This window comes from Phyllobates terribilis, unplaced genomic scaffold (genome assembly GCF_046119375.1).
Source record: "Phyllobates terribilis strain yellow unplaced genomic scaffold, ASM4611937v1 Scaffold_5__5_contigs__length_657084704, whole genome shotgun sequence".
Taxonomy (NCBI): domain Eukaryota; kingdom Metazoa; phylum Chordata; class Amphibia; order Anura; family Dendrobatidae; genus Phyllobates; species Phyllobates terribilis.
This window is the reverse complement of record NW_027362765.1, coordinates 379,544,300-379,688,152: the sequence shown is the minus strand read 5'-3', so window position 1 is coordinate 379,688,152 and position 143,853 is coordinate 379,544,300. Positions and strand designations below refer to the sequence as shown.

General features: G+C 47.2%; 3 protein-coding genes and 4 non-coding genes across 13 annotated transcripts; all 7 read right to left on the bottom strand.

The window, feature by feature from the left end:
* Nucleotides 1-59,570: 59,570 nt before the first annotated feature.
* Nucleotides 59,571-84,692, bottom strand: NCAPD2 (non-SMC condensin I complex subunit D2). Its single transcript, XM_073684886.1, has 32 exons — nt 84,560-84,692; nt 81,429-81,555; nt 80,622-80,697; nt 80,114-80,172; nt 79,720-79,901; nt 79,498-79,637; nt 78,973-79,100; nt 77,834-77,957; nt 76,840-76,987; nt 76,532-76,729; nt 76,014-76,148; nt 75,130-75,217; nt 74,865-75,033; nt 74,672-74,787; nt 73,258-73,458; nt 72,997-73,171; nt 72,700-72,784; nt 64,667-64,800; nt 64,447-64,579; nt 64,265-64,349; nt 63,988-64,140; nt 63,690-63,865; nt 63,493-63,598; nt 63,299-63,422; nt 63,057-63,212; nt 62,463-62,640; nt 62,292-62,386; nt 61,506-61,586; nt 61,092-61,275; nt 60,128-60,257; nt 59,848-59,991; nt 59,571-59,753 (listed from the first exon to the last, which is right to left on the bottom strand). The coding sequence occupies exons 2-32, from the start codon at nt 81,544-81,546 to the stop codon at nt 59,668-59,670; spliced, it is 4,107 nt and encodes a 1,368-aa protein (XP_073540987.1). The 5' UTR covers nt 81,547-81,555; nt 84,560-84,692; the 3' UTR covers nt 59,571-59,667.
* On the bottom strand, nt 77,312-77,597 carry LOC141151343 (small nucleolar RNA U85). The gene has a single exon (XR_012247030.1). It is a non-coding gene; the product is annotated as a small nucleolar RNA U85 (small nucleolar RNA).
* LOC141151345 (small nucleolar RNA U85) lies at nt 78,378-78,688 on the bottom strand. The gene has a single exon (XR_012247032.1). It is a non-coding gene; the product is annotated as a small nucleolar RNA U85 (small nucleolar RNA).
* On the bottom strand, nt 79,157-79,454 carry LOC141151346 (small nucleolar RNA U85). Its single transcript, XR_012247033.1, has one exon. It is a non-coding gene; the product is annotated as a small nucleolar RNA U85 (small nucleolar RNA).
* LOC141151344 (small nucleolar RNA U85) lies at nt 80,271-80,560 on the bottom strand. Its single transcript, XR_012247031.1, has one exon. It is a non-coding gene; the product is annotated as a small nucleolar RNA U85 (small nucleolar RNA).
* Nucleotides 84,693-88,672: 3,980 nt separating the features above from the next.
* ING4 (inhibitor of growth family member 4) lies at nt 88,673-100,459 on the bottom strand. The gene is made up of 8 exons (XM_073684885.1): nt 100,272-100,459; nt 95,394-95,465; nt 94,834-95,000; nt 94,595-94,709; nt 93,232-93,340; nt 92,726-92,870; nt 92,305-92,366; nt 88,673-90,871 (listed from the first exon to the last, which is right to left on the bottom strand). The coding sequence occupies exons 1-8, from the start codon at nt 100,396-100,398 to the stop codon at nt 90,832-90,834; spliced, it is 837 nt and encodes a 278-aa protein (XP_073540986.1). The 5' UTR covers nt 100,399-100,459; the 3' UTR covers nt 88,673-90,831.
* A 12,603-nt stretch (nt 100,460-113,062) lies between these two features.
* Nucleotides 113,063-143,344, bottom strand: ZNF384 (zinc finger protein 384). Of its 7 annotated transcripts, none has more exons than XM_073684878.1 (11): nt 143,097-143,344; nt 133,003-133,084; nt 132,521-132,585; nt 131,728-131,965; nt 130,214-130,520; nt 128,612-128,836; nt 125,197-125,379; nt 124,070-124,252; nt 123,734-123,812; nt 122,068-122,226; nt 113,063-115,351 (listed from the first exon to the last, which is right to left on the bottom strand). In XM_073684878.1, the coding sequence occupies exons 3-11, from the start codon at nt 132,578-132,580 to the stop codon at nt 115,118-115,120; spliced, it is 1,668 nt and encodes a 555-aa protein (XP_073540979.1). In that variant the 5' UTR covers nt 132,581-132,585; nt 133,003-133,084; nt 143,097-143,344; the 3' UTR covers nt 113,063-115,117. The 7 variants fall into 7 exon arrangements, with proteins under 7 accessions (XP_073540979.1, XP_073540978.1, XP_073540983.1 ...); XM_073684877.1 differs by having other exon boundaries at nt 131,728-131,968; nt 143,097-143,340; XM_073684882.1 differs by lacking the exon at nt 125,197-125,379 and having other exon boundaries at nt 143,097-143,336.
* Nucleotides 143,345-143,853: the final 509 nt, after the last annotated feature.

Sequence of the window (143,853 nt, the reverse complement as noted above, 5' to 3'; positions counted from 1 at the left end):
ACCTCCCTACAACGCCTGGGCATGCTCCTGATGAGGCTGAGTATTGTGTGTGGCCTCCACGTGCCTGTATGACCTCCCTACAACGCCTGGGCATGCTCCTGATGAGGCTGAGTATTGTGTGTGGCCTCCACGTGCCTGTATGACTTCCCTGCACGGTGATGAGCTGTGAGCACAACCTCCATCTGTGGACGTCGGGCCCTCATACCACCCTCATGGAGTCGGTTTCTAACCGTTTGTGCAGACACATGGACATTTGTGGCCTGCTGGAGGTCATTTTGCAGGGCTCTGGCAGTGCTCCTCCTGTTCCTCCTTGCACAAAGGCGGAGGTAGCGGTCCTGCTGCTGGGTTGTTGCCCTCCTATGGCCCCCTCCATGTCTCCTGGTAGCGCCTCCAGCCTCTGGACACTAAGCTGACAGACACAGCAAACCTTCTTACCACAGCTCGCATTGATGTGCCATCCTGGATGAGCTGTACTACCTGAGCAACTTCTGTGGATTGTAGAGTCCGTCTCATGCTACCACGAGTGTGAAAGCACTACCAACATTCAAAAGTGACCAAAACATCAGCCAGAAAGCATTGGTACTGAGATGTGGTCTATGGTCCCCACCTGCAGAACCACTCCTTTATTGAGGGTGTCTTGATAATTGCCAATAATTTCCATCTATTGTCTATTCCATTTGCACAACAGCATGTGAAATTGATTGTCAATCACTGTTGCTTCCTAAGTGGACAGTTTGATTTCACAGAAGTTTGATGTACTTGGAGTTATATTCTGTTGTTTAAGGCTGTGTGCCCACGATAAGTTTTTCAAGCGTTTACGCTGCGGAATCGTAAACGCTTGGGAAACGCTTGGTAAATCTTCCCCCATGGTCTCCAATGCAATTCCGCACTTTTAATGCCCATGCTGCAGATTTTTCTACAGCGTTTATGCTGCGCTCAAAAATCCGCAGCATGTCCATTAATTTTGCGGAGCGCTGCGTTTTCACCGCCATTGACTTGCATTAGAACGCGCCAATTCCGCAAGACTACATCTGTAGTTGCTTAATTGGCGCGTTCTAATGTGTGGATGGTACCCGGGTGTGGAGGACAGGAGACTCTCCTCCACACCCAGGTACCATAAAAAAAGAATAAAATAAAAAATAAAGATTATATTCATCTTCCGACGGCCCCCGGACTCCTTCTCTTCGCTTGCCGACAGATCGCACAGGACTGAAGGACCTGCGCTGACGTCACAGTCATGTGACGGCAGGTCTTTTCAGTACAGCGTAGCGCGATCTGCCGGCAGCCAGCACAGGAGCGCAGCAAGTCTCGGGGGCCATCGGAAGGTAAGTATAGGTTTATTTTTTTATTTTTAACCACTCTCTCGGGTCACACTATATGAATCCATGCCGTTTGCATGGATTTATATAGTGTGACCTAATTGTCACAAGCACTTTCCAAGTGATGCTAATCGCTTGGAAAGCGCTTGTCAACCCGCATGCGGAAATGCCAGTGAATAACGCTTCATTTCCGCATGTCCCTGGCAGGAAAACGCATGTACAATCCGCATGCGTTTTTTTCTGCCAGGGAGATGCAGAAACGCTCAGGAAAAAATCCTGAGCATTTCTGCATCGTGGGCACATAGCCTAAGTGTTCCCTTTATTTTTTTGAGCAGTGTATAAAAGGCATAAGGCGGAAGTCAGTTGGCGCCATCATGCGAGACAGAGAGGATGTGTGAGCAGAGTAACGCAGAAGCCGAGCGACCAAAGAGTGGCTTGAGACTGGGACAGGTGAGACGTCGCAGGTCAAGCACCGAAGCCTAGACTTTACCGGTGAAGATCCGAGGCCTCGACTCCTCCGGTCAAGATCCGAAGCCTAGACTCCTCCGATGAAGATCCGAGGCCTAGACTCCTCCGATCAAGATCCGAGGCCTAGACTCCGCCAGTCAAGACCCGATGCCTAGACTCCTCCGGTCAAGATCTGAGGCCTAGTCTCCGCCTGTCAAGATCCGAGGCCTAAACTCCTCCGGTCCAGATCCGAGGCCCAGTCTCTGCCTGTCAAGATCCGAGGCCTAGTCTCCGCCTGTCAAGATCCGAGGCCTAGTCTCTACCTGTCAAGATCCGAGGCCTAGACTCCTCCGGTCAAGACCCAAGGCCAGACTCCTCCAGTCAAGATCAGAGGCCTAGACTCCACCGGTCAAAATCCGAGGCCTAGACTCCTGTGGTCAGGATTCGAGGCCTAGTCTCCACCTGTAAGACCCGAAGCCCAGACCTGACACTCAGACGCCACAGGTCAAGCACCGATGGTCGCACGCTGGTCATTGTACAGGACAGGACGTCTGCCGTGCTGCCAAGGAGACCAAAGTGAACCAAGCTGTTACTTCCAGTAGGGATTTACGGCCTAGCAGGAAGTACCAGTGAACCCCGTTAGTGCCAGCATAGCCATTAAAGGAGCTTGAGGAGTACGTTACAATAGTAGGCCCAGCATTGGGAGTGACGCCATCAAGTTAAGATAGAAAGACATCCTAGTCGCCAAGCTATGAAATAAAGGAATAGTGTATGAAAATAGAATGCAGAATAAGAGATTGCATTTATTTCACAGCTTTAATTGTTATCATTGCTAAGATTGTATTACTTGTTTTCATATACTTGAATAATCATCTGTTCCTATAGATAGGCTCTCTTTCTGCAGTAAGGAAATAAATAGCTTTGTTGACTATTCTTGCATTCTTACCATGTGCGTGTTGCATCCTAGTAACCTGTTTATATACCCACTTGTATACATATGGATTTTTTCTTGTAGATTTCACTCGGTGCATTGGAAAGGGTGATATCCACTGTGAAAATTCACAGCAAGAACTGACATGCAGCTTAATCAAAAATCCACAGCGCAGAAATTATCTGCTATGCGTGGATTTATTTTTAATTTTTTTTGCATAAGTGGAAAAAAAAATAAAGCGTTTTTCATGTTTGCTGGATCTGATTTTCATGTATTTTTGGTCCGGAACATCCATTTTTATCATCAGTGATTCATCTATTTTCTGGTATGCAAAAAAAAAATAATAATAATTTTCAAAGCATATCCTACCCATTAATCAGTGACAAACAGACAGCAATTAAAAGACAGATTGATGGCCTCCATTCAGAGGAGTAGGTGCAGGGATTAAAGTCGCACCCGGCCCATAGACCTCTGGTGGCCCAAAAGGTCTCTTTGGCCCATATGAGAAGTCCATTATTATTAAGGGTGTGTAATAGTTGGAAATATTGCACTGGGGCCCACGCGTTTCAAGTTACGCTACTGCCCTTTTCAGTGGGCACAGGAAGGAATGACGTATTTGGGTATCACCTTAACCCTTTCAGAACAATTAGTGGAAGTAAATTTTACTAGACTGATAAATACGGTGCGGGAGGAGCTGGCGGTATTACAAAACGTTGTTGCATCATGGATAGCCAGGATAAATATTTTTAAAATGAAGTTCCTTCCAAAAATGTTATACTATTTTAGGTGTATCCCAATTAAAATCCCTTCTAAAATCATAAATACCCTTCAAAGACTGGCTAATAATTACGTTTGGGACAATAGGAGACCGAGGGTGTCTAGTAGACTTCTGTGTTATCCATATGACATAGGAGGGATGGGCATACCCAATCTCATAGCCTACTATAGAGCGGCGGTCTTGACGGGAATCAGGGACTGGTGGAACATGGACAGCGGCCACAAATGGTTGCAAATAGAGTCCTTACTTGCCCGAAACCATTCTACCAGATTGATATTGGAGACAGAAGTAGTTAAGTGAAGCACTATGGTCGCCGAGTTACCAACATCGGAGGCTACAATGCATTGTTGGAGGAATTTGGCATCCAAGCTGCTGTTACTCCCCAGGACTGAGATCTCTTTACGAGCTCTAGAATATCATATTCCATATATTAACCTTCAACGTTGGGTGACAGCTGGAGTTCAATCGCTAGCAGACCTGTTGGAGGACAATGTAATAATTCCTTTTGATAAACTAGTTATGAGATTCCCGGACCTACGGCCCTTGTTTTACCAGTATTTGCAAATAAGGCATTTACTCCACTCTACACAGACATCCCCCTTTTTTATTCTACCTAAGGATAAAAGAGCTATGGGTTACTTTCTCCACTCTAACACCGGTTCTAAGGGGGTTTCTATACTTTATAGGGCTCTAAACGACCCAGATCTGGACGATAAATTGATGTACATGACTCGTTGGAAACGGGATCTAAGAATTTCGACAGACCCTCAGGACTGGCGGGATGGTTTGGATGAGGTCCAGCGAGTTTTGTCGTGTTTAAACCACCTAGAGCAGCTTAAAAAGACGCACGTGAGATGGTACTACTACCCGGCACAGATGGTACACTTCGGGTCTGAATCATCATCTTTATGTTGGAGAGGATACAATGGGGAAGGCTCGTTGGGCCACATGTGGTGGTTTTGTCCAAAACTTCAATCACTATGGGGGGCATTGGATAGTTTGATATGAGATGTACTGGGGACTCACCTAGAGATAGCACCTAGTATGGGAATACTTCGTATAGGATTAATGGATGTCCCCTGGGAAATTAGAGGAATTTTGTCACATATTCTGATCGCAGTTGGATCAGCTATCGCGGCTAAATGGAAAGGAGTGGGCATCCCTACGGTGGGGGAGATAGTGACCAGACTGAACACGAACTGTCAATATGAAAGGGCTCTGGCACACACACTCAAGGCAAAGAAGAAAACTGATAAAATATGGGAACCTTGGTTAAACAGCCCATTGTCTATACATGGGGAACGTGGAGGAAGCGGGATATTTTGTGTGCCGTTCTGAGTTTGGGTGAAGCGCGGGACGATACTGGGCCCCTCTCCCTACCTTGCACCTCCGATCTTGCAATAGTGTAAATATGAGCCATGCGACATTCACAGCACTTACGGATATAAATTATTTCTCACAACCATCTAATATATGGGGAAATTAATTTTTTCTTTTGTTTTCTTTTATGTATATGTATTTTCCTTTTATTTTATTTTTATACTGTTCATTTTGTACATTTTGTAAGCCCAGAGGCTGGGGCACAGTTTTGGGCATCTGTTGGCCCTATAGATTGTATATTCTGATTTTTGTGCAAAATTCAATAAACACATTGTTTAAAAAAAAAAAAAAGTTACGCTACTGCATTTAAGTGTTTGTTTTACACTCTCATCCATTGATGTGAACGGGTGCATTAGGAATCAAAAATAAATGTCTCCATTATTTTTTTTTTACACTGTTTTAGCCAAAAAAAAGCACATGCTGACAACCCCAATGGGTACATACATGTTCTATCTGCAAAAAAAATATTTATAAAGCGTCTGTCTAAACGAGGCCTTATTTTGCTGCTAATATATTCTGCAGCAGATTTTCTATTCGCAAATTCGGACTGAAAAATCAGAGCAAATCCACAACAAGCCGTGATGGGATTTTCTCAATAAGATAATGTCTGTCCATATGTCTTTTCAAAAGTGAAACCCCCGTCTAGGCTTATTATGACCAGTTCCTCATCCTGTTACCCATCTGTACAAGGACAGTCATTTACTGTGCAGCGTCTGATGGTGACTCAGCATCTTGGAAATTTCTCACTCAATCTTGTAAAAGTGTTCCCACGATACCCAAAGGAAGATGTGATTTGTAGCCAGTCACATTCAACAAAGGGAGAAGGCGGAAATTACAACCAGATCCCAAGTCTAGTCGTAGGGATTTATAAACTGATTAAACATCTGAGCTCAAATTACGACACGTCCATCATATTCTGGACTTTGTGTATCAGTACTGTCCCAGAGAAGAAGCAGCCATGTTTCTCATAGCAACCAATCAGAACACACATTACATATTTCCAGAGCAGTTTTGAAAATGAAAGCTGAATGCTGATTGGTTGCTAAGGGCAACGAGGCCTACATATCCCCTGATGCAGTTTTAGTACCATAGTCCTTGACAAGATGGTGGTGTTATGTTTATTTTATTTATTTTTTACAAAGATTAGGCTATTCATTTAGTTTTATCAATGTACACACGTGATGTAATACAAAATAATGTAAATATATAAGAACACGTACCATGATCACATGCATGTATTCACCATAATACCCCGGCCTTAACATGCGGCTTTTGTTCTAACTCGCCATAATTTGTGGCTTCATTTTAAGGCCGGAGCTCCATGCTGACATTGTAAAATGGATTTTTTTTTTCCAATCACAAAAATTGCAGATACACAACATCACATGGACGGACACAATGACACGCGCTGTCAAGGGTTATTGGCAAGTGAAATCTCAATGCAATATAGCGCAAGCCATTCGTTAGGTGTAAGATGCCTCAAAGGACAAGGCCAGGAAGGAGTTAATTCTAAGTCCACTACAAAAGCCGCTTTGGTCAGAAATTAAATAATTGAAATATCCATCACCCTTCAGCTGCGGCCAATGTCACCCTCCGCCCATCCTCCACCGCCACCCCCCATTGGGACGTCAGCACACGTGTGGTGCTGAGAATTAACCCTTTTTTTAACGCCAAGATGATTAATTAACCCTCTGTGTGCAGATCAGTTCATCAGGAGCATATTGATCGCATGACATTTTTGGCCCTTCCTTTATCCATTTTCTCTTTTCATCCATTATTGATGCAAATGACAACACAGCTGCTGTCTGTTAGCCCTGCCTGGCTGTACGCATTACAAGTCAAGGACTAATATACCTCGTGTCTTGTCCTTGGATTTATCCTTGATGTGCAGCAGCATCAGTAGAATCAGTGTATAGAAGTCAGGTCTCCATTATTGCACCAGATTGCAGTGAGATATCGCATTTAATGGATTCCTATTATTTTATGTACGCCATGAAGAGGCCATCATGAGGGAATATCCCACTGGTCCTATTTGTTTGCAGTGTTTCTGTATGGAGCATTATATGGGGTCCATACTGTATGGAGCAATATATGGGACCCATACTGTATGGAGCAATATATGGGACCCATACTGTATGGAGAAATATATGGAGCCCATACTGTATGAAGCAATATATGGGGCCCATTCTGTATGGAGCATTATATGGGGCTCATTTTGTATGGAGCTATATATGGGGCCCATACTGTATGGTGCAATATATGGGGCCCATACTGAATGGAGAAATATATGGGGCCCATTCTGTATGGGGCATTATATGGGGCCCATTCTGTATGGAGCAATATATGGGACCCACACTGTATGGAGCATTATATAGAACCAATTATATAATCAAAGATCCCACCAGATGTTCTATTTTCTCCTGGTGGTAATTAGAAGTGACACAGATTAGTTTAAAAATAGTTTTTTTATTTAAAAATATTGAAAAAAAAATTATTAAAAAAAGGTAGAGGAACTATTATTCACAGAAAGTAAAAGCGATAATTTGTAAATACAACCTCAATTATAGTTCTAAATCATATTCCAAAAATGTATATTTACCTAAATTTTCATTTGCACATTGCCCCTTAGCTTAAACTACCAATGCACAGTACCATAAACATTGTTGAGATGCTCTTTTATTGCTAACCCTCCAAATACAAAAAGGTGCAATTTTAAGCTCTAAGGCCATTAATTAAATCTAGGAGGTTAGATTTCATGCAGAAAAAGGTGCTAGTGCAATTGCAAATATAATTTTATCCCATACATTTTATTGCATACTGCCCTTTGGCCTCAAAAATTAGTATACATGGTAACATAGAACAGATTTTGTGTAAAATAACCTGAAATAGGGGTAACTAAATAAACTAAATAAATTGAATAATTTATTAACCAATAAAACTCAATAAAATTACCAACACATTAATCCAATCCACCCAGTAACTGGGCAATTTTCCCACAAATAAGCAGCACGACATAAATAATTTTTATTGATACCAAGGGAGGGAGGGTGGGGTCTTCGTTCTTTTGACAGGATAATGAGGGGACCCCAAACAAGCTGTTCTATTTATACATTTGAAATTCCCGCACTTTCTTAAAACAACCAATCAGGAGGTCACAAAAGAGCGCCAAGAATAACTGGCTCAAACTGGTTAGAACCTGCTCGTGGACACCAGAGACCACAGCATAACCTTTGACCCCAAAACGCCATACACAGGCGATTATTAAACTGTATTGAGAAACATAGACTGATAAATTTAATTCAATCCAGTGTCCATGTTCCCATGAGACCCCCCTTTTATTGGGGTATAGGGGGGGGCTACCATTCCCCAAACTGTCCGTCCTTTATAACCACAGAACCTTAATGGGGAGTCACATCATTTGGGCTCACAGGTGCATAAAACAATATATATATAAAGGTCAAGCTACATATCAGGACCTAAAGGCTATACCATGAATATTTATCAAGACCTATCAGCACTAACATCTCAGGGATGGGAGACTTGCATAAATATACAAAACATCAATAGAACCTAAGTTGTGTAACATTCCTGGCGGCGTGCTTGCATAGTGCACCACCTCCCACTATGCAAGATCGCAATTTTACCCTTCAGTCCAGTCTGCAAACCTCGCTCCTGTTCATGCTGTGTGCATGGCTCTGGTCTGATTGCTTAGGCCGGCGGCCCGGTTACTTCCTGATTCTTATAGCTGCTGTGGGCACACTCCTAATGCGTCCCCAGCCTATTGCTGTGAGTCACTGGATATTTAAACCCACTCCACCCTGAAGGAGGTGCCTGAGCAACACTAACATTCAGTGTGCTCCTTGACTCTGAAGTTGCCAGGTCCAGTTCTGCTTCTTGTCTGTTTCCGCCATCCTGGGGGCAGTATGCCCAGGCCCGTTATCTGTATCTGTGACTCCTAGTCTGTTTCCGCCACCCTGGGGGCTGAGTTCCCAGGCTCGTTCCTTTACCTTGTTCCTGGTTCAGTCTCTGTCTGAACAGTGTTCTAGCTCATTACCTGTTTGTTTCTATGTCTGTACCTTCCCTTTTCCTGCAGTGTCTGAACCTGCACCTAACTCCAACTCGTTGTCTCTGTACTTCTGTTTGTGAGTTTGGAGCCCACTCGCTACTTCATTGGAAGTACCTTGTGTTCTGCTTGTCCCTTTTTCCTTTCTTCGTATCTACCTCCTGTGTTCTAACCATCTTCCTGTATTTTCCAGTCTTTTCCATGTGAACAGAGCCCTGTCCTCTCTGTTTGCTTTTTTTGCCCTGTTCTGCTCTGTTTGCTCACCGCACCAGCGGTTGGCCTGCGGGCTCACCGCACTAGCGATTCCGCTCTGCTCCGCCTTGTCCACTGCTCCAGCGGTTTTTGCTCTGCTTTGCTTGTTCACCGCGTCTGCAGTTTTGCTCTACTTTGCTTGTTCACCACGTCTGCGGTTTTGCTCTGCTTTGCTTGTTCACCGCGTCTGCGGTTTTGCTCTGCTTTGCTTGTTCACCGCGTCTGCGGTTTTGCTCTGCTTTGCTTGTTCACCGCGTCTGCGGTTTTGCTCTGCTTTGCTTGTTCTCCCCGTCTGCGGGTTTAGCTGGTTCACTGCATCCGTGGGTTTTGCTCTGCTCTGCTCATTTACCGCACCTGCGGGTTTTGCTCTGCTCTGTTCATTTACCGCACCTGCGGGTTTTGCTCTGCTCTGCCCTTTTACCGCACCTGCGGGTTTTGCTCTGCTCTGCCCATTTACCGCACCTGCGGGTTTTGCTCTGTGTACAGTCATGGCCAAAAGTATTGAGAATGAGACAAATAGTAATTTTTCCAAAGTTTACTGCTTCATTTTTTGTAATGGCAATTTGCATATACTCCTGAATGTCAAAGAGTGATCAGCTTAACAGCAATTACTGTACTTGCAAAGTCAATATTTGCCCAGAAAATGAACTTTAACCCCCAAAACACATTTCAACATCATTGCAGTCCTGCCTTAAAAGGAGCAGCTAACATCGTTTTAGTGATTGATTCATTAACACAGGTGTGGGTGTTGATGAGGACAGGGCTGGCGATCAATCAGTCATGATTAAGTAAGAATTACATCACTGGACACTTTAAAAGGAGGCTGGTTCTTGGTATCATTGTTTCTCTTCAGTTAACCATGGTTATCTCTAAAGAAACACGTGCAGCCATCATTGCACTGCACAAAAATGGCCTAACAGGGAAGAGTATCGCAGCTACAAAGATTGCACCTTAATCAACAATCTATCGCATCATCAAGTTCTTCAAGGAGAGAGCTTCCATTGTTGTCAAAAAGGCTCCAGGGCGCCCAAGAAAGACCAGCAAGTGCCAGGACCGTATCTTAAAACTGTTTCAGCTGCGGAATTGGACTACCAGCAGTGCCGAGCTTGCTCAGGAATGGCAGCAGGCTGGTGTGAGTGCTTCTGCACGCACTGTGAGGCGGAGACTCTTTGAGCAAGGGCTGGTTTCAAGGAGGGCAGCAAAGAAGCCACTTCTCTCCAGAAAAAACATCAGGGACCGACTGATATTCTGCAAAAGGTACAGGGAGTGGACTGCTGAGGACTGGGGCAAAGTCATTTTCTCTGATGAATCCCCTTTTCAATTGTTTGGGACATCTGGAAAACAGCTTATTCGGAGAAGAAGAGGTGAGCACTACCACCAGTCTTGTCTCATGCCAACTGTAAAGCATCCTGAAACCATTCATGTGTGGGGTTGCTTCTCAGCCAAGGGAATCGGCTCACTCACAGTCTTGCCTAAAAACACAGCCATGAATAAAGAATGGTACCAGAATGTCCTCCAAGAGCAACTTCTCCCAACCGTCCAAGAGCAGTTTGGCGCCGAACAATGCCTTTTCCAGCATGATGGAGCACCTTGCCATAAAGCAAAGGTGATAACTAAATGGCTCATGGAACAAAACATAGAGATTTTGGGTCCATGGCCTGGAAACTCCCCAGATCTTAATCACTTTGCGAACTTGTGGTCAATCATCAAGAGACGGGTGGACAAACAAAAACCAACAAATTCTGGCAAAATGCAAGCATTGATTATGCAAGAATGGACTGCTATCAGTCAGGATTTGGTCCAAAAGTTGATTGAGAGCATGCCAGGGAGAATTACAGAGGTCTTGAAGGAGAAGGGGCAATACTGCAAATATTGACTTGCTGCATTAACTCATTCTAACTGTCAATATAACCTATTGTTACTCATAATATGATTACAATTATATTTCTGTATGTGATATAAACATCAGACAATCACTAATAAAAACCAGAGGCCAGCAGATCATGTGAAAATATAATTTTGGTGTCATTCTCAAAACTTTTGGCCATGACTGTAGCATCGGCGTCTCTGCCCCCTGCCAGGCAGAGACGCCGTCCCACTCACCTCCTCGGTCACCGCGCTCCCCGCTCTGCGTTCTCCAGCGCTCCTCTTCCGGCTGCCGGCACGCACAACTCCCCGGGCACTGTGCTTAGGGCGCGCTCTCCCTCCCTCTTAAAGGGGCCGCGCGCGCCGTCCTAAGGAGTCCCCGGCCAATAGCCGAGGGTCCTCCCATATATAAGGCACCTCCTCCAAAATGGAGATGCCCGAGCAAAAGTTGTTGCACAGTGTTTCTTACCTCTGCTTCAGCCGTCAGGTCCCGCTGCTAGCCTGACTACCAGTCCTGCCCGCCAGCCTGTTACCTTCCGTGCCTGCCAGCTCGCTCACCTGGGAGCACTTGCCTGTTGCCTGCCTGTTACCTGCCGTGCCTGCCAGCCCTCTCACCTGGGAGCACTTGCCTGTTGCCTGCCTGTTACCTGCCGTGCCTGCCAGCCCGCTCACCTGGGAGCACTTGCCTATGACCTGCCTGTTACCTGCTTGTTACCTGCCGTCACTTGCCGTGACCACCTGCCAGCCCACCTAGAGACTCCCGCCGTCACTTGCCGTGACCACCTGCCTGCCCACCTAGAGACTCCTGCCGTCACTTGCCGTGTCTACCTGACAGCCTACCTGGAGGCTTCTGCTCGCCAGCCTGCCTGCTGTGCCTACCTGCTATTCCGGTCAGTCCCTGCCATCTGTACCGTGGGAGTCACCTGTTCCCTTACAAGGTCGTCCCCAGAGTAGCACCTGGTCCCTCTGCTCGGTCCCTCCCTGGTCACGGAGTCGTTAGCCGCCATACGACCAGGGTCAGTCCGAGTTGATACTTAGTTACGCCCCTCTGGGTCCCTCCTTGCACCGTAGCACAGAGGTTCCACCTCCCGAACCCGTAACAGTTTGCTCGGGCCATGGAACCCGGTGGCCCCCAAGCCCCCTCGCTTACGGACCAGTATCAGGAGGTTTCTCGTCAGAGATCCCAACAGGAAACCATTCTGAACTACCTGCGGAATGTCAACTCCCATCTGGACACGCTGTCTGTCCCACCTGTATCCACCTCGAGTTGTATGACTTCCACTCCGGCAGCACCGCTGCCCACCAATACCACGGCATCTAGCCCAGGTCCCCGGCTTTCTGCGCCTCCTCGTTTTGGAGGTGACCCCGTCTCATGTCGGGGCTTTCTGAACCAGTGCACACTGCACTTTGAACTTTTGGCACATCAGTTTCCCTCCGACCGGGCCAAGGTGGCATTCATCATGTCTCACCTCACCGGGGAAGCACTGGCATGGCTCAACCCCCTATGGGAGAGAGGGGATTCCCTGGTGTCTGATCTTCCGGCTTTCCTCTCTGCCTTCCGGAAGGTCTTCGACGAGCCCGGACGAAGAATTTCTACTGCCTCCTCATTGCTTCTTCTCCGCCAAGGGAGTCTCACCGTGGCCCAGTATGCCATACTCTTCCGTACCCTTGCTTCTGAGCTGACCTGGGGCAACGAGGCCCTGGTGTCCACCTTCTGGGATGGCCTTTCCAGTCAGATTAAGGACGAGTTAGCAGACCCGGACATTCCCTCCACCTTGGATGATCTGGTGTGACTCGCTACCCGGATCGACATCCGTTTCCTGGAACGTGCTAAAGAGACTACCCGGGAGAGAAAGTTTCCTCGCCTTGCTCCTACTTTCCAGAGACCTCCCTCTCAACCAGCTACTCCTCGGGCACACTCGCCCGAACCTATGCAGATCGACAAGACCAAGATGGTCAAATCTTGGCAAGAATCACGCCGAGCCGAGGGAAGCTGTTTCTATTGTGGCAGTAAGGAGCACTTCATCCGTTCCTGCCCGGAGAAGCCGGGAAACTCCAGTGTCTAGGACCGCTCGGAGAGGTCGTCCTGGGCAAAAGTAAACCCTCTCCATCCCTGATCTTGTCTGTCTTTATCTCCTGGGGAGAGAACCGTTACTTTGAAATGGCTCACCTGGATTCTGGAGCTGCTGGAAACCTCATTTCCCAGTCCCTGGTAGAGAGATACCGGATTCCCACCAAACCTCTGGCTGAACCATTGTCAGTCGCCTCCGTGGATGGAAGACTCTTTCCGGTGACCATTCTGCTCGCCACTGAACCCATAACCCTGCAGGTGGGAATGCTGCACTCTGAGAAGATCTCCTTCCATGTGCTGTCCGGACTCTCTCACTCCCTATTCCTAGGTCTACCCTGGCTCCAGACACATGAACCCGTGCTGAACTGGCAATCCGGTGAAGTACTCCGGTGGGGGCAGGATTGCCATAGGACCTGCCTGGTTCCGGTTCGCCCGGCTCGTCTTCCACCTACCCCGGCTAATTTACCCGGTCTACTGGCACCTTACTGGTCCTATGCAGATGTCTTCAGTAAAAAGGAAGCACAGACACTGCCACCTCATAGGCCATATGATTGCCCGATCGACCTGGTACCCGGCGCCACTCCACCCCGTGGGCGTATTTACCCGTTGTCGTCGGCCGAAACCCAGGCCATGTCGGAGTACATCGAGGAGAATCTGGCCAGGGGATTCATCTGGAGATCTACCTCGCTGGAGCCGGATTCTTCTTCGTCAAGAAGAAAGATTACGCCCCTGTATTGACTATAGAGGACTCAACCAAATCACGGTAAAAAACAAATACCCCCTGCCGCTCATCTCCGAGTTGTTTGACCGTCTTAAGGGAGCTAGGATCTTTACCAAGCTAGATCTACGTGGGGCATATAACCTGGTCCGAATCCGTCAAGGAGACAAGTGGAAGACGGCATTCAATACCCGGGACGGTCACTATGAATACCGTTTGATGCCCTTCGGTCTCTGCAATGCTCCCGCCATCTTCCAAGAATTGGTCAACGACATCTTCCATGATCTTCTTTACTCTTGCGTGGTGGTGTACCTGGACCATATCTTGGTCTTCTCTCCGGATCTTCCCACACACCGGAGGGATGTTCGTCAGGTCCTGCTTAGGCTCAGGCAGAATCACCTCTATGCAAAATTCGAGAAGTGCCTCTTCGAGCAGACCTCTCTTCCATTCCTGGGCTATGTTATCTCCCAGACAGGCCTACAAATGGATCCCGAGAAGCTCTCTGCTGTCCTAAAGTGGCCCAGTCCGGAGGGGTTGAAGGCGATTCAGTGATTCCTGGGCTTCGCCAACTTCTATTGTGGCGCCCCTGAGGGTTCGACCGCCACAGGGATGCTGCACCTCTTCAATGGGGTGTGGTGTTCCTCCTTCGAGGTAAAAATGGTGCAATGGTCAGGACCCCACCTCCACATCCAACACCACACTTCTCCCACCAGAGGGGGTTAGTAAGCACTAGATGCTGTCCCTACTGGAAATTGGGAGACTGGGGAACCAATAGATAGGGGGAACCATGTAGTGGGTGAGGGTGGAGGACGTACATCTAGTTTACACTTAATATTTCATATTTAATAAACAGCCATCTTGGGCTCATGGTTCTTTGATTGTGATCTCCATCCCTGAACGTGGCTTCTGGGTGAACCTGCAGCGGATGGAGACACAGCCCTCGTACCCTGGCCTTGGTTGGAGTTAACGTATGTCTCAACCCGGTCAAGGACCATACCCAAGAAGGCCTGGAGCTTAGGAGTGTAGCTCCACCGCAAAAGGATCCCAGGGGGGTGCAGACGGAGCGGTATACGCCACCTGTCCTTGCTATTCTGGCCTAGTCAGAGGGATTCTGGCTGCAAGAGGGGCACCAGCCCCTGACACCTGACTTTGCTACTCTACGTCCTAGTCAGGGAAGCCCGGCAGGCCCTGAGGATCCCACCGGGTAACGGACGGAGCGGAGCTGCCACCCGTACCCTTTTTCTGAACGTAGTCCAGAGGGAGACCCGGCCTATCTACACACACGCAGACAGGAAAGGACTCGGCCTGAAGTCTAGGAACACTCTGGTGCGGGGTCCTGATTAAGCACTTGAATTACTCGGAGGTTGTCGGACCCCCATCCCTGGTGATCGCAGAACTCCGTGAGGAGCAGGGAGAAGCCTTGCAGCTGTGCTCTCCAACGTGAGTAAAAACCCTGGAAGTCTACCCCTATGGCCTCCGGACTCTTTATTTCTGCACTGCACCGCACCACGTAGCACCAGACCTCCTACACTACAACTCCCTCCATCCTTGTCTCTGCCCTGAGGCCCTGCTCCGCCTGTGGGGAGTAGTATCAACGACGGCTGCCACAACATCCCGCCTCAGAGGACTGCAGCAGCGCTGGTGGCCTTCACCAGGTACAACAGGTGGCATAGTCGATAGCAACCACTCAACCCTGATAGCCCGTACCACCCTTTTTAATGTGACGGCCCTGGGCACGGAGCGGGTCCAGGCCACGGCTACTACCCCCACCAAAACATCTGGCCCGGCTCCGAGTAATCCCCTCATCTTTCCAGGGTAGGGCTGCGAGCGTCACACTATCGTCTCTTCACCCCGCACTTCTCTTCCCGGACTGCTCCCATATCTGCGCTCACCCGTAAGGGAGCAAATCCCAAGGAATGGTCGCCCGAAGCAGAGGAGGCCTTCCTTTCCTTAAAGCAAGCCTTCTCCTCTGCACCAGTGCTGCACCGTCCGGACTGCAACAAACAGTTCTACCTGGAGGTTGATGCTTCCTCCTCCGGAGCCGGAGCGGTGCTCACCCAAAAGTCTTCATCCGGGAGAATGGTAACCTGTGGCTTCTTCTCCAAACTCTTCTCCTCGTCTGAGCGCAACTACTCCATAGGAGACCGAGAACTGTTAGCCGTTAAATTGGCGCTGGAGGAGTGGCGTTACCTTCTTGAAGGGGCTCTATACCTGGTGATCATCTATACGGATCACAAAAACCTGGCATATCTCCAGAATGCCCAAAGACTCAATACGCGTCAGGCCCGGTGGTCTTTGTTCTTCGCCTGCTTCGACTTCGTCCTACATTTCCACCCGGCGGACAAGAATGTCAAAGCCGACGCCTTGTCCCGATCCTTCCTGTCCTCTGATCAAGAGGAGGAGCCTATGCACATCATCGACCCCTCCAAAGTGATGAATGTGGCCCCCTTGGATCTGTCTCGTCTTCCACCCGGTAAGACGTTTGTAGCGGTACCAGATCGTGAGAAGGTTCTTCACTGGGGTCATTCATCTAAACTAGCCGGCCATGCTGGCCAAAAGAAGACTTTCCTACTCATTACCCGGCATTACTGGTGGCCTACCCTGCGCAAGGATGTGGTAGACTTCATCTCGGCCTGTTCGTCCTGTGCCCGCAACAAAGTTCCCAGACATCTTCCAGCCGGTCGCCTCCTGCCTCTTCCCGTACCTGCTGCCCTGTGGCAGCACATTGCCATGGACTTTATTACTGATCTCCCTGTTTCTGCCGGTTGTACAGTCATTTGGGTGGTCGCCGACCGCTTCTCTAAGATGGCCCACTTCATCCCTCTGCCTGGTCTCCCGTCTGCATCGGAGCTGGCCAAGGATTTCTTCCGTCATATCTTCTGCCTCCATGGCCTACCCCTCCACATTGTGTCGGATCGAGGGGTTCAGTTCACCTCACGTTTCTGGAGAGCTACCTGTAAGCTACTGGATGTCACCCTGGATTTCTCCTCCGCCTACCATCCAGAGTCCAATGGCCAAGTGGAGCCTATCAACCAACTCCTTACCAGCTACCTCCGGCACTTTGATAACGCTCACCATACCGATTGGGTGGAGCTCCTACCATGGGCCGAATTCTCCTACAACAACCATGAGAGCGAATCTACTTCTAAATCCCCGTTCTTCGTGGTCTACGGTCAACTTCCTCAGATTCCGTTTCCCATCTCCGCCTCGGTGGACAACTCTGCCGCGGAGGCTCTTGTCAGCGAATTTTCCACCATTTGGGAAAATACTAGGTTCGCACTTCTTCAGTCCTCCGAGCGGATGAAGAAACATGTTGACAAGAGACGTCTGGATCCGCCTCAATTCCGCCCGGGAGATAAAGTCTTGCTCTCTTCCAAACATGTCCGACTCAAAATACCCTCCTATAAGTTGGGTCCTCGGTTCATCGGTCCATTTGAAGCTCTCAAACAAATCAACCCAGTGGCCTACAAGTTAAAACTCCCGGCCACCTTACGGATTCCCAACTCCTTCCATGTATCTCTCCTCAAACCAGTTGTGTTTAATTCTTTTTCCGACAATCCAGGTACTCCCCCTGCTCCGGTTTCCGCTGAGGACGTTTTTGAGGTAGAGAACATTCTGGCCACTAAGAGGGTAAGAGGAAAGACACTTTTTCTAGTAGATTGGAAGGGGTTTGGCCCAGAGGAGAGAACTTGGGAACCCAGGAAGAACATTCATGCCCCGCTTCTCCTTGAAAAATTCCTTTCTGGCCTAAAAAAAGAGGGGGCGTAAAGGGGGGGGAGGGTACTGTAGCATCGGCGTCTCTGCCCCCTGCCAGGAAGAGACGCCGTCCCACTCACCTCCTCGCTCCCTGCTCTGCGTTCTCCAGCGCTCTTCTTCCTGCTGCCGGCGCGCGCAGCTCCCCGAGCACTGTGCTTAGGGTGCGCGCGCGCTCCCTCCCTCCCTCTTAAAGGGGCCGCGCGCGCCATCCTAAGGAGTCCCCGGCCAATAGCCGAGGGTCATCCCATGTATAAGGCACCTCCTCCAAAATGGAGGTGCCCGAGCAAAAGTTGTTGCACAGTGTTTCTTACCTCTGTTTCAGTCCTCAGGTCCCGCTGCTAGCCTGACTACCAGTCCTGCCCGCCAGCCTGTTACCTGCCTGTTACCTGCCGTGCCTGCCAGCCCGCTCACCTGGGAGCACTTGCCTGTTGCCTGCCTGTTACCTGCCGTGCCTGCCAGCCCGCTCACCTGGGAGTACTTGCCTGTGACCTGCCTGTTACCCGCTTGTTACCTGCCGTGCCTACCCGGAGGCTACTGCCGTCACTTGCCGTGACCACCTGCCAGCCCACCTAGAGACTCCTGCCGTCACTTGCCGTGTCTACCTGACAGCCTACCTGGATCCTTCTGCTCGCCAGCCTGCCTGCTGTGCCTACCTGCTATTCCGGTCAGTCCCTGCCATCTGTACCGTGGGAGTCACCTGCTCCCTTACAAGGTCGTCCCCAGAGTAGCACCTGGTCCCTCTGCTAGGTCCCTCCCTGGTCACGGAGTCGTTAGCCGCCGTACGACCAGGGTCAGTCCGAGTTGATACTTAGTTACGCCCCTCTGGGTCCCTCCTTGCACCGTAGCACAGAGGTTCCACCTCCCGGACCCGTAACACTCTGCTCTGCTCGTTTACCGCACCTGCGGGTTTTTCTCTGCTCTGCTCATTTACCGCTCCTGCGGTTTCGCTCTGCTCTGCTTGTCCACCGCATGGGCTATTTCGCTCAGCTCTGATTGCTCACCACTCCGGCGGTTTTAGCTCTGTTCTACTTGTCTACCGCATCTGCGGTTTCGTTCTGCTCTGTCTTGTTCACCGCTCCGGCGGTTTCGCTCTGCTCTGCCTTGTTCTCCGCTCCGGCGGTTTCGCTCTGCTCTGTCTTGTCTTCCGCTCTGGCAGTTTCGCTTTACTCTGCTTGTCTACCACATCTGCGGTTCTGTTCCTGTATCCCAGTCTGTACTGGACGCTATGCTGCCTGCACTCCAGCCGTGCTTGCCAGTACCCCCCTGTCTGCACTCCAGCCATGCTTGCCAGTACCCCCCTGTCTGCACTCCAGCCGTGCTTGCCAGTACCCCCCTGTCTGCATACCAGTCGTGCTTACCAGTACCCACCTGTCTGCATACCAGTCGTGCCTGCCAATACCCACCTGTCTGTAAGCCAGCCTAACCTGCCTGTTCCTGCATTCCTCGGTGTGGGTCAACAGCCGTGTCCGGGGTCTGACCTAGGAGTAGCACCTGGTCCCTCTGCTCGGTTCCTCACTGGTGCACGGAGTCAACTGAGCCGTCGTGCGACCTTGGTCGGATCGGGTTGATACTTAGTTACGCCCCTCCAGGCACTCCCTGGTTCATGGTACAGTGGGATCACTAATCACGCATACGCCAGCCAGTCCGGGCATGTGCATAACGAGTTGTTTTTACCTGATACAAAATCGCTATGCTGTCAGCGTGGGAGCTCCTGCACTCAGCCCCTGGGGGGCTCCCACGCTGACAGCATAGCGATTTTGTATCAAGTAAAAAAAACTTAGGTTCTATTGATGTTTTGTATATTTATGCAAGTCTCCCATCCCTGAGATGTTAGTTCTGATAGGTCTTGATAAATATTCATGGTATAGCCTTTAGGTCCTGATATGTAGCTTGACATTTATATATATATTGTTTTATGCACCTGTGAGCCCAAATGATGTGACTCCCCATTAAGGTTCTGTAGTTATAAAGGACGGAGAGTTTGGGGAATGTATACTAATTTTTGAGGCCAAAGGGCAGTATGCAATAAAATGTATGGGATAAAATTATATTTGCAATTGCACCATGTTCCCATGAGACCCCCCTTTTCTTGAAGTATAGGGGGGGCTACCATGGTAACATAGAACACATTTTGTGTAAAATAACCTGAAATAACAACACATAACACTAGCTGGAAGAAAATGGCCGTGATGTTTATTTAGGGTAACTAAATAAATTAAATTAAATTAATTGAATAATTTATTAACCAATAAAACTCAATAAAATTACCAACACATTAATCCAATCCACCCAGTAACTGTGAAATTTTCCCAAACGCCATGAATCAAAGAGGCATACCCCCCCCCCAAACACCACAGCCATTTTACAATTATCGTCTGAAAATCTAGATTAAAAATGTCTAAACCAATTTCTGAAAGATGAACCAAGTCATTTCTATATAAACCTGGAGTAAATCCTTCCAAATCTGAATGGCTGTAAGAAAAACCATTTAAGAGTACCATAAATTTCTCCATCTCCTTATTAATTCTTTTACGAATCTTGTCCATAAAAATTAAGTTTGGCCTAGACCATAGCAGTCTAGGAACAATTTCGGAAAAAAAAACCACCGAATTTTAAAATTCAGTTTTTAAAAGGGAAAGGTCTTTTCTCATTAAAGCGAGCAAATCCAAGGTATTGCTTTTTCCAATATCGTTACCACCTAAGTGAAAGATAACTAAGCCCGGAGTGGGCCAATGAACAGCTAATTTTTGCATTTCAGATAATAAACTCTTCCACTTCATCCCTCTGATACTATGCCACCAAACTTGGACCGAAGCTGAACTAAATGACAGGTTTTCGGTGTATGACCGCTGACTTGCTCTCTTCTCAGCCCAATGAATGAAAGAGTGTCCAATAATCCAAACTATCAGAGGACCTAAAAAACAAAGTTGAAGAATTAATAATCAAATAAATCTGGTCGGACATACAGCTTAAATCTCCAAGATTTCCATCTCCCAATTTTTTCAATGCTATCATCTCTAAAACCAAGCCGGGATGCTTCAGACGCCGCTCCGATTCTAAATGAATGCGAAGAGATCCTTAAATTATCCTTGCCCAAAAATTTTAAGGATTTCTTCAATACAGCGTTAAATTGAAAAATCGTGACTGGTTCAGTGTTACAATGTATAAAAAATGGACCCTGGATTTTTGGTCTTACGTCGAGCCATCTCTTTGCATTCGTGACAGGGCAAATTGTGTTGTCAGATATGGCATTCAATCTAATAGATGCCCCACTACCCATTTGATCTGTTGTTGATCGTCTTATGAATATCATTAAGTGCGAATCTTGAAAAGAAATGTCATTAACCATTAAACCTGAAGGTGTGGCCTTCTTTGCTGACACTAATTCTCCAATCCTGAGAGCAGCAAAGAAGGCTAAGGAAAAAGCTGAACGAAATAAACGTGCTTCATTAAAATCAATACATACTGTGTCAAAAATCGAACAAAGATCCTTTAATAAAGAAAACTATATTGGACGTCTATTATCCAGCTTGTTTTTGCATTTCTTAAAGCCTTTAATGAATTGTTTCACCGGGAATAAACTCGTTAAAGAAGGTTCACCTGTTAATTTTAAGAAAAATGAAACTCCGGCTAAATACTTTGATACCGCTGAAAAAGACCGACCCTTATTAACCAAAGAATCTGCAAACTTTAAAGCGGGTTCTGAGCGAGCTTCAGAATAGTCATAGTTATATGTTTGGCAAAATAAAATCCATTGCTGCCATGCGACCGAATAATCAGTCCATGTTCTATCAGCTAGGGATTTTTGAATAAAATAAGGAATCATTCCCAAATTGTGTCCCAAAGATGTTGTGGACATGGCACTCCTTCCATATCTGCATCCGGCACCAGTTTGCGAAATTCTACTAACTGGCGATGACAAAGAATATTAGTGATAAAATTAGTCTTATTGGGCAATAAACCAGCTTTTAACCAAATGTTGTATTTTAAACAATTCAGAACCAGTTTTCTGACAATCCTCACAACCCATATGTTTTTTGAAGACAAAGTGTTGATGGAAAAAAACGAAGCCTGGTTTGTTAGCAATACCAAAATTCTCTTATCCTTCAACAATGGTCCCCAAAAAATCACAGAAAGCAGGACTGAAAAAAATTCAAGTATTGTTAAATTCTTGATTATATTCGTTAAAACCCAAGAATCAGGTCAATTTTGAGATGACCAATGAGAAGAGAATAGTATCCCATAACCCATGGTTTGGTCAATTGAGAAAAACAAAGATAAAGAATGAGAAGAGACAAAAGAGAAGTGCCAACATGACTTACCATTGAAATCCAGTAAGAACTCACGTCATATTTGAAGATCATTTTTTATATCAGCTCCCAATCTAATATGAGATCCAGGCGCACTAAAGCCTTTTGTGGCATCATACAAACGCCTTGAGAAAACTCTTGCCATGGGTATGATCCTTAGAGCAAAATTTAATATACCTAATAAAGATTGAAGCTCCTTTAAAGTAACTTTATCTCTGGAAAGAAAATTGAGAATCGTCTTACACATACCCGAGATTTTTTCAGGAGGAAGGCTGCATTCCATGTTTGCAGAATCTATTTGTATACCAAGGAATTCCAAGGATAAAGAAGGATAAACTGTTTTCTCATACGCAATAGGAACGCCAAAATTATTACAAATGGAGATAAACTTGTTAAGTAAATCTAAGCAAACCTGGGATTCTGGGGGACCAATAAATAGAACATCATCCAGGTAGTGTAGGACACCTCCCTCCTTGTATTCGGATTCCACGACCCATTGTAAAAAAGAAGAAAATGATTTGAAGTAAAAACAAGAAAGGGAAAAACCCATGGGCAAGCATTTGTCAAAAAAAGAACTTATCAAAATAAAAACCCAAAGAATTAAAACCAGAAGGGTTAACAGGAAGAAATCTAAAAGCAGATTTTATATCAGATTTTGCCATTAAGGCATTCTGACCAAATATTTTAAGAACATCCACTGCCATATCAAAAGAAGTATATTTGACAGAGGCTACAGATTTATCAACCTCATCATTTAAAGAAGAGCCCATCGGGTATGATAAATGGTGGATGAGTCTAAAGGAACCAGATTCCTTTTTAGGGACAATTCCCAGAGGGGAAATTCGAAAATTTTCAAATGGATGAAAATCAAAAGGACCAGAAATACGGTCTAATTCTAATTCCTTACTTAATTTTATTCTTACTACATCTTTAAAGTGATTAATAGAAGGTAAATTCTGAACTATAATACAACCCGAACCCAAAAAAGAGGGGATATAAAACCCATTGAGAAAACCTTGGTATAACAAAACCTTACTCTCCAGGTCTGGGTATATTTCTAGCCACGGTAACATTTTTTTCCAGATTCACTGGAGTCATGGATTTTAAAATTATGTTCTTTTGAGACTGTTTTTTGCCGAAACCTGCAAAGCCACTTGCAAGATGTTTCCTTGAATGCAAAACAAACTCCTTTTTTATTTAGATTATTAGCAGTTTGCCTAGAGAAAAAATGTTTTTGAGGGAGCATCAGATTGAGCCAGAGCCCCACATCTTTAGTCCCCCATTTGAGATTAGGATATACAGCCAGCTTGTGCCTGAAAGCCTCATCATAACTAAGCCAGGCTGAGCCCCCAAAATTACAGAAGGCTTCCAGTATTATATCCACATGTTGGAATAACCCACTACAGAGATGGGGAAACTTTTCCCCAAGAACAGCAGAATAAATCGAAAAAGTTTGTAACCAGTTGTTAAAAGATTTTGACAAGCTGACATGTCTCTTATCCTCAGGGATGGCTTTATCCTCCTTCCTTTCAAATTTATTCGGCTGTTCTTTTGAATTAGGGAGTAAAGAGAATAAATCTACGTACTCCCTTTTCCAAATTAAATCCTTAACAGATGCACTTAAATGGAAACCCAAAGGGGATAATTCACACATAAGTGCCTCTTTTAAAAGTGTTTCAGGCAAACCAGGCCTGATATTGACAGCACTATGACCAGTAGAAACAGGTTGCTGAGAGTGTTCAGACAAGCCAGATTTATCTGACCTGCCCAACACCTCTACCAACACATTTGTAATTAGATCTTTTAAATCATTATGGGAGACAGACAGGGGCCCATGGAAAATCTCACCCCCTCTGCTTAAGACCTGGTCTGCGTCCATATCTTCTGTGCTGCCAGCGCTCAAGCCCCGCCTGGAGGGCAAGCGCGGCTGCACTGTAAGCTGCTCCGCCTGATCCTCCTCATCTTCAGCTCCCTGGTCAGCGTTTCTCCAGGAGAGCGATGCGGCTGATTCAGCAGACGTTCCTCTTCTCAGGGGGAGGGACTGGGCATCCGATGATGCCGGTAACGAATCCTGGGCCACCGCAGAGCTTTTACGGCCGCGGTGGGTAAATATGTCACCGGCGCAGCAGACGTTCCTCTTCTCAGGGGGAGGGACCGGGCACCCGATGATGCCGGTAACGAATCCTGGGCCACCACAGAGCTTTTACGGCCGCGGTGGGTAAATACGTCACCGGCGCAGCAGACGTTCCTCTTCTCAGGGGGAGGGACCGGGCATCCGATGATGCCGGTAACGAATCCTGGGCCACCGCAGAGCTTTTACGGCCGCGGTGGGTAAATACGTCACCGGCGCAGCAGACGTTCCTCTTCTCAGGGGGAGGGACCGGGCATCCGATGATGCCGGTAACGAATCCTGGGCCACCGCAGCGCTTTTACGGCCACGGTGGGTAAATACGTCACCGGCGCCCCTTGATGACGATGCCGCCTCTATGACGTCCTGGCGGACTTCATCTCGCGGCGGACTCCGCGACTTCCGGGAGGGCGGGCAATGATGGTGCTTGCGTAGTTCCTGTGCGCGCCCAGCGGCCCTCGGTGCTGGCGCTGGTGGGAAATAAGCCACACGAGCCCTGGGATTCCGGCGTAGACTGCGGCTTCTTCTATCCCGCGGTGAGGAGACAGAAGCAGACCGGAGAAGTACTGGAGATCTAGGAAGTAAGGAGGTAACTTCAGGAGCTGCCATGGAAGGTTTTATAGCCAGGCCGCTCCGGACCCACTCGGCTCCGTCTTCTTCACCAGCCCGGGCAAGCAGCTGCTGTAATAAACTCTCCATCCTCAGTCTTCAGTTCTTCAGTCGTCGCTCTTTTGACAGGATAATGAGGGGACCCCAAACAAGCTGTTCTATTTATACATTTGAAATTCCCGCACTTTTTTTGAAACAACCAATCAGGAGGTCGCAAAAGAGCGCCAAGAATAATTGGCTCAAACTGGTTAGAACCTACTCGTGAACACCAGATCCCACAGCATAACCTTTGACCCCAAAACGCCACACACAGGCGATTATTAAACTGTATTGAGAACCATAGACTGATAAATTTAATTCAATCCAGTGTCCATGTTCCCATGAGACCCCCCTTTTATTGGGGTATAGGGGGGGGCTACCATTCCCCAAACTCTCCGTCCTTTATAACCACAGAACCTTAATGGGGAGTCACATCGTTTGGGCTCACAGGTGCATAAAACAATATATATAGAGAAGTCAAGCTACATATCAGGACCTAAAGGCTATACCATGAATATTAATAAAGACCTATCAGCACTAACATCTCAGGGATGGGAGACTTGCATAAATATACAAAACATCAATAGAACCTAAGTTTTTACCTGATACAAAATCGCTATGCTGTCAGCGTGGGAGCTCCTGCACTCAGCCCCTGGGGGGCTCCCACGCTGACAGCATATGTCTTTATAAATATTCATGGTATAGCCTTTAGGTCCTGATATGTAGCTTGACATTTATATATATATTATTTTATGCACCTGTGAGCCCAAATGATGTGACTCCCCATTAAGGTTCTATAGTTATAAAGGACGGAGAGTTTGGGGAATGTATACTAATTTTTGAGGCCAAAGGGCAGTATGCAATAAAATGTATGGGATAAAATTATATTTACAATTGCACTAGCACCTTTTTCTGCATGAAATCTAACCTCCTAGATTTAATTCATGGCCTTAGAGCTTAAAATTGCACCTTTTTGTATTTGGAGGGTTAGCAATAAAAGAGCATCTCAACAATGTTTATGGCACTGTGCATTGGTAGTTTAAGCTAAGGGGCAATGTGCAAATGAAAATGTAGGTAAATATACATTTTTGGAATACGATTTAGAACTATAATTGAGGTTGTATTTACAAATTATCGCTTTTACTTTCTGTGAATGATAGTTCCTCTACCTTTTTTTCCTGCACCTTTTTCTGTTTTTTTTTTTTTTTTTTTTTTTTTAAATATAATAATTTAAAAAAAAAATATTTTCAAATAAAAAAACTATTTTTAAACTAATCTGTGTCACTTCTAATTACCACCAGGAGCAAATAGAACATCTGGTGGGATCTTTGATTATATCTAAGCATTTGAGAAGTGCCAATTCAGTGTTGCCAGGTATTGTGATAAAAATAAAAATAAGGACATTTTTTGATTAAATGATAGAACCAATTATGTATGGATCATTATATGGGGCCCATACTATATAGAGCAATATATGGGGTTCATACTGTATGGAGCATTATATGGGGCCCATACTGTATAGAGCAATATATGGGGCCCATACTATATGGAGAAATATATGGAGCCCATCTATATGAAGCAATATATGGGGCCCATACTGTATGGAGCAATAAATGGGGCCCATTCTGTATGGAGCTATATATGGAGCCCATTCTTTATGGAGCAATATATAGGTCCCATTCTGTATGGAGCAATATATGGGGCCCATACTGTATGGAACAATAAGTGGGGCCCATTATTCTGTATGAGGCATTATATGGGGCTCATTTTTCTGTATGGAGCATTATATGGGGCTCATTATTCTGTATGGAGCATTATATGGGGCTCATTATTCTGTATGGAGCATTATATGGAGCCCATTATTCTGTATGGAGCATTATATGGGGCCAAATCTATATGGAGCATTATATGAGGCCCATACTGTATGGAACAATATATGGGGCCCATTATTCTGTATGGAGCATTATATGGAGCCCATTATTCTGTAAGGAGCATTTTATGGTACCCATTATTCTGTATGGAGCAATATATGGGGCCCATTATTCTGTATGGAGCAATAGATGGGATCCATTATTCTGTATGGAGCAATATATGGGATCCATTATTCTGTATGGAACATTTTAAGGGGTCCATTATTCTGTATGGAGCAATATATGGGATCCCTTATTCTGTTTGAAACATTATATAGGGTCCATTATTCTGTATGGAGCAATATATGGGGCTCGTTATACTGAATGGAGGACTATATGGGGCCCATCATACTGTATGGACGACTATGTAGTGCCCATAATCCTGTATGGAGGACTATGTGTTGCCCATAATACTGTATGGATGTAACATCCCTGGCGGCGTGCTTGCATAGTGCACTACCTCCCACTATGCAAGATCGCAATCTTACCCTTCAGTCCAGTCTGCAAACCTTGCTCCTGTTCATGTTGTGTGCATGCCTCTGGTCTGATTGCTTAGGGCGGCGGCCCGGTTACTTCCTGATTCTTATAGCTGCTGTGGGCACACTCCTAATGCGTCCCCAGCCTATTGCTGTGAGTCACTGGATATTTAAACCCACTCCACCCTGAAGGAGGTGCCTGAGCAACACTATCATTCAGTGTGCTCCTTCGCCTCTGAGTTGCCAGGTCTTGTTCTGTTTCTTGTCTGTTTCGCCACTCTGGAGGCCGTATACCCAGACCTGTTATCTGTGACTTCTAGTCTCTTTCCGCCATCCTGAGGGCAGTATGCCCAGGCCCGTTATCTGTATCTGTGACTTCTAGTCTGTTTCCGCCACCCTGGGGGATGAGTTCCCAGGCTCGTTCCTTTACCTTGTTCCTGGTTCAGTCTCTGTCTGAACAGTGTCCTAGCTCGTTACCTGTTTGTCTCTATGTCCGTACCTTCCCTTTTCCTGCAGTGTCTGAACCTGCCCCTAACTCCTACTCGTTGTCTCTGTACTTCTGTTTGTGAGTTTAGAGTCCACTCGCTACTTCATTGAAAGTACCTTGTGTGTATCTGGTTCTGCTTGTCCCTTCCAGTCTGTTCCATGTGAACAGAGCCCTGTCCTCTCTGCTTGCACCTTCCGCCCTGTTTTACTCTGCTTGTCTACCGCATATGCAGTTCTGTTCCTGAATCCCAGTCTGTACTGGACCCTATCCAGCCTGCGCTCCAACCTGCTAGTACCTCCCTGTCTGAACGCCAGCTGTGCCTGCCAGTACCTCCCTGTCTGCACTCTAGCCGTGCTTGCCAGTACCCCCCTGTCTGCATACCAGCCGTGCTTACCAGTACCCACCTGTCTGCATACCAGTCGTGCCTGCCAATACCCACCTGTCTGTAAGCCAGCCTAACCTGCCTGTTCCTACATTCTCCGGTGTGGCTCAACAGCCGTGTCCGGGGTCTGACCTAGGAGTAGCACCTGGTCCCTCTGCTCGGTTCCTCCCTGGTGCACGGAGTCGACTGAGCCGCCGTGCGACCTTGGTCTGATCGGGTTGATACTTAGTTACGCCCCTCCAGGCACTCCCCAGTTCATGGTACAGTGGGATCACTAATCACGCAAACGCCAGTCAGTCCGGGTGTTTGCATAACAATGGACGACTATGTGGGGCTCATAATACTGTATGGAGTACGATGTGGGGCCATGATACTGTATGGAACACTATGTGGGCCCATTATTGTGTATGGAGACTATGTGGGGCCCATTGTACTGTATGGAGGACTATTTGGGGCCCATTATACTGTATGGAGGACTATTTGGGGCTCATTTTCTGTATGGAGGACTATGTGGTGCCCATAATACTGTATGGAGGACTATGTGGGGCCCATTATACTGTATGGAGGACTATTTGGGGCCCATTATACTGTATGGAGGACTATTTGGGGCTCATTATTCTGTATGGAGGACTATGTGGTGCCCATAATACTGTATGGAGGACTATACTGTCCGGTCTGCACTGTGCGCTGTGAGGATTCTCCGGTTTCTGAGCTATTGTGGAATTTACAATAGCTATCAGTCATGCAATGGAAGAAGTCAGTGAAATCTTTGCATTGTGCTATACCTATATTTCTCTGCGGTATCTGTGCATCATGAATTGTGGTCTGTGTTAAAGGGGCCCACTGAGACTCTTTCACCCGGGGTCCATGAAAACCTGGAGCCAGCCCTGACTCTAGCAGCAGGAGACCAGGAGCCGACATTGCTGAAGCGGCAACAATGCGGGGGGGGTAAGTATAAGCTTTTCTTATTTTTCTCCGAGGACTCGGGCATTTAAGAGGGGGCTGTCCAAGTAGTGGACAACCCCTTTAAGCAGGACTGCACAGCAATTGTAGACACTCAGTTATTGCTCATGCACATTCCTGCTGACTTGCATTGCAAAACATTGCGCAAAATTACATGCAAATTGCCCCTATGTGGTAACATGACATTGCATGTGTACTGGTGATGCCATAATTATATGATATTGGTTTTCCAAGAAATCTAATGATTTCATGTACTATAATCATGGGGAGCTCGGCACATGTGCACATTTACGTTGTGCAGTCTCACAGGCATTGCAAGCTACATTTATGGTTAATTCAGGTGTAACATTTGGGCTGCGGTTCTTGCTGTGCGACTGAGAACTGCGTGGTAAAAAACACACCTGGTTATACTAGGAATTGCTTTGGCTCTGCAGCTCACATGGCTAATGATATACATTTTTTCGGTGCTCCATTTGGTAAAAACCCAGGTCCCACCACACCCATTTGTTGCACAACAGCGTTTTCTCAGACATGTGCAAGCCAAAAACTTATGGCCGAGCGACTATTTTACAGCTGTGATTTTGCTGTAAAAATTGTCCGTATCGCAGATAAGTCCCAGTCACATGACTTGCATTGAAGCCTATGGCAAAAGAGCGCCGTGCGACTCGCCAGTGACGCAATCCAACAGATTTGGAATCATTTGTGACTTTGCGGCGCAACGGGAAATCATCAGTTGCGATGTCGCAATGCAACACAGTGGCTTGAGCGACACGTCACTGTTTAGCTCTAGCGTTATTGCGATTTGTATTTATTGTGCCTTATTGCCACTATATACAGTATGTACATGGCGTTTTATCCAGGAGTTTCTTGGTCATGCTGTCTTTTATGAATTTACACCTTAAAATCAATAACAATTCATATAATGTAACTTTCTGTGATTTATTAGGATATAAAAAAATCTGCAAATCACGCTGCGATATGGCATAAAATCTCACAACATTTTACAAGAACTCTATTTATTTATTGACAGCCCTTGCAATTTTTGTGAGACCATAGGAATACATTGCATGCAATATTGGGCATCATTAACACATCCTTTTTTCCTGAGTATATCAGTGTGCTGGATCCAATTGCCATCCATTTTTGATCCAATTGCCATCCATTTTTGATCCAATTGCCATCCATTTTTTATCCAATTGCCATCCATTTTTGATCCTCGTCTCTGTTTTCTACATGAGTGTATCCAAGTTTCTTCCACCCATTAAACAATAAGAAGAAAAATGGACAGCACTTGGATGGCCCACATGTACTATCTTCTTTTTTTACAGATCTATTGATCTGAATGGGTGGGAGAGATCAGGAACGGACATGTCTTCGTTTTTTTTTTTTCTTGCAGTTGATATGCAAAAATACCAACAGCACCATAGTCAATTAGTATGTGTTATATCCGTAAAAAAATCACGGATAGAACATGTACATAAAAAATGGACATATAAATGAGGCCCTTGCGTCCATGCCATCCATCACCTTGGAGCTCTGACGCCCCTGTAGAATAACACCAGCGGTGATAATGAGGAAAACCAGTGCGTAGAATCACCATGGAGCCTGGTTCCCATAGGGAATAGCAAAGATTACGGCACCGGGATCAATCCTTCCTGCCGTCTTCCTCCTATCCCGGTGTGTTAATGGCTGCACTATGAGATGCAGATAATTTTTCCTCTCACTGTAAAGCCACCCTGCCCCCTGCTCTGAGAGATCTCCTGTCCTTCACACCCTCCGACATGACCTCGTTAAGGACCAGTCACTATTCTTGGCCTCCCTGAGGAATGCAACCGTTTGAAGGGCAGGGTCCTAAAATAGCCCCAGCCGTGGGCATGACCTTTACATAAAGGTCAGACAGGTGGAGGGAGGAGGCTGCCAGGCTCTCAGTACAGGGACGTAGTAGGACGACAGCAGTGCTATGGTCCGGTGGCCACGAACTACTGACATCGCAGCTGGACCAGGGTTCTGCAAATCTTTTTGCTGGAGTCTACTGAGAAAAAAAGTATATTGCAAAGTTGCAAGTGATCAACAATTTACCACCTATACTGTACATAGCACATATGCTGATATGGTGGAACTGGACAACCCTTTTATGCTTTATTTACTTAAAACTGAAAAACCCCTTTTAAGCGGGGGGCCACATTAGCATATAGCATCCGATGCGAGAGCGTGATTCGAGTGTCAGTGCACTGGGCTCCGAGGATCGCAGCACAGGTGCGGAGGAGACCGAGAGAGTAATTTCTCCATCTCCTCTATTGCCTGCAGTAATCACACTGCACTCAGATGACATCCGAGTGCAGTCCAATGTTTCATACACACCCATAGACTTGTATGGGTGCGTGCAATCCGATTTTTGTATGCACTCAAAGCATGCTGCTATTGTTTTCTCATGCTGAATCGGCATGCCCCGTAGTATAACATTGGGCCGAGCGCTATGCAATGTTTTATCGGATAGCACTCGGCCATGTTATACGCCCATGTGAGCCCTAATTGAGATAGTAGTTAACCATTGCTCTGACTGCTAATTGCCAGTCCAGTTGCCAGCTACATGTTGTAGGATCTTCATCTGGCCTTGATCTGTGTCTGTGGCCTTTCCGGTTTCCCTCTATGACTACTGGTTTTATATTTATTGCACCTTGTTGCACAATTCTCTGGTGCATGTTGATGCTATACAGTGAAGGAAATAAGTACACTGCTCAAAAAAATAAAGGGAAGACTCAAATAACACATCCTAGATCTGAATGAATGAACTATTCTCATTGAATACTTTGTTCTGTACAAAGTTGAATGTGCTGACAACAAAATCACACAAAAATCATCAATGGAAATCACATTTATTAACCAATGGAGGCCTGGATTTGGAGTCACCCCCAAAATTAAAGTGGAAAAACACACTACAGGCTGATCCAATTTTGATGTAATGTCCTTAAAACAAGTCAAAATGAGGCTGAGTATTGTGTGTGGCCTCCACGTGCCTGTATGACCTCCCTACAACGCCTGGGCATGCTCCGGATGAGGCTGAGTATTGTGTGTGGCCTTCATGTGCCTGTATGACCTCCCTACAACGCCTGGGCATGCTCCTGATGAGGCTGAGTATTGTGTGTGGCCTCCACGTGCCTGTATGACCTCCCTACAACGCCTGGGCATGCTCCGGATGAGGCTGAGTATTGTGTGTGGCCTCCGCGTGCCTGTATGACCTCCCTACAACGCCTGGGCATGCTCCGGATGAGGCTGAGTATTGTGTGTGGCCTTCATGTGCCTGTATGACCTCCCTACAACGCCTGGGCATGCTCCTGATGAGGCTGAGTATTGTGTGTGGCCTCCACGTGCCTGTATGACCTCCCTACAACACCTGGACATGCTCCTGATGAGGCTGAGTATTGTGTGTGGCCTCCACGTGCCTGTATGACCTCCCTACAATGCCTGGGCATGCTCCTGATGAGGCTGAGTATTGTGTGTGGCCTCCACGTGCCTGTATGACCTCCCTACAACGCCTGGGCATGCTCCTGATGAGGCTGAGTATTGTGTGTGGCCTCCACGTGCCTGTATGACCTCCCTACAACGCCTGGGCATGCTCCTGATGAGGCTGAGTATTGTGTGTGGCCTCCATGTGCCTGTATGACCTCCCTACAACGCCTGGGCATGCTCCTGATGAGGCTGAGTATTGTGTGTGGCCTCCATGTGCCTGTATGACCCCCCTACAATGCCTGGGCATGCTCCTGATGAGGCTGAGTGTTGTGTGTGGCCTCCACGTGCCTGTATGACCTCCCTACAATGCCTGGGCATGCTCCTGATGAGGCTGAGTATTGTGTGTGGCCTCCACGTGCCTGTATGACCTCCCTACAACGCCTGGGCATGCTCCTGATGAGGTTGAGTATTGTGTGTGGCCTCCACGTGCCTGTATGACCTCCCTACAATGCCTGGGCATGCTCCTGATGAGGCTGAGTATTGTGTGTGGCCTCCACGTGCCTGTATGACCTCCCTACAACGCCTGGGCATGCTCCTGATGAGGCTGAGTATTGTGTGTGGCCTCCACGTGCCTGTATGACCTCCCTACAACGCCTGGGCATGCTCCTGATGAGGCTGAGTATTGTGTGTGGCCTCCATGTGCCTGTATGACCTCCCTACAACGCCTGGGCATGCTCCTGATGAGGCTGAGTATTGTGTGTGGCCTCCATGTGCCTGTATGACCTCCCTACAACGCCTGGGCATGCTACTGATGAGGTTGAGTATTGTGTGTGGCCTCCACGTGCCTGTATGACCTCCCTACAACGCCTGGGCATGCTCCTGATGAGGCTGAGTGTTATGTGTGGCCTCCACGTGCCTGTATGACCTCCCTACAACGCCTGGGCATGCTACTGATGAGGTTGAGTATTGTGTGTGGCCTCCACGTGCCTGTATGACCTCCCTACAACGCCTGGGCATGCTCCTGATGAGGCTGAGTGTTGTGTGTGGCCTCCACGTGCCTGTATGACCTCCCTACAACGCCTGGGCATGCTCCTGATGAGGCTGAGTATTGTGTGTGGCCTCCACGTGCCTGTATGACCTCCCTACAACGCCTGGGCATGCTCCTGATGAGGCCGAGTATTGTGTGTGTGGCCTCCACGTGCCTGTATGACCTCCCTACAACGCCTGAGCATGCTCCTGATGAGGTTGCGGATGGTCTCCTGTGGGATCTCCTCCCAGACCTGGACTAAAGCATCCGCCAACTCCTGGACAGTCTGTGGTGCAACGTGACGTTGGTGAATGGAGCGAGACATGATGTCCCAGATGTGCTCAATCGGATTCAGGTCTGGGGAACGGGCGGGCCAGTCCATAGCTTCAATGCTTTCATCTTGCAGGAACTGCTGACACACTCCAGCCACATGAGGTCTGGCATTGTCCTGCATTAGGAGGAACCCAGGGCCACCCGCACCAGCATATGGTCTCACAGGGGTCTGGGGATCTCATCTCGGTACCTAATGGCAGTCAGGCTACCTCTGGCGAGCACATGGAGGGCTGTGCGGCCCTACAAAGAAATGCCACCCCACACCATTACTGACCCACTGCCAAACCGGTCATGCTGAAGGATGTTGCAGGCAGCAGATCGCTCTCCACGGCGTCTCCAGACTCTGTCACGTCTGTCACATGTACTCAGTGTGAACCTGCTTTCATCTGTGAAGAGCACAGGGCGCCAGTGGTGACTTTGCCAATCCTGGTGTTCTGTGGCAAATGCCAAGCGTCCTGCACGGTGTTGGGCTGCGAGCACAACCCCCATCTGTGGATGTCGGGCCCTCATACCACCCTCATGGAGTCGGTTTCTAACCGTTTGTGCAGACACATGCACATTTGTGGCCTGCTGGAGGTCATTTTGCAGGGCTCTGGCAGTGCTCCTCCTGTTCCTCCTTGCACAAAGGCCGAGGTAGCGGTCCTGCTGTTGGTTTGTTGCCCTCCTATGGCCTGCTCCACGTCTTCTGGTGTACTGGCCTGTCTCCTGGTAGCGCCTCCAGCCTCTGGACACTACGCTGACTGACTCAGCAAACCTTCTTGCCACAGCTCGCATTGATGTGCCATCCTGGATGAGCTGCACTACCTGAGCAACTTCTGTGGGTTGTAGAGTCTGTCTCATGCTACCACGAGTGTGAAAGCACAACCAACATTCAAAAGTGACCAAAACATCAGCCAGAAAGCATTGGTACTGCGATGTGGTCAGTGGTCCCCACCTGCAGAACCACTCCTTTATTGAGTGGGTCTTGATAATTGACAATAATTTCCATCTATTGTCTATTCCATTTGCACAGCAGCAGGTGACATTGATTGTCAATCACTGTTGCTTCCTAAGTGGACAGTTTGATTTCACAGACGTTTGATTTACTTGGAGTTATATTCTGTTGTTTAAGTGTTCCCTTTATTTTTTTGAGCAGTGTATTTGATCCCTTGCTGTTTTTGTAAGTTTGCCCACTGACAAAGACATGAACAGTCTATAATTTTATGGGTAGGTTAATTTTAACATTGAGAGATAGAATACCCCCCCCAAAAAATCAAGAAAATCACATTGTATAAATTAGATAAATGTTATTGCATTTTGCAGTGAGAAATAAGTATTTGAGCCCTCTGGCAAACAACACTTAATACTTGGCGGTAAAACCCTTGTTGGTAAGCACAGCAGTCAGACGTTTTTTGTAGTTGATGATGAGGGTTGCGCACATGTCAGGAGGAATTTTGGTCCACTCCTCTTTGCAGAACATCTCTAAATCATTAGGATTTTGAGGCTGTCGCTTGGCAACTCGGAGCTTCAACTCCCTCCATAAGTTTTCTATGGGATTAAGGTCTGGAGACTGGCTAGGCCACTCCATGACCTTACTGTGCTTCTTTTTCAGCCACTCCTTTGTTGCCTTGGCTGTATGTTTTGGGTTATTGTCTTGCTGGAAGACCCAGCCACAACCCTCTTACTGAGGAAAGGAGGTTTTTGGCCAAAATCTCGCGAAACATGACCCCATCCATCTTCCCTTCAGTACGGTGCAGTCGTCATGTCCCCTTTGCAGAAAAGTACCCCCAAAGTATAATGTTTCCCCCACCATGCTTCACGGTTGGGATGATGTTCTTATGGGTGTACTTATCCTTCTTCTTCCTCCAAACACGGCAAGTTGAGTTAATGCCAAAGAGCTAAATTTTTGTTTCATCTGACCACAACACCTTCTCCAAATAACTCACAAAATCATCCAGGTGTTCATTGGCAAACTTCAGACGGGCCTGCACATGTGCCTTCTTGAGCAGGGGGACCTTGTGGGCACTGCAGGATTTTAAACCTTTAAGGGGTAATGTGTTACCAATGGTTTTCTTGGTGACTGTGGTCCCAGCTGCCTTGAGATCATTAACAAGTTCCCCCCCGTATAGTTTTAGGCTGATCTTTGACCTTCCTGATGATCAAGGATACCCCACAATGTGAGATTTTGCATGGTGCCCCAGATCAATGTCGATTAACAGTCATTTTGTATTTCATCCATTTTCTTACTATTGCACCAACAGTTGTCTCCTTCTCAACCAGCGTCTTACTTATGGTTTTGTTCCAGCTTTGTGCAGGTTCTATGATCTTGTCCCTGACATCCTTAGAAAGCTCTTTGGTCTTGCCCATGTGACGCGCCCCCTGGGACATATTCCTTTTTGAGGGGAATACCCGGCACCGGATCAGATGGGGGGTTGTAGTCTCCGAGCGGCTGTGACCCGGCCCGTGCCCAGGGCGTCAAGCTCAGTGTTATGTGGCAGTCCTACAGATGTTATTAAGAGTTCTTTTGTGTCGACTACGCCACCCGTTGTGATGCGGTCACTGTGGCCGCCGCTGCAGCAGGGTCCGCTGAGGCTGATGGTGGGTGCGCAGCTTGGTGAGATAACCCCCAACGGGAGGGGTATAGCCTCAGGGGGGACAGGTGCAGAGGATGGGGGTTGTGGTGGTGCAGTGCAGACGGCAATGAAGACAGAGTCGGGTTGTGCAGTTAAGGGTGTTTACTTACTGCAGATGTTGTACTGGTCACTCCAGCTTCGAGTGACCACCCGAGCCGTGCTGCGTCCACCAGGTCTTGGATCCAGCCAACCCCCAAACAAGTCCGGAGCGTGGCCCTGAGCTCTCCTTCTGTCCCGTTCTCTGGCCGTCCCCACCAGTGATCCACCTAGGTCCAGCTCCCTCGGGCCTTCTGTTGGGACACCCTTGGCCTTGGGTTCCCTGACCCTTCATGTGGTGTGCCTTCGGGGTGGATGTGATGGGTGACCGTGACAAACGCTGCCCACGGTCTCCGGTCTCTGGCTGGGGTGTGTTTTGCCCCCCACCAGCTTGGGTTCCGGTACCCTGTGCCGACTCTTCACCCGGGGATTTAAGTTGGGATCTTGGAGTCCTTTTCTGCTGTTTCCCCCTCTGGGTCTCTCTTTCTCTTCTCCTCTCTCACTCTGGGTCTCTCTTCTCCTCTGCTTGCTGACTTGTTCTCTGCATCTGACTTGTTCTCTGCATCTGACCCTGTTCTTAGTTGGTGCCCACCTTATATACACCCTCTATGTGTGAGCTCAGGTGACCAGCACCCAATGAGCTCCTATCTTTACCCAGGCTGCTCCCCCTATCTGCCCCTACACTACTTGGGATGTACCACCCCCCTCCCACTCCAGCCAGGAACAGACTCGGTCGTACCTGCACATTTCTAAGTGGGAGTACCGTCGGCCTGTTCCTCGGAAATGGGATGTGTGTAGTGCATGCAGCCTACCGAGCTCAGTTCCACACTCCATCCTTACCCGGGAGTGGAATATCACACCTCTGGGTTGAGGTGCAATACCCCTGTAGCAGCCGAATCCTCAGGGTGCTACATTCCCCCCTGGTAAATCACAGCACGTCCTCGGGCTGTAAGACATAACACCAAAAACATACTTTTTTTTTTTTTTTTCATAAACATATAAAACAACATATATTAGCAAATAAAACATTCTCGTCGCCTCTGGCTCCTCCTCCGGTCACTGTGCAACGTGTGACCGGGTAAAGTGCGACAGTCTCTCTGGAAAACTGGTTTTCCTATAAAACCAGTAGGGGGCGCTTTAGGAAGCGCAACTATATACAGGGGAAGTTGGCCGCTCTCAGTCCTCGGCCAGGTAAAGGGAAGGGAATGGCTGCTCACAGTCCTCAGCCTGGTATGGATACGGAATTACGGGTGAACAGTTCACTCAGCTGGTCCCAACGGGGACTATATATATGTAGCAACAGTTTCTTTGGTACCCGGTCGGGTAACTATTTACATCTCCTGCTCTGCCGCACTCAACGGCGTCTTCCTCCTGCTCTTTGCTTGTAGCTGGCTGTAACTTCAGACCCGTCCGGGTCCTCTTGCTCCTCCCCCTCGCACTGCAACTCCTCCTCCGTCAGGCGGTGTACTTGGAGGGCGTAAGGTCCTTTGGCACACTTGTGCCGGGTGAAGGTGACCTCGTCTCCGATGTAGAGGTCACGACCTCTGTGCCCCTCCGGCAGATGGGACTCCACGTCTCTGCGCGTGACAAAGACGTCGCCGGGGGTGTTGTTGTCTCGGATGAAGCCCCACCCATGCTGCTGGTTGAACTTGATCACTGTCCCGATGGTGCGGGGACAATGCGCTGCACGGGGGTCCCTCCTGGTCCGGCTCTTCTGCTCGGCGCTCCTTATTTGGGCCTGTTGTTCCCGGACCCGCCTCTCTCTCCGCTCCCTTGCGAACTCTTCGAGCTGCTGTCGGCAACACTCAGCGCGCTCTGCTGCAGCTGCCCTGGTTTCCTGAGTGAACCCCATTAGGTCTTCTCCAGTGGGGTCCCACTCAAACTGTGCTTCCGCTAGCGGGGGCGAGATCCGTGCCACGGGCTTCGGAGCCGGAATCAGGGGTTCATCCAGGGGTCTTAGTCTCTGCTGCCGTTCCAGCTCATGGTATTCTTCGGGCCAGATGAAGGGCCGCCCGTCCGGCCATGTGAGCTGGCTGAACAAGTCCTCCCCCAGGTGTGGCACCCTTGGTTTTACGGGCGCGGGCGCGGTGGTGGTGGCGCCCGGGTTGCCCAGGCCTTGCGGCCAGGCCTGGGGCACCTGGAAGGTGAAGGGCACCGTTAGGACGGCGGCGCCCTGGGCTACCTGGCCTTGCGGCCAGGCCGGAGGCTCCGCGGAGGTAGGGGGCGCTGTTGGTGATGCGGCGCCCGGGGGTACTAGGCCTTGCGACCAGGCTGGTGGTATTTCCTGCTTTGTTACGCTCCGGGTCGAGGCGCGTGACGTCACAGGGGTCGCTGCGGCGGCTTCCGGTCGGGGCCTAGTCCATAGCGGTGACATGGCGGCTACGGGCACAGCAGGGGGACTCTCGGGCTCTGCGACGGGGAGCGGGGGCAGGTGGGCGGTTTCCCGGCTTGGGGTATAGGCGTCCCCTTTACCTGCCTCCTTGCGTCCGGCTCCCTTCTCGGCGCCGTCTCCGGCCTTTGGTCCTCCCGCGCCATCCTCAGAGGCGGTCTGTTTCCTCTTCCAGGGTAGCGTGCTCCGTTGACTGGTCTCAGCTTGCTGGGCCATCTCTCGGCTCCACTCCGCCAATGTCTCTCGCTGTACCCGGGCCATCCTCCGTGCGAGGCCCTCCAGGGCAGTCTGTGCACACTCCCGGTCTCGGGGGAGCTGTGCAAGGACCTCCACTAGGCCTAGTGAGGTCGTGGTTTCCAGCAGGCTCCTGACCAACGGGTCGGTGCTGCTCTGCTCTTCTTCCAGCAGGCTCCTGGCCAGCGGGCCGGTGCTGCTCTGCTCTCCTTCCTTGGTCTCTAGCAGACTCCTGGCCAGCGGGCCGGTGCTGTTCTGCTTTCTCTCCATATCCGGGTAAGCTCCTCCGCTACTCCTCGTTAGACTTCTTGCCTCCGGGTGCGCTCGCTCCAGACTGCTCCAGGCGGCACCCATCTTCGTTCTTTTCTTTCGTCTCCTCCCACTTCGAGGGCGGTCCCGGGGCAACTTGGTGACTGTCAGCTCCAGGGGTAGTTCTTTCACGCTGACAGACACCTCTAGCATCACAGTCTCTGTTGGTGGGGGCGGTTTCCACTTTTGGCGCCATTTTCTGTCCTGGCCCACGATGGGAGGCGGCCTCTTGCCCTCCTTTGGCACGCCCATAATGGCGTCCGCTGCTCTTCCAAGGCGGGAAATCTTCGGATTTGGCGGGAAACTCTGCAGATGGCGGGAACAAGCTGGAAATGGCGGACAATCGGCGGGAAACGACTGGTGATGGGGTCCGATGGCGGGGACCCTCCGGAACCGGCAGGAGACTTCTTTCTGAGGTAAACTTGCACTTTTCTTCAGGCACGCAGTACCCGGGTGTTGCGGGCACGTAATCCTGCCGACTACGCCAAAGTTGACGCGCCCCCTGGGACATATTCCTTTTTGAGGGGAATACCCGGCACCGGATCAGATGGGGGGTTGTAGTCTCCGAGCGGCTGTGACCCGGCCCGTGCCCAGGGCGTCAAGCTCAGTGTTATGTGGCAGTCCTACAGATGTTATTAAGAGTTCTTTTGTGTCGACTACGCCACCCGTTGTGATGCGGTCACTGTGGCCGCTGCTGCAGCAGGGTCCGCTGAGGCTGATGGTGGGTGCGCAGCTTGGTGAGATAACCCCCAACGGGAGGGGTATAGCCTCAGGGGGGACAGGTGCAGAGGATGGGGGTTGTGGTGGTGCAGTGCAGACGGCAATGAAGACAGAGTCGGGTTGTGCAGTTAAGGGTGTTTACTTACTGCAGATGTTGTACTGGTCACTCCAGCTTCGAGTGACCACCCGAGCCGTGCTGCGTCCACCAGGTCTTGGATCCAGCCAACCCCCAAACAAGTCCGGAGCGTGGCCCTGAGCTCTCCTTCTGTCCCGTTCTCTGGCCGTCCCCACCAGTGATCCACCTAGGTCCAGCTCCCTCGGGCCTTCTGTTGGGACACCCTTGGCCTTGGGTTCCCTGACCCTTCATGTGGTGTGCCTTCGGGGTGGATGTGATGGGTGACCGTGACAAACGCTGCCCACGGTCTCCGGTCTCTGGCTGGGGTGTGTTTTGCCCCCCACCAGCTTGGGTTCCGGTACCCTGTGCCGACTCTTCACCCGGGGATTTAAGTTGGGATCTTGGAGTCCTTTTCTGCTGTTTCCCCCTCTGGGTCTCTCTTTCTCTTCTCCTCTCTCACTCTGGGTCTCTCTTCTCCTCTGCTTGCTGACTTGTTCTCTGCATCTGACTTGTTCTCTGCATCTGACCCTGTTCTTAGTTGGTGCCCACCTTATATACACCCTCTATGTGTGAGCTCAGGTGACCAGCACCCAATGAGCTCCTATCTTTACCCAGGCTGCTCCCCCTATCTGCCCCTACACTACTTGGGATGTACCACCCCCCTCCCACTCCAGCCAGGAACAGACTCGGTCGTACCTGCACATTTCTAAGTGGGAGTACCGTCGGCCTGTTCCTCGGAAATGGGATGTGTGTAGTGCATGCAGCCTACCGAGCTCAGTTCCACACTCCATCCTTACCCGGGAGTGGAATATCACACCTCTGGGTTGAGGTGCAATACCCCTGTAGCAGCCGAATCCTCAGGGTGCTACACATGTTGTAGAGGTTAGAGTCTGACTGAGTCTGTGGACAGGAGTCTTTTATACAGGTGACTATGTAAGACAGCTGTCTTTAATGCAGGTAACGAGTTGATCGGGAGCGTCTAACTGGTCTTTAGGAACCAGAACTCATAATGGCTTGTAGGGCATGAAATACTTATTTCTCACTGCAAAATGCAAAAAAAAATGTATCTAATTTATACAATGTGATTTTCTTGATTTTTTGGGGGATATTCTATCTCTCAATGTTAAAATTAACCTACCCTTAAAATTATAGACTGTCATGTCAGCAAGGGATCAAATAATTATTTCCTTCACTGTACATACTAATCTTCACACCTTTATTATCAAAGTCCAGTCTCTCACTCAATGTTGGCAGCGGATTCAGGAGTGGACATATCATTGGTGCAATCTGTGCAGCTGCACAGGGGCCCAAGAGGTAAGGGGGCCACTTCCACCTCCAAAGCAGATGGAATTGTGCATTATGGTGCGCTATTGGACTACAAAGGTCCCATATATTATTCTTGCACAAAGGCCCTTTTCTGTCTGTGTCCGCCAGTGAGCAGATTAATCTTTGTACTGTCCAGCCGTTCAACAGTGAATATATATTTATTCAGGAGCAACAGTAACACATCCATACAACTGGTATTTCTTATAGCTTAGGATCTTAGCACCTTGCAAAGTGAAAGTAAAATAATGTGCTCCAGTTACACACACGGTGAACAGGAACTTCCTTTTTTTTTAAAAACAATGTATTATTGGCAATATAACGCTATTGCTGAAGACAGAAATTCATGCACTATTAAACAGTAGTAAGTATTAGTTGATGCAATATATACAATAATAAGCATTTATTCCAACACTCCCACCAAACAACTACTTATCCTGTTAGCCCCATAGTGGTTCTGAACTCTTCAAATTTGGCTCTTGGAAGTGGCATTGCCATAACATCAGCTATCATTTGGTCGGTCTCACAGTAAACAAAGTCAATTATGCCACGTTCTATGAAATCACACAGGTGATGATGCTTAATGTCAATGTGTTTGGTTCACGCATAGTTCCTTTCATTGCATGCAAGTTTAATGCATCATTGGTTATCTTCATGAATCATCGTCGGTTGAGTTGATGGCTTACCAAGATCACCTGATAATTGGTTTAACCAAATTACCTCTTGATTTGCACATACTGTGCTTCTGTAGATGACAGGGCTAGACACCTGTTTTCTGCTAGATCAAGAAAGTGAACTTTCTCCAAGCTTGAACAAACAGACACTTGTAGATTTCCAATCACTTAAGTCACCAGTCCAGTCTGTATCTACATAGCCCGTGAGTTTTAGATCTCCTGTTGCAGATATCCTTAAATTTCCGTCTTCAGTCTCTTTCAAATATCGGAGAACTCTCTTAACGGCATTCCAGTCCTTTTGGTGCGTTTTTTCCACTTATCTGCAGAGAATTGCAGTTGTTGCTGCGATATCCTTCATAGTTACTATGTATAGAAGGCCCGCACTGCCTGTCTGTATGTATCATTGTTAGGTAACAGATCATCTTTGAAAAGTAAAGATGTTTCTTTTAAAAAGGTTTAAAAGGAAGCTTCCATCTTCTTCTCTTTGGACCTGGATATCGAGATTAATATGTCACATTTCCAAGGTCTTTAGTTTCAAAATGTTGATTCGGGATTTTAGTTATCTTTGCAATTTCTGTTTCCGGTTGATGAATCATAGTCACATTTATTACAAAATATTCATCCACTTTCCATCAGTACATTTTCTGTATAAACATGGATGTGCTTCAACTCTTTTAAATCCTTCTTCCAATAAGATTTTGTTCATTTTGGTATTCCATGCTCTTGCCGATTGCTTAAGACCATAGAGAGATTTTTGTAGTTTGCAAATGAGATTCTCTTCACCCTCATTGATATAATACTCAGGTTGAGTCATGTACAAGTCGTCTTCAATGTCACCAAGGTCGTGCAGCGGCTCATTCGACTTCGTGACCAGGGAGGGACCGAGCAGAGGGACCAGGTATGAGAGCAGGTGACTCCCACGGGTCAGAAGCCAGGGTTTGACCGGTACAGCAGATGAGCACGGCAGGCAGGCTTGACGGGTGATCCGGGCAGATGGACTGGCAGGCACGGCAGGTAACAGGCAGGAGCCTCCAGGTAGGCTGGCTGGCAGGCACGGCAGGTCACGGGCAGGAGCCTCCAGGTAGGCTGGCTGGTAGGCACGGCAGGTAACGGGCAGGTGCTTCCAGGTAAGCAGGCGGGCAGAGCCCATAGACAGACTGGCGGACTGGCAGTAGGCAGACTGTCGGGCTGGAGAGTAGACAAGCAGACGGACTGGACTAGTAGTCCGGATGAAGGACTGGACTTGTAGTCTGGCAGGCGGGCTGGACTTGTAGTCTGGCTGGCGGGCCGGACTTGTAGTTTGGCTGGCGGGCTGGACTTGTAGTCAGGCTAGCAGCGGGACCTGAGGGCTGAAGCAGAGCATCACACACAAAGCTACAACCTTGCACAGGCACCTCCATATTGGAGGAGGTGCCTTTTATAGGGGAAGTCCTCCGGCCATTGGCCGGGGACTTTTTAGGACAGCGCGCGCGGCCCCTTTAAGAGGGCGAGAGCGCGCGCGCCCTAAGCACAGGGCCAGGGAAGCACCAGCAGCAGCTGCAGGGAGGCCAGAAGACGCCGGAGCAGGACCACGGCAGTAAGGGGGACGGCGTCTCTGCCGGGCAGGAGGCAGGGACGCCGATGCTACACTCATTACTTGTATATTTAGTTCCATTATCTGCATGCAAAATTTGTGGTATTTTCCCAGTTTCTTACTGCTTCTGGGTCTCTATGTGCAAGACGCCCGTGCCATACATGGATACAATTCTTGTGCTGTTTATGTTTAGCAGTGTATACACTTTCCATACATTTTAGCTGGTACAACTCATCTTTGATTTTGCCTTCTGAATTTATATACTGACCATTAGCCAAGATCACTTTCTCTGACTTACTTTGGTCTAGGTTAGAGAAGAAGCTTCTGTCATTAGTCATATGAGTGGTTGCCCCAGAGTCTATACACAATGCATTCTTTGATGTAATTGCATTAACAGTAAATGCAGCTTCAGTACTTGAAGTGTCAGTTCTGGCACTTTTAACCCTTTGATGATTATTTTGCTTTTTCAGCTGATTCATTCATTCTAGCTTTCCAGACTCTACAGTCAGCCTTTAGGAGCCCTGATTTCTTGCAGACAAAACACTCAATGACTGACTTTTGGGTAGATCTTGGGTTTTTAAAGTGGATTCTGCTTTGGATACCCAACTGCTGCTTACACTTTTTGTCTTTCGCTTATACTCATGTACAAACTTTCCTCTGACATATTCCAATGTAAGCTCATAATCTGGGCGTGCATCTAGTGCAGTTACAAGTCTGTCATAGTTTTCTGGTAGACCTCTTAGTAGTAGTGCAGCAACATGGAAAGCCTTTAGGTCTTCCTCAATGCCGTGAATGTGCTTCACAATTTCTAGAGTATTTCTTATGTAATCCTGCATATCTTAGCCTTATTTAGCTTAGACTGATATAGCTTTGTCATTAAATATAGCTTATTGCTGAGCTTTTGCCTTTCATGCACTTTCTGCAGCTGTTCCCACAATTCTTTTGCAGTTTCACATTTATATACATGTATAATCTGCTCATCATCTATACTGAGGAAGATAGTGCTTTGTGCTTTTTGATCTTCTGGTAGTGGGTCAGGTCTAGACTCCTGTATTTCCACATACCTTCTCCTAACAGCAGCATCTTTACCTTGAATTTCCAAGCTTGGTAGTTTTGGTTAGTCAGATTTGGCACTGTGAACTTTGCAAAGTTGCTGCTGGCGGCCATCTTTGCTTCTTCTTCTTCTTAGTACACTGTTGTTCTCTCTTCTCTGGGCTGTTCTCTGGCTCTTTGGGCCCATAACCTGTTGGCAGCGGATTCCTCTCTGTACTGTCCAGCCGTTCAACAGTAAATATATATTTATTCAGGAATAAAGATAAAATCGCTTACAACTGGTATTTCATAAAGCTTAAGAAGGATCTCAGCATCTTGTCTGTCAGCTTGCAAAGTGAAAATAAAATAATATGCTTCAGCTACACATAGTAAGGAGGAACTTCCTGATTTTTTTTTTAACAATTTTTATTGGCAATATAACACTATTGCTGGAGACAGAAACTCATGCACTATTAAGCAGTAGTATACAGTAGTTGATGCAATTTATACAATAATAAGCATTATTCCAACACTCCATAAACACATTTTTTGGTAAATTTAAAGACACCCGCGCTCTCAAATATGGTAGTGGGTGGGGGGGAGGCAATAGGGTAATTAACAAAAAGCAGCAAAGGTATTGCACACACCTGTCAACCGTATGCTAAATAGTGAGGATTGGAGTCACCGTAAAAGGCATATACCTGTGCGCTATGACTAACCCATGCAAAAATACACCACACATCCATAGTAGACTGAAAAATACATATAAATATATAATAAAGTGAACAACTGTCAGACCAAAGCGGGAAAGGAATGTTGGTTGCTCTTCCTCATTTATGGTATGGATATGATTTTCACAGGTTGGGGCAACAATATTGTGTGCATCTTGCACAACATTCCTTTCCCGCTTTAGTCTGACAGTTGTCCGCTTTATTACATATCTATATGTTTTTTCAGTCTACTATATATGTGCATTGTATTTTTGCATGGGTTATTCATAGAGCAAAGGTATATGCCCTTTTACGGTGACTTCAACGCATTTTTTTGGTTCTCAGCCAACAGCTGTGCTTACAATCTGCATCCAGGTGTTATGACCGTATAAGCACATACACACGGTTATGTACAAACCAGGAGGGGTGGTAAACCTGCACACCACAGGTTCCTATTCACACTAGGCAATCCTTAACCTGACCCTGATTTGTTCCTGATTGACCATGGAGGATGGCACCCTAAAAATACACAATGGTGCTCCCATTCAACATAGGCTGACCCCGAGTGTCCTTAATTGCACCCTGAACTACACACAGTGTGTAACCCAAAACAACCACAACCGTAGTGCACACAAGCAGAGAGTGATATGCAGCGGAAAGGACGTGTTCACAGAGTCACACAGTAAAGACGAAAGAAAGTAAGAACAACACAACAAACGGAATAAGTGGAAAACCTCCCAGACCCGAAACGCCAAAGAAAAGAAAGGGTACTGGGGAGGAAGACACACAAACAAACCACAGGAAAAGTAACAGAGATTAAGCAGGCAGGATGATCTCTAGCTGAAAAGCTGGATCTCCAAACACCATCTGTTTTGAAATATATTCAGCAAAGACTGCAAGTTCATGGTGAGTATAAATAGTCCCTCCCAAGATGTGATAGGACAAACTAAATGAAGAAGTGAAAACACCTGCATAGAAGTAACAAAGCAAAGCAAGGCAAAGACAAGAGCATTATCAGCAGTTGGACAGAGACAACACAGACTGTGGTCCAGCAGAGAGGGAAACCAACCACCAGGCAGAGGTCACCGGATCGAGCCCTGGAATCGAGCCATGACATTACACTACTTTCTACTAGGGGCCATCAAACCCTCAGAAACCCCCATCCTCTGACAACGCTGATGGACCCCTCTTATTAGGCAATACGCATAAAGATACTCCGAATTAACCCAGGAGTTATCTTTCGAATCTTAACCCTTCCATTGACAAGATACTGCAAACGCTGCCTGACCCACCTGGATTCTAGAACTCACTCAAATTCATACTCCCAATCCACCTCAAGATCTACCTCAATAATGTCTCGGGGACCAGGTGACGCTTCAAATTTCTTTAAAATGGAAGGAGTTGTTGATTGTCCAGCTACAGGAAGTTGAAGCTTAACAATCACAGGATTCAACATTTTGGTAATCCTGTAAAGGACCTACACAACTGGAAGCAAACTTCCTAGAAGCCACCTTAAGACGCAAATTCTTAGAGGATAACCACACAAATTCCCCCACCCTAAAGACAGGCCTTTCTCCGTCTGTGATTGGCACCTTCTTTGGCCCGGACTCTGGTTACCAAAAGACCACCCTTCTACCTTCTTCCCCGCCCTAACCTCCTGATACCTTATGTTATTTGTTCAAACTAAATTAAAGAGTAAATAAACTTTTATAAGTTTTGATACATTGTAGCTGTAGTTTTGATCAGTGATGGTCCGAGTCCTGGAACCCCTTCTGATCTCGATGTATGGGCTCTATAGAAAGCCTAATGCTCCGTACCATTCTCTTCTCACTCTATAATAAGCTGACTGCTTCTGCCCCACAATTTAAGTGATTCCTGGGGTCTTAGGACCCCAACTGCCACTGACCTAAACTACTAAACACAGTGGTGGTTACAACATATCAAAGCTTTTTTTTTTTTAACTCCCAAAGAAAAAAGAAAGAAAAAAGAAAAAAAAGGAATAATTAGAAGAAACAATTTTAATATTTTCATGTAGAGGCAAGATGGAGCACACAAATGCAACAATTGTGCGGTTTATTTGCTCTAGCCTTCAGTAATAGGCTCATTTTCTGCACGGAGCAGGGTGAGGGTCTCACGGACGGCACCACAGAGTAAATCAGGAAGGACAATTCCACGGCTGCTATTTTCACCTTGCTAATGATGAATATTTAATGTGCACCTGATCCGTTCCTGGATGCTTTTATGCTTTGTTGCTTTAAGACTTTTGACCGCAACTCAATAACATTCTGTTGCAGCAGCGGCGACTGCGCTGCCAGGACGGAGGCCGCAGCAAGCTTCCTCTCCAGTACGGGGATGGACAATGCATAAATGATAGCTATGTACTAATGTAAATCCTGTGCACTACTGTTCTCACTGAAAGATGTGTTCACACAGGCAGATCATGAGCTCACGGGTCAAAATTGCTGTCAAAAGCCACATCTCAAAACCATAAAATGCAGGAACTTTTTGACCACACAAAATTCTCCCAACATTTTTTTTTCTTTTTTTTCCTGACGTTTTTTTTTTTTACATTTTTTTTTCAGCAGCAAAAGAATTCATTGCTGCGAGTCAATTGGAAAATATGAAACGCTCCACAGAGGTTTTTTTTCTGGCTTTCTTTTTTCTTCTTCACTTTTTGTGTGTGTGTGATCTTTTTTTTCTGCAAACATTGCATGCTCTAGATGTGATATGTTTTCCCACAGTCGTCACTATAGGAAAAAAAACTGCATAAAATGCAAGTCTATAAAAAAACAGCATGAAATTTACTTTGTCAAAAACCCTTTGTGAAAGAGAAGCTTTAAAGACGCATAAACCTTTTTTTTTTTGCTTGTTTTGGAAGTGTTTCTGCTACAAAAACTCATCTTCATTGGTTAGTGGATTTCTAAAAATGTCCAGGAAACGCTCAGTTGCTAAAAAAAATACTCAAAAAACATTGGCAGGAAAAAGCGCTGATTGCTCTGGGAACTACCTGAAAAATGCTAAAGAAAAGACACCTGTTTGACATCTGTTGAAAAACAGCAGGTTTTGACAGCAGTAAGCCGTGAAGTGTTAAAAGTCAAGAGGAAGGCTAATATGTTATCAAAAGTATTGAGCATCTTCCTAGCATAAAATGCCTGAAGACTGGTTACTTCTTTTAACAGCTTGGCATCTTTGAAAATCTGAAGAGTTTTAAAAAAGCTCAAAAGCCATAACAAATGGATAGAGAATCATTTTCCCATACAAATTGATAGGTCTATTCATTGAGCACTTTGTCAGTGTTTTCAATATATATAAAAAAAATGGTGGAAAAAATGCATTGTGAACATAGCCTAAGGGTACGGGCACATGGAGTTATCAATGGTAGTCTCCCACGAAGTCCACTTTGGATCAAACAACGACGGATGGTGCAATCTGACACTGATGTTCCTTGAGCTTGAAGTTCACCTTTAATCTCTTTAGAAGTTATCCTGGGCTCTTTTGTTACCCTTCGTATTATCCGTCTCTCTGATTTGTCATCAATTTTCCTCCTGCGGCCACGTCCAGGGAGGTTGGCTACAGTCCCATGGATCTTACATTTCTGAATAATATGTGCAACTGTAGTCACAGGAACATCAAGCTTCTTGGAGATGGTCTTATAACCTTTACCTTTAACATGCTTGTCTATAATTTTCTTTCTAATCTCCTGAGACAACTCTTTCCTTTGCTTCCTCTGGTCCGTGTTGAGTGTGGTACACACCATGTCACCAAACAGCACAGTGAGTATCTGTAGCCCTATATACAGGCCCACTGACTGATTACAAGATTGTAGACACCTGTGATGCTAATTAGTGGACACAACTTGATTTAACATGTCCCTTTTGTCACATTATTCTCAGGGGTACCATCATTTCTGTCCAGGTCTATTTCATGAGTTTAATTTTTTTTAAAATTCTGTGGAAGCAGAAAAGCAATGTCTGACTTTCATTTGTTCATTTTCATAGATTTTTAATTTCTTATTACTTTTGTCAGATTCAGGTTATTTCTGTGACCATTGTGGGTTTTCTTTCATTAAATGAGGTGTACCAGCAATTTTGACCACGTGTGTATCTACCTAGACTTCTCTGTCGAGATGTAACACAGAAGGGCCTAATTCACTTCTGTGAAAAAACCTGGCAGGGCCGGTGCTGCCAGACTCTAAATGATACTACTGGGCGGTCCAGCTTTCCCATCTGTGTCGTTGGAGGGAGGATTTGCTGAGAGTCCTTGTGGAGATCATCGGTCCCTACAACCAAGAGAAGTTACATAATGGAAGGAGAAAGAGAGAAATAAATGGTTATGTAGTGTATGAAAATATTATATCCTAACTGCTTAACCAATGGGTAGGGTAGTAGCCGATCGCGGGGACAGAGAGCTTCTGAGGCCGAAATTTCTTCAGTGTGGTCTTGAAGGGCTTCGGTCCCGCACTTTATCAACCAAGCTCACTAGGAAACAGACAAGTAGTAATGACTATTGTTTAACTTCACTTATTTGAGATGATTTTCTGTTTGCTGGCGAAACCCACCAAGATATGAATTAAAACCAGTATTAAAACATATCTTTAATACTGTTTGTCATGGAGATATTAAGAAAATATTAACAATTTCTCCCAAACCCCTCCCCTATACCATTTGTCACAAGACAAGAGCTGACAATCGACCATCTGTCTGTATGCAAATTAACACACACAGCAGAAGTAGCTGTAGACAACTGCTAGCACAGGGGGTGCTACCAAACCCAATTAGACACAGGCTTGCGAGAAATTTACACCTAGCTGAGGAGGACGCAGCTCGTTAAATTCAAACACAGTCACAAGTCCCAGCTGCAAATCTCCAGACTTCTGGGCACCGACACGACATATTGAATATTGTAAGTTCCATAATTCCGATAATAATGGGACCTATAATTTTAGTGACAGGGTCAGCTAGGGAACAACATGGATATTTTCCCGTCGCTGTAAGCCCCTTTGGGGGACTGTAGCGCAAAAGTAACAAAATTGCAGAAAGCAACTATGCCATGTGTAGTCTCTATGGAAAGGTAAATTCATAACCGAAAAAGTGGTTCTTACTTTCGGGCCTCTATGATCAACCAGTGAGGAGTTATCAAAGAAGTTAGTTTTTAATAGAAACATGAACGGTGGAGCCCAGCCCACATGATGTCAGCACAAGGGGCGTGTGGGCAGGTCCCCTCTTCGGCATAAAAGATCCAACTGAAGATTGATCCATATTCTTTGCCGGGAGTATATATTTAATATAGCAACGGATCCTGTTCGATAACAGTCTAATCAAGCGGAGTGTCTCCCCTCCACCTATTCTGAGTCGTCCCTGCGAATTGTATAGAGTAAGTTTCCTCTCTAATTCTGTTTATTTTGTGTAACTGTATATTCTTTACTGAATTGACCCCTCTGTAAAATCTTTGTATATTTTTCATAACACTGCCTCCCTTTTGGATTAAATATAAAAATTGAATAGTTCTGTAATCGTTCCCTCCCCGAAGCCATACACTACCAGAACGCAGGTGTCCGGCCAGGCCTGTATTATATTTCAAACTCGGCCGGTGGTGGCAGCGAATAATAATTGGGCTATCGTGAAGCCTGCAGTTACCATAAGGGGCGTGTACACATATTCCATGCATTGGAATCCGGATATGTGACGCCATACAATTTCTGCTCGCTTGCCGATAGCTCCGTAGTGAGTAGTCGGGTTCGTGCGCTCACGAATCCCTGACGAAATCCTGACAGAGCCGCATCTTAAATGGAGCAGGAGGTGAAAATGCTCAAACTCAGCTTTATAAATTTTCTGTGGAACCGTTCGCAGGACTGCAGGCGCCCTACACCGCTATACGGCATGTCTTCAGGCGCGCTTCCGCTATACGGCAGGTCTTCAGGGGTGCTCCCGCTAAGCGGCAGGGCCCCAGGCGTGCTCCCGCTACACAGCAAGTCTTCGGGCGCGCTCCCGCTACACGGCAAGTCTTCAGGGGCGCTCCCGCTAAGCGGCAGGACTCCAAAAGCGCTACTGCTACGCAGCAAGTCTTTGGGCGCGCTCCCGCTACACACGGCTGATCTTCGGGCGCGCTCCCGCTACATGGCAAGTCTCCAGTGGTTAATAACCTACCAAAACTGATCAAAAGAACAGCAACTGGCAAAACAGAGATCGTGTAATAGGCACCAAAAACTACGATGGAAAAGTGTCAAAGCACTCAGTGTCGCCGCTACGATGGGAAAGTGCCTGAAGACGTAGAGCATTGCAGCTGTGTAGTCAATGACCCCTGTCCACCGGTGAAAGTGCCTACAATGAGCACATGATCAAAACGGGATCATGGAAGAAACTTATTCATTTCATATCTTTTGGACAGCCGGGTGCACATCACAACCCCAGAAAAGATGGCACCAGAATGCACTATAGGAAGACATGATGCATTGGGTCCTCGCACCTATCCTGTGGATGTGATATGTATCTTATAGAAACACTGCACAGACCTAGCCCACACCTTCACGGCAGTGGGATTCTTCAACTTCCTTGCAACACTGCAAAAATTGTTCAGCAATTGTTTGAGGACATTATGAAGATCATGGGGACATCTGGTCTCCGAATTCCAAAACCTCAATCTGATCAATCATCAGTGGGAAGTTCTGGAAATCTGAGTCACAAGGACAAAGGTGGTCTCTCCTCTATGTTAGATTACAGCTGTATGATGTCTACAGGTGCATCTCACTAAATTAGAATATCACCAAAAAGTTAATTTATTTCAGTTCTTCAATACAAAAAGTGAAACTCCTATATTATATAGAGTCATTACATACAGAGTGATCTATCCCAAGTGTTTATTTCTGTTAATGTTGATGATTATGGCTTACAGCCAATGAAAACACAAAAGTCATTATCTCAGTAAATTAGAATACTTTATAACAACAGCTTGAAAAATGTTTATAAAATCCAAAATGTTGTCCTACTGAAATGTCTGTTCAGTAAATGCACTCAATACTTGGTCGGCTCCTTTTGCATCAATTCCTGCATCAATACGGCAATGTGGCATGGAGGGATCAGCCTGTGGCCTTGCTGAGGTGTTATGGAAGCCCAGGTGGCTTTGATAGCAGCCTTCAGCTCGTCTGCATTGTTGGGTCTGGTGTCTCTCATCTTCCTCTTGACAATACCCCATAGATTCTCTATAATAGATTCTCTATGGGGTTAAGGTCAGGTGAGTTTGCTGGTCGTCTGACGAACTGTCTGCGGCTCTTGGAACCAAAAAGAACATATTTACTTTCATCAGTCCACAAAATGTTTCTCCATTTCTCTTTAGGCCAGTTGATGTGTTCTTTGGCAAATTGTATCCGCGTAAGTACGTCTTTAACAGTGGGACTTTGCGGTGACTTCTTGGTACGAGATTAGCTTCACACAGGCGTCTTCTAACTGTCACAGTCTCGGTCGCTTGAGACGGTCTTTGATCATCCTGGAGCTGATCATTGGTTGAGCCTTTGCCATTCTTTAATCTATTTGAGTGGTAGTCTTCTGTTTTCTTCCACGTCTCTCTGGTTTTGCTTTTCATTGTAAAGCATTGGAGATCATTTTAGTTGAACAGCCGATCATTGTCTGCACTTCTTTATAAGTTTTACACTCTCAAATCAACTTTTTTTTTTATCAAAGTACGCTGTTCTTCTGAACAATGTCTGGAACGACCCATATTTCTGTCTTTCAAGGAGAAATGCATGTACAACACGTGCTGGCTTCACCCTTAAATAAGGGCCACCTGATTCACACCTGTTTCCTCACAGAATGATTGACCTCACTAATTGATCTCCACACTGCTATTATTTTGAGCACATCCCCGTACAATTAATATTCCAAATACACAGACTCAAAAACCTGCAGCTCATGAATGCTGAGTCTGTGGGTTTTCTTAGAATCTATTGCACCAACTGGTAAATTGTTTGACATGTGGTGATAGAATTTGTACCAAAAACATTGATTAATCTGGTTAGTCATATTGGACTGCGATTATTTTGAACACTACTGTACTGGTGCAAGGATTTTTGCAAGAAACCGGCCATGTCTGATTCTCTGACGGATCAATTAAACATTGGTGGGGTTTTTTTTGGACTGAATTCTTCAAGATTCCACAAGCGGATTCATGAATTCTGCACCAAAATAAAAATGCTCTTTTGTCTTTTTTTTTTTTTTTTTTTAAAACAAAGCTGCATGATACGTTTGATATTTTAACTAACATTTACATAAAAATTTGTGGCACACAAAACAAACAACAACAACAAAAAACCCCCCATACAAACATTACAGCAGGGGATAAATGGCTGATTCTTTCTTTGAGGTAAAACATCTATAAAGCTGCAAGCGTCCCTCTGTCTGAAGCCTTTATAGACGGCGCATGCGTGACACAGTCTGGCTCCAGACAGAACACATGGAGCCGGTACAGGTAAGAGGAGTGTATGGCACCGGAGATTGCGGTTGGCGTAGACACTGAACACATACCGCGATCTCCGGCACCATACTTACCTGACCAGGAGGAGCGTTGCCGCGGCACCTCTCTTCGCCGGTGACCGGGGCAGGAGTGAAGGCATCGGAGTCGGTGCATGCGCTGTCCGGCGCCATTTTACTGAAGACACATTTAAAGTGTGTCTTCAGCAAAATGGCGGCGGACAGCACGGTATGGGCACGCGCGTACTGCGGCGCCGCACTCCTCCCCCGGCCTCCGGCAGAACAGGACGCAGCAGCGCTCCAGCACAGGGAAGAAAGGTGAGTATAAGTGTTTTTTTTTTTTTTTTTGTATGTGTGTGCAGCGTGAAAGGGATGAGGGGGCCACACATGCCAGGATTGGGGGATGAGGGGTGCTATGCATATCAGGATGAGCAGTACCATACATACCAGAATAGGGATGTGGGGTGCCATGCATACCAGGACTGGGGATGAGGAGTGCCATGCATACCAGAATAGGGATGAGGAGTGCCATGCATACCAGGATAGGGATGAGGAGTGCCATGCATACCAGGATAGGGATGAGGGGTGCCATGCATACCAGAATAGGGATGAGGAGTGCCATGCATACCAGAATAGGGATGCGGGGTACCATGCATACCAGGATAGGGATGAGGGGTGCCATGCATACCAGAATAGGGATGCGGGGTACCATACATTCCAGTATTAGGGGTGAGGAGTGCCATGCATACCAGGATGAGGGGTACCATACATACCAGGATAGGGATGAGGAGGGGTACCATACATACCAGGATAGGGATGAGGAGTGCCATGCATACCAGAATAGGGATGCAGGGTGCCATGCATACCAGGATAGGGATGCGGGGTGCCATGCATACCAGGATAGGGATGTGGGGTGCCATGCATACCAGGATGAGGAAGGGTACCATACATATCAGGATAGGGATGAGGAGTGCCATACATACCAGAATAGGGATGCAGGGTGCCATGCATACCAGGATGAGGAGGGGTACCATACATACCAGGATAGGGATGAGGGGTGCCATGCATACCAGAATAGTGATGCGTGGTACCATACATTCCAGGATTAGGGGTGAGGGGTGTCATGTATACCAGGATGAGGGGTACCATACATACCAGGATAGGGATGGGTTACCATGCATATCAGGATTGGGTATGAGGGGTGCCATGCATACCAGGATAGGGATGAGGGGTGTCATGTATACCAGGATAGGGATGAGGAGCACAAATACCAGGATAGGGGCAGCACATATCAGCATGGGAGACCATATACCAATAAAAATGCTCACCACCCGGGCGTAGAACGGGTTCAATAGCTAGTTGCTTATAAACAGGCAGGGAAATGTTTTACCTCACAAAAAGAATCGGCTGTGATCCCCTGCTGTAATGTCTGTATACTCTTTTGCTTCCTCCCCTGCCCAGGAGATGTGGTATGATCAGACCATGTTCCTGTACGGTCAGACACAGCCATTACACAGTACACAGCAGGGGCACATTTATAACATTATCTCAGCACAGGGACATTTTATTTAAACACATCCAATTGTGGAACTTATTATTATTCCAAGATCTATTGAATAAAATGTACTTTTGTTTGTGGGAAAACACCTTTAAGCAAAGCCACTTATTTTCTGGAGAAATCCTGAAGCCAAAACAGGTTACCCAATTACACCACTCCATCCGACACTCTGCATTGTGCTTGGTGATGTACGGCTGCATGCAGCTGCTCGGCCATGAAGGTCCCAGGAGAGGCGCAGTGTTTGTGCAGATGTTATACCACAGGAGGTCTGGACTCTGCAGTTATGGGGTGACTTTCCTTCCCTCTGCTCTCCAGCACTTGGCCCCCCGCTCTGTAACATGGCCGAGTTGCTGCGGTTCCTTCCACTTCTCAATAATATCACTCAAAGGTGTTGGGGGAAGATCCGGGAGGAAGAGACGTCATGGACAAACTTGTTACCCCGGTGGCCCTTATTACAGGACCGTGCTGGTATCAGTGAGATCTGCACCACCAGCTATGCGGTCACATAGTAAAGGCAGACGGCATGGTGGGAGGCCAGAGGTTATATACCAGGGGGAAAAACGAGGGGCCGGATGTTATACTCAAGGGGGAAAACTAGGCAGGAAGTTATTACCCCTGGTGTACAAGACTGAATGAAGAAGCAGGAGAGGGGAAGTCACCAAGCGCAGCTGACGGAAGAAACTTATCAAATTTGAGCAAAAGAAGTGGAGTAAGTCACGTCTCAGACATTCATTGCGGCGGTGCACGGCCGCTGGAAGGTACACGCCATCAATATGGATGCAACAAAACATTACTGATGAATCAGGGCCTTAATCTTATGTAAAGGACATCAGAAACTTTGTCAGAGCCCATGGACAGTGGAGTACTGATCCGAGCTGGAGCACAGATATTGTGATGCTCTTGGTTGCAGTAAAGACACAAATTTTGCACTTGCGCCATTAACAAGAAACATGCAAGTCATGGCTGCCCGAGCTCTGTAAAGCACATTGCATGTCAGGGGGTCAAAGCTGTGCAAACACCACCTATTATCCCAGATAACCGGCATGAAATGTGCTCGTTCTCGGCCTGCAGATGAGCCCACGTTGTTAGCATGCGTCACGCATGCTGGGATCAGCACAGGAAAACCCTCCCCATCTGCCAGATTCCTTTATTTCTCCATCACTGCGCCCTCTAGTGGCCGAGTGGTTTACAAGTGTTACAGTTTCTGAAGGCTTTACAGTATGAAGGAGGTTGCACCTACATAAAAGGGTAAACAGTTGTCTTTATGTAATCTACCAAGACATCCTGCTTCTCAAGAGACATACACAGACCATGAGGCAAAAGCCGCGACTGAACACGACGTGGCAGGTGAAAAAACAGAGGAGTGGTGAAGGACGACAACTGCAGATAGCAGCTGCAGAAACCCGAGTGGTGGATCTGTCCGGCAGCCGATCGCAACACCACAAACTATAGATCACACTACTTAACCAGCTCAGTCCAAAACTACTTAGGACTCTGCATCTTCTGGTAACCAGGCAGCACCGTGATTGATGGCAGCTAAGCATTGATGGGCAGCCAAGAAGGCCTCAAACTATGTGCCAGCCCAGCTGAGCCGAGCCATTAGTGATGGAAAGGATCCAGCAATGGGGCGCGCCAGAATACAAAGCAGGTATTATACACAGGACGTGCAAGAGCACAACCAAAAAAACGACACCCCCCCCCCCTTTCCTTCTTCACTTTCAATACATCGCGTCAGCATGACCCGGCGCCTGCTGTTATAGTACAGCCGTAATCCATATAAGTTGCGGCCACCTGCACAGGTTTCCTAAATGAAAATGTTGAGCAAATTTCAAAAAAAAAAAAAAAAAAAAAAGAAGTTATTACAAGTTTCTTAGTCGGCTACTGCAGAGTGCAAGTCCTTTATCTAGCTGAGCCATCTCCACAGCATCGAGAGGGGGCAAAGTATTGCAGGGAGGGCAGAGGAAGCAGGCTATAGACAAGGAGGAAAGCACATGATGAAAAGTGCTAATGAAGACATCAGCAACCTAAAACACACAAAAGGCCCTCACTATCCGGGAGGAGCTCTAAGCCAGCTGCCCCACTACCCAGGAGGAACCATAGAATGTTAGGTGTCCAACCCCTGGCTCAATGCAGGAGTCACTACACCATCTCAGACAGATGTCTCTCCAGCGTCTGGGTGAAGACATCCAGTGAAGAACTCACCACCTCTCGTGGCCGCCTGTTCCACTCATTGATCACCCTCACTGGCAAAAAGTGTTATCTAATCTGTATCTTCTCCCTTTCATTCCATTGATTCTTGGGTTTCCATGTGCAAATGAGTATAAAGCTGACCGCTCTACAGTGCGACCGTCCTTCAGATATTTGTAGACCGCTATTAAGTCTCCTCTCAGTCTTTTTCGCAAGTGAAACATTCCCAGATCCTTTAACTGTTCCTCATAGGACGTAGTTTGCAGATCGGTCACCATTCTGGTCGCTCTTCTCTGAACTTGCTCCAGTTTTTCATTTTTTAAAACATAGTGCCCAGAACCGGACACAGTATTCCAGATGAGGTCTGACCAAGGAGGAGTAGAGGAGGATAATGACTTCACGTGATCTAGACTGTATGCTTCTGTTAATACATCCCAGAATTGTATTTGCCTTTTTTGCTGCTGCATCACACTGTTGACTCATGTGCAGTCTGTCATCTATTAGTATACCCAAGTCTTTCACACGTGCTGTTGCTTAGTTCTATTCCTCACATTCTGTAGATGTCATTTTCGTTTTTTCTTGCCCAGATGTAGAATCTTGCATTTCTCCGTTAAATACCATTTTATTAGTCGCTGCCCATTGTTCAAGCTCATCTAGATCCTTCTGAATCCTTTCTCAGTCTTCTTTAGTGTTAGCTATCCCTCCTAGCTTTGAATCGTCTGCAAATTTGATAAAGGAGCAGTAGGAAAACTAATCTACAGTAGATAATTTAAAAAAAAAAAAAAAAAAAAAAAAGTTGAACACTGGGACAAGGACAAAGCCTTGTGGTACCCCACTTGAAACACTCTTCCAATTGGATGTGCAACCATTTATTTCCACTCTGAATACGACCACTGAGCCAGTTATGAATCCACCTAACCACAGCCTTGTCAATCCCATACTTTGTAATTTTTTCAATAATGATAGTATGAGATAGCTGGAGGAGTCAGGCGAAGCACACAGCCTTTGTACAAAAAGATGAAAACAAAGCCATCATTACCATTTATTATGCAAGCCCCCTCACTAACAAGCTGAGGTCCAGACTCCACACCTCTAAAGTTCACTTTGTGGGATGTTCTGAAGAAACGAGTCCAATTTGTGAAAGCCGTACCCATACACTAGAAGCAAGTTGTGTCGCGCGGCTTCTATGGCTCAGGCTTGGTTCCCAGCACATCTGATATTACGTACTGTACCGTACCGTTAAGAACTGGCATGCAACAGTGCTAAATGTTACATTTAATGCTCCTAACTGTAAATAGAAATGCAGTAACCCTTAAAGTATTGTGCCACCTGACAAGTTATCAGCCATGTATGAAGTTATCTGACAAGTTGTGGATTGCAACATGTGTACAGGATCATAAACAGTAACAGTACATGAATACAGCACCAGAACCACAATCAGTACATGAATACAGCCATCAGATACAGTTTGAGGTGATGACGAGGCACGCACATTCAATCTTTTTTTTTTTTTTTATATTTATAAACCCTTCTGGAATTTCCTGAATGCAGCAATATCAAACTACTGAAATTGAAAACAGTGCCGCTAAGATGGGGTACTCTGTACAGTGTTTAGGTAGTGGTTGGTGTGATGCCAGAACACTGCCCCATCGCATTGCCGCTGCCTGCTTCTACAGTACATCTCTTAAAATTATACATCCAGCTGTCTAAATGATGTAAAACAAAGCGCATTTGGCCGGCATCTTTCATTGCTCCATAGTTCTGATCCCTTTGCGGCTCTTTTGGTGATACAGGGGTCAGCATCTGCAGCCCAATATACAAATCGGTGACGCTCCTCATATCAAGACACCTTTTCATCATGGGCTTCAATACATTTATCAGCAGTGTGTAGTATCGTGAGCTCTGCGGTGTGCACAGACCAGACTGACAACACAGCAAGGGTAAGAAGAGAAGATTTATTATACAAGAGGCACATAAAAAAAAAAAAAGACTCAGTTACACACGGTGCGGTCACACAGGAAGCTCGCCTCAGAGGAGGTCACCGGGCCCGGGAGCGAGTAGATGTGCGTCTGATGGGGGTAGTATTTTTAGGAGTCTCTGCCTCACTGAACTCAGTGTCTGAATCTGAGAATAAAAACCAGACAAATACATTGAGAACTAGACGTCAGCTTTCCCGGATCACTTCTCTGTGGTTCGTATTAACCCTAGATTTACTCACCGTCCGACTCTTCATCACTGGAGAACTTCACCGTCACCTTTCTGACATTCTTTCTGGGGCCTCGAGCTTTTGGTGTCTGGAAATCACTTTCTTCAGTAACTTTTGAGGCCTTGTTGTTCACAGACTTAAGAGGACGTCTCTTACCTGGAAAGGAGATGTGAGCACAGATGTCAGCATGGATCTACCTCATCACGAAGCTTGACAGACGCCTCCAGTAGATAGAGCCACCGTGTCCTGTAGCCGTCACATCAGGATGACGATTCTGGCCCTCATCTCTTACCAGGTGGATTCTTCTTCACAGATAAAGGTGGGGCATCTCCGTTCTGGATGGTTTCTCCAGGGGCGTCCATGTTCTCCAAACCTTTGCTGTGGCAAACATTCAGCTTGTGCTCAAACTCGTCAATCTGAGTCTGACGCAGACAAATGTAAGATACAGTAATTAGTTCTTTATTACTTTACTGCATTCAGTATTTTTTGGCATCAGTAAGATCGGCCCAGCAGAAAGGGACGGCTACACTCGTCCACACATTTACAGCTAAGGGTCCTTTTCAAAGTTATGTAAAGTTTAGTAACTTACTATTCCCGACACCTGCTCGCTGTCAGGGAATCAAAGCCTCTTGTAGGCAATTAATGTGATGTAAGCTACCTAATAGAGAGGTCAGAGAACCACCATTTTTAGCCCTATTCAGTTACCCTACAGATGCACTACACAGGATTATTTTGGGCAGAAAGCAGATTACACAAAATCAGAACATCAATAAAAGGGAATCAGTCTCAGATTCTCAAAGAATTAATGGTATCATTTTATAGTCTGTTGATGCGTTTTATCAGATGTGTCATGGCAAAAGTCATATGCAAATAAGACTGGGAGTGCACCAGGGGTGTGTCAATGCACTTGGCAGCAGTTTTATTGCATGGACATGCCCCCAATGCACTCCCAGTCTGATCTGCATATGGCTTCTATACTAGCTTTTTTTCATGACCGGCACTCTTGTTCACAATAGGCGTCACCTTGCTGACTGTAGGAGGTCCCAACCATTGGTAACCCTACTTTTGACCCCAACAGGGCTCCGATGGTCCCATGTATCATAGCAGTGGTAAGTGAGCAGGACAATGGCTACATTTAAAGGAAACTCCAGAATCACAGGGGGCTCTCAGTGGTGAAGCCCACCAGGATCAGAATCAATACAGACCCAACTTTTAGAGGCAGGAACCCTTAGTTTTCGCTTTCTGCTCCCCCCTACCTTGAGTTCAGGCTTTGCACCTCTGCGGATCTTTGCTATGACGGTGAGGAAGGAGTTGTAAACTGCATCATCGCTTAGTTTGTCTCCATAGCAGTCAAAGCAATCTTGCATTTTACCGAGACCCTTCTCAGAAAAGGGCAAGAGGGCGAGACAGTGGGCCAGATCCCTCCACTGACGCTCAGTCCTAAGAAAAGAGGCACAGAAATTAACTTCACATTAAATATCCAAGATTATGAATCTGAGAAGAACACGATCCATAAAAAGAAAAAAAAAAGTGACAGCATCGCCCTCTGCAGAAAACAGGAGTCTGTGTCACAAAATTCAGAGCCCTGAGAATGTGATTGATGGACAGACAGATACTTTACCATCCAGAAGGGAATCTCAATGTCAAGATTACTAAAAAAACAGCGTTACCTGGCTGTCCGGAAGCGGTGGCACATTTTCTCTATCAGACTCTCCGTCTGCTTGTCTTTGGTAATGTACGACAGGAGATGTCTAAGGGAACAAAAAAAATTTAAGAAGTTATAAAAAGATCAAAATGTTTGAAACTAAAAACACTATATATAAGTGTAGAAATCAGGGCTGTGGAGTCGGAGCCCATTTTGGTGGAGTCTGAGTCAGTATAAAATGGACCGACTCCGAAAATAAATAAATTGGGTATAGTCGTTCAATGCAGTTTGTGGGGAATATTTTTTTCATAAGAATTTGGGAAAGTTATGAAATGTCCTATAAATGTCTGTCCTATTCCTGATCTAAGGGTCTGGACTTTTAGCGGAGATTAATCTGTGCTACAGTAAATTTATCACTTAAACATGAGCCGTGTATGAGAGAGTCGGAGTCAGTGGCATGGAAATGTCAGAGTCGGAGGTTTGGCTTACCGACTCCACAGCCCTGGTAAGAAATGAAAGTTTCAGTTAAAGGGGTGTTCGTAGGTGAGACATTATGGCATAATTCCAGCCGTCTACAATAAAATCCAGGTGCAACTTGTGCGGATTTATAGACCACATAGCGGCCAGTATTTCACAATTTGCTTTGCAATGAAAACTAGTGGAAATCTGCAGCATTTCCCAGTAAGTGTTGTCATAAGGACACACGCTAGAAAGCCTTTATTACATTCTCCGGTAGGTCACAATTAAAACTCCTCCAATCAGATTTTATATCATGAGCTGATCCCAGTTGGGTTAGTTTTTCTGAAACTACCTCATGATTGTGTGGAAAGGTTCTTCCTCCACGCCGCAGTCCGGATCCGACAAGCGGCTGATTATGTCGGGTAGAAGGTTGTAGACGGCATTGCCCTAGTAAACAGGAGAAATGGAACCTGAGAATGGCAGTGAAGTGGTACACTGCCCCTATAAAGGCTCGGCAAGTTACCTTGTTCGACAGCTCGGTGAAGAAGTTCTTGGCGAGGACGGCTATTTCTTGGTCTGAGTCTATGAGGAGCACGGCCATCTCACTGACCTGGCCTTTAACCTTCACCATATCCTTTAAAATCAGATGGGTCATTACAATGGCCGAAGTCCTCCGAACGTCACGAGACTCGTCCCGGAGCCTGGAGTAGAAGGGAAATTTAATAAAACCGTTTAATAAAACAAAAACCAGAAGGTTATTAAAAAATAAAAACCACAAGCGTATAAGACTTCAGGTCACTCAATACTTTCGCTGGAGGGATGTTTGAAACTCCCATGATGTTTATGGTACTTGTCTTTAACAGTAGCAACCTGAGCTAACTCTGGTTGCTACCGTTTAGCCATTTCAATGCCCCTGTCGATCTCCAGTAAAGGCAATTAAAAATAGTTAAAACGTTGTGCCCGTCCATTGCCCAAACTTCCCTCCTCGCTGCAATGCAATCTCGGGTGCTGATGGGTGATCATCGTAGTCTGGGGGCTTACTGGAGGACCCCCGCCACCATCTTAGTGACCCCTTTCCTACTGCACAGTTATAAGGTTTAATATTAGTAACATGCACCTGGCATAGAGATGAGGGGTCCATGGTTCAATGAGATTTGGAAATCTGATGCTGAGGTCTCCTAAAGCAATCATAATATTCGATCGAACCCCCGGCAGCGGAGACTTCTCCAGAAGGGTGAAGAGGAGACGTAGGTGAGAGTCGCAGAAGTCTGAGCTGGAGACAGTCAGGGGCAATGGGGAGTAAGCATCAGGAAATTATACATTTATACATTATGGAAAACATATGAAGGCCGCCGTTACCTGACCATCATAAACTTAGTAAGTGCCAGCGTGGCTGCGGTGCACAAGGCCGGGTCGTTGTATTTTCCTGAACTCTTACAAACACGGAGAACAAGAGGCAAAAATGCAGAAAGGTATTGTTGTCCTGTTGGAGAGGAAAAAGAATTAAAGTTTCCAACGTAACTCCTGTGATCACCAGTTTGTGTGTCACTTACCACTGAGCAGCTCTTTGTCACAGACCCGCTGGATGAGCTCAGCCTCAGCGTCATCTGCAGAAGCACCAACCAAGCCCATGTCCTCCTCCTCCAGACTCTCGTTCCCCTGTAGACAGCAGCCAAAGAAATTACAAGGAACCTTGTTTGCGTTTAGACGCTTATTACAAAGACAGGAAAATCACTGTGCAATCCCTCACCTTACTCTTACTTTGTTTGTCCTTTCCCAGTTTTTCTGCCTCTTGTTCCTCCTTTAAGACCCTCTTCTTCCTCAGCTCCGCACTTACTGTACATTCCAAGTATACCACTAGCTGCAGCACGATATCTCCGGCCAGCGACACCAGGTGGGTGAGGAGAAACCCAGGGAATGTGGCAGCTGAGGACGACCGATTGAAAATCATCATCCCAGTACCCGACCAGATATAATAATCTTGTGTAACATCTCTGCATGTTCTGTACAACTACTACTAGTTTCTGCCATACTCTCCTCCAGCTCACCTTCCCCTCGGCTGCTCAGTTCCTGCAGGACCTGTTGGCTGCATCTTTGCAAGATTTCGGCACAGATTTCCTCCGGTTCTTCCGCCATCTCATACACCAGCTTAATCACAATCTCCTTGAAGGTTAACCAGTGCAGGCTCTGCCGAGTGATTCCTAAAAACAAATTACGTCTGGTTGAGTTGTAACGGGAAAAGTTAGTTGAATTACTAGAGAAGAAACACCAGGATCTGGTAGTCCCTCGCTTCATCTACTTCAGCTGCGACGTCCAGGCACTTACCTCCAACCACAGCTTCGGTCAGATTTTGGAAGAGACAGTGGTCCCTTGGAAGACTAAGAGGTGTGGATTTCTTCCCAAGAGTGGACTAAGGAGAAAAAAAAAGTTGCAAATTAGCAAAAAAAAAAAAATAAAAAAAGTGTTGGTGGAAATCTGACAAATCTGGGACATGACCGAGCACAAACCTTCTGGCCCTCAGTGATCTTCAGGATGCAGTTACACACTTCTCGAGCCAGCTGGTAATCATTCTGCACGTCTTCACCCAAGCCCACCCTCACCAGCGTGTCCAAGTTACTAAGTACGATTTCTGGTTCACCCCTTCAATAAAAGACAAGTCTTCAAAAGTTTAATATTGTCTATGTAAAACTTTGGTATCGAGCCAGTTTTGAGAAACTGGCAACTCACCGCGACATCATAGCCAACAACATAATGGCAGCGCGACGCTCCACCTGAGAACAGGGCACCTTGAGGGTAAACTTCTCCCAGAGCAATTGAGTTACACAGGGACGGATTTCTCCTTTCTGTACAAACTCCAACACCTAAAATGCAGGGAAGAGTTAAGTTTACAGGGTGAGGTATTATAGTTTGATTAATTGAAGGATTTAAAATTTGCAAATATTTCTACTACTTCTCTTGTTAACCGTATTTGGGGAGGGAGGAGCGGGGGGAGAAACACAGGACCGTGGGCATACGGTGTGCCAATGGCAAAACTACACTAGGTGGAAGAAAGAAAATATGCATTGGCTGCGTCTGTTCTGGTGGGCTTCACCCTCTAAAAAGACCAGGCAGTTTTTGTCTAGTTTCTGTAGGCGGCAGACATTACCCGTGCCAGATCTCCTGCACTTTTTTTTGTATTTCGTGTTTTATTCCCAATGATCCTTGGAAGGGTGATCTTGCAGACATCTGAAGACATTGAATGGGCAAGTATAATCCAACCAAACAGGGCCCAGGTAAGGTATATCACCCCTGTGCTTGGGGTGAATGGTCTCTGGAGGTGTCCTGCTTCCAGAACATACTGGAATCGAGAGCCATCTTTTTCTGGTTTTTACCACTGGGCCTTCCCTCTTCAAGTGCTGGCAGACAACTTGACTGCAGTGGCCTAAATGATCCTTCAGAGGGGTCCCAGGAGTCCTTTGGCCAAGAGTGAAACCACCAGAATACTTTTCTGTACAGAGTTGCACATTCAGACTTTCCTCCCGTCCCAGGGTCTCCGCGAGGAGAGCCCACCGTCCCAGGGTCTCTGCAGAGGTCTCCATCCAGCTATGCCATCACCGACATGGGCGTCTGCATATCCCATTGTAATCATAAAAAGGTCCCGAGGTCCCACACTGGAGATGATCTGGTCATTTGATGGACAATCTTCTGCTCTAGTCTTCCACTACACCATGTTCTCAAATGGGTTAAGGTGAAGAGAATTCTAGTGATCCCGATCGATCTGGACACCAGTCACACTACATGAACCTTAAGCAGATGTCGCAGACGCTCCATGGCCCTTATCTCCTCATCCAGACCTTCTTACACAAGGGCATCAGTTCCATCCCACTTAATGTGAATGTTAAAAGTCAAGATATAAAAATTACTGGTCAGCTATACTGGAAAGAGTTCCACAGCTGTCTTTAGGTGAATCTCATATATGTGATACACCAGGTATACAGGACACCTCAATTCTTAATTAACATAGGATTTTGTTCAAGTCCCCACTGTCCTAGATGCAAAACTAACATAGCAGATATGCTTCACATGATGTGGAACTGCCCTAACTTGGTGTCCTTTTGGAAGAGTGTTGTAGCAATGAGTAACAGGGTTTATTCAATGGACGTAGTGCTTTCACCATTAGTATGTATACTGGGATATGTTGAAGATCTGACTATTGATGAGTGTGGCAAAACTGCGGCGGCAAGCATGTTATATATGGTAAGAAAATTTATAGCAGATCAGGAGCCTATGATATCAGAATTTATTGATAAAGTTAACTGGCTAGTAAATGTGGAAGAGGGATTTTTGGTACTCACCGTAAAATCTTTCTTGGAGCCTTCATTGGAGGGGGGATGACACCGGACCATGGGTGTATGCTGTTGTCGCTAGGAGGTGGACACTAGGTAAAAAAGAAAATGGCTGCTCCTCTGCAGTATACACCCATCTACAGGCACCAAGCTCACCCGTTAGTGGCTAATAAGTAGAAGGAACATAAAATAACCAACAAAGCAATGCCCAACAGGGCACAACCGTGAAAGCTAAATTAGATGCCCAACAGGGCCAACTGGACATATGCCTAAAGTAAGGGAGGGTGCTGTGTCCCCCAATGAAGGCTCCAAGAAAGATTTTACGGTGAGTACCAAAAATCCCTCTTATCGTTTCATGGGGGGGGGGGGGGGACGATGACAGAGCACCATGGGACATCCTAAAGCAGTCCTTAGGGTGGGAGAACACAAGATAACCACAGACTAGGTCTGACTGCAGGCAACCGCCGCCTGCAGGACCTTACGTCCAAGACTGGCATCAGCCGAAGAATAAGTGTGGACCTTGTAAAACCTTGAAAAGGTGTGGAGCCTGAAGGCGAACCGCCCAAGAGGCCCCCACTGCCCGGGTGGAGTGAGCCCTTATTCCCAGAGGGGGAGGTTTGTCTGAGACGCGATATGCCTCCGAAATGGTTGAACGTATCCAACAGGCGATGGTTGACTTGGAAGCAGGAAGACCCTTGCAACGCCCCTCAGGGATGACAAACAGGGCGTTTGAACGCCGAAGGGAAGCAGTTCTAGAAAGGTACACACGTAGAGCTCTGACCAGATCCAGTTTATGAAGGGATTTCTCCCGTGGATGCACTGGGGCCAGGCAGAAAGAAGGCAAAACAATGTCCTCATTGATGTGGAAAGAGGAGACTACTTTTGGCAAAAAGGAAAGCACCGGCCTGAACACTACCTTGTCTTGATGGAAGACCAGAAAGGGTGACCGACATGAGGAGGGTTGCAGAGCTCTCAGCCCTCTAATTGAGGTAACAGCCACAAGAAAAGCCACCTTCCAGGAGAGAAGAGAGGCTGAGATGTCCTGAGTGGGTTCAAAAAAGGGGCTGTTGGAGAACGCTTAGGACCATATTAAGGTCCCATGGAGGACAATAAGGCGGCGCCAGGTGAGCCACCCCTTGTAGAAACGTCTTGACCCGAGGACAGCCAACCAAGTTACATTGGAATAGAATGGACACTGCCGAAACTTGGGCTTTGAGGGTGCTTAGAGAGTCCCGCCTCCAGGCAGGCCAAAATGACCGGTAACGAAAAGGACATGGGAGCTAGCTGATCTTGCTTGCAGTGACGAAAAAAGGCTCTCCAGGTTCTGTGGTATATGCGTGAGGTTGCGGGTTTTCTGGCATTAATTAGGGTCTGCATGATGTCAGCAAAACCCGCCTTCAACGGCCATGCCATTAAATTCAGAGAACGAGAACTCTGATGAAGAACAGGCCCTTGAGAGAGGAGATCCGGACGGTCTGGTAGTCTCCAGGGGGAGTCGACGAGCAGGCTTACTAGATCTGGGTACCAGACGCGTCTGGGCCAATCCGGTACTTCTGCCTTGATCTTTTTGACGACTCGAGGGATCAATGGTAGAGGGGGAAAGATCGGGCAAGTGGAACAGACCATTATATGACTAGCACGTCTTGAGCGATCGCTAGCAGATCGCGGGACTGAGCTACAAAGGATGGGACCTTGTGGTTTAACCGAGACGCCATGAGGTCGACGTCTGGCGTGCCCCACCGTAAGCAAATCTGATGAAACACCTCGGGATGCAGAGACCATTCTCCTGAGGCAAGGGCCCTGCCGACTGAGGAAGTCGGCTGCCCAGTTGTCGATCCATGGAATGTGGACTGCTGAGATTGCTGGAACTGTCTTCTCGGCCCAAACTAGCACTCTTGCCATCTCTCTTTCAAGACAGGTTTGGTGCGCGCTCCTCCCCGACGGTTTGTGTATGCCACGGCCATGGCATTGTCCGATTGTACGCAGACTGGGAGCCCTGCTAAAATCTCCAGCCAGTGAGGCAACGCCAGGTAAATTGCCCTCATCTCCAAGATATTGATCAGTAGGGAGACTTCGTGGGGACTCCAACAGCCATGCACTGTGTGGTGAAGGAAGACTATCCCCCCGCAACTGATGAGGCTGGCATCGGTCATAACCACCCGCCAGCGAAGTGGTAGGAATGACCTCCTGGGTCTGAAGGAAGAGGGGCGGGTCCACCATGTTAAGGACCTTCTCACTTGAGGTAACCTGATGCATCGGTCTAGAGACGACAGGTTCCTGTCCCATGCCGACAGAAAGGCCAGTTGAAGAGGCCAGTTATGGAACTGGGCAAACGCCACTGCTTCCATAGCTGCCACCATTTTTCCCAGTACACTCATGCATAGGCGAAAAGAGTATGGACTTGGGTCGGAGAAAAGGTGGATCCCCCAGAGAGATCATCTTTTCCCTCGGAAGAAGGACCCGGGCACAGGTTGTGTCGAACTGCATTCCTAGAAAAGTTACACGTTGAGATGGGACCAGGGAGAATTTGTCTGTGTTGATCAGCCAGCCTAACCGAGAGATAGTGTTCAAGGTGATCTGGAGACAGTCCCTGAACGTGGGGCCTTTGATTAACAGGTCGTCGAGGTAGGGGATAATTACAATCCCCCTGGCTCGTAGAATGGCCATAAAACAGTCGCCATTACCTTCGTGAAAACCCTCGAGGCGGAGGCAAGTGAACTGGTAATGTGCGTTCTGGAAGGGAAATCGAAGGAACTTCTGATCTGATGCGCAGATTGGGATGTGAAGATACGCGTCCTGAATGTCCACTTGGCTTCCATCGAGGCGATTACCGACCTGAGGGACTCTATTCTGAAGTGTCGGATGCGTACTTGTCTGTTTAGCAGTTTGAGATCCAGGATCAGATGTAGTGAGCCATCCTTTTTTGGAACAACGAAAAGATTGGAGGAGTAAAAACCGGAAAACCTTTCCTGAAAAGGGGACGGGAACTAGGACTCCTGAGCACAGAAGGGAGGCAATGGCCTGAAGGAAGCAGAGATGGTTGCGAGGGGGGGCGGGACCTGATAAATAGTGTTCCTGGCCTGGGGTTGAATTTGATTTTGTAGCCGGAGGTCACAATCTCCTTGACCCAGGCATCTTCTATTGCCGAGACCCAAGTGTCTCGGAACAGAAGTAGACGGCCGCCTACCCTGGGAGAAGTCCCAGGTGGGAGTGACCCGTCATGCTGAGGAAAATCTGTTGGATTGTGATTGGGATCCAGAGGGCTTGGAGGAGCAACCCTTTTGCGTGCCAGTTGGGAGTGGGCCTAAAGGTAGGCTTACATCTCTCGCTGTGCTGGGGTACGGTCCTGTTGAGAGGAGGGGACTGGTTGAGCGAACTGACCGGAATATCTCCTAGGAAAGGGAGGTGCGCTCCCCCCCAGTGGCATCAGAAATGATCTGGTCTAACTTAGACCCAAACAGCCTGGTGCCTTGAAACGGGAGATTTGTTAGTGATTTTTTTGGAGGCCGGGTCAGCGTTCCAAGCCTTCAGCCAAAGAATTCTACGCAAAGCAATAATAATGCTAGAGACGCAGGCTGAGCATGCAGCAGTGAGCAGATATTTCCCTGCGTGGGTGATCTGATCCGCTAAGTCAGCCAGATCATCCAGGGAAGCTCCCGTTAAGATGCCCTGCTTAAGCTGTTTGGCCTATGCGGACACCGCTTTTGATACCCAAGTTGAGGCAAAGCAAGGACAAAAAGGGAGGCGCCAGCAGCCTCAAATACAGACTTAGCCAAGGCCTCAACCTGTCTATCCGTAGTGTCCTTGAGGGAGGAACCACCTGGAAGGGACAGCACCGTCTTGGCCGAGAGGATCCACTGATGGAGGACTCCATCCATTTGCTGACAAGGTCATGGTTAAACGGGTATAGCATGTCTGTTTCTTTCCTGTGAAGTGCTTTTCTGGATGCTCCCACTGTTTCTGAAAGACAGTCAAATTCTGTATGGTTAGAAAAGGTGCATGCCGGGCGCTTAATTCTCTTGAAGGAAACGGAGTAGTTCTGAGAAGGGCTCTCATCCTCTTTAACATGCAGGGTCTGATTGTTGGCTGATATAAGGCTGTCAACCATGTCCTGGATCTTGAAATACTGGTCCGTGTCGGATCCAGAGTCTGAATCTGATGCAGAGTTAGATCCCAGGGCGACCTCAAGGGAAGAGGTGTGAGATACAGGGAGCATCTTGGAGTCTGGAGGATGAGTTTGTGTGAGTCCGTACTCCGTCTGCCCTTGGGGGGGAGGGGTGTGTGCCTGCGAATAGTCTGTGGGAACGTTCGGAGCACTGGCGGCCGTGGATAAAAATGGCAAGCGTTCTAGGACCTGCACCAGAGATTGAGATACCTTGGTGAGGTCAGAGACAGACTGGGACATAGCAAGAGCCCACTCTGGAGGAGAGGGAGTTCCTTTGTCCTGGGCGGCGTGGTGATCTTGGGGTGCCAGCATGGTGGGAGGTTTGCAGGTGGAGCAGAAAGCAGTTTGAGACCCGGGGGCCACTTAGTACTGCAAAGTCAGTATGTGACTGTGAGAGGGACGGACAGAGAGCTCCCTGGGTTTGGGCATACATGTCTGACCAGGGATACTGCAGAGGAGAGAGCCTGTGGGTAGGAAAGGGTGTGGGTCGATGGCAGGGCAGAGCCTACCCGGTCCTGAAGTAACCACGGTCAAGTGTCCCCCGTCAGAACTCCAGAGCTGAAGCTGGAGCGAGCCGCGGTGATGAAGCTGCTGCCAGGCAGAGTGGTGCCGCCAGAGCCAGGAGCAGAACAGTGTAGAGGGGCGGCACAGGAGCAGAGCGTGCAGCCCTGATGACGAGGGGTGCCAAGGCTGATATGTGGAAGGAATGGGGGCGGTCTTAAAGGACTCAGCCGCTGATAGGTCCCCAGGAGAGCTGTGGGCGTGGCAGAAGCATCAATGCTGCTTGGCCGATTACAGGAGGGGGCGTATACCCGCCGGTAAGAGGAACGGCCCACCCGAGACGCCCCCCGACGGAGAAAGTGTGGGCAGTCCGTGCATAATGGAGAAGGGGACGACGACATGGGACGGGGACGCTGAAGATGCGAGGAGAGGGGGCATGGTCTGGGAAGCGCTGCTTTAAGTAAGCGCCGTGTTTGATGTATTTGGTGTGAAAGGCAGCGCTGGGAGCCCATAACCTGAGTTCTGAGGTGCGGTTGTGAGGCAGCAGGAGGGGGGAGAGATTGTACCCATTTGTTTTAAGGTCCAGCATCTTGGCTCTTCCTCCTTCCCGCACTGACCGTATTGGACAGTGCAGGAGATGGTGTCGACCCCAGAATCTAGGGGGAAGGTCACCCGCAGGGACCACCATCTCCCTCCCAGGCTGCTCCGAGGAGGAGCCTGGGGTGGGTAATAGGCAAGGACTGGCCACCAGGAATCACCCTGAGGTGACAGGTCCTTCCCAGCGGGTCCGAGAGTGGGCGATGTGGGGGTTGCCACACTGCTCTCGGATGCTTGTGAAATGGGTTAACAGGGGACGCAGTGTTCCCCGTTAACCCTGAAGAGCTGTATCTGAAAAATAAAAATAAAACACAACAGGGTTGGATCTGTTAGGATCCAGTCTACCTCCTACAGACACCAAGCTTAAACTGGTGAGCTTGGTGCCTGTAGGCGGGTGTATACTGCGGAGGAGGCGCCATTTCTTTTTTGCCTAGTGTCAACAGCATACACCCCATGGTCCTGTGTCCCCCAACGCAGCAATAAAGAAAAGGCATATACCTAAAAAGATGTGCTCTCTGAATTTGACAAGATATGGGGTCTATGGATTGATGGCTCTGGTTTGACATCTTGGGAACTGAGGAGATTTTGCCTCGGCTTGCTTTGAGTTACGTTTATATGATGCCTCAAATTAACCCTTTGAAAATTAATTAAAATGTTATTAGTACATCCACAAGTTATATATAATTGGATTGACTATTGTTACTATGTTCAAATATTTGTTCATTAAATTGTGCTGGTTTTGTAGAGCCAAGACGTACAAATAACTCATGTTTAATGCTTCTTAAGGTTGGGGGGGTGGAGAACTGTTTCTCCAATGTTTGTCTGGTTGTTTTTTCCTTTGTGTAAATCTTTAAAAAAAAAAAAAAAAAAAAAAAAAAAGTCAAGTTTCTTTTGTCTTGGTTGTTTAGACCATCTGCCAAGATTTACTAATGTACCTGGAGGTCCGAATTTAGTTAGTGTGAACAGAGGATCTTCCTATCCCTAGGATTATTTCCCTTCAGTCCAGTATGGATGAGGCTTCAGCAGGTGGAGCAAACACTTAATTCCCCTAGTGTCGAGCCTGTTAGTGTATACCCGCGATCCCGTGTTCCCCAATGTATTCAGCGAGAAAGGGGATTCTACGGACATAAGCGATTAAATCCAGATCTATACATAAAGTCTCCGATACCTACTATCTCTTCTAAAGACTGGATAACTCCCGCCGAGGAATCTACCATGAGCAACGACAAGTTATGAATCAAATTCTGAGCCTTCACCCTGAAGAGAAAGCAAAAAGAACTAAATGAGATCTGGACAGCTTCAGAGGGAAACGCGCTCCTTGATTAGGTAGCCAGACATCGTAGGGTGGCCAGCAATCAAGGCAAGGAGCTGTACATATGCATTTAAAAAAAAAAAAAAAAAAAAAAAAAACCCACACACACACCTGGGTGAAATAGGAGCGGTTACAAAGGTTTGTTTCTTCTCCATACCTGTCAGTCTCGGCGCTGGCACACAGGTATAGTTGCCGGTAGGCACTGACCACGGCATCACGAACACCAGGTTCCTTTGACCATATGAGGGGCAGCATACGGCGGACTCCAATCACAGCCTGAGGCACCCCAAATTGTGAAACTGTCACAAAGAACTCTATGACCTCTTGTACAACTGTAAAAATAGTTGTAGCAATTCCAGTCAGTAAAGGAAAAAAAATAAATAAAATTAACAGGTCACAAAATCTTGCGAGCACTTACCAGACGACGCGGCTTCATACATCATCTTGCTTATGACATCAATGGCTTCTTCTATCTTTACGGCAAAATGGTGAGCGTCAGTCAGGTACTGCACCAACATCTCCTGCTTGTTCAGCTCACACTTTTGCTCCTCCAGTTGCTCGGAGGCCACTTCTGCTACTTGTTCTTCCTCAGTTGTAGACTTGGCATCTTTATCCTTTGCTGGAGAAAGTTTAACCAAAAAAAAAAAAAAAAAGTTAGATTTTTATTAAAAACAAACAAAAAAAAAAACTCATTTACTAATCAGAGACACAAAACCCAAATACATAGTTGCTGGGGGACACGTCAATATCCATAGGTAGGGACGTGCCACAACAACAGCATAGCTCCGAAAAGCATATAACGACAGGAGACAACAGGAGGAAGCTATTACAGCACCTTCTCATCCCTCGGGGGATGGGGTCTCCAGCCCTTGGGTAAGTGTTTCACCACTAGCTCCATTTAGTCTTCCCTGTAGCACATTTTCTTATGAGGGCTACTACCTGTTTGCTCTCTGCTCTTGACTTTTTTGTGGGGTGTTACAGCAGCTATGTCTGCCTCCCCCTCTACTAACTTCACTTTTCAAGCCTTTAGTGTGCCAGGTAGTCTTGTGTGGATATGTGGTTTTGTACACTTTATAATTCCTTTCACTTTACCCCCTGGGCTGGTTACCCTGACGGGGTGTCTGCTTATGTTCTGAACACATCATATATTTTTTTATTGACTTTAAAAATTCATATACAGTTTATATATATTAAAAGAATCTTTCTATTTGCATTTAAAAGCTCCTGTTGTCTCCTGTCGTTATATCATTTACTGATCAATAGAAGACAGTACAAAAACCAAGACCACCTGAGCAAAAAAAAAAAAAAAAAAAAAAAAAAGAATTATATGGGCTCCCGAAGACTACTAGTCATAGACCAAGGAAAGTGAGTGAGTGTGTAAATTTGTAGTACAAGTGCTGCCAATCATCTGAATGACCATGTAACACTAGGTTTCCATTAGTTCCCTGGACCAGGAGCAGTTCTTTCAGAGCAGCTTCCCTTTCTGGTAAATTGAGGAGAACATGGGCTGGGGTCCTCTATTAGGTAACCACCCCTCCTCCTTTAAAGATCAATCAAGTTTAAAGAGACTTATTTCTGCCCAATAATCCAAGCCTTCATATCTTCAATTAAAGTCTTACAACAATCAGCAAGTTTAGTGTTGTAGGAACAGGATCTGGAGATTGGTGGCAGGTTCCACGTATATGTGACACGGGCTTTACTGCAGACACTTTGGGGAGAACGTCAGTGTCAGCAGAAGAGCTCGTCCATGCTTAGTCAGTAGTTTCTTTCCCTGTGATTCTGTGATGTGTGTGCAGCGATGAGAGCACCATAGCCAGAGAACACAACGTTACCAGTAAATATTCTCTCCAGAATAGTCATCAGCTCTGAGTCTTCCTCCTGCTCCACTGAGAACAGAGGGTCTTCGGGGAAGAGACACATGCCCTTCTTCACCAACCGGATGGCATTTCTGCAAACACAGACAGTATAAGCGTAAAATGCTGAGAGAAGCTTATCGAGGCCTATATAGTGTCCAGCGCCACTGACTTGTAACTGGTGCTCTTTAAGAGGCTCAAGGCACGCTCACACAGCTGCTGGGGAGAGCCCACCTCAGCATCCTCATCATCATCCTCCTCCTCCTGGTCCAGGACATCCAGAGTCTCCTGCACTTCAGGCAGCATGGCTTCCCACTCCTCTTCAGCAGATATAACCACCACTAAAACAAACCAAAAGTCAGAAATGAAGCAGAAAAGACAAGGCGGCAATTGGAAACATTATGAGCCCATTATGAGCCCTGGGGATGAGGACGCACCTGGTGGTTTCCCTCTTTGTTTGTCTTGAAGTTCCTTCAACTTTATTCTCTCTTTTTCTAGAGGAGCATTTAAGTCGGAGCTGCTGAGCTGCAAACATAAATCATGTCACCGCTCAATTATCTAATCTTGTACAAAGTCAACGCTCTGTAAACAAGCAATCAGCGGTGGCCAGTCTCTCAGACAAGGAGTGCAACGCTTGCAAACTCTTTGCTGTAGAGCCTGTAAGCGCTGCTCTTAAGCCGAGGGGATACTTTGATGCTGCAAAGGCAAAGCCATCCCTGCTTGCAACATGGGGGTGCTTGTTTGGACCAACAATGCTGCCGAACCAAAACTGTTGATCTTTAAGCGCACACTGCCCACCAGTAAGCAGTGCGTGATCTTGTAAAGACCCCGAATAAAAATTTGCACTGAATGCAGGAGGCTTATAAATCCCTCCATACATTATGACCCTCATAGGCAACCTATATGATCCCAGTCGGCCCACAAGTTCTCCAAATGCTCTCCTGCGTTAATAGGCTAATCTGACTACAGGATATCTATTAAATACATTCACATATCTTGGACCCATCCTCCAACTTGTTCAACTAAACCCCCCCATGCAACAGAAGTCATCATGTCTGCTTTATAAGAGGGCAGTGATATAGAAGACCATCTGTGCAGAATCCCCATAGTATTCCTACAAGTTGCAGTTTCAGTCCATACCCTCTGCCTCCTGCTGGTAAGAGCTGACAGGTGGGAAACCCATCACAAGCAGAGGCAGCATCTCATACAATAAAGACCCTGCAGCATTATATATATATATATATATATATATATATATATATAATAAAAAAAAAAGAGGGGGTTGGGGGAGAGAAATACAACTTAAGTATTGGAAACTTACCTTACAAGTGAAAGGATTGTTAGCAAGAAAAGATGCAAGAACCTGTATGGCATTTTTGCACACCTTCACAGATTTGTCAAACAGACGACCGACCACTAATGTGACGACTGACTGGAAACGAGACAACGGTAGAGCCTTGAAGACAAAAGGGATTGTTAAGACCAGAGGAAAGCATGATGGAAAAATACAAGTCTGGTTATGTACATCCCATCATGTTATGAACAGTTAGGCTTGGCTTCAATGATCATCGTAATATACCAGAGACTAAGACATGAGGCTTCTAACATCAAGGCTGCATACATCCATGTGTCGAGGTCACTGATGCAAGGACAGACCATGGGTTTCCCGACTCAAACTCAATCTCAGGCATCCAAGAGGCTGTAGAGTTCGGGTCAGGACATGCACAGCCTGGTTGTACATTGTGGTCCAGGCTTGGAAAACAACAATCAGTCCCAGCGAGACACCATCTCCAAGAGAACCACAAGGTTTCCTATAACCTTGCAGAACGGGTCACTCACCTTTTCTTGCACGATACGATTGTAAATCTGCAGCACACAAGAGCGAACAAAAGTGTGGATATCATGAATGTGATCCTGAAGAGTGTCCAGGAAATGGTCCCTGGTGCTTTTTTCAGATTCATCCAGATTGTCTCCACTGAGTACACGAATAACAACCTCTCCCATCACCGTCAGTACTGCGTTCCTCATCATGTATGGCTAGGGTTTGAGGGAGTAAGAAAATAGGAAGTGTAAGCTGGTGCACTGTGGTTTTCACTAAAAAGGATGATTTCTTTAAATTTATAAATGAATAAAGTTTTACATTTTACCTCTCCATCCAGGTAATCCAAAAGGACACTAATATTAGGCATCATGATGGCAGGAATTTTCTCCGATAGCTGGGTTATAAATGTATGCAATGTCTTCACTGCAGAGGTTTCTCGGGAGAGATCCTGGGATGACTTCTGCCCAATCTTTCTGTAAAAAAAAAGTTTGAGAAGGTAGAGAACAAACGTGTTATAACTTTAACAACTTGTATTTATAGTGTGAATATATTTTTTGGGGAAATATTTATCAAGACACTGTGCAGCAGAAGTGCGGGGAACATGTATGGCACTGTCCGTCAACTAAACTTAGGAAAGAGGCTAAGTTTAGGCAAATTAATCAGACGGCATTACATGACAGCCACAAAGTGGAAATGGCTGAAAAAAAACAAGCCAATAAAGTAGTCAAAGTGTCCTAATAGCAAAAAAAAAAAAAAAAAGTGCCGACAGCAGGAAACATCAGTAACATTCCCCAAACAGCCATCAGATTACCAAAGATATGTGCTCATGTCTCCGCACTCTTAGCGAGTGTCACCCTCTGCTCAGCCCTCTAGTCAACCCCCATCCTGTAGGCCCGCTCATCCCCTGCCGACACACTCACGTGGGCAGATTAACAGAGGAGGACCACCAATAAATGCTGCTGTGGGTCTGGCCTTACAGCGGCAGCGAGAAGCTTCTCCACAGCCACCAAGATTACAGACCGAAGGCAACGAGTGAACCCAGAGGATGCCGGAGTCACATTCGCCTTGGACTCATCATGTGGCTGATGATGTAAAATGGTCAGAAGTTTAAATGCTTTATTTCACTAATAGAAAAAGGAGTTGGTCTTAAATTAAACGGCATTAACTTCCATGATAAATCTGGTGCATTTTTCATACTGTCTAGTATAAGTTTGCACGGTCTAAAAACTAGAAAGCATCATTTCCTCTACTTATTGTAGCAGATGTATCAGACACTTGTGTGTTGGACCTCTTCTTGCTTTACAAGTGCAGCCGCTCACCTCATGATCTCCCCCACCAAAGATTTCATGCCATATTCTGTTGCCCAAAGAGTCACGGCATGGACGAGTACTGGAGCCAGATGATCAAAGTGCTGCAGAAGCTGGATCACCTTCACACTCACACCTAAAAGACACAGAAAAGACTCAAGACCAGAGTTTGAGTCAATCGTTTCATTGGACCTGGTCAGGAATCTGTGGCCATCGGATAGAAGAACTGTCTGACACCCAGTACCCAATTTTTTTTTTTTTTTTTTTTAAACTAGTTGGCCTGCACGACGTCCTCATTGACTAGCCCATGTCGTAGCGTCAGGCCAACTAAACAAGTTGTAGATACCGGTTAATAGGAGGGAGTTCTCAGGGTTCCCATCTGACGGTCAGACTGTCCTTGAGTCACACCGATAACAGTCTGGTACACCAGGAGGAGCGCCACATATAAGAGGGCAGACCTTTGTATATTTGGTGTGCAATAAGGTCACTTCTCTCCCATTAAATGGGTTTCTTTGGTTGTCTAATTCATGGTTTGATCAAATCCCTGTTAAAGCAGTGCCATCAGATTACCAAAGAGTCACGCTCATTTTTTCCTATCCCCTCTTGGTAACGGCCTCTGCTCTGCCCCCGTTTTAGGCCACGATCCGTCTTGTAGGTCTTCTCGCTACCTGCAGCCTCACACTTGGATGCGCAGTTTGGATGATAAGCAGAGACAGACCAGCAATAAACGCTGCTGTGGGTCCGGCCTTACAGCGGAGGCGAGACGCTCCTCCACAACCGCCAAGATTACAGACCAGGGGCCACGAGCAGACGACGGACCCAGGAGGAGACTAAGGAGTCACATTTGCCTTTAGCTCATCACATGGCAGGAGACGGATTGGGCACCATTATTCAAGACAACATAAAGCAACCAACGAAATCCAGTGAGACATCGGAAGAGTGCTGCCAATGGCATTACAACCCACGAGAAGGTAAGGATTGGGAAGTATTGTGCCCGTGTCCCATTCTAATGCATGGACCTTGGCAAATGTTGGCACCAGACAATCCTTTTAATTCCTGAACTGCATAGTAAACATTTCTCCAAGGAATATTCTGTTGTACATGTAGTCCCCCTCATCCTACAGCTTTACTCCTCTCCTTTAGCAACTTACTTAGGGTGTCATTTGAGCGTTTCACAGCCACCCCGAGGAGGTGCGATAAAGATTCCCACAGGGACTTGTTCCTTTGTGCTCCAATAGTTGGGTTTTCCATCATTCTGTAACAGCAGCCAGTAACCATGCTGAGGAGAAAAGCAAATTACCACAATAAAAAGGTCACAGTAAATTCTCGTTATCTTACTGTAAGATTACCAGCGATATCTGCTTATGTCTACCACCACCTCTTATTGAATATTGACCCTTGCGCTCAGCCCTCCCTAGATCCCAGGGGAGAATGTAGATCCCCTCAGATTCTGCCACATGTTCTTGTAGACAGAATATGGCTGAGGAGGACCAGCAATGAATGCTAATGTTGGTCTGGCCTTACAGCGGTAGCAAGAAGCTTCTGCACAACCACCAAGATTACAGACCGAGGGCAATGAGTGAAGGGCGAACCCAGAGGACCAAGAATCTCATTCACGTTGGTCTCAAATAGCAAGTAAGAAAAGTTTTCAGAATGTCCAGGAAAGTAAATCAAACCTGATGAATTCCTCCTCTATCAGCGACATGCTCCAGAGCCGGCGAATATCCAGCTGAAGCAGATGTGTGACTGTTTGCAGAACATTTTCTCTCTCGTTTTCCCACAAAAAGACATCCGTTTTAGACTTTGCTTTTCTCCCCTGATGATACAAAAAGCAATAAAGAGTGTATGCAATAGCGCGTTCCTAAAAATCAATGCCTAACGCACAACCCCCTCAATACCTTCCCACTTGGCTCTACATTTCCCAAAGCGGCTTTATAGGTTTCAACTTCAAACGCCTCCACCAGATGCAAGAGGAGAAAGCAGTTCATCTTCAGGGTGTTCAGGTGGAGATTACGCTCCGCTGCAGCCAGAGACAGATCCTCCAGGATCGAGGGAAGCTCACTCGCATGCTGAGAATTGGCTACAAAAAGAAAAAGATGGACAAGTGAGTAAAGATCTTCCCAATAGCCGTGGCATGATCAGCATCTGTGGTCATGTAATTTTACCTACACATTCATTTTCTCCGACCACAGAAGTGGCTCAATATTAGAATATCTAAAATAATCCAGACTATTGAGAATTTTGGGAAACTTTGACTGCAAGGGTAGAAAAAAAAAAAAATCAGCCCCGTACCTTTCACAAGCAGCTCAAGTAAATCTTCCTTCAGGGAAACATCCACAGATCGGAAATGGCTAAAAGAACGAATCAAGAAAAATATGGTCAAGATGTGAGAATAGCAAAAAATAAAAAAAGTGCCGACAGCAGGAAACATCAGTAACATTCCCCAAACAGCCATCAGATTACCAAAGATATGTGCTCATGTCTCCGCACCAGCTCTTAGCGAGTGTCACCCTCTGCTCAGCCCTCTAGTCAACCCCCATCCTGTAGGCCCGCTCATCCCCTGCCGACACACTCACGTGGGCAGATTAACAGAGGAGGACCACCAATAAATGCTGCTGTGGGTCTGGCCTTACAGCGGCAGCGAGAAGCTTCTCCACAGCCACCAAGATTACAGACCGAAGGCAACGAGTGAACCCAGAGGATGCCGGAGTCACATTCGCCTTGGACTCATCATGTGGCCGATGCTGTAAAATGGTCAGAAGCGATAGAAACAGAAAATATTTATTAATTGCTCACTTACTATATGATGCTGTATAGGGAATCAAAGTGCTGGACAACAGATTTGGGACCCTGGGACCGGAGAGCACCTTTATACGCTGGAAAACCAAGGAAAAAACAAAAACCACACAACACAATTATAGTATGTAGACAATCAAGAAGAATATTCCGAAGAGTCGTTCACTTAAGTAGATATACGAGCTGCCTGCAAAAATCTAACTATTATAAGCTTCCTAGGAAATTAAAGGGATCTCGTCAGTCAATTAATTCTGCCCAAACCACAGGCATGACTAAGCCGGGCTGCACCCAGGAATCCTCCAATGTTTCAGAGAAAACAGTGTGCAGATCTGGCCAGGGACCGTAGCCAGAGACTAGACCAGTCCGGCACCATCCCAGCCAGCTTCTCCCTGAACCACTCTGGCTAATCAACAGATATCTCCCTGTGTACGCAAGAGAGTCACATGTCCATCACCTAGTGATGCAGGGAGAAGCTGGCCAGGATTCATCAAGACCGGTGATCCGCACACTACTCTTTATGAGGGTGGAGTACGAGGAACCAGATTCATTAAGAGAAGAGTCTGATGAGTGACGTGCACATCAACAAACCTTACTCCAGTCCCTGATGGAGTAAGGCTTGTGGTGTAGCGAACACAGCTGCTCGTCATGGATTTAACAAGTAGCAGCTGCAACTGTCCCACTTTGTCAAAGCTGGGCTACAATGGTGTGAAGATGCCAAATGTCAAAATTTTTTAGTGCAGTCTCAAGTCGCACCAAAATTTTGCAACTTTTCAATATCCAAGATAAAGAAGAAGCCAGATTAATAACTCACCGTGCAGGTCGGAGGCCAGCTGTCGTACCGGCAGCACCTCCTGGACCACATACTGGCCCACTCCTCCGCTCTTCAGCAAGTCCTTGAAGGCCAAGGGGATATTGAATTGGAGAGTCATGGTTGAGACCTGGACAAAAGTAAAGACTTCACGTTACACACATTCTTATTAGGCCGCGCTGCTCAAGTCACCCGACTTATCAGATCCGATGCAAACCAGTGGCTCATATGAGATCTACGGGGCAACAGGAGAAGAGTACAGGAGAGATTGCTTTATATCAGTGGTCCCCAACCTTTTTTGCACCAGGGACCGGCTTCAAGCAAGACAATTTTTCCATGGCCAGCAGGGCTTTGGTCATATGGGGGCAGAGTTATGGAGGGATTTGGAGTTTAGTGCATACTTATACAGTGTAGACCAGGTCCCCACCAGGAGCCGCATCACTGAGGCCCCATCACGCCCTGCAGCAGGACGGGGCAGATGTGTCCTGACAGCTGCATTCACTTCATACTGTTTCAGGACCTGTGGTGACATCACAGTCATATGACCTTGATGTCACAGGTCCTCTACCAGTCTAACCTGGGGGAGTCTAGAACAGAGGGCAGCATCCACCCCACAGTGTGCTCTGAGCCGCAGACCGGCAAAAAAACCCCAATGGCCCGGTCCGCGGACCCCTGCTTTATATAATAGAAAACCCCCAAGTGTGATATAATTGTACATCACACGTCAGGTGTCAGTGTATGGAGCAGGAGACTGATCTGTAACAGCAGTGAGCAGAACCGGCACCGATCGCTGGCATTAAAGTATCATTTTTCAATCATTGACAGCTGCATTTAAATAGCACAAAGACCGATACGCAAGTGCACTGATGCCCATCAGCCCCTCACAATACATCGAAGGTGTGTGGATTGTAAGTAATTGTAGCCGCTGAAGGCCCCCCGTGGCTGCCACATTAGTCCTCCTGGAGTCCAACTTGTAGCTGGGCTTCATAAGAAATTTACATTTTAACTACAGTATATATGGGAAAGGGGGGGGGGGGGGATAAAAAAAATGTAAACTTCATGAAAGATGGAGAAAAAGAATGGACTCCTCTAAGGCATATTTATTTATTTTACTCACTTATATAGCGCCACTAATTCCACAGCACTTTAGAGACATAAATCACAGTCTGGCTAGGTTGTGGCTCACACTCTACATTCCCAATCAGTATAAGGAGTGTGGGAGGAAACCCGCAGAAATATAGGTTGCAGATGTTGTCCTTGGTGGGATTTGAACCCAGGACCCCAGCGCTGCAAGGCTGCAGTGCTAACCACTGCACCACCGTGCTGCCCCGACAGTCATAAGCGTCAGGAATAATAATAATATTATTATTATGACGGCAGCCAATATCAGCACCACAGGGGGCTATGTGGCACCCCAGGTCTGGTCGCCACAGTGGCAGCAATGTCATGTCTGAGAGCAGGTGGGAGGTTCCCTGGTTGGGGACAATTAGCATGCAGCACATCCTGCCTCAGTCCAGGGAGGGGAGAAACCTGCCCTTTATAAACTGGATCTGTGGCAGGGTTAGAGGGAGAAGTTCCAGTGAAGTTGCAGATAGGGACAGGTCAGCAGCAGGAGGAGGAGGAGTCCCTGTAGGCAGAGGAGGAACACAAGGCCAGGAGGGGACTTCAAGTCCTCTGGCCCAAGGAAGCCTGGATGCTCAGCCACACGAGAGGGACCACTACTACCCCAGGGGGGTGAGAAGTACGAAAGGCCCGAGTCGCCAGTCATACGGGTGAGAACAACACGGTACACTCAGACGTGGGCTACTTACACGACTACAGCAGGGTAGCCAGAAAGAGTGAAGTCAGCACGGTAGGCCTAACAACTTCCCCTGACCAGCGGGATTTCCCAGTTGCGCTCAGACTGACCAGGCCTCCATTGTTAACCTGTATTCCGGACGGGTCCTTTAATATCACCAACAGTAAAGACCCTGAATTGCATGACTGACTCCGTGTGGTTACTGCTGCTCCCGCGCACCATCACCACCCCTATTTACTGCCCTGAGGCTATACTCCTCCCGTGGGGAGTTATACTACCCTCGGCTGCACCCACAACACCAGCCTCAGCGGTCTGCCCTGCAGCGGCGGTTCACTCTGACCGCAATCCACGGGTGGCGTAGTCAGACATTCAGCATATAGACTGCCATTTGGTTTGACCGCCCTGGGCACGGACCGGGTCTCCGCCACGGAGACTACAACCCCCAGCATCCACAAAAGGTCCTGTTCCGGGTATCCCCACACACACACACAGCCCAGGGGGCGGGTCAGCTACACCACACACCTGCAGATCAGATAGGCCACGAGTGTTTATTAGAGGGTCTAGCCCACCCCCTCCTCCCCCCAGGGCAGATCCCGGGGGCTCCGCCGCCTGCGCCCACCCCCTCCTCCCCCCAGGGCAGATCCCGGGGGCTCCGCCGCCTACGCCCACCCCCTCCTCCCCCCAGGGCAGATCCCGGGGGCTCCGCCGCCTGCGCCCACCCCCTCCTCCCCCCAGGGCAGATCCCGGGGGCTCCGCCGCCTGCGCCCACCCCCTCCTCCCCCCAGGGCAGATCCCGGGGGCTCCGCCGCCTGCGCCCACCCCCTCGGGCAGATCCCAGGGGCTCCGCCGCCTACGCCCACCCCCTCCTCCTCCCCCCAGGGCAGATCCCGGGGGCTCCGCCGCCTACGCCCACCCCCTCCTCCTCCCCCCAGGGCAGATCCCGGGGGCTCCGCCGCCTACGCCCACCCCCTCCTCCCCCCAGGGCAGATCCCGGGGGCTCCGCCGCCTGCGCCCACCCCCTCCTCCCCCCAGGGCAGATCCCGGGGGCTCCGCCGCCTGCGCCCACCCCCTCCTCCCCCCAGGGCAGATCCCGGGGGCTCCGCCGCCTGCGCCCACCCCCTCCTCCCCCCAGGGCAGATCCCGGGGGCTCCGACACCTGCACCCACCCCTCCTCCCCCAGGGCAGATCCCGGGGGCTCCGACACCTGCACCCACCCCTCCTCCCCCAGGGCAGATCCCGGGGGCTCCGACACCTGCATCCACCCCTCCTCCCCCAGGGCAGATCCCGGGATGTAGCGCATGCATTCCGAGCACAACACAGACTGGCCGTACCCTACCTGAGGCGTCCCCGCGGTGTGTCCGGTGAAGTAGGAGCCCGGGGCTTCCGGCCGCTTCCAACACCCGCTGACTTCAAATTCGCTCCTCCCGCCAAAATATAACCAACCGGAGAGCAGCGCGCCTCATGACGTAACAAGCAAAGACAACCAATAAAAAACAGTCTTATAGAGAAAAAAGCTGACCAATGGCAGCGCATGACAGAAAGCGCCAATCACATCACGACAGGAGAGACTGACAGGAACATGAACCAATAGGATTGTAGCAGCGAATGTGAGGCCTCGTTGATCCAAAGTGGAATGACTGACAGAGAGCGCGACCAATAGGCAACGTCCACAGAGAGACAAGCCCGCCCCCTGCAATATAAGGGCGATTTTCCCTTTTTCCTCCTCCTCCCTTAGAGTTTTTCTTTTTCTCTTTACGGCCTTTAACGTACAGTGTGAATAACTGGATATGGATCAATAGAATTTTATTTTTATTTTTAAACTTTTAAAACTTGAAAGTTCACTTTGTTTTTATATATTTTTTGTTATAAAAAAAAAGTGCTTTCTTTTTTTAATCCCCCCCACTTCCCTCACCATGGCAGCCAATGTCGGCACGGGCAACCAGTCCATTCAGATGGCGGTCAGTGATTGTCCGCAGCGCGTTCACGAGCCTAACAAAGTTTTCAAGCTAAGGGCGCTTCAGAAAACGTCTTTTTAAAGTTTTTTTTAGCAATTTCCTGCGTGTTTTTTTTTCAACAGTTTTGGCTGCCGGTGTTTTTTTTTAGACTATGTTCACACATTTTGTTTTTTTTCAGCGTTTTTTATGCACTTTTTTCAGCTGCTTTTTCCAGTACCAGCAAAGTCTAAGATTCCCGGAATCTCATGCACACATCATGGGTTTTTTAATCAATGTTTTGTGCTTTGCATGTTTTTTTTTACAAAATAGAGCATGTCACTTCTTTCAGCCTTCACCCATTGGAAGTAATGAGTGCTGAAAAAACGCCTAGTGTGAACACAGCCATCAGGTTTTGCTGCATTTTTAGTGAATATAAGCAAGTACAGCAGTAGGTGAAACTTATTTTTGTGATTTTACCACCTTGTCTTGGTCACTGAGATGGTTGTTTTTATTAGGAGAGCTTAATTAAATTAGTGATGTGTACGGTGTAAACATTGGCTGAGCTAGGTTTGATATTGAACAATATCTGTGGCCCAGGGAGGTGTGTAATTGAACAATCACTGTGCAACTGAATGACCCCCCATAGTGTGTAAGTAAATAGTGTCATACAAATTACAAACTCAATGCAGGGCCAGTGTCTTAGGTAAACTATTCCAGAACAATTCACCTTCCCCACTGTTATGCCAAAACCAGAATGAGATTTATTATTTTTTTTCACTGAACTTTATGTACATGCATAAAAGAGACAAGAGGACAGTGAAAACAAAAAAGCTGAAAAAACACACCAAAAAAACAAGCAAGAAAAATCCCGAACAACCTCCTGGCAAGAAATCAGATTTTGCTGCAGAAAAAAAAACTTTGAAAAAAACATTATGTGTGAACATAACATTAGCATTTTTCCAACATTTTTTGGTAATTTTCCAGACATTTTTTTTTACTCCAACAATGAAGAAACTGCTGGTGTGTTGCTCAATAAGACGGAGTTAAAAGCCTGAACGTGTGAATGAGTTATTTTTTTTTTCGGTGTTTTATTATTTTTTCAGGTTTTGCAATCCGCTTGTAGATCAGTGTCACCTGCACAAACCCTAAATGGTTAAACCACAGCGCTCCGCACACCTGATGTAGAATTACATCCTACGACAGGAAGGGGTTAAAGTACATTTCATAGCATTTCGGCCTGGTTTTTGTGGAATTTGTCGTATCCTGATATGAAAAACCATAGAGCTCGGCTTAGTGCTCAGGGCCCGATTCATTGTTGCATTTGTGCCATTTTTTGGGTGATTTTTTTTTTTTTTTTTACCCAATTTTTATTTATATGTGTATTTTATACTTTTTTGCATTTTTTTTCATGTATTCGCCACTGTATGCAGGGTTACTGGTTTCCTGACTTTTCCAGCCAAAGATCAACGGCAACTTTTTAAAAAACTTTGCAATACATTTTTCTCAAATTGCTTTCCTGTTCGCCCGCAAGCTTTTACCAAAATGTGCGACTTTTTATGCAGGTTTTTTTTTTTTTTTTTTTTAAAAAGTGCATTTTTTTTAATTTTGCACCAAATTCATGCACCTTTTGAAACTTTGGTGGAAAGAAAAAAAATGTAAATGAATACAAACAAAAAGTGCCTTAAAAAAATAAAGCGTTTTTCTCATGATCGTATATCAGATTTCCCAGAAACGTACTTATGTTTTAGGAATAATCCTGGAAAATTTTGGTTTAGATTTAGTCAAGCAAAAATGGCCTAAAGGAGGTGGGGTTAAAGGGGATGTCCAGCGTCCGATGCTCCTGAATGATTAGCAGCTTGGACCAGTGACATCGTTGTTGCGCTGGCCTGAAGGGGGTGCACTCCCGATACAGCATTAAAATGCAGTGGCACTGCAGAGAGGAGGCAGAGCTCTCCGGTGATCCGGGCCGGCCTCAATGCAGCGCTTACCAGCTCAGTAGGAAATGTGGATGTTTGGCCTCTGCTCCTAGATAACAGTAATGGCTGCAATGCAGACGATTTTCTATAAATTGAGCAACAAACTCCTGTTTATAGTAAACCAGACCAATAATCCACAGGTTACATACAGGTGCCAGAAAGAAAAAAGGGACAATACAGGTGCAATAGAGAGGAAGGTGTAAATTCAGGAGCCAGAAAGAGGAAGGGGACAATGCTGGTGCCAGAAAGAGGAAGGGGACAATGCTGGTGCCAGAAAGAGGAAGGGGACAATGCTGGTGCCAGAAAGAGGAAGGGGACAATGCTGGTGCCAGAACGAGGAAGGGGACAATGCTGGTGCCAAAAAGAGGAAGGGGACAATGCTGGTGCCAGAACGAGGAAGGGGACAATGCTGGTGCCAGAACGAGGAAGGGGACAATGCTGGTGCCAGAAAGAGGAAGGGGACAATGCTGGTGCCAGAAAGAGGAAGGGGACAATGCTGGTGCCAGAAAGAGGAAGGGGACAATACTGGTGCCAGAAAGAGGAAGGGGACAATACTGGTGCCAGAACGAGGAAGGGGACAATACTGGTGCCAGAACGAGGAAGGGGACAATACTGGTGCCAGAAAGAGGAAGGGGTAAATTCAGGAGCCAGAAAGAGGAAGGAGTAAATTCAGGTGCCAGAGAGAGGAAGGAGTAAATTCAGGTGCCAGAGAGAGGAAGGGATAAATTCAGGTGCCAGAGAGAGGAAGGAGTAAATTCAGGTGCCAGAGAGAGGAAGGGATAAATTCAGGTGCCAGAGAGAGGAAAGGGATAAATTCAGGTGCCAGAGAGAGGAAAGGGATAAATTCAGGTGCCAGAGAGAGGAACGGTAATTGCACCAGTCTTTTGACTACTTTAGGCCACATTCACACGTTCCATATTTCACATCAGTATTTGTAAGCTAAAATCAGGAGTGGAACAATCAGAAGAAAAGTATAATAGAAACACGTCACCACTTCTGCATTTATCACCCACTCCAGTATTTGTAAGACAAAACCAGATGTAAAATACTGACCAAATACTGAATCTGGTGTGAACGTGGCCTTAGGAGTTTGCAAAGTCGTGTGAAAGCTGCGGCCAAACATCCACCAGGTTTTATTTTCTGGCGCCGGTCTCATTACCTCCAATGTGACACTATGGACAAACATTCGATGTCATTGCACCGTGTCGCCACGTGAGCTTTCTTCTCGGTAAAAAAATTAGGAGCAGAGACCCCTTTTTATGATTGTGCTGTTCTTCTACATTAAAAAAAAAAAAGTTATTCTCTCCTTACTGGAATGGAAATCAGCTCCCTGCGCACTAATTCCCCGTTGACTTATACAGGCGCAGAGCGTCAGGTAAAGCATGGTGGACGAGCTCCATGATTGGAGATGGATTCCAGAGTCCAATATATAATGCATCTAAGCTGAGGTATCCAATAATGAGCGTACCCAAACATGCCCCCGCACCAGCCCTCCTGCTGATGCTGTGAGTGTAATAACGAAAACATGGGCGACACGGAGACGTTTACTATTAATTTATTCTTCACTAGTAAATCAGAAAATACATGACCAGTATTTGCTGTGGAGCGGGAGCACTCGGGGGGAGACCGGGGGAGGAACGAGACCTCGCACCATCAGAATCACCCAAATCTTTCAGGAAGTTAGTGTTTTTTTCATGATTAAAAGGGAAAGTGAACGGCAGAGAAACGTGTAATAGTCCAGAATATTGAGCAGAGGCGAGGAGCGCAGCCAAACCCCGAGTGCAAAAGTCTTCAGGTCCTGGATAAATAATGCCGCCCCTCCGACGCCGTCAGACACGAATGCACCCACATGCTCCGAGCAGACACTGGGTTATGGTCGGACATCTGTAAACTCTGGGATTAGAAATTTCCAGTAAAAAGGAAGATGAAGAACTCAGCACCAAAAATGGAGTAATGCAAAAGGCCGGGACCTGATGGAGAGAAAATAGAAGAGATGGGGGGAGTAGGGGCTGACGTGAGCAATCTATGGGCTGATAATCAGGGAAAGTGTGCTGCCGTGCAAATTCCCTAAGTTGACCGCATTTTTAATGATTAGTTAGAGCGTGCTGCTGAATCACTCTGCCCCATCATTATGTAGTCATACAGTCACGGCTGCACAGTTCTCTCTATTCCTTCCCGCTGATAACCAGTGGAAGGAAACGGGAGAACTGACCCATCCGCCAGGACAATGCTGCAGCTGAGCCGAGCCGTCCGCCAGGACAACGCTGCAGCCGAGTCATCCGCCTGGACAATGCTGCAGCTGAGCCGAGCCGTCCGCCAGGACAACGCTGCAGCCGAGTCATCCGCCAGGACAATGCTGCAGCTGAGCCGAGCCGTCCGCCAGGACAACGCTGCAGCCGAGTCGAGCCGTCCGCCAGGACAATGCTGCAGCCAAGCCGAGCAGTCCGCCAGGACAACGGCGCAGCCGAGCCGTCCGCCAGGACAACGCCAGAGCCGAGCCGTCCGCCAGGACAATGCTGGAGTCTCGAGAGGTGGGCAACACAATGGACCCCAAGTATACAGTGTGTTATAATTAACCATTTTACTGCCATAGTCCACAGTGAATCCAAGAACACTTAGACCAGTACAGAGGAGTATATAAATAATGAGTATGCTTTAAACCCCTTTTTTTGCCCCAGATCCGTACATTAACCCCTTCACTCCCACCACAGATTCCGGCATTTACCTCTTTACTTCCCTAGACAATAATATTGGCATTAATTCTTTATCTGCCCTGCATTACCAAGGATGCTGCCATTAACATCTTTATTGCTATAGGCCTGCAGGAATCCTAATATTCAACCCTTCAGAGGTACGTCAATACCCGTCCGGGCCAGGATGCTGTTTAATACTATTTTCCTGAATGCCACGTGAACCTGTATATCTGATTGTACCTTTATAATTTTATTTTCATGCAGTTCTGTATTGCCCCGGCTTAAAGGGAGCAAGGTCCGTCTGCCCCATTCTCATCAGATACAAGGACTTAAAAGGATTATTGGGAGGGGTCTGGTAAATATAAAAAAATGGAGGCGAGTAAAATAAAGGCAGGTGGGGGTGATGGCAGATTTGTGGTCGGAAGGGAGAGAAATGAGGGGAGGCCCGGGTGAAGCTTGGTGGGGTGAGGACTGATGTCTGCATGGAGGAATATGGAGAGATTTGGAGGGGAGCGGTAACCTATTTGGCACCCGTTAGTTCTGTAGTGTTTTACTACTTTATGTTTAACATTTAAAATTAATTCGCAGAATAAAAAAGAAAAAAGCAAATAAATGTGGCAGGTACCGAACACCGTCCGGAGGTAGTTCATATAGCAATAGTGAGAGGAGGGGAGACACCGTCAGGGGATCCTAGAGACGTTACTAAAATGGAAAGGGGGAGAGTAGACGTCTGAGCGCCACAGACGGGAGAAGACAGGAGCCAGCATGGAAGGACTGCAGAATGACAAGTCCGAGGGTGCGGGTACAGGGCGTCTGGGGACCCTCGGCCTGTCGTACCTCTAATGCTGTGTCCCCCCTCATGCACAGCAATACAACAGCACCCGGAGGTAAAGTCTAATACTGTCAGTGACATGATGGGTAATTGTCCTCCTGGGAAGTGAAGCAGGCGGCACCGCTCCCTCACAGCCGCTGTCCTCCCCCCGCAGGGAGCCTCTGCAGAGCAGACTATTTCTTCTTCCTCTCCTGGGAGCAGCGGGGGCAGTACCTGCAGGAAGAAGACAGAAGACAAGGAGATGGTGTATGTACAGAGCCAGGGGCAGGAGACAGACGGCAGGGGCTGAGAGGAAGAAGGAAGGAAAAGTGGTCGCTCTGTAGAAGAGTAACAGGACCAACACAGGCATACTAGTAAGGGGCAAGAAAAGCAAAGGGGGCAACGAGAAGGAGTAGTGAGGAAGAGGAAGGAAAGTAGTGGCAATGAGAAGGAGCAGTGAGGAAGAGCAAGGATGGAGAGTGGTGGCAATGAGAAGGAGCATTGAGGAAGGGCAAGGATGGAAAGTGGTGGCAATAAGAAGGAGCAGTGAGGAAGAGCAAGGATGGAGAGTGGTGGCAATAAGAAGGAGCAGTGAGGAAGAGCAAGGATGGAGAGTGGTGGAAATGAGAAGGAGCAGTGAGGAAGAGCAAGGATGGAGAGTGGTGGCAATAAGAAGGAGCAGTGAGGAAGAGCAAGGATGGAGAGTGGTGGAAATGAGAAGGAGCAGTGAGGAAGGGCAAGGATGGAAAGTGGTGGCAATAAGAAGGAGCAGTGAGGAAGAGCAAGGATGGAGAGTGGTGGCAATAAGAAGGAGCAGTGAGGAAGAGCAAGGATGGAGAGTGGTGGAAATGAGAAGGAGCAGCGAGGAAGAGCAAGGATGGAGAGTGGTGGAAATGAGAAGGAGCAGCGAGGAAGAGCAAGGATGGAAAGTGGTGGCAATAAGAAGGAGCAGCGAGGAAGAGCAAGGATGGAGAGTGGTGGAAATGAGAAGGAGCAGTGAGGAAGGGCAAGGATGGAGAGTGGTGGCAATAAGAAGGAGCAGTGAGGAAGAGCAAGGATGGAGTGGTGGCAATAAGAAGGAGCAGCGAGGAAGAGCAAGGATTGAGAATGGTGGCAATAAGAAGGAGCAGTGAGGGAGAGCAAGGATGGAGAGTGGTGGCAATAAGAAGGAGCAGCGAGGAAGAGCAAGGATTGAGAATGGTGGCAATAAGAAGGAGCAGTGAGGGAGAGCAAGGATGGAGAGTGGTGGCAATAAGGAGCAGCGAGGAAGAGCAAAGATGGAGAGTGGTGGCAATAAGAAGGAGCAGCGAGGAAGAGAAAGGATGGAAAATTGTGGCAAAGCAAAAAAGGAACAAAGGACCTAACAGGGTGGTGAGCAGGTGAAATAAATCAATGGCATTGGTGAGAAACCGTGAGCAGTGATTAGGGAAGGGGAAAGAGTGGCACCATAATGATGTGGAATAAAGAAGTGCAAGAAGAAAGATGGTGCCACTGAAGAGAAGCAAGAAAGATGAAGAAAAGGTATACAGAGGAGCAAGCAAAGAGATGACAAGCAACAACACTAGGATGGCGCAGGTAGTGGAAGCCACAGAGATAAAATACAGGGGCTGGATATTGTGGTACCACAGATAAACATGAACCAGCCCACACGGGAACGAACCACTCACCATTTTCCACGAGGTTTTGTAGCGAGACCGACACAGGCAAAATGAAACCATTCGATGGAGCACTGGAATGACAAAAAGCAGAGGCACAAATGGGTGATCGTACACACATCTCACGTCAGCGCCTGCGATCGGGCTGCGGTTACATTATAACTGAGGACTGACCAACGGGCAGCCATTGGGCGCTCACCCTGGGGTCACAGCTCCTCGAACACACTCTGGCCCCTCATCAGTCCTGAGTACAGGGGTCCCATGTCCCCCATATGTAGCAGAGAGACATCCACCGTGTGGCCTCCTCTCAGCTGCACTGAATACAACATGCAGCCCTCTGATGGAGTTGAGGGTCTTATGTTCTGCCCCCCCGTGACTTACTAATTACATCCCGTCCCAAGGCATTAATTAAACAGCAAATGCCGGCACTTACATCTGGATTGTCACAGCCGATCATTTCTCCATAGGACACCTGGTGGCACAGGCAGTACGTGGGCTCATTGGGGTCCACGGGCATGTCCAAAACATCAGAAGGGTGCACTTTCCCAAAATTAGTAGCAGGAGCGCCGTATTCTGCCCTGAAAAGTAACAAGGATCAGAATTACTGCAAATACTAGAATCATTTACGGCTGGGATATATGTCCCTCCCTCTTGGCTGTGTACCGCCATGTATGTTTTTCTATTCCTATCAAACGTCTATTGGAGTCGGAGGGAGCCTGAAATCTTTTTCCTGTCTCACTGGAAGGTCAGGATGCTGTCCGCTCTCTCCCTCATGCTTTACCCTGCATCACTGATTTTTCTGATTGGCTGCTCAATTATGCAGCATAAATTACAAGCAACTAAACTGCCCATAATAACTGAGCGACAGACTGGGGGGGCTTCCTGGAGATCTGCTTCAGCCCGGCGCACATATCACACCCCAAATTCCCGATCACTCACGTCTGAACCAGTTTGATCTTCTTCTGGCCGCTCTTTGCCGTCTCGTCGTCGGAGTTCTTCACCTTTGATCGGACCTTCGGGGCTTTCTTCTCCTTCTGACCTCTGCCTTCTGCAGGAAGGATAATCAGAGTGTTATCCTAATGTTGGGGCAGAAACAAAAGGGATGAGGGGCAAATCTGGAGGTAAAAAAAAGAAGAAGAAGAGGCGATTTACTGAGAATCGTTATTTGCTGCTAAAGTGAGAACGTCATCAGTGCCGTGAAGGAAGTCAGAGCCGGAGATCGTCGTCCGGGCAAAGAAAAGGATCAACAGCTGTAATAAAAGAGCTACCCCACGATAGAGTCAATACTCTGCACATACACATGGCTGGGGGGGGGGGGGGGAGCCCCTTTAATTTGCTGCTCGAGATAATAAAATAAGTGTCAACCAGTGATTCAATTACATTAATTGACATCGTCCCAACACTGGAACTCCTGTATATCCTGCTGATATGCCATAAATGTCTAGGTTACAGCCTGTTAGTACTCCAGAGCTGCAATCATAATTCTGTTGCAGAATAGTGAGTGTAGCTCGGGAGTATAATACAGGCTGTAACTCAGGATCAGTACAGGATTAGTAATGTATGTACACAGTGACTGCACCAGCAGAATAGTGAGTGCAGCTCTGGAGTATAATACAGGATATAACTCAGGATCAGTACAGGATCAGTAATGTAATGTATGTATACAGTGACTGCACCAGCAGACTAGTGAATGCAGCTCTGGAGTATAATACAGGATATAACTCAGGATCAGTAATGTAATGTATGTACACAGTGACGGCACCAGCAGACTAGTGAGTGCAGCTCTGGAGTATAATACAGGATATAACTCAGGATCAGTAATGTAATGTATGTACACAGTGACTGCACCAGCAGAATAGTGAGTGCAGCTCTGGAGTATAATACAGGATGTAACTCAGGATCAGTACAGGATCAGTAATGTAATGTATGTACACAGTGACTGCACCAGCAGAATAGTGAGTGCAGCTCTGGAGTATAATACAGGATGTAACTCAGGATCAGTAATGTAATGTATGTACACAGTGACTGCACCAGCAGAATAGTGAGTGCAGCTCTGGAGTATAATACAGGATGTAACTCAGGATCAGTACAGGATCAGTAATGTAATGTATGTACACAGTGACTGCACCAGCAGAATAGTGAGTGCAGCTCTGGAGTATAATACAGGATGTAACTCAGGATCAGTTCAGGATAATTATATTTACAAGGGGACTAAACTTTCCATATGTAGATGTTATATAAATTGTACAATGGTGATTTCCAGGGGTAGAAAGACTAAATGACCATTAACTCATCCCCTCACTCTTTTTGCCTTTGCTGGAGCAGCTGTCATAGTCACTGGACTCAATATGCTTCTCTTTCAGATCAGCTTCAAAGCGAGCAAGGTCAGTGTCCAACCTCCGGATGTGTTTGTCCACCTGGAAGGCAGAGGGAACATTACAGAGACTCGCGCTTTATAAGTTGTGGATAAAGGTACACGGTCGCCCAGTGATCAGTCAGGACATCGGTTCTGCCCGCTGGGTCCGCAATGCCGTCACTCACCATTTCGTACGTCTGCATGGCCAGCTGCACTTTGTCATCGCCGTACTCCTTGCATTTGCTGTACGCCTCCTGGACTTGTCTGAGGAGCTGCAGCTTTTCCTCGGAGCTCAGAGTTCGGGCGTTGCTCATATACTGACGGGACAGACGATCTATGTGACATTTAAGATCTGAAGGAAACAAATGAAGAAGATAAATATTTTACGTTTCCATAAAAAAAAAAAAATTATACATTTACCATTGATGTCTGCCACTACTTAAAGGGGCCTTACAGGACAGCACAAACCGGGTCACTCTCCATTATGGAAGATATAGAAAACAGCTGAGGGAACAGCCCCGGCCCATACACAGGAGCCCCGGCCCGCACAGCACCTGCGTCCCCTACACAGGACCCCGCGGTGCATGCGTCATACCCTCCTGTATATAGGACCCCCGGCCCCTACACAGGAGCCCACGGTGCACGCATCATACCCTTCTGTAAGCAGGACCCCTGGCCCCTACAAAGGAGCCCCGGCCACTACCCAGGACCCTCGGGCTCATACACATGTGTCATGTTCGCTCACCTTCTGTTCTCTGATCCAGATCCCTCATCAGCTGGAAGTTTCTCTGCAGTTCAAACGGCAAATTTTCTATACCTGAGAGAAAAATAATCGTGTGTAATCAGCAGCCGGATAAAATATTGTGGATTTATCCTGTGCCGCTCCTGTACACCGCCGCGTACCCTGTGCCGCTCCTGTACATCTCCTCCCTACCCTGTGCCGCTCCTGTACATCACCCCCCTACCCTGTGCCGCTCCTGTACATCACCCCCCTACCCTGTGCCGCTCCTGTACATCACCCCCCTACCCTGTGCCGCTCCTGTACATCACCCCCCTACCCTGTGCCGCTCCTGTACATCGCCCCCCTACCCTGTGCCGCTCCTGTACAACCCCCCCTATCCTGTGCCGCTCCTGTACACTGCCCCCTATACTGTGCCGCTCCTGTACACTGCCCCCTATACTGTGCCGCTCCTGTACACTGCCCCCTATACTGTGCCGCTCCTGTACACTGCCCCCTATACTGTGCCGCTCCTGTACACCACCGCCTATACTGTGCCACTCCTGTACACCGCCCCCTATCCTGTGCCAGTCCTGTATACCGCCCCATATCCTGTGCCAGTACTGTATACCTCCCCCTATCCTGTGCTAGTCCTCTATACCGCTCCCTATCCTGTGCTAGTCCTCTATACCACCCCCTATCCCGTGCCAGTCCTGTATACCGCCCCCTATCCCGTGCCAGTCCTGTATACCGCCCCCTATCCCGTGCCAGTCCTGTATACCGCCCCCTAACCCGTGCTAGTCCTCTATACCGCCCCCTATCCCGTGCTAGTCCTCTATACCGCCCCCTATCCCGTGCTAGTCCTCTATACCGCCCCCTATCCTGTGCTAGTCCTCTATACTGCCCCCTATCCTGTGCTAGCCCTCTATACCGCCCCCTATCCTGTGTCGGTCCTGTATACTGCCCCCTATCGTGTGCCAGTCCTCTATACCGCCCCCTATCCTGTGTCGGTCCTCTATACCGCCCCCTATCCTGTGCTAGTCCTCTATACCGCCCCCTATCCTGTGCTAGTCCTCTATACCGCCCCCTATCCTGTGTCGGTCCTGTATACCGCCCCCTATCGTGTGCCAGTCCTGTATACCGCCCCCTATCCTGTGCTAGTCCTGTATACCGCCCCTTATTCTGTGCTAGTCCTCTATACTGCCCACTATCCTGTGCTAGTCCTCTATACCGCCTCCTATCCTGTGCTAGTCCTCTATACCGCCCCCTATCCTGTGTCGGTCCTGTATACTGCCCCCTATCGTGTGCCAGTCCTGTATACCGCCCCCTATCCTGTGTCGGTCATGTATACTGCCCCCTATCGTGTGCCAGTCCTGTATACCGCCCCCTATCCTGTGCTAGTCCTCTATACCGCCCCCTATTCAGTGCTAGTCCTGTATACCGCCCCCTATCTTGTGCTAGTCCTCTATACCGCCCCCTATCCTGTGCCGCTCCTGTACAACCCCCCCTATCCTGTGCCGCTCCTGTACACTGCCCCCTATACTGTGCCGCTCCTGTACACTGCCCCCTATACTGTGCCGCTCCTGTACACTGCCCCCTATACTGTGCCGCTCCTGTACACTGCCCCCTATACTGTGCCGCTCCTGTACACCACCGCCTATACTGTGCCACTCCTGTACACCGCCCCCTATCCTGTGCCAGTCCTGTATACCGCCCCATATCCTGTGCCAGTACTGTATACCTCCCCCTATCCTGTGCTAGTCCTCTATACCGCTCCCTATCCTGTGCTAGTCCTCTATACCACCCCCTATCCCGTGCCAGTCCTGTATACCGCCCCCTATCCCGTGCCAGTCCTGTATACCGCCCCCTATCCCGTGCCAGTCCTGTATACCGCCCCCTAACCCGTGCTAGTCCTCTATACCGCCCCCTATCCCGTGCTAGTCCTCTATACCGCCCCCTATCCTGTGCTAGTCCTCTATACTGCCCCCTATCCTGTGCTAGCCCTCTATACCGCCCCCTATCCTGTGTCGGTCCTGTATACTGCCCCCTATCGTGTGCCAGTCCTCTATACCGCCCCCTATCCTGTGTCGGTCCTCTATACCGCCCCCTATCCTGTGCTAGTCCTCTATACCGCCCCCTATCCTGTGCTAGTCCTCTATATCGCCCCCTATCCTGTGTCGGTCCTGTATACCGCCCCCTATCGTGTGCCAGTCCTGTATACCGCCCCCTATCCTGTGCTAGTCCTGTATACCGCCCCTTATTCTGTGCTAGTCCTCTATACTGCCCACTATCCTGTGCTAGTCCTCTATACCGCCTCCTATCCTGTGCTAGTCCTCTATACCGCCCCCTATCCTGTGTCGGTCCTGTATACTGCCCCCTATCGTGTGCCAGTCCTGTATACCGCCCCCTATCCTGTGTCGGTCATGTATACTGCCCCCTATCGTGTGCCAGTCCTGTATACCGCCCCCTATCCTGTGCTAGTCCTCTATACCGCCCCCTATTCAGTGCTAGTCCTGTATACCGCCCCCTATCTTGTGCTAGTCCTCTATACCGCCTCCTATCCTGTGCTAGTCCTCTATACCGCCCCCTATCCTGTGCTAGTCCTCTATACCGCCCCCTATCCTGTGTCGGTCCTGTATACTGCCCCCTATCTCGTGCCAGTCCTGTATACCGCCCCCTATCCCGTGCCAGTCCTGTATACCGCCCCCTATCCTGTGCCAGTCCTCTATACCGCCCCCTATCCTGTGCCGCTCCTGTACAACCCCCCCTATCCTGTGCCGCTCCTGTACACCGCCCCCTATACTGTGCCGCTCCTGTACATCTCCCCCCTACCCTGTGCCAGTCCTGTATACCGCCCCATATCCTGTGCCGCTCCTGTACACCACCCCCTATCCTGTGCCAGTCCTGTATACCGCCCCATATCCTGCGCCGCTCCTGTACACCGCCCCCTACCCTGTGCCGCTCCTGTACATCGCCCCCCTACCCTGTGCCGCTCCTGTACATCGCCCCCCTACCCTGTGCCGCTCCTGTACAACCCCCCCTATCCTGTGCCGCTCCTGTACATCGCCCCCCTACCCTGTGCCGCTCCTGTACAACCCCCCCTATCCTGTGCCGCTCCTGTACACCACCCCCTATACTGTGCCGCTCCTGTACACCGCTCCCTATCCTGTGCCAGTCCTGTATACCGCCCCATATCCTGTGCCAGTACTGTATACCTCCCCCTATCCTGTGCTAGTCCTCTATACCGCCCCCTATCCTGTGCTAGTCCTCTATACCGCCCCCTATCCTGTGCTAGTCCTCTATACCGCCCCCTATCCCGTGCCAGTCCTGTATACCGCCCCCTATCCCGTGCCAGTCCTCTATACCGCCCCCTATCCCGTGACAGTCCTCTATACCGCCCCCTATCCTGTGCCGCTCCTGTACAACCCCCCCTATCCTGTGCCGCTCCTGTACACTGCCCCCTATACTGTGCCACTCCTGTACACTGCCCCCTATACTGTGCCGCTCCTGTACACTGCCCCCTATACTGTGCCGCTCCTGTACACCACCGCCTATACTGTGCCACTCCTGTACACCGCCCCCTATCCTGTGCCAGTCCTGTATACCGCCCCATATCCTGTGCCAGTACTGTATACCTCCCCCTATCCTGTGCCAGTACTGTATACCTCCCCCTATCCTGTGCTAGTCCTCTATACCACCCCCTATCCCGTGCCAGTCCTGTATACCGCCCCCTATCCCGTGCCAGTCCTGTATACCGCCCCCTATCCCGTGCCAGTCCTGTATACCGCCCCCTAACCCGTGCTAGTCCTCTATACCGCCCCCTATCCCGTGCTAGTCCTCTATACCGCCCCCTATCCCGTGCTAGTCCTCTATACCGCCCCCTATCCTGTGCTAGTCCTCTATACCGCCCCCTATCCTGTGCTAGCCCTCTATACCGCCCCCTATCCTGTGTCGGTCCTGTATACTGCCCCCTATCGTGTGCCAGTCCTCTATACCGCCCCCTATCCTGTGTCGGTCCTCTATACCGCCCCCTATCCTGTGCTAGTCCTCTATACCGCCCCCTATCCTGTGCTAGTCCTCTATACCGCCCCCTATCCTGTGCTAGTCCTCTATACCGCCCCCTATCCTGTGTCGGTCCTGTATACCGCCCCCTATCGTGTGCCAGTCCTGTATACCGCCCCTTATTCTGTGCTAGTCCTCTATACTGCCCACTATCCTGTGCTAGTCCTCTATACCGCCTCCTATCCTGTGCTAGTCCTCTATACCGCCCCCTATCCTGTGTCGGTCCTGTATACTGCCCCCTATCGTGTGCCAGTCCTGTATACCGCCCCCTATCCTGTGTCGGTCCTGTATACTGCCCCCTATCGTGTGCCAGTCCTGTATACCGCCCCCTATCCTGTGCTAGTCCTCTATACCGCCCCCTATTCAGTGCTAGTCCTGTATACCGCCCCCTATCTTGTGCTAGTCCTCTATACCGCCTCCTATCCTGTGCTAGTCCTCTATACCGCCCCCTATCCTGTGCTAGTCCTCTATACCGCCCCCTATCCTGTGCTAGTCCTCTATACCGCCCCCTATCCTGTGTCGGTCCTGTATACTGCCCCCTATCGTGTGCCAGTCCTGTATACCGCCCCCTATCCTGTGCTAGTCCTCTATACCGCCCCCTATCCAGTGCTAGTCCTCTATACCGCCCCCTATCTTGTGCTAGTCCTCTATACCGCCTCCTATCCTGTGCTAGTCCTCTATACCGCCCCCTATCCTGTGTCGGTCCTGTATACTGCCCCCTATCGTGTGCCAGTCCTGTATACCGCCCCCTATCCTGTGCTAGTCCTCTATACTGCCCCTCTAGGACATCACCCCGTCTCCAGGTGCCTCCTTCCTCTCCCAGTCCCGCTCCACATCACTCACTGTCCAAATAATGCTCCAGGTACATGCCGGCCGCCATCTTCAGCGACAACGCGCCAACTTCCGTAGACCGGACTGGGACCCTATAGTGCTTCTCCTGTCGCCATCTTGTCGGGGGACAACGCAACATCCCCCCTTCATCCTTTGTGTGGTACCTGCAGCGCTGCGGACACTAGAGGCCGGGCCGAGCGCTCGCTGTGTGTCTCCAGTACCGGAGGACCGGCGCCATGTTGGCGGAGCCCGGGGTCTGTGCGGCGGGGATTGTGCAGGGAAGATGGAAAACATCAACCGAAAAGAAATCTGATAGAGAAGGAAAGATGGAAAGAGAGAAAAAGCGAGAGAGACTTAGGGAGGGCAGGAGAGAGCAGCCAGCTGTGTGCTGGGACTACTTGTACTTCTCTTATCTGTCTATGTAATATCAGTCCCATATCTATCAGTGTGCTCCTCACATCTATCTATACATCTACTAATATAATATCTGGATTATATATATATAAATATATATAATCTATCTCATATATATACTGTATCTATTAATCTAATATCTAGTTTTCTATCTATGTAATATGTCAAGCTTTTATCTATCTTACATTTATTTTTCTTATATCTATATCAGACTCTTCTAATTATATCTATTTATCTTTCTATCTATATATCTGAGTTTTTATCTAAATATGTAATATCTATTATCTACCTATCATCTGTCTATAATTTATTATATATTATCTATGTAATATCTATCATCTATCTATCATCTGTCTATCATTTATTATATATTATCTATGTAATATCTATCATCTGTCTATCATCTATTGTCTATCTATCTATCTATTATCTATCTATCATCTATCTATTATCTATCTATCATCTGTCAATCATCTATTATCTATCATCTGTCTATCATTTATTATATATTATCTATATATTATCTATCATCTCTATTATCTATCATCTATCTATTATCTATCTATCTGTCTATCATCTATTATCTATCTATTATCTATCTATCATCTGTCTATCATCTATTATCTATCATCTGTCTATCATTTATTATATATTATCTATATATTATCTATCATCTATCGATTATCTATCATCTGTCTATCATCTATTATCCATCTATCTATTATCTATCATCTATCTATTATCTATCATCTGTCTATCATCTATTATCCATCTATCTATTATCTATCATCTATCGATTATCTATCATCTGTCTATCATCTATTATCCATCTATCTATTATCTATCTATCATCTGTCTATTATCTATCTATCTATCATCTATCTATTATCTATCTATCATCTATCTATTATCTATCTATCTGTCTATCATCTATCTATTATCTATCATCTATCTCTCTATTAAGTTCAACAAATGGGTGAAAGGCCTGCCATACAAAACATCCGACTTCTGTGACAATGTATATAAAAAAATAGAAAAAGTAGGCAGCACTCCAATATATATTATCTACTTATCATCTGTCTATTATATATCATCTATCAATCATTTATTATATATTATCTATCTATTATCTGTCTATTATTTATTATCTATCTATCATGTATCATCTATTGTTATATATCATCTATTATCTAATTATCTATCTATTTGTCGTCTATCATATATCATCAATTATCTATCAAGTTCAACAAATGGGTGAAAGGCCTGCCATACAAAACATCCGACTTTTGTGACAATGAATATAAAAAAATAGAAAAAGTAGGCAGCACTCCAATATTTACCAAAAACAAGTGGCCTTTATTTAGCCCATATTTCGTGGCAACGTTTCGGTTTCTCAAGCCAAGAAAGGTTCATTTGAACTGAAACGTCGCCAAGAAATATGGGCTAAAAAATGGCCACTCGTTTTTGATAAATATTGGAGTGCTGCCTGCTTTTTCTATTTTTCTTATATATCTCTTCCATAACTATCAATCTGATATCTATTTTTCTCACATTTATATAGCTCATGCCTATCAATCATATCTATTTTTCTATTATCTAATTTATCTACAGCGGGTGAAATAAGTACTGATCACGTCACCAATTTTCTAAGTAAGGCAGGACATTGCTAGTAGAAAATTGATGGAAGGAACTAAAACTCCAAGTTCATAGCAGGAGCCCAGGGACCTACTGGATGTGAAGAGTGTTTGTGTGGAAGAATGGGCCAAAATCACACCTGAGCAATGCCTGCGACTAGTTTCTCCATACAGGAGGAGTCTTGAAGATCCATCACCAACAAAGGATTTTGTACAACGTATTAAATAAATTTCAGTAAGCGTGTTCAAGACTTTTTCCCTGTCATTTCTCATTATTACACATAATTTATTGACATCTACGGTGATTTCTTTGCTCTGTGGATTGGATGGGCTGTTACCGACATCTGGGGAGAATTTCATGTCAATAGCACCTTTAGAAATAGTTTTATTTAGAAAATTGGTGACGTGTTCAATACTTATTTCACCCGCTGTATATTTCTCTCATATATATCTATACATCTATTATTCTAATATCTATTTTTCCATGTAATATCTGTCAATCAACCTTTTATCTAGCTTATATTTTTGTCATATCTATCAATTATTCTCTTTTTATACATATCATCTTTGTATCTATTTTTATTTATATAGTTCATATCTGTCTATCCCATATTTCTCTCATATTGATCTAATATCTGTCTTTCTCACATTTATATACCTAATGTCTACCAATATCTCTATCTTGCATCTATTTTTCTCATATCTAATTTACCTACATCTCTCTCATATCTGTACATCTACTAACCTATTTTTCCTATCTGTGATTTCCGACAACCTTTTATCTATTTATCTTAATAGACACAATTCATGGAAAAATAGTAGTATAGTAACCCAAAAGGGGGAAACGTATGTACAAAGTCTCTACTTATCAAAAAATTGAACTACCATAATGCGGACTAAATCCAGGCTAAATCGTCAAAACAACATGAAAGAGCAAGCGACCAAACAACGATACATAAGCCTCTGAGTTTTATAGAATAATAGCAAAGTTTATTAGAAGTAATGACAAGCATAGATGGAGGTAAAGAACCTTAAACACGCAGCTCCACGTGGCAGGCATTGTAGTTAATACACATATATAATTAGGGTCTACAGAAGGTATACTGACAAAATGGTGCACTAGGCAAGAATACAATAGAGTATATTTAAGTATATATATACTAACATATAAGTGCATTGTTTATTTGAAAGGAAGAACCTACAGATATTAAATCGTAGACAAGAGTATATAGTTTTACAATGGGATAGAATATAAAGTAATATAAAATAATAAATTGCCCTTGATCATTTATCTATTTAATACTGTATTCAACTAGCTACCATGCAGGACCACATATCAATAATATATCAATAGTAAAAGGTCCACAAGGACCCCGTGTATACATACCAAGAGATCACAGAAAGGCAGTAAGGAACGGAAGACAGGACACAAGGGCATATATTCATGAGCTATAGCTATAGCCCCACGTGTGCAGCTCATGAATATATGCCCTTGTGTCCTGTCTTCCGTTCCTTACCGCCCTCTGACCTGAGACGTCACAGGGAGCGCAGAGCAGGAAGACAGCTGATCTGCGGAGGCACGGGGAGAGGTAAGTATCGGGCTGCCGGGGCCCTGAGCAAGCGGCGGAGAAGGGTGGGCGCTGACACCGCTCTCCTCCGCCCATAGCCCAGCGGGGTGCGCGACCGCCAGTGGGCCCCTCTGCCTGCTCAGGGCCCCGGCATTTGCCCGGGTGCGCCGGGTGCTGACGCCGGCCCTGACTGTACCACAGCCCATAAAATGAATGCCATTTAAAGAATAAAATAAAAATGCCAAAAAGGTTCAAAAAATGATCCAAAAGGTGTATAGAAAAAAACAATATGGTATCATTAAAAATTTCATATCATCCTGCAAAGAATGCGGCCCTTCAAATCACATTTTTTCTATGTGCGGCCCATATAGTTAGCCGAGTTTGAGACCTCTGCTCTATTGTATTCTTGCCTAGTGCACCATTTTGTCAGTATACCTTCTGTAGACCCTAATTATATATGTGTATTAACTACAATGCCTGCCACGTGGAGCTGCGTGTTTAAGGTTCTTTACCCCCATCTATGCTTGTCATTACTTCTAATAAACGTTGCTATTATTCTATAAAACTCAGAGGCTTATGTATCGTTGTTTGGTCGCTTGCTCTTTCATCTATTTATCTTATCAGATTGGTTTATTTTTTTCTTGACATTGTTATGGAAGCATCTTAAACTTGCAATAAATGTGGCGCACTCGCCTCGTTTTCTGTTTCAGCCTAAATTTAGGCTTAGTAAATATTCCCCCCTCACATCATGTCAGCCGCCATCACAGAAGGCCTCATAATACCGGAAAGAAAAGAAGATGGCCTTGTTGTCCATAGCAACCATTCAGAGCTCAGGTTTCATCTGTTGCAGTGCTCAGGAGAAATGAAAGCTGAGCTCTGATTGGTTGCTATTGGCAACATTCACTTTTTCTGAGGCTGAACGTATGACTAGGCCCGATCATGTCAGTCTAATAAAGCGTCAAATGAAGCCGTGCGTCCTGTGACTGAACCGAATGTTCACTGCCGCTTTTCTCATTACAGTATACAATGGTACAGAAGGCGTTGGGTATATATGTGTATATAGATATTTATTTCTTGTGTGTTACCTCTGAGCTATGTTAAAACATTCTGGAGCCATTAACCCGTAAAGGACTAAGCCAATGATGTCCTTAATGACCGGGCCAATTTTTACAATTCTGACCACTGTCACTTTATGAGGTAATTACTCTGGAACGCTTCAACGGATCCCCCTGATTCTGAGATTGTGTTTTCCTGACATATTGCACTTCATGATAGTGGTACAAGTTGTTCGATATTACTTGCGCTTACTTGCGGAAAAAAATGGAAATTTGGCAAAAATTTTGCAATTTTCAAACTTTGAATTTTCATGCCCTTAAATCAGAGAGATGTGTCACACAAAATAGTTACTAAATAACATTTCCCATATGTCTACTTTGCATCAGAACAATTTTGGAAGGAAAAAAATTTTTGGTTCGGAAGTTATAAGGGTTAAAAGTTGACCAGCGATTTCTCAATTTTCCAACAAAATTTACAAAACCATTTTTGTTAGGGGCCACATCTCATTTGAAGTGACTTTGTGACAGAAAATACCCAGAAGTGACACCATTCTAGAAACTGCACCCCCCAAGGTGCTCAAAACCACATTCAAGAAGATTATTAACCCTTCAGGTGCTTCACAGGAACTGAAGGAACGTGGAAGGAAAAAATGAACATTTAATTTTTTTTCACAAAATGTTTACTTCAAATCCAATTTATTTTTTTTTTACACTGCTCCAAAAATAAAGGGAACACTCAAATAACACATCCTAGATCTGAATGAATGAAATATTCTCATTGAATACTTTGTTCTGTACAAAGTTGAATGTGCTGACAACAAAATCACACAAAAATCATCAATGGAAATCACATTTATTAACCAATGGAGGCCTAGATTTGCAGTCACCCCCAAAATTAAAATGGAAAAACACACTACAGGCTGATCCAACTTTGATGTAATGTCCTTAAAACAAGTCAAAATGAGTCTCAGTATTGTGTGTGGCCTCCATGTGCCTGTATGACCCCCCTACAATGCCTGGGCATGCTCCTGATGAGGCTCAGTATTGTGTGTGGCCTCCACGTGCCTGTACTGCCTCCCTACAACGCCTGGGCATGCTCCTGATGAGGTTGAGTATTGTGTGTGGCCTCCACGTGCCTGTATGACCTCCCTACAACGCCTGGGCATGCTCCTGATGAGGTTGAGTATTGTGTGTGGCCTCCACGTGCCTGTATGACCTCCCTACAACGCCTGGGCATGCTCCTGATGAGGTTGCGGATGGTCTCCTGTGGGATCTTCTCCCAGACCTGGACTAAACTACCCGCCAACTCCTGGACAGTCTGTGGTGCAACATGACGTTGGTGGATGGAGCGAGACATGATGTCCCAGATGTGCTCAATCGGATTCAGGTCTGGGGAACGGGCGGCCAGTCCATAGCTTCAATGCCTTCATCTTGCAGGAACAAATGACACACTCCAGCCACATGAGGTCTGGCATTGTCCTGCATTAGGAGGAACCCAGGGCCAACCGCACCAGCATATCGTCTCACAAGGGGTCTGAGGATCTCATCTCAGTACCTAATGGCAGTCAGGCTACCTCTGGCGAGCACATGGAGGGATGTGCGGCCCTCCAAAGAAATGCCACCCCACACCATTACTGACCCACTGCCAAACCGGTCATGCTGAAGGATGTTGCAGGCAGCAGATCAATCTCCACGGCGTCTCCAGACTCTGTCACGTCTGTCACATGTGCTCAGTGTGAACCTGCTTTCATCTGTGAAGAGCACAGGGCGCCAGTGGCGACTTTGCCAATCTTGGTGTTCTGTGGCAAATGCCAAGCGTCCTGCACGGTGTTGGGCTGTGAGCACAACCGCCATCTGTGGACGTCGGGCCCTCATACCACCCTCATGGAGTCGGTTTCTAACCGTTTCTGCAGACACATGCACATTTGTGGCCTGCTGGAGGTCATTTTGCAGGGCTCTGGCAGTGCTCCTCCTGTTCCTCCTTGCACAAAGGCGGAGGTAGCGGTCCTGCTGCTGGGTTGTTGCCCTCCTATGGCCCCCTCCATGTCTCCTGGTAGCGCTTCCAGCCTCTGGGCACCACGCTGACAGACACAGCAAACCTTCTTGCCACAGTTCGCATTGATGTGCCATCCTGGATGAGATGCACTACCTGAGCAACTTCTGTGGGTTGTACAGTCCGTCTCATGCTACCCCAAGTGTGAAAGTACAACCAACATTCAAAAGTGACCAAAACATCAGCCAGAAAGCATTGGTACTGAGATGTGGTCTGTGGTCCCCACCTGCAGAAACACTCCTTTATTGAGGGTGTCTTGATAATTGCCACTAATTTCTATCTATTGTCTATTCCATTTGCACAACAGCATGTGAAATTGATTGTCAATCAGTGTGGCTTCCTAAGTGGACAGTTTTAGTTCACAGAAGTTTGATTTACTTGAGTTATATTCTGTTGTTTAAGTTTCCCTTTATTTTTTTGAGCAGTGTATATTCACAAGGGTAACGAGAGGAAATGGACCACAAAACTTGTTGTGCAATTTCTCCTGAGCACGCCAATACCCCAAATCTGAGGGAAAACCACTGTTTGGGTGCACGACCGGGTTTGGAAGGGAAGGAGCGCCATTTGACTTTTTTAATGTAAAATTTGCTTGAATAATTAGCGGATGCTATGTTGTGTTTGGGGAGCCCCTGATGTGCCTAAACAGTGGAACCCCCCCACAAGTAACCCCATTTTGGACACTAGACCCCTCAGGGAACATATGTAGATGTGTGGTGAGCACCCTGAACCGCCAGGTGCTTTGCAGAAGTTTATAAGGTAGGACCGTGAAATTAAGAAATCTAATTTTTTTCTGCAAAAATGTACTTTTACCCCCAATTTTTTTATATTCACAAGGGTAACAGGAGAAAATGGACGCCAAAATTTTTTGTGCAATTGCTCCTGAGCACGGACATACCCCATATGTAGGGGAAAACTATTGTTTGGGCGCACAGCAGGGCTTGGAAAGGAAGGAGTGACATTTGGAATGCAGACTTTGATGGAATGGTATGTGGGTGTTATGTCGCCTTTGGAGAACCCATGATGTGCCTAAACAGTGGAAAACCCCGACAAGTTACCCCATATTGGAAACTACACCCCTCAAGGATTTTATCCAGGGGTATAGTGAGCATTTTGAACCCACAGATACTACACAGAATTTGATAACATTAGATTGCCATACTGAAAATTTTCATTTTTTTCACAAAAATGTAGTTTTAGCCCCAAATTTGTAATTTTTGCAATGGATAATAGAAGAAAACGGACCCCACAATTTGTTACGCTGTTTCTCCCGAACGCGATGATGCCCCATATGTCATCAGAAATTACTGTTAGCCACATGTCAGGGCTGAGAAGGAAGAAGCACTATTTGGCTTTTGGAGCATAGATTTTGGTAGATTATGACATATGACGGACCTGAGAGGGGGTTGGTTTTGTGTGGGATAAATTAGGGGTTTTATTGGTAACGTTTTGGGGTACATAATTTTCGATTGCTTCCAGAATAAGACTGGATCACAAAATCCCACAAAAATGCGATTCAGTCGAAACCCCCAACGGAACCACCCTCCACAAAGAGGCAGATGGAGACACTTTGGAGCCCGTTTGACATCTGCTCCAGTGGTCTCCATCTTTTTAGGCACACAGAGATCTGTGGTTGTCCACACTTGCGCGCTAAAAAAAAGCCTAAAATGATGGGACATCGCTAGAACACAGACCAGTCCAAAGGGACTCCATTGGCCTCACGAGTGGCTCCATCTGTTTTTCTTTTGTCTGATTTACGGTTGTGGTGAATTTACACGGAGACCCCAACGAAAGCGCTTAGTGGAGAGCGCAGGATAAACGTGAGCCGAGCCTTACTCTGATTTTTTTTGGAGGCAGAATGAAGAAATAGACTGCAGTACCAGAAAAGTTCTTACTTTTATTTTTGTGCGGTTCACCGTGCGATATAAGTTATAAGGCGGATTTATTCTTCGGGTCGGTGTGATTACAGCGCTACCAGATTTATATGTTTTTTTTTTTTTTAGGTTTTGTTGCTATCACACAGTAAAAATGCTTTTTTTTCTTTCTTTTTTTTTAATAAAAAGTAGTCATGTTCATCGCCATATTCTGAGAGCTGTAACTTTTTTATTTTTTGGGAACAGAGTTGTATGATGGTTTTTTTTTTTGCGGGACGAGTTGCAGATTTTTTTGGTACCATTTTGGGGCACATGGTAATTTTTGATCTTTTTTTATTCAGATTTGTCAGACACAGAATGAACAAAAACCAGCAATTCAGTTATTGTTTTTATTTTTTGCGCCGTATGCCGTGCGGTAAAAGTGATAAGACCGATTTGTTCATCGGGTCGGTACGATTACAGCGATACCAGATTTATATTTTTTTTATGTTTTGCTATTTTTACAGACTAAAAACAGTATTTTACAAAAATAACTTGATTTTGCATCATCGCATTCAAAGAGCTGTAACTTATTTTTATGCTGAATGAGCCATATTATGGCTTGTTTTTTTGCGGGACAGCTTGGCATTTTTATTTATACAATTTTTTTTTACATACGACTTTTTGATCGCTTTTTATTCACTTTTTTTGTGAGTCAGTATGATGAAAACGGTCATTTTTGGCGATTTTTTTTTTTTTTTTTTTTTACGCCATTCGCCAAGTGGGCTAAATCATCTGACAGTGTAATAGGGCCGGTTGTTCCGGACGCGGCTATACCAATTCTGTGTACGTTTTTTCGTTAATTTTTGTTTTATCACAAACGCTGCATTTTGAGCGGCGAAACGGATTTTAGTGATATGTGTGCACTTTGTGTTTGTTTGTTTTTTTTACATATTTTATATAACTTTTTTTTTACTTTTTCACTATGTCCCACTGTGGGACATGTCTAATTTTCACTTTGATGACTGGTCTCATACACTGCAGTACTTCTGCACTGCAGTGTATGAGACCTGTCAGTGAGTCACTGTGCCTGTGAGATCCAGCTTAATGCTTGATCTCACAGGCCACCGTACCCTGGGATCATCACATTTGTCAAAGCGTCGCAAATCATGAACATGGGAGTGATTCAAACATATCACCGAGCACGCTGTAAATACTCGGTGCTCGCCCGAGTACACTCGGCGAAATGGTTAACAAAACATAGTCGCTCATCACTTGTCAGCTGTCATATACAGCTGACACCTGCAGGAATCGCCACCGCCGGGCAGCGCTATTCACTTATTCCACTGCAACGCATTTTAACGGCGCTGTGGAATAAGTACCCTTAATGACCGCTGTAAAAATGCGTTACGGTGGTTGTTAAGGGGTATCTGGGGGCCCCAATAACTGCCTGAAACCAAAAAAATAGCTTGCAGCACTTGCTACAGCATCGCTGTGTTCTCCTGCTCGCTTTGCAGCACTTGCTACAGTATGGCTGTGTTCTCCTGCTCGCTTTGCAGCACTTGCTACATGTGTTCTCCTGCTCACTCCGGAACCCTTGCTAAAGCATCGCTGCGTTCTCCTGCTCGCTCCGGAGCCCTTGCTACAGCATCACTGCATTCTCCTGCTCGCTCGAGCCCTTGCCACAGCATCGCTGTGTTCTCCTGCTTGCTCCGGAACCCTTGCTACATCATAGCTGTGTTCTCCTGCTCGCTTTGGAGCCCTTGCTAGAGCATCGCTGTGTTCTCCTGCTCGCTCCGGAGCCCTTGCTACATCATCGCTGTGTTCTCTTGCTCGCTTTGGAGCCCTTGCTACAGCATAGCTGTGTTCTCCTGCTCGCTCCGGAGCCCTTGCTACAGTATCACTGCGTTCTCCTGCTCGCTCCGGAGCCCTTGCTTCAGCATCGCTGCGTTATCCTGCTCGCTCCGGAGCCCTTGCTACAGCATCGCTGAGTTCTCCTGCTCGCACCGGAACCCTTGTTACATCATCGCTGCGTTCTCTTGCTCGCTTTAGAGCCCTTGCTACAGCATCGCGGTGTTCTCCTGCTCGCTCCGGAACCCTTGCTACAGCATCGCTGCGTTCTCCTGCTCGCTCGAGCCCTTGCTACAGCATCGCTGCGTTCTCCTGCTTGCTCCGGAACCCTTGCTACAGCATCGCTGTGTTCTCTTGCTCGCTTTGGAGCCCTTGCTACAGCATCGCTGCGTTCTCCTGCTCGTTCCGGAGCCCTAGCTACAGCATCACTGCGTTCTCCTGCTCGCTCGAGCCCTTGCTACAGCATCGCTGCGTTCTCCTGCTCGCTCCGGAACCCTTGCTACAGCATCGCTGAGTTCTCCTGCTCGCTCCGGAGCCCTTGCTACAGCATCGCTGCGTTCTCCTGCTCGCTCCGGAACCCTTGCTACAGCATCGCTGCGTTCTCCTGCTCGCTCCGGAGCCCTTGCTTCAGCATCGCTGCGTTCTCCTGCTCGCTCCGGAGCCCTTGCTTCAGCATCGCTGCGTTCTCCTGCTTGCTCCGGAGCCCTTGCTTCAGCATCGCTGCGTTCTCCTGCTCGCACCGGAACCCTTGCTACATCATCGCTGCATTCTCTTGCTCGCTTTGGAACCCTTGCTACATCATCGCTGTGTTCTCCTGCTCGCTCCGGAACCCTTGCTACAGCATCGCTGCGTTCTCCTGCTCGCTCCGGAACCCTTGCTACAGCATCGCTGCGTTCTCCTGCTCGCTCCGGAGCCCCTCCTGCAGCATCGCTGCGTTCTCCTGCTCGCTCGAGCCCTTGCTACAGCATCGCTGCGTTCTCCTACTTGCTCCGGAACCCTTGCTACAGCATCGCTGCGTTCTCCTGCTTGCTCCGGAACCCTTGCTACAGCATCGCTGCATTCTCCTGCTTGCTCCGGAACCCTTGCTACATCATCGCTGCGTTCTCCTGCTCGCTCCGGAGCCCTTGCTACAGCATCACTGCGTTCTCCTGCTCGCTCCGGAGCCCTTGCTACAGCATCACTGCGTTCTCCTGCTTGCTCTAGAGCCCTTGCTACAGCATCGCTGCGTTCTCCGGCTCGCTCTAGAGCCCTTGCTACAGCATCGCTGTGTTCTCCTGTTCGCTTTGCAGCACTTGCTACAGCATCGCTGTATTTTCCTGCTCGCTTCCCAGCACTCCGCATTTTAAACCGCTTCCTGCATAGACAGTACTCTGCATCTTTGCGCTTAGAGCACTACACATCCGTACGCCTTGCACACGCTCTACCTGCGCAGCATCCTCATACACGTTCTAGCATCCCATAGGTTCTGATATATTTTGTATGCTGTAGAGCGCTCTGCATCAGTCGTCCTTTCCTCTGTGCTCCATGTTGTAGGGTTTTGCTCTGCCTTCTTAACTCTTTACAGGAACAGTATTCTGCACCCTACCAGCACCATTTGGGGTTCTGCTATCTTCCACGCTTACAGTGCTCTGCAACCGACAAGCAAGCTCCATGTTGCAGAGTCTCACTCAGTCCTAAGTGCTCCACAATCCTTTGGATCCTGAACTTTTCTATCCAGAGAAAGTACTTTGCCTCCCCTGCACACACTGTTCCCTACTCATAGACCGTGCAGCATTCAGCACTGTCCTGCACGCTCCTTTATAGGATTCTGTTCTCTCCTGCCACTGCACCATTCACTACCATCTAACACTATTGTATAAGGTTTTACTCTCTTGCACGCCTCATGGTGCTCTGCATGCTCCACTACTACATGTGGCAGTGATCTGCTCTCTTCTGCATCCTCCCCCCAAGCTCCTTACAGGATTATGCTTTCTCCTTGGATTAAGTCAGCCATGCAGGCTCTGCAGCGCGCTGCCAGCACACAATATACCATGCACTACCCTCTAACACAGTTTTATAGGTTCTGCTCTCTTGTGCTCCGCACCCACCAGCACAGAGCACGCTCCTGCTCGCTCCATGTTACAGGGTGTCACTCGGTCCAGAATTTACCACTGCTCTGCATCCTGTCAGGAGTGTACAAGACTCTGTGGGCCCACACAGCGCTCCGCATCCACTGCTGCTCCTTCTCTTATGACTTTTCATCAGCTGCATAGAATATATAACACAATGTATATGGAGGTTTATTTCTATACAATATACTAGAAAAGGGAACAGGAGAGGACACCGGTAGAGTGACAATGACATCCGCCTCCCACATCACAACAGCCAAATGCACATGGTGGGTTTAGTCTCTTCCCAAGTCTGACTTTATTTAATTTTTTTCAGAAGTGAAGATATTACTGATGGATCCAACAAGGTGGCGGGAAGGAAAACAAACAATAGCGATTCTGGTAAGAATAAGACAGGCAGCAAGGCCGAAATGATGGGTAGAGTAACCTGTTCAAAAACACAGGAGGAAAATAATGATGAGAGTTTGGCAAGTTCTAGGAAGAGCATTATGGCGATAGCGAGGTCCGGCAAGGCTAAGAACCCAGAAAGGTGTGAGGCCTATCAGTGAGAAGCCTGGACAGAGACCAGAGTGATAAGATGGTAGAAAGACAGGAGGACAGGAGCAGGAAAGAACCGGGTGTCGAGAAGGTGTGAGAGCAGGACGGGAGCAGGGTGGCGAGCGGGTGTGAGAGCAGGACGGGAGCAGGGTGGCGAGCGGGTGTGAGAGCAGGGTGGCGAGAAGGTAAGAGAGCAGGACGGGAGCAGGGTGGCGAGAAGGTAAGAGAGCAGGACGGGAGCAGGGTGGCGAGAAGGTAAGAGAGCAGGACGGGAGCAGGGTGGCGAGAAGGTAAGAGAAAGATGGGAGCAGGGTGGCGAGAAGGTAAGAGAAAGACGGGAGCAGGGTGGCGAGAAGGTAAGAGAAAGACGGGAGCAGGGTGGCGAGAAGGTAAGAGAAAGACGGGAGCAGGGTGGCGAGAAGGTAAGAGAAAGACGGGAGCAAGGTGGCGAGAAGGTAAGAGAAAGACGGGAGCAGGGTGGCGAGAAGGTAAGAGAGCAGGACGGGAGCAGGGTGGCGAGAAGGTAAGAGAGCAGGACGGGAGCAGGGTGGCGAGAAGGTAAGAGAGCAGGACGGGAGCAGGGTGGCGAGAAGGTAATAGAGCAGGACGGGAGCAGGGTGGCGAGAAGGTAAGAGAGCAGGACGGGAGCAGGGTGGCGAGAAGGTAAGAGAGCAGGACGGGAGCAGGGTGGCGAGAAGGTAAGAGAAAGACGGGAGCAGGGTGGCGAGAAGGTAAGAGAAAGACAGGAGCAGGGTGATGAGAAGGTAAGAGAAAGACGGGAGCAGGGTGATGAGAAGGTAAGGACAGCAGGACAGAACCAGGATCGTTTTTGAAGAATACAAACAATTTAAGTAAATGAGAATGGAGAAGACCTGACTTGAGAGTTGGGGCCTCACAACCTGGAAGGTCCCCATTACGTTAAAATGTATCAGACGGCATAAAAAAAATCCTAATCAGCTAGAGCAGTAAATAAGCAGTGGATCGATATACACACTTTGTTTTGTATATATTTATACGTAGTATTGACCAGGACACAGGCGTCACCTCCTCTCCCTGGCACATGAGCAGAACTAGCTAATAGATCCTGTAATTCATCAGCCGCCACCTCTCCTCAGACCAGTCAGTCCTAATAAATGGCCTCCGCTCCTTAATCCTATGCAGTGTACTGTCAGGAAAGGTGTCAGCTGAAGAAAGTCAGGAGCAAAATATGGATAAAATAATATATAATACAGAACTCCCCCCGCCCGCCTCCCCATTTTATGTATCAGGGTATAAAATAAAAGTCCAAAAAAAAAAAAATCATAAACCATACAACCCCCCCCTCCCACCCCCATCTGTCCCATACGGCCAGTATTGCTGGATATAAACTGCAGTTCTTCCAAAACACGAGTGGTGCACGGCATCCTCCGGTTCAGCGACCTGTATGAATTCATTATTGGGATGCAGTGCACTGGATATAACACTATTCGGACACTGCATGTCTCCGTGTGCTGTTATTGTATACTGTGAGCAAGCAGCAGAAGTGTTAACGTCAGGACTTCAGCCTGATTTCCACCCGTTTTCAAGGCTCCAACAATTTCATAGCTTGAAAACCTCCATTATACTGAGGCTGATTATGAGTCCCTTCTCTTCAAAGTTCCTGTCCATGATGGGACTTTTACCCCACGCAAAAAGAATAGTCCGGTTCCAGACCTTTTACATCCCCCTCCCCCATGTGTCTGGTCCGGGACCTTTTTTCTTTTTCTTCCCTCCCACCTGTACGGATAATTCTGTCCAATTCTTGTATAACTAAGAGCTGGCTAAATGTTCCACTTGGATGGTGCTGGTGGCGACGGTCAAACATAAGTCCTTGTGGTGATCAGTCTTGAAGGGACTCATGTCAAAGGAGCACTGGGGACCGTCAGACGTGGGGGCCTGGGACACGGGTGTGAAATGCGCTTGTGAGGTTAGGACTTGCGTAGGAGGCGGCTGCGGAGTATCTGGAGCGTTGTGTTTCCTCATGTGTTTCATCAGATACGTTTCCTGGAGACAAGAGAAGAAAATGAGAGAGTGTTTAGCAATCATGGGGATAAGCCGCCATATTTCCCCTTGACCGCTTTCCCAACATTGGCTGTACTTGTCTGGCGGATGTCGGCTGGGTTACACAGATAGCACCTGCCTCCAACAGCAGCGACTGGAGCTAGCCCCCATTGCTGCAGTCAACCTCTCACTGTGCAATTTAAAGGGGACCGGATTATAATAATTTTTATTTATATAGCGTCAACATATTCCGCAGCACTTTACAATTAATTGATTGAGGTGGGATGAAGGCCTCCATCACCACCATCTTTGTACGCCTATGAAGTCCAGAATATGAGGAGGTTGTTAAAGTGATCTAATCTTCTATCTGCCTCCTAATTGTAGGGGCTGAAAACTGATTGTTCGGACCAGCCACATTGGCTGAGCGGCAAAAGAGCTGTGCTCCTCGCCTAGGTACCTGGCACGCTCCGAGACGGCAAAGGTGGCCGGTAATCTAAATAACGAGCTGTGAACTATAATTAATAACTTCTCTGACCTCAAAAACAGAGGATTTATAATAAGAGGTGAAGTGTAAATCACAAGGAAAAAAAAATATCTATATATATCTATATATATATATATATATATATATATCTATATATATATATATATATCTCTATATCTATATACACACACACACACACACACACACACACACACACACACACAGTACAGACCAAAAGTTTGGACACACCTTCTCATTTAAAGATTTTTCTGTATTTTCATGACTATGAAAATTGTACATTCACACTGAAGGCATCAAAACTATGAATTAACATGAAGAGAATGCCAAGAGTGTGCAAAGCAGTCATCAAAGCAAAAGGTGGCCACTTTGAAGAACCTAGAATATAAGACATATTTTCAGTTGTTTCACACTTTTTTGTTAAGGATATAATTCCACATGTGTTAATTCATAGTTTTGATGCCTTCAGTGTGAATGTACAATTTTCATAGTCATGAAAATACAGAAAAATCTTTAAATGAGAAGGTGTGTCCAAACTTTTGGTCTGTACTGTATATACACACACACACATTATATTATATATAGGAATTGCTGTTTGTTAGTCTCTGCACCTCTCAAAAAAAATAAATAAAAAAATAGAATTAGACTTACCGGTAATTCTGTTTCTAATAACCCACCACGACAGCACACAGGATGTAACCCCACCCTAATAGGGACAGGAAATACGGAGGGGTTTAAATAGCCCCTCCACATCCTCCCTCCAGTGTTATTACAAAGGACCACAAGAGTATAGATGCTTCAAATTAATTTTTATTTCTACTGATCCAGCTGTCGTAGAAACAATAAGCAAAGGGGGAGGGAATGACCCGTGCTGTCGTGGTGGGTTATTAGAAACCGAATTACCGGTAAGTCTAATTCTATTTTCTCTAATAACCCCCCACAACAGCACACAGGAGGTATACCAAAGATATACTAGGGAGGGACAATAGCCTGAAGGACCTTCCTTCCGAAGGCTAAATCTCCAACAGACATTAGGTCTAGTCTGTAGTGTTTGGAGAAAGTATGAATTGAGGACGTTGTGGCAGCTCTGAAAATCTGTTTGATGGATGTGCTGACTTTTTCAGCCCAGGAGACAGATATCGCCCTCGTAGAATGGGCCTTGAGCTATGCTGGAGGAGGAAGATCCTGGATCTGGTAAACCTCCGTAATCGCTCTCTTAATCCAGTTGGCTATTGTGGATTTTGCTGATTTCTTTCCTCTGTTTGGACAAATAGGTTCTTGTCTTTCCTTCCTTCTTCTGTTTCCTGAAGATAGTGCAGGACTATTCTCCGAACGTCAAGAGTGTGGAATTATCTTTTTTTGTCTTTTGGGTTGTCACAAAAAGATGGAAGGATTATCTCCTGAGATCTGTGGAAATTTGAGACCACCTTAGGTAGAAATGAAGGGTCAAGTTGGAAAATTAGACGATCTTCCAGGAGTCTCAGGTAGGGTTCGTTGATCGAAAGGGCCTGTAGTTCACACACTCTTCTGGCTGTAGTTATTGCCACCAGGAAAGCCTTTCTCCAGGTCAGCCTGTCCAGTCTTATGGTTGATAAGGGCTCCAAGGGTGGAAGGGTTAACCCTTTCAGAACAATGTTAAGTTCCCAGGGGGAACCAGGTCTGTTACTCTAGGGTGGATGCTGTCATAAATCTCTTCACCCACTGATGTTCCGCTAGTCTTTGATCGAAGTATGAACTGAACGCCGCTACCTGGACCTTAAGAGTACTAGGTCTGAGACCTTTGTCCAGACCTTCTTGTAAAAAGTCTAGAATCTGAGCCACATCAGCCCTATGAGGGTCTGAGTGAGTGGGTGCACACCACCTTAAGAAGGTTTTCCAGATCTTATGGTAAATGGTGTTTGTTACAGGTTTCCTGCTCTTCTGGAGAGTTTTGATGACTTTCTCTGAGAGGCCTCTTGTCTTTAATATCAGGAAATCAGAAGTCCGGCAGCTAGGTGTAATCTCTCGGGATCCGGATGGTGAATCGGTCCCTGGAGAAGGAGATCCTTGATGGGAGGAAGGATTAGAGGGCTCTCCACACTCAGACTGGTTAACGTTCCGAACCAACTTCTTTTTGGCCAGCGAGGGGCCACTAGGATTACTCTGGTCCCTTCGGTCCTTATCTTCTGTAAGGTTTTTGAAAGGATAGGTAGTGGGGGAAAGGCATATGCTAGTTTGAACTCCCATTTGTAAGCGAATGTGTCCACGCCCAGGCAAGGGCCGTTTGGATCCAGGGAGAAATATTGAGGTACTTTTGCGTTCTGGTGTCCGGCGAAGAGATCTACCTCTGGAGAGCCCCATCTCTCGACTAACATCTGGAAGACGTCTGGGTTTAGGCTCCACTCTCCTGGATGAATCTTTGTTCTGCTTAAGAAGTCGGCCTGGATATTGACTGAACCTTTGATATGAAGAGCCGACAAGGATAGAAGATGTTCTTCGGCCCAGGAGAATATTCTTGCTGAGATTGCTTTTAAAGCTTTCTTATCTTGTGCCCCCTTGATGACGAAGGTGGGCTACCGTGGTGATATTGTCTGAAAATATCTGAATGTGAGATTTCTGGACCAGAGGCTCTGCTGCTCTGAGGACTTCCACTACGGCCTTTAGTTGTCTGAAATTTGATGAGCGTTGGCTCACCTCTTTGGTCCATATACCCTGGAATAGCTCTTGGGAGACCATGGCTCCCCATTCCTTTTCGCTGGCATCCACCTTTATGGTTACCAGCGGATTCTGGATCCATGGTACTCCTCAGTTTAGATTTTTTCCGTTCAGCCACCAGAATAGAGAAGTCCTTACTCGTGGTGGTATAGGGATTCTCCTGTTCAGAGACCGTGGAGATCCATCCCAATTCGTAAGGATGTGGGTCTGTAATGTTCGGGTGTGCGCCTGAGTCCAGGCCACCATCTGATATACAGGATATCATAGACCAGAGGACCGACATGGCGTTTCTTAATGATACTGATCTTCTGCTCCTCAGGACATTGATTTTTGCTTTTATCATGACCTGTTTTTGTTTGGGCAGGAATGTCATCTGGCTGTGGGAATCCAATAGTACTCCTAGAAATGTTTTTTTGTCATGGAGGGAACCATCTCTGATTTTTCCTGGTTCACTAACCAGCCCAGAGACGATAGGATCTGAGTGGTCAGCTGTAGATGTTCTCGGAGTACTGGTACTGAGGGCCCGATTAATAACAGGTCATCGAGGTATGGTACTATTGAAATGTTCTGACCCCTGATATAAGCCATGACTTTTGTAAATATTCGCGGGGGTGATGAAATTCCAAATGGGAGAACATTGAATTGATAGTGGACTATTTGATCCCCTTGAGCCACTGCATATCTTAGGAACCTCCTGTGAAGTGGATGTATGGGGGATGTGGTAATATGCATCCTGGAGGTCGATTGTGGCCATGACATGGTCCTGTCCTATCAGAGGGACCGTCGACCTGATGGATTCCATCTTGAATTGTTGGTAGTGGATATACTGATTCACTGGCCTTAGATTGATTATAACTCGGTGTGAGCCATTGGGTTTTTTTTATTAGGAAGAGTCTGGAATAATGTCCTGTGCCTCTCTCTATTGTAGGAACCAGGGATATCACCCCTGAGGACAATAGGTCTGTAAGACCGGATATCAGGGTGGCCTGATGACTGACAGGAGAGCGGTTTCAACCTTATCCTCTCTGGAGGATAGGAGGAGAAATTTATTTTTACTCCGAACTCGACAACCCTCAGGACCCATGGGTCTGAGCAGATTTCTTTCCACTGAGGGAGAAAATTCGAGATGCGGCCCCCGACTGTCCTGACGTTATGGTCTGTTCGGACGTTGGTTTTGGGAGAAAAAGATTTTTGCCTCCTCTACCTTTTGGGTAGCTCCATCGTCCTGTTTTGCCTTTACCCCTATATTGAGGGGTCTGCTCTTGGGAGGGACGAAAAGGCCTCTTCCTCACATTCCTAGGTTCCGGGAGGGCCTTCTTGTCTGAGGCCTTCTCTAGATCATCTAGGGCTGGCCCGAACATGTATTTCCCCTTAAAGTGGATGGAATAGGGCCCTTCTTACAGAGTTTGATAGCCCAGATGCTCTTGCCGCTACTCTCACGGATTCTGCAGAGGTGTCTGCTAAAAACCCCGTAGCCTTCTGTAGAAGTGGTAGGGATGCCAAGAGGTCTTCTCTGGGGTGCCTGAAACTAGGTGTTCCTCCAGCTTGATCTAGCCAACAAGCCATTGATCGAGCTACGCCCGTAGAGACTGCGTTGGTGCTTAATAGTGTTGCCGAGGTCTCCCATAATTTCCTGAGTAGTCCCTCCATTTTGCATTCCAAGGGGTTTTTTAATTGAGAGGAATCTTCAAAGGGCAGTGTGGTTTTCTTTGCTACTCGTGCAATTTGGATATCTACTCTTGGGACTTCAGACCAGCATTATCATTGTCCACAGGAAATCTATCCCTTAACTCGGTAGGGGTATTTAATCTCTTTTCTGGAGATTCCCACTCCTCTAAGACTAAGTCCCTAATATTCTGGTGTATAGGGAACACCAATTTTTTCCTGGAACGTAGCCCCCCAAACATCTGATCCTGTACTGTTTGGGGCACTTTTTCTTCCTCGAGCTCCATAGTTCTCCTTACTGCCATGAGGAGTTCCTCCAAACTATCTGATGGACAATAATCTCTCTCTCGTTGGGAGTTATCAGGGGTTGGACTTAGTTCACCTTCCTCTGGAAGATCTTCCGAGATATACATCTCCTCTTGAGAGTCTTCCTCCCCTCCCTCTGGTGGGCTAATCTTCCTCTTTTTGGCTGCTGAGGGAGTAGATGTAGAACCCTGACTAGGTGAGGGCGTAGGGAGAGAGACCGAGGCTAAGGAGGATTTGATCTCCTGGCGTACAATCCCCTTTATCTCCTCCATTAAGGAAAGTTGTTCCTGCTTTCTATGGAAGGACGATAGTTTTTTTGTACAGATGGGATATCTGCGTGACGGTTTAACTTTTTCTCCAGATGCAGGTTCCTTGTCCCCCTACAAGAGAGGGGAGAAGGGGAGGGGAGCTATAATCACTATTTCCTGCATCTGGGAGATGGACTACCAGTGCCATACTTACTGGGACCGGACCGATGCTGGGCTCTACAGATGCAGAGCGAGAAGCTTCAACAGACATGGTTTTGTCCTACCTGTAGATGTCTTCCTGTCCAGGGCTCCTTTTATGGGCGACCGGACCAGCGCCTCCCTCTGATCAGAGGGCTCCTCCCCCAGTGTCCAGGTGAAGATTTCTGATCACCGGCGGCATTCCGCTCTTCTTCCCCCATAGTTTTTTGATGCGGTTCACAGTGGAACGCAACTGACGGAAGTGACGTCATCATCCACCGCCCGGCGTCATTTCCGGGGCCGCAGCGTGCGCTCCACACCTGGGAGCCGGCATCGCCCGTGCATCCAGAGGGGGAGAGGAGGAGGAGACAGACCGGAGAGCTCAGAGAGGCCTCCGGTCAAAAGATCCTGCAGACCTTGCCCGAGAGTGCAGACTGCAGGAGGGGGTCCCGAATCCGGAGGAGACGGGAGCAGCGCCCTGAGGAGAGGTAAAGACCGCTGGATCCTCCGCTGCCCGGCTAGTAGCTTTCCCCCAGTGCCTGTCGCCGGCCCAGCACACCGGGGATGACCTCTTCATCCCTGATAGGGACAGGGAATAAACACTGGTGGGAGGATGTGGGAGGGGCTATTTAAACCTCTTCGTATTTCCTGTCCCTAGTAGGGTGGGGTTACATCCTGTGTGCTGTCGTGGGGGGTTATTAGAGAAAAAGAAGTATGTACCTCAAAATAGCACCAATAAAAACCTCAGCTTGTCATGCAAAAAAAAAAAAAAAAACGCTCACACAGCTCAATCGATGAAAACAATAAAAAAAAGAGTGACAGGTCTCGGAAATTGTTGACAAACGCCAACATTTCTGATTTTTTTTTCACCACTCAAGGTAAATAAAACTATACGGAGTTTGGCATCGCTGTAATCGTACGGATAACATCACTATATAAGACGGGGATACTACTTCACTGGGCATCCACTGTTTATACAGTGCAGTCCTCTGAAATTAGAGCAAGCAGGAGGCTGGGAAGAGCCATAAGACCCGCTATAACATAGGAGACACCGAGGGATAAAGATAGGACATGGTCATAAAAAAATAAAATATATTAACACGCACCGAAGTGTACGCTCGGCTGCAGATGGAACAGGTATACACTTTTGCGTGTTTGACGGTGTGAGTAGACAGGTGGACCTCCAGCGAGGACGAGTCGGTGTACGCTCGGTGACAGTTGTGGCACTTGAAAGGTTTATCTTTGTTGTGCTGCCTCCTGTGAGACTGAAAGACAAAAAAACACAAGATAAAGAGACGGAGACAGAAAAAAAATAAAAAAGGCACAAAAAAGACGAGGCGAGGAAACATCCGCTTTTGTGGACAATTCCTGGAATAATTTTTCCTTCTTCTGATTATAAGGGATCTCCTTTTCCTTGGGCAGACAGACACTGATGAAGAGCAGTGTGTGACTCTCCCTGTCCGTCCGTCGTCTGCCTTGTATCCTCCCTCCCCATCTATACTTATACACAGCCTGTGTGATTTGCCCCCCCATCCCGTCTGGTGTGTGTTCCCCAGTCTCCATCTTATTATCTGCTTTGTACGTTTTTACTCCTTCCCCCTTGCTTGACTTTTTAAAAGCCTTCAGAGCCGGGAGAGGTGCGCTGTCCAGTGCCATCGGATTCAGCAGGACAGCCAGATATGTGAAGGAATTATGCAGACCTTACATCAGGAAATTAGTAGGAAAAGTGTTTTTTTTTTAAAGACGACTATTGAGGAAGTTTACTAATTTTGCATTTATAAAATAAAGAAAAAAAAAAAAAGACTGTAAAGGTGACCATAGTCTTAAAGATCTCCGCTTCCTGTCAGTGAATGTAAACATTCTAGGTCTTGAGAAAAAGGTGTTAAGCATATCCTGCGTCCACATGTGCACAGATCGTTACTGCTCTCATGCACTGGAATAAGCAGTACACCGGTGGTTTATGAATGGTCTTATGATGAGACTACACGTTGCAATGATTTTTCTGCTGGCATACTGCAAAAATATAGAATTTTTTCTAGTTCCGTGTGGATTAGGAAAAATTCTGCAAACTCTATGTAAGTGTTGCACTAACTGTATGCTGCTCTCCACTGTCACTGTCCTTTACATGGATCCCTTGCTCAGTCTGCAATTACCTGACGTCTAAATGACGTGTGCATGATGTCAGTATCCTGCCCATTGTTCTGTAAATATAGTACATACATGCCAACCTCTGACTTGTGGGTCATATCTGGTCCGTGACACAAGAATCACCACCCCTATGTGGGGCCCATTATTCTGTATGGAGGACTATGCGGGGCCCATTATACTGTATGAAGGACTATGCGGGGCCCATTATACTGTATGGAGGACTATGCGGGGCCCATTATACTGTATGAAGGACTATGCGGGGCCCATTATACTGTATGGAGGACTATGCGGGGCCCATTATACTGTATGGAGGACTATGCGGGGCCCATTATACTGTATGGAGGACTATGCGGGGCCCATTATACTATATAGAGACTATGTGGAGCCCATTATTCTGTATGGAGGACTAAATGAGGCCATTATTCTGTATACTGGTTGGTCCGTGACTTTGTCCAAGTTTTTCATTTTGGCCCTCTGTGTCTTTGAGTTTGACATCCCTGTGCTAGTAGAAGTACCACAGACGTATTGCGTACCGATGTCATCACCCACCTTGGCGTCACATAATGACCGTACCACAATGACACGAAACAAAGACCAATCTAAAGGTGGGGATGGACACATTACCTGCAGATTTGACAGCTGGGTGAAAGCCTTGTCACATCCAGGATGTACGCATTTATAGGGCCTGTCGCCTGTGTGAATCCTGCAGAGAAGAAATAAATAAAAAAATAAAGAATGCCATGAATAAAGCACACTGGCAATAGCAGCAGGCGCGGGACGGCGGCGCAGGGAGGGGAGGAGGAGGATGTTAATGGGAGGAGGGCTGGAATGAGCAGACAGGATGTCATCCCTCCCCTGACCCGGTTTCCATTCAGACACGTGTGCATGCGGTTGGTGGAGGGGAAGGAGGGTGCATGCTGGTGTCGGGGCTCCCCCAGCTCTCTCCTCCGGCCCCCTTACCGTGTATGCTGCTGGAGGTGAGAGAGCTGGCGGAAGGCCTTCTGACAGTAGCGGCAGCTGTAGGGCTTGGCCCCCGAGTGGATGCGCACGTGCTGGGCCAGGTAGGAGCTGTTGGCGAAGGTTTTGGAGCAGTGCGGGCACTTGTGAGGCTTGGACACCACAATATGCACCTTCGTGTGGATTCTGCCAGAACAACACAATGGTTGGGACAGAACAAATTTACGGGAACGGTGTATGCAGCCTGACAATTATCAGCACGAGGCTGGAGGGGGGCAAAACAACGGGGGAGCGGCTGGGGAAATACGGGTCTCTACATAACACTAGGGTGGCGCAAACACAAGGCCACATCGCAGGGGAATAGTCCAAAAGTTGCAAAAAAAAATCCAACTGGTTCTCACTTTTTTTTTTTTGCAACTTTCTGGTTTTGGTCGCGACTCCATCCACCTGCGATGTGGCCGCGTATACCGCAATTTGTACAAAAAGCTTTAGAAAATTGCAGAAATTTCCGCTATTCTATGATTAAAGGGGTCGTCACATCAGACTAAACCCATTTCATGCAGGTCGCCCGGTCCCGCACCCGTCCTTGGCAGGGGAAGTGTAATAGGATATGGCGGCCAGTCCATTTACTACACGGAGGGCCCCCCCCCCCCCCCCCGAGTACGCCAGAATGGGGGGATACAATTCTGTGGCATCCGTATCCCATAGTAGGCTATACAGAGAGGGGTTGTGTCTTCATGAGACCGCCCCTTTAAAAGAGAAACGTCAGCTAGGAGCAATATACAGCAACGTATAAATGGCGCTGTGCCGGTGTAAATAGTGATGCCGCCCCCCTCATTCTTGTCTTGGAGGGTCAGACGCCCTCCTGGTCGGTAGGGTAATAAAGTTTGAGTTCAGGAGAACCCCTTTAAGTTTTACAAATGTGTGTTATCTACATATAAGTGTCACAATTTGGTTGCAGAGTAAAAACTGATGATGACGATGTCGGGTTTTGAGCTTTACCCCAACTAGAGAAGCGGTGGGCCCGAGGCTGTGTGCAGGTGGAGATGTACATGGTGCGCACATTGTTAGGTGGGTGGGGAACATGCTGGTGTCGGGGCTCCCCCAGCTCTCTCCTCCGGCCCCCTTACCGTGTATGCTGCTGGAGGTGAGAGAGCTGGCGGAAGGCCTTCAGACAGTAGCGGCAGCTGTAAGGCTTGGCCCCCGAGTGGATGCGCACGTGCTGAGTCAAGTAGGAACGGTTGGCGAAGGATTTGGAGCAGTACGGACACTTGTGGGGCTTGGAGACCGCACTATGCACCTTCGTGTGGATCCTGCCAGAACAACACAAAGGTTTGGGTCTGCGACCATGGTGAAGATGATGGTGGTGATGAGAGTGTCGTATGTATGCAAGCGGGGATGATCCTACTGGGGCCCTAATAATGTTATCGCTGTTCGTATCGGGCCTGAGCTCACCTGCCGTAATACACCTGACTGTGCGGCCCGGATAACAAGCAATGTGTATATGAAACTCATTAAAAGGGTTTACGCTTTCTTTCACTCCCTGACCCCAATGTGTAGATTGCTGCTTCCATTTATTCATTATATACCACAGGTCTCAATCTATAGCAAGACCAGTGGCCTGAGGACCCGATCTTCGTGATAGTGGGCACTGTTAATTGCGGCCTGGCACATTCTCAATAAATTACACTGGAGATTTGATGCAGCCCATAAATGTGCCAAATTCATTAAAAGGGGCTTCCAAGACTTTGATATTGATCCATAGGTTAAGTCATCAACTTCAGATCGTGGGTCCGACACTAGACACCCAACTGACCATACATTGTATAGATGAGCGGAACGATTTGCAGGACCATGACCCAGAAACCATTGCAATACAGTCTTGCGCACCTCCTCCTGGCATCCCCGGCACGTAGGAGGAGGTCTCCCATCCGGAGCCCATCACCCTGTGAATTGATTCGCTCTTCTCTAGAATATCACATCTCCATTAGCTGTGTGGTGACCGTTCTCAGTACTGCTACTCCGCTCCCATTGAAGTGAATGAAATCCGAGCTGCAGTACCCGAGAACGGCCACTAGAGAGTGTAGGGAGATGTGCTATTTTGAGTCCTTACAAAGACTACATCCGGCTGCCGCGGGATCTGGAAACAGCAGAGACTGATGACTTATCCTGCTAGAAAACCCTTTTAAAAGGCGTCCATCCCGCCCAGGCTTTTATCCATATATCTGGGTTTTCCAACAGTTTTCTACTTAGAAAATCGTTGGAGAAGAAAGCAAAGTCCTGTAAATCCTACAGCAATGGATGCATCCTACGTTGTATCTGCTCGTCCTTTGGGTCAGCGTCAATTGACCGTTCTATGAGGGCAGCGACTATGTGGCAATGATAATGTACAATGGCTACTTTCTGTGGAGGATGAATTCGGCTGCAGCGGGGAATCGGTTTCCCCATAAAAGCCTTACAGGCTGAATCAGCGAGCCTTGTAGATGGAGCAATTAAAAAAAATATATACATAAAATAGAGCTGCAATCTATAAATCAATTCGCGGGACCCTGATCCGGCCGTTGGGAAACCACTCAGTGGCTGCTGGACGGGATCCCTGAAGACTGCCTCCAATTTTGATTCGCCGGCCCGGCACAACATCATCGTTGCAGTGTGACATGTGCGACGCCAGGTCAGCTGATCGAAAGAGGAGATGGCGGCACTATTACATAGGAGGGCTCCCGCCCAGCGGCTGCGGAGTACAGACCTGACAGCGGGACCGCCTGGGTCCTGCGAATGCGCATCTCTAATGTTAGCGCTGCGGGGGCCGTGACGTGCACTTATTGCAGAAGGGGAGATGGAGCGGTGACCCACGGAGCCTGCCGAGTGCTGCAGCTGTTAGCGGGAAGAAGAGACAAGGCGCCTGTATGGAGCAGATATGGACGTGACGTGAACATGGCGGAGGGAAGGCTAGACAGGGTTTTAGTGATGGAAAATGTTTGCCATGAGAGGTCAATGGAACAGACAAGGGAGGATGAGGATGGCACAAAGAACCGAAGTCCATGATGTGAATAAGAAGCAATGGAGAGAAGGAGAGATCCCGGCGGATGTGGGGCATGGGGAGCGGAGAATGCAAATCAACCTAATGCAAATATGGAGGCTGCAGAACGGAGAGGACAGTGAGGGCAAGACACCGGAGAGACGGGGGAACGTCTGCAAGGAGGGGAGAACGCTCTGCAGAAAGACTATAGACAGGGAGGACCCTGCAGCTGAAGCCGGGGGACGGCAGCCCTAATCTGACCCAGATATGATGCAGACCCGCCATCATAGCCGCATCCCCCAATTAATCCATTACGGCAGGACTGCCGTCAGGGCCCAGTTTGGGCCAACATCGAGATGTCCTGGGGTTGGAAGTGGTGGCCACCCAGGAGCAATAATTATATTTATTATTATTTGTATCTGGCCTGGGGTCTTAAACTTTTAGGGGCTTAATGTAGGATCTGATCAATTTTACCAGCCAGGTCTTGGTTCTGATAGTACACATGGTTTGGTGACCCATACTGTGTCTACATGAGTTTTAGGGACAGGTTTTCGCATTAACAATAAATCTTGGTGTAAAAAAGTCTACAAAGTTTAAGAAAAGTTAGCCAGAAACTGTTGAGTTTTAGGTCAGACTATCATGGGTCCACAGACCTGTTAAGCGGATTCTTTCCAAAAAGGGATGTGTCCAAGACATCTATATGGAGGACCTGTTCTTTGACAATCTATACAATACCAGATAGATGGGGGTCTGAAACCCTATACCCCACGAATGGAAACCCAAAACAGCACAGCGCCGTACCCTGTGTGGTGGCTGTTCTCAGGTACTGCAGCTCCCGTTTAAGTGAATGACGTCTGAGCGGCAGTATCTGAGAACGGCCAATACACAGTGTACGGTGCTGTGCTGTTTTGGTTCTCCACTATGTTTAGTTGGTGGGGTGTAGGTTTTTGCACTCCTATCGCTCTGACATTGATGACCTATCCTAAAGACAAGTCCTTTAAACTAGTTGAGTGCTGATCTAATGGCTGGAGGGATCATAAAAGTAAGGAAAATGCAGGTGGAAAAAGTTGGAAGCGGCAGACGGAGGACACGTTAGATTGTAAAGTGTCTAATGTTCAGAAGAAGGTAAAGAAGAATATTAGTAGACAAGAGGGTGGAAACGATGGAAGAAAATAAAAGGTGAAAGTCGACAAATGTGAGAAAACAACGTGATGGGAGAGATAGCGCTGTAGACAAGGACACGACAGTGCGGCTGCGGTGTACATGGAGAAGGCAAGAAACACGTGACACGATGTCCGAATGGAAACTCTCCCTGGTATCAATGGAAGTAAGTGACACGGGCGGACGCCAAGTCCTGGAATAACATATATTAGCACATATTAGATTAATATCCATCATCCTGTGGTATCTGTCTGTATTTTCATGTAGATGATGTGAAATGAATGTGTCAGCCGGAGACCCTCATCCCGTGTGCACCCAGTTCACACCTGTGCAGGCTACCTGCAGTTTGCCCCCGCTGCTCTTACCGTGTGTGCTGCTGCAGGTGAGACAGCTGGCGGAAGGCTTTCTGACAGTAACTGCAGGTGTAGGGCTTGGCCCCCGAATGGATCCGCACGTGCTGGGCCAGGTAGGAGCTGTTGGCGAAGGTTTTGGAGCAATGAGGGCACTTGTGGGGCTTGGCCTCCGTGTGAGACTTGGAGTGAATCTGCATCTCGGACTTGGAGTAGAAGGTGATGGAGCACATCCGGCATCTGAAACAGATCGTCAGCTCTGGTGATTATAATATACGAGGGGGATTTATGAGACGTCGTACACACGAGCGACTGGAGATAGATGGGAACCATTTCTTAAATCTCCTAGTGATGACCACTTTGGGCCTCACTCCTGGCCGAGATGGGAATACCTTTCTATACGTGGCAGCCACAGGTGGTCGGGATTATGGAAAGCGCCAAACACGCTCATACAGCTTTGCAAATAAAGGGGTTTTCTAACCCCTTCGCGCTACAGACAATTTTTGTTTTTTCCTCCCCTTCTCCCCAGAGCCGAAACTTTGGGAAAAAAAATAGCAAAAAATATTCCAACTGCGGTGAAATTGTGAAGAAAAAAAAAAAAAAAAAAAAAAAAGAAAACAATTCTGATGTTGTTTTTATGGTGTATATTTGTGGTGAATATGACCCGGCAATATGATTCTTCGCATCAATACGATTACAATGATACCAAACACGTCCAGGTTTTTTTTTTATTATTATTTTACTGGTTAAAAAAAAAAAAAAAAGTTTACAAAAAAATATTTTTAGATTGTGTCGCCATTTTCCGACACCCGTAACATTTTTATTTTTCAGTCGATGGAGTTGTGTGTCAGCTTATTTTTTTTTTTTTGCAGGATGGGACGACATTTTTATTAATACCATTTTGGGATAGATGTGACTTTTTTGATCGCCTGTTATAGCCTTTTTTGGGGGAATTACGGCGACCAAAAAAACCCCATAATTTTGGTATTCTTGAGTTTTTTTTCGATTACGATGTTTACTGATTGGGTTAACTGTTTTTATATTTTGATAGACTGGACTTCTCTGAACGCAGCGATGCCAAATATGTGCATTTTTTAAATATTTTTATTTTCAATGGGGGAAAAGAAGGTTGATTTGAACCTTTATTTATATTTATATTTATATATATATATATATATATATATATATATATATATATATATATATATATATATATATATATATATATATATATATATATATATATATTTTTTTTTTTTCACTTTTCACGATTATTGCTAGCCCTCTTAGGGAACTTGAAGATGCGATCATCATATCGCTACTGCTATAAACAGTGATGGCAGAATATTGCTGCATATAGCAGAAATCACAGCCACAGGCAGGGCTTCAAAGATGCTCCGTAATGACAGGCACAGGGGTCAGTAGACCCCCGGCTGCCATGTTAGCCCATCGGCGACCTGCAATCACGTCACTGGTGCGCCAATGCGCAGAGAGAATGGCGCGCAAGCATGTCGGCGTGTTAAATGCTGCTGTCAGAGTGTGACTGTGGCATTTAACAGGTTAACAATGCTGCCACGATTGTTAGCAGCAGGTCCTGGAATACAGAATAAATATTACCTGTAGGTCTTCCCATCTTTATGGTGGTCTTCATCGTCTTCGTTGGACAAGTCATAAGGGTCGTGCAGCTCCGGTAGTGTAGGTTCTGGGATCCTCTTCTTCTTCCGCCCGCGGCCTGATTTTTGGACACCTATAATTCCCATCTCTGGGATCTTCGCCTTGGTGAGTTCGGACACAACTTGTAATGCCTGGGAGCCGGGCAGAGTTGACACAATCATGGTGGAAGGGGCAGAAATGGGAAATGTCTGACCAGAAGAGGACGGCGTGGTCACAAGGGATCCAGAAGGAGATGTGATGACCAGGCCAGCTGCAGGGAGAGAGCAGAGAGACGCGTCAGGAGAGCGGACAAGGCATTAGTAACATTGAACCTGCGGTAACTTTACTTGCACTTTTCCTAAATTTGTTCCAGATTTGAGATCTTTATTTTTATTTGTATCTATAGCTGCTTTCAGACGTTTGTGTGTTGTCTCTGGATATACAGAGCTTCCCCAGAGCCCCACTGTCAGACACAGCTCACATATTTGGCTATGTAAGTGCACCCAACTCTCAGCCTAGAAAAGACTATGGGGCCTCTCGTACTAGGTTATGGCGGTGATCCCAGCACTCAAGACCTCCACTTATGATACTTTTATGACCTAAAAAGGTAATAAAAATAAATTGTTGTGGGACTGCCCCTTTATTTGAGGAAGCGCTCCAGCTTTTCTTTAGCATTATCGGCTATTACTGTAGAATATCATAGAGGCTCTTGAGTGAATCTCTTTTCAGTTGGCTCCTTATTCCTTTTCTTATGCAGTCACATCTGTGGCAGAGTATTTCCCAATATGATGCAGCATTTTCAGACTGCACTTGCTCTAATGACACAGAATTTGAGTACAAAAGTCCCTTAACTCGCACGGTCTGTCTATGCTAGAGGGTCCAGTGAGTTCAATGATATGCAGCTTCAGTCAGTCTTCCCTGCCTCCTGCTTGTAATAAGAGCGGACAGGGAGAAACCCATCACAAGCAGGAGTAGTGATCTACACATACAAGACAGGAGATTACACACACAGAACTTACAGATCAGGGCAAAGTGAGTCTGTATTTCTGCAGCCAATCACTCCATGTACTCACTTACTATATTCCTTGTCTCTTAGATCAGGTAAGAGGAAAGGAATATACCGAAGAACAAGGATGGTGGGGATAGATAAGAAGGGGAAGAGTTTGAGATTTGCCAGGAAGGATCTGATGGGTGATTAGATCATCCTGTATTTCAGAGACTGATATACTCTTACATAGAAGAGCATGAACTGCCAATAAGGAAGGAGGGATAAAATATGGATGAAACTGAGCTGGGAAGTAAATGTCAAAACATTACAGATAGAAAAAGAAAAATTGAAGATCTGTTTTGACGACAGCAGAAGAGCAGCACACGTCGCTAATTCTGATGGACCCAATTGTAAGTAAAGACGATCTGTCTGACATCATGTGAACACCGCCTGACAGCTGACTCTGTAACCCCAATGTAAGGCCACTCACTTGCTGTCATAAGTCCTGTTGTGGGCACAGGCAGGACGGTGATGTTCTGTGTGACAGACGCCTGACTGTGAGGAATCCCATGAATCTCCACCTTGTTCTCTCCATCTAGGCTGATGCCTGCAGGTAGGGACATGGACGTGGGTACCGTCAGCAGAGTGGGGTAGTGCGTGCCCAGGTTGCAGCCTTTCTCCTGGATCAGCTGCTCTTTTACTTTGTTTAGGAACATGGAGTTATCAATCTGCTAAAAAAAATAAAAATTACTGTCATTTGTTTGCAATCCTAAGACGCTCACTACGACTCTCCACCATGCAGGCGTCCGGCAGACTCTCTTTTAAGGTTGTTTTTTTTTTATTATTATTGGACCTCCATCAGAAACAATTGTTTGTAGGGTAGCCACAAAATTATTGACGCCCTGCAAAGTCTATGCTACGAGCACAGCGCTTACAAGCCATCTGTTATGCAGCTTATCAGTGCTTCGTCTCTGGATCACTAGAGCCCATAGTTGTCCTCCGATACTTGCAGGACATAAAAGCGCACATATCGGACCATGCTGTCATCCTGAACTGTCAATCTTCAGGAGCGCACTGCTCCCTGAGCAAGCTGGAAGGCCAGCAGGGGAGCGGCGTACTCCTGAATATTTGATTTGAGAATACTCATGGGACCGGACCCACTTCTTGGCGGTGCTGCGTCCTCTCCGTTCTCAGGATCGGTGTGGATCATAGAGGTCGGACGCCTTACCACCTAGTGATGGTATGCATATTTTTCCCAGTACCCATGTATATCAGTCACTTACCTGTCCAGAGACCGTGGGGACAGCAGGCCAGAAATAGGAGTTAAAATGAGACTCCTCCATGGCTCCTGTGAAGAGACCGCAGAGATAAGGAGACACCATTCATCGAAAAATTTACCAATCACCTCAGTTTCCACAAGATTCAGCCTCGTTCCACATATTTCTATGAACATAAATGCATAATATAACAGACTATGAGCAGGCAGCTATCCTGCAATCCAAAAGAATAATTATGGGACAAAATGACCTTAATATTACACATAGTAGCTATGGAAGGCTGCAAGGTAAGGGTATGCTCCTCGTAGCAAAAATGAGAACGAGATTTTATTAAATCCCATTCAGTCGCAGCAGAGAAAATCAGCAGCGATCTGGTGGATTTTAATTCTGCAGCAATGTCACCGCGGATTTCATCCTCTGCAATGCAAAAAAGGGTGCGGATCGTGAGGTGGGGAACAAACCCCGGGAGTAGAGGAGGCCGCTCTCACCGCTGCACGCTCCTTGGCGTCGAGTCTCTGCAGAGCAGTCAAGGGAGAAGTGGTTGGATCAGTTCATGAAGAAAACCCAAATCTGTAGAAAAAAAAAAAAAAAAAAATGTTATAAATCAGACATGAAAGCAACTGGGACTTTCAGCATGAGTATTTTCATACTGGGCAAATTGACCAAAGTGACGTCGATCATTGTGTGACCCGCTCCCACCACTCCAAAAAAGGGTTATTCCCTGCATTAATTTTCATATGTGAGGTCGATCATTGTGTGACCCGCTCCCAACACTCCAAAAAAGGGTTACTCCCTGCATTAAAAGTTACCCATTGCAGATTGGCTGCGACCCTCTCCGAAATGGAGAGCACAGCCGTGGTCCCTTCATTCTGCTGATGGCAACACATGAGCGAGAGGTGATCAGATTATAGAGGCTCATACGTTAGAATAATAAAAAAAAAATCCCGAGTGACAAACTTCACCTTTAATAGACTGCATTTAATCCCATTTTCTCCGGCGGGTAGAAATCTGCAGGTTGAGCAGCGGATAAGCGAGTCACAAGTCTTCATTTATTATAAATGTCAGCAGTGGAGCATCGCTGCTACAGCCCTCGCTTTAATCACTCGTGTGACATTATCCCTCGCACCAGCCACATCTATATCTGCGCCATCCATTATTTACTCCGCCATATAGTGCTGGGAGTTATATCGCCAGCGTTCACATTTCTTGTCATCTCTACAGAAGACGGATGAATATTTACAGATTCTGGTTTTTACCACCAGGTCTCAAAATGGTCATTTTTCTTTAATGGGGGGGGGGGAGGGGAGATATGCCGGGTGTCCAGAGGCATAAATGGCCGACCGTATCCTGAGCGGTAAATGTTCCTGATCTACGGTCCTTTAACTCCTGCCTGATTACGACAAAGTTTTTGCGCTTGAGGGAAAATGTGAAGGGGGCACATACTTTTTTGAAAATAGTGCCTGTTGTTTATAGGACCTAAAAGCAGAGTAGTCACAGTCTGTACAGATTTTATTGGTAAATAAAGTAGAGATTTCCTTTAAATGCCGACGCCAAGTGCACCCATGTATAAAAGTGCGGACGACGGCGGCCAGAATCCTCCTACGCAGATATGTACAGTGATCCCTGAAGCTTTCGCCAAGGTTTACAAAGTTTCTCCAGTGTCAGGACTGAACGGCAGGAGACTCCACGTCCGGTCAGACGCCAAGAAAAAGACGCTTCGAATGAGAAAGTCAGAGGCAGGAGGCCTCCGCTCCCTCGCAGGGGAGGAGGGTCGGCCGCAGATATTTTCCCAGGTTAGACAAAAAAAAAAAGAAAAAAATGCATCTGGGTGTAAAAGGAGACATCTGTCTGGAGGAAAGTCATCGCTGTAATTTATTCCATATGACACAGGGGAACCATAACAAGGGCAATTTGTTTCTTCAGCGAGGACGCTTAACATGAGCCCAACAACCGAGGAACCAAACAGGAGACCGGTCCTCAGAAAAGGGAGGAAGGAAAATATATATAATAAAAATGGAAAAGAAAAAAAAAGGCGGCAGCGGAGGTCTCCTCTGAGCGGAGGTCTCGGCCCCCTGTATGTTTATAGAAATCAGCAAATCGATTTGCAGGACATTAATCTGCAGCTGCCGGAAAGGAACATTGTGAATCGCCAACTGCCTGCCGGCATCCGCGGTGTGACATCACGCTCGCATCACACCGCAACAATGACATCACGTTGGGTCGACAAATTAGAGGAGATTAGCCGGCCTCAGGAAGGAGGCAGTCTGCTCTGCTCCTGGTCCGGTGGGTCGGCCTCTATTTCTCATATGAGCCGATTCTGGAGGTCGGGGGAGAGGACATCCCGAATACCCCTATTAGTGCCTAAGGAAATCATAAAGGGGGCGGCTCTCACTCAGGACCCCTATATTAGTCAGAGTTACTACCAACTCTGCCCCCTCCCTCATGTGCTATAAGATTGGCCACGTCAACGTGTAATACCGCATTGTCCCTGTAGAAGCTGCCAACAGCTTTATCCAAAAAAATATTGACGATGAGCGGATCACATGTAAATGGGCTTTTATGGAATTAGAAAAACTTGGCTTCCAAAATCAGCGCCTCGTCTGTCTATAGGTTTTGTCTGGTACTGCAGTTCAGCTCTATTCAAGTGAATGTGATGAGTTGCAATACCCCAAACAGACAGAGGTGGCACTATTATTGTAAGAAAAAAAGTACAAACAAGTGCATTATAGGAAAAGGAAAATGTCATCCTTTCAAGATCAGCGCGGATCAACCCATGAGATCCGCGCCTGTCCTGAAAAATGATGGTGTCGGCCTTTCACCCCAGTTTTTATGAATGTGGCTGTGCTGCAGTTCCTTGCACATTCAGCAGGGGTGCTGTTGCTCAAGCAAAACTAAGACAGGGGTGCAGCGCTGCACCCCCCTCATTCTCAGGATCTGTGGGGTCCCAGAGGTCAGACCCCCAGTATTTATAAAGTGATATGTCATCAATCGGTCCCGTATGATGGGAATATTAGCGCGCAGCGAAGACGGACGCCTCGGCTGAACCCAGGCCAGTCATGTGACGGATGGAGCATTGCCATGTGGTTTGTTGTAAATGGAAACTACGGCACAAATGTGAACAGAGCCCTTATCCAGTGCCGCTCGGCGGTCAGGCCAGATGCACACCAGCGTTAAATGCAGGAGCCGTACAGACTAGATTTCATTCTGTGCCATGAGAATACATTGATTTGTAAGGCAGTGTTTCCATTTTATTTTAGATGTAATCTATTCCGAGTATTGCATTGTTGAATGGATACCCCCCTCTTTTTTTTTTTTTTTCAATTAACTGTCCATTTCTGGTGCAGAAAACCTGTTTTTTTTAAAAATTCAGTGTTTAAGCTCTGTATAAACCAATTGACAGACCACCCACATAACATGGGGACGTTATGTCTCCGTACACATGACCCGTCACAGACTGCAGATCGCTATGTGCCCGTTGCGTTTTTGCTGTGTTTTTTTCAGTGCAGATTTGTCACAAAACATGAAAGGTTTCATGACGCCAAAAAAAATTGAATGAAGTCTTATGCACATGTTGCTTAATGTTTCCTTGCAGATTTGGTGCAGATATAAACCTGCAGAATGTCAGTTCTTTCAGCGTTTTTGCTGCAGATTTCACCCATACTAATAAGTAGAAGAAAAAAAATGCAACAAAAATGCACTTTTACTTTTGCTGCTGCGTTTTTCCTGCCAAGAGATACAGAAACTTCTGCACCAAATACTTAACGTGTGCACGTACCCCAACAAGCTCAGTGCAGGTGATAAACAAGCAGGGAAAACTGGGAGATTTCAGCTCTGGAGCCTGCAGAATGGCAAATACAGCTCTGGAGCATACTACAGGCTGTGAGACGATAAGCGATTCTAAAATAAAATTACAAAGTGACTCAACTTTGTAGATGAAGGGGTATTTACCCTAGAAGATAGTCATGCCGAAGCTTTCTTAAGGAAGCTCATTTCAGGATGACCTTGCCTTGTTAACAGGCCGCCGATCACCTGATGACCGAACAAAACGCTCGTTCATCGGGGGAAATAATCTTTTGTGCAACGCAAATATCACAGTTCTTGGTGCTGCATCATCCTGTGTAATGAGACCTACTGCCAAGAACTATGGCAGATAGTCACTTTGGCCAGCCATAATCAGTGAACGTTCACCAATCAGAGGTTGTTTAGTGCCGCCGGTCGGTCCGTGTAAACTGACCCCAAGCCTGTAAATAAAACATGAAACTTAACAAGTGGCATCTTCAGCGGACGGACTAAGGCTGCATTCACACACAAGGTGTGACCACAAGGTGTGACCTTACCTTGGGAGCCACTTCATCCTCTTCCTGCCTCCTGAACTCAACTTTTACTTTGAAAAATAAAGAAAATCCAGCCAAAATGGCCTGCTAGCTCACTGAGGGAGCATATTACAGCTGCCTATTGAAGTCTATGGATAGAAAAGAGGCAGAAACATACACAAATAGTTATGAGTAATTATTGTATATTACAGCAGAGCTGGATTCCCAACTACACTGCTCAGTACTTCTGTATAATTTTCTACAAATTTTATATCTAATTCCATGGTGGGGTTAACAGCTACACTGCTCAGTACTATTGTATGATGTTCTACATGCTGCAGCTTGTCACCCTAGTGTTGGATTCACAGCTACACTGCTCAGTACCGCTGTATGATGTCCTCCCAAGTTGCTGTTTCTGAACGTGTGCTACACAGAGACACAGATGCAGGATTCCCTCATGTTTGTACCGGATTAATGGGATTTTCAATATATTAACGCAAGTTAATATATATTTAATCAAATGAATCCAAAATGTTTTTACTACAGACCATTAAACAATTTTCTTTCCACTTTGGTCAACTGGCTCATGGGACCTTCCTAGCCCTGGTATAATTGCAGGCTACAGATTGTTCCATTTACAGAGCAAAACTGAACCCTCCTCCATGTAAAGCTGGAAACTGCACACAGCCCGGCAAGTCATGAGCCGCACGCTGATCATTACAGAATAGCTGGGACTGAACAGACCGTAATTATCCCTTCTTTGCTCCACTTAGATACCTTTTTTTTTTTTTGGGGGGGGGGGGGGTTATAATGTGCATTTTTAGCAAAAAAAAAAAAAAAAAAATCTTATAGTCCGGCGGCAACTTCCTTTGAGCAGAAACCCGAAACAGCGTCCTTCCCGATCACTGAGAGAACAGCTCTCTCCTCCAGCCCGACACTGATTATCTGATCGGTGCAGGGCAGGAGAGCAACTTACCGGGTCGTGCACATCACTATCGCTGCACGGACACTGCAGATCCTGAGCAGCTGAAGGACCTTTCAGTTCAGAAGATCAGTCACATGGTTGGAAGGAACTTCAAAATGTAGTAACGGGGGGGGGGCCGCTATAAACATAAGTCACCAGTAACCCTGGAAAACCTCTTTACCTACAGCATATAAACATGACCACATCTCTGACTATTTCAGTCCTTCAGCTTCTGCTTTATTAGTGCTGTCCAAACCTTAGACAGTCCAGCATGTTAAATGCACATTGTGATGGATGCCTAACAGAAGTCGCCAGCACCCAAAGGCATCCAAATTGCAATTACGCCATGAAAGGCTCAAACTATCATCTTAATGGATGTCTTCTCTGATGGTGCCCTTAGGCTCCTATGTAAAATAGGAAAACACAAAAATACACCCTACACTTTTCTTCCAGCATCATTTTTTTCATCCCAATCTTGCAACAGACCCCTATAGAACCGTGTAACGTGTGTGGCAGGAGGTGTAAAATAAGTCTAAAATGCATCATAAATTTGGCGTTTGGCATATACAACAGGATTTTTGCTGCAATTTCAACTAGAATTCAGTTGGATTTTGCTTCGTTTATGTCCCCAAATATTTTGTGAACGGACAACTAAAGGGCTCCATGAGAGGAAAAAACAAAAAACGTTGGGTTCACGGGACTTGCTCTTCATTTACAATTCTGTTACTTGCGCTGCAGCAAAACTGGAGCAGGACGGCAGATTTACCGACCCCGCGTAATTCTCGGACGCTGTAAACTGACTAGACCGTCTGAAAATGCTGCAAATGTATCTAGTGAACATCCTCCTACCTGACGGCACTTTAAGCTGGACCTACAAATAAGAAGAGACGCAGGGATTGCCGGCAAGTAGGAGGAGGTTTGCAGAACTCTGGTAAAGCTGCCGTGCATTAACTCGGTCCTGCACATTTTTTGGGTCAACTCTATTAGACACCGCACCTCTTCAATTACATCTACGCAATTATTTTGTCCAAAATTTCATCACGTTTGTGCATTATAAGCCACGCCGCTTCCACCGGGCCCAGACGCAACGTCTAGGGTCACCAAGCACATTAGATTGAAGCATGAGGCACTTGTCGATTTTGGAGGCGCGGACCAAGTATCTAAAGTGTACGACTGCCTCTCGACACCTGAAAATGGAATTACAACCCCCAATGCTTTTGTTTCCCCAGGAGATGCAGCCTGCTCCGATTTTTCCATTGAAAATACATTGGACGTTCAAGAAAGACGGCAATAGAAAAAAATTAAATTAAAAAAATCAACACCGGATCAAAAGATACCCTTAGGCTATGTGCCCACGTTGCGGACCTGAAGCATATTTTTTACGCTTCTCCCTGGTGGGAAAATCGCATGCGGATATTACATGCGGTTTTCCCGCCAGGTAGAAGCGTTTGTGAAGCGTCTTTGCATGCATTTCCGCATGCGGGTTATCAAGTACTTCTCCAAGCATCACTTGGAAAAGTGCTTGACAACTTGTTCAGAATGGTAAAAAATAAATTGTATACTCACCTTCTGATGCATTCTCTGCCCCGTCCGGAGGCTTGAGCGGCTCACGCTGTTGTGTGCAGGACCTGCGGTGACGTCATTGAGTCATGTGGTGGGTCACATGACTCAATGACGTGGCTGGTCCTTCAGACAACAGCGCGACGGAGGGAAAACATCAGAAGATAAGTATAAACTTTATTTTTTTTTTTTTTTTACAGGTTCTTTGGTACCCAGGTCTGGATGAGCGTCTCCGCTCATCCAGACTTGGGTACCATCCGCACATTGATTCCGCTGCGCTTCCGCAAAATTAATGAACATGCTGCGGATTTTTGACCGCAGCATATACGCTGCGGAAAAATCCGCAGCATGGGCACTGACATTGCGGAATCCCATTGGGGACCATGGGGTGCGGATATACATGCGTTTTTCAAGCGTTTACGCTGCGGAAATGCCGCAGCATATACGCTTGAAAAACGCTACGTGGGCACACAGCCTTAGACTGGATCTTTTTGAAGAGCTTTCAAAGTAGAAGCTGTGCAAAAAATCCATGTTTTTGAGAAGGATCCACTCAGTTTTTGCTCTAAAAAAATAACTTGTGTGCCCATAGCCTCAGGTATGTGAAAACCCCTGGACCTAAACCAAATCTGCGCCACCCCAGGACTCGACTCAGCAAGTGACGTATCATCAACAGCCAAAAGCACGAGTAGCAATAAAGCAATAGCGTCCGCTCATGTAGATCCATAGATCTCTTTTTAAACTATTGCAATACCATGAATTTCAATAAATTTTCAGCCTTTTTTCCACCATTTTTGCAAGATGTTAAGAAAAATCACCAGATTAATAAAAATGCCGCAGTGAAAGCCGGCTGCATAAAAAAAGACACAAACACAAAAAACAATGTGTACATAGACAGCTCAATACTTCAAAATAGACTAAAACATTCTGCCCGAGTTTCAGAAAAATAAAGCTGCTAAAAACAATGACAAAAAGTATCTGAAAATCACAGCAAACATCTGTGCTATAATATATACATTTCGTCCCAGATGTGTTAGATGAAGACTTTGATAAGTTGCTCATTATTCATAAGTGATGAAAGTTACTTAAAAAAAAAGTTTACCTGATAATGAAAAGTTCTGCAACTTTCCAAAATCTCTCAAAGGTGCTTCATTAAAGGGAAGCGGTCACCAAGATCTCCCTATATAAGCTAAGTCCACATGTAAGTCGTCTTTTCTACACTCTACAACCTGTTTGTAAGAGCTCAGCTCCCACATATATCTAAGAAAATAGAATTTATAATAGCCGTGTGCCGTCCGGGCCGATGGGGGTTCCTGGTCTGAACTCGGCGCGTCCTCTGTCTCTGCAGCGACCGGGCAGCATATGGGCCAATTATAAAAGGTAGGTTTTTTTTTTTTTTTTTTAGATATGCGGGGAGCAGGGCTACTATAAACAGTTTGGTGAAGGGCTTGTAAAGGTGACAATTATATAATCAATAATTATTAGCGCAAAATAAAAAAATCGCGGAAACTTCCCTTTAAAGAGTTTCTTCCACCGTTTTGTCTCTATATAAACTATTTTTAATACAAAATTAAATGTAGAACTTTTAATAGTTGTTTTATTTATTAATTTTTATTTCAGCCACTGGGGGCTGCCATTTTCATTTGATGGGGGTGTAAGTGTATTGATGAAGTGTCCTGGAGTAAGATGTGCTTAATTCCTTACAAGGCGCGCTCCAGCGTCAGATAAAGTACGTTTATGATGCAAGTTACTCTACTTTTGAGGCGTAAATTATGATTATTTTGCCAAGCAATGCCTCCTCTAACTAACCACCGATGACAGCTCAAAAATCTGGCAGAGACGGATGATCCGATCTGTTTTGAGTCGCTGTTTTTGACCTGGTGGTGAAAAATTGCATCGGCGGTCTCTACAAATCTCTGAGATTAAAACAACAAATCTCCATCCGTGTCCTAAAAGTCTTCTACACTGTAAAAGTGCTGGAAAAAATAAGATAAGTCTGAAGTCTTGACTAATAACCGCACTGATACAACTGTAACACAGCTGCAGTTGTGACAAATTTTATGCATCTATTATCGTTCAGGCTCTAAAGGGTTATAATAAATATATCAATTACAGCACAAAGTGATTGAATAAAAGAGAAACGTAAATCCCATCAGTATCTGACCGCCCGTCGCCTCCATCACTTGCACACAATTTTTAAAGGAATTTGGCAGGAGGTTGTTCCAAACATCTTGGAGAAGTTTGGGGTCGTAGTCCGGCTGCAGAATAAATATGGAACCAATCAGACGCATCCTTGATGGTATTACATGATGGGTAAGTGTCTGCCTGGATTTCTCCGCATTGAGGACACCATTAATCCTGACCAAATCCACATCTCCATTTTCCGAAATGCAGCCACAGACTTTGGGTCAGTTCTCCAAGATGTTTGGAACAACCTCCTGCCGAGTTCCTCCAGAAGCTGTGACGAGAAGAAATGATGGAGGCGGGCACCGGACACTTGGCGGCGGAGGCGGGCACCGGACACTTGGCGGCGGAGGCGGGCACCGGACACTTGGCGGCGGAGGCGACCGGCGGGCACTTGGCGGCGGAGGCGACCGGCGGGCACTTGGCGGCGGAGGCGACCGGCGGGCACTTGGCGGCGGAGGCGACCGGCGGGCACTTGGCGGCGGAGGCGACCGGCGGGCACTTGGCGGCGGAGGCGACCGGCGGGCACTTGGCGGCGGAGGCGACCGGCGGGCACTTGGCGGCGGAGGCGACCGGCGGGCACTTGGCGGCGGAGGCGACCGGCGGGCACTTGGCGGCGGAGGCGACCGGCGGGCACTTGGCGGCGGAGGCGACCGGCGGGCACTTGGCGGCGGAGGCGACCGGCGGGCACTTGGCGGCGGAGGCGACCGGCGGGCACTTGGCGGCGGAGGCGACCGGCGGGCACTTGGCGGCGGAGGCGACCGGCGGGCACTTGGCGGCGGAGGCGACCGGCGGGCACTTGGCGGCGGAGGCGACCGGCGGGCACTTGGCGGCGGAGGCGACCGGCGGGCACTTGGCGGCGGAGGCGACCGGCGGGCACTTGGCGGCGGAGGCGACCGGCGGGCACTTGGCGGCGGAGGCGACCGGCGGGCACTTGGCGGCGGAGGCGACCGGCGGGCACTTGGCGGCGGAGGCGACCGGCGGGCACTTGGCGGCGGAGGCGACCGGCGGGCACTTGGCGGCGGAGGCGACCGGCGGGCACTTGGCGGCGGAGGCGACCGGCGGGCACTTGGCGGCGGAGGCGACCACCGGACACTTGGCGGCGGAGGCGACCACCACGTACTGAGGGATTTACACTTCTCTTTTGATCGCTCACTTTCCATCTTGGTGATTGATGCAATAATCTTTTCTCACTCCTAGTCTGGAAGCTTCTGACACTTTTGCCCTGTCCTGTATATAGGGGAGGTGTTATATACAGTAATGGCCGCACAGATATAACACAATGTACAAAAGGACCCTGTAAACAGAACATAGAAAGTGCTGAGAGTTGTAGTTCTCCTGACACAGATAAATCCCCTGTAGCCCCCAGGACAGACGTGCGGGGGCGCTATACCAGGCCTGCGGGTATGAGGGGGGCAGAGACCCGGCGGCAGCCGGGAGGACCAGAGCCATCCCCAGCACGGGCACAGTGGGGGGCTGCAGCGCTCAGGACCCCCTCTACAGCCCGACTGACGGGACACAGAGCCGAACATGACGTCAGATCGCGATACTGCTCCACAATTACCTCACACGTTATCACCTCGCTCCCTCTCAGCCTCCGGGTCCCCCAGCTCCTGGCGCCGCTTCCGCTTCCGGCCCCCCCACCTCAGTGGCGGTGGAGGAGAGGCGTGTGCCCGAACTGCGCGCACCCGGCGTTTCCTGGCGCTCAGGCTTCAGCGACGGCCATCTTGCATAAGGGCACTTTTCTGATTCGTTAAGTGTCCGGGAAGTATTATAACCCCACCGGAATATCGCGTGTAAAGTATTATAGGAAAGGTCCGCTTACTGTGATCCGTTTCGAGAGAGTAAACGGAACACTGTCAAGAGCGGAAAATATAACTGCCCTCTAACAAGATGGCGGCCGTTGGAGCCAAGCGATGACGTCATGCACGCGACGTCTGTAGCCTGAGAATTCCGCCAGTCTAAGCCCCGCCTCCTGCCTGCTGGACCTGGGCGTTTGTTTTTTTTTGCTTCTTTTAGCCGCCATTTTTTTTTTTTTGCAGCAAATTATCTTTATTGACAAACTGTTTATTTTACAGTGCGGCAGAATCATCATAAGGCAGAGAGCAGAGATGTCACTGGGGATGTCAGCGGCTGATCTATGTAATGGGCCACAAAATTATGACACTTTCCGATCTCTTTTCATTCCACTTTCCGCTTCGGCGTTCACCGTACGGGATAAATATTCTGATCTTTTATTAGTTCTAACAGTTTCGCACGCGGCGAGACCAAATATGTTTTTTTTTTATTATTATTTCCCTTGAAGTGTAACCTGCTATCCA

Excerpts from the sequence above, each read along its gene's own strand:
- NCAPD2 (XM_073684886.1), bottom strand. The coding sequence starts at position 81,546 with ATGACTCTCCAATTCAATATCCCCTTGGCCTTCAAGGACTTGCTGAAG. Across the intron at positions 77,958-78,972 it reads ACGCTCAAATGACACCCTAA|GTGTGAGTGTGAAGGTGATC; the intron begins GTAAGTTGCTAA and ends TGTGTCTTTTAG. Across the intron at positions 73,172-73,257 it reads GTATGAAGCCGCGTCGTCTG|TTGTACAAGAGGTCATAGAG; the intron begins GTAAGTGCTCGC and ends CTATTTTTACAG.
- ZNF384 (XM_073684877.1), bottom strand. The coding sequence starts at position 132,580 with ATGGAGGAGTCTCATTTTAACTCCTATTTCTGGCCTGCTGTCCCCACG. Across the intron at positions 122,227-123,733 it reads CCCAGCTGTCAAATCTGCAG|TCTCACAGGAGGCAGCACAA; the intron begins GTAATGTGTCCA and ends TTTGTCTTTCAG. Across the intron at positions 115,352-122,067 it reads GCAGCCGAGCGTACACTTCG|GAAACGTATCTGATGAAACA; the intron begins GTGCGTGTTAAT and ends TCTTGTCTCCAG.
- ING4 (XM_073684885.1), bottom strand. The coding sequence starts at position 100,398 with ATGTTGCGTTGTCCCCCGACAAGATGGCGACAGGAGAAGCACTATAGG. Across the intron at positions 95,466-100,271 it reads CCTGGAGCATTATTTGGACA|GTATAGAAAATTTGCCGTTT; the intron begins GTGAGTGATGTG and ends TTTTTCTCTCAG. Across the intron at positions 95,001-95,393 it reads TCTGGATCAGAGAACAGAAG|ATCTTAAATGTCACATAGAT; the intron begins GTGAGCGAACAT and ends TGTTTCCTTCAG.